The sequence below is a fragment of the Chelonia mydas genome, chromosome 4, assembly GCF_015237465.2.
Source record: "Chelonia mydas isolate rCheMyd1 chromosome 4, rCheMyd1.pri.v2, whole genome shotgun sequence".
In the NCBI taxonomy this organism is placed as follows: Eukaryota; Metazoa; Chordata; order Testudines; family Cheloniidae; genus Chelonia; species Chelonia mydas.
Window position 1 is genome coordinate 46298636 of NC_057852.1, and position 144179 is coordinate 46442814.

At 39.9% G+C, this 144179-nt stretch overlaps 1 long non-coding RNA gene across 1 annotated transcript; it reads left to right on the forward strand.

Annotated features, from left to right (window-relative positions):
* The first annotated feature begins 7286 nt into the window (after positions 1-7286).
* Positions 7287-111390, forward strand: LOC122465555. The gene is made up of 3 exons (XR_006290485.1): positions 7287-8614; positions 100107-100368; positions 111179-111390. It is a non-coding gene; the product is annotated as an uncharacterized LOC122465555 (long non-coding RNA).
* The last annotated feature ends 32789 nt before the right edge of the window (positions 111391-144179 follow it).

The window sequence follows — 144179 nt, forward strand, 5'->3', positions numbered from 1 at the left end:
GAATTTGTACCATCCAATCAAAACAAATAGCCACTATCTTCTTATTATCATAAAAGCAATAAAAAGGCTTGCACAGCATTCTTTCCCTAATTTGTCTTTCATTCTGCACCATAAAGATAACAAAGTGCAGCATTCTCATAGAATGTATTGTTTTATTCTGTATGTTTTTCATCACTAGAGTCTGGAGAGTATTGTTTTTTAATTTGCTGATGGAAACCATCACTTAGAATTAGCATGAGTGCTGTGGGAGGATAATGACAATGGATATGAAGGGAACAGAGGAATATCTAGCATAAATTAATGATGCATTTATTGTGCATCTCATTGACTTCGTTGCAAGGCTTATTCTGTGAGTAAATAACTTACGGTTGTGTCAAAAGCTGGAAGGGGAGGAGGATTTGGTTAGGGAGCCATCTAATTATAGTCACTCATGTTAGAGTGAAGGACTCAACTTCTTTGATAAAATCTGATGAAAAGAACCAATAGTTTTCCAAATGTCAACAATCTGTGTGGAGTCACAGACTGTGTGAAAATGTTCTGACACCAGTGTCATGCACCAAGTCTGTCTAAAGCTAGCAAGACTTTCTGTCGAAAAAGGTACAAAAATAAACATCAACAAGTGCCATGGTTCTCAAACAAAGAAAGGAACTGTCTTAACCTTTCTAGTAGATCTGTAGGTTCTTTAATTTTTAAAAACGCTTTCTTTGCTGGAGTTGCATAAACCTATATTTCTTAAATTTCAAAGAATTTCCAAACGGGGAGGGGAATTATATAATGTGCACTCAACAGCCCAACTTGGCAGCAGGGTTTACTGGGCAAGGTTCTCTGTCATGCTAAGGGTATATCTACACCGCAATTAAACACCCGCAGTAAAATTGCTGTGTAGATGTTCAGGCTCGGGCTGGAACAAAAGCTGTGGAACCCCACGGGGTGGGAGGGTCCCAGACCCCAGGCTCTTGCCCATGTCTGAATGTCCACACAGCAATTTTTAGCACCACAGGCCGAGTCCGGAGAGCTTGAGTCAGCTGACCCGGGACAGTCACGGCCATGCCGTGGGTCTTTTATTCCAGTGTAGGCATACCCTGAGTTTCCGCTTGCCACAGCAAGGGGTTCCATTATGGAACTAGTTAAGACTTCCCAATTCTCTGCCTTGTCATGTGGTCAGCTCTAACCTGCAGCAGCTGGCAATGAATGGTCTTCAAGGGTCATCTGGCACTGAGGATAGTTGGAAGAAAGCATTCTCCACCCATGCCCTCCTTGCCCTTTATATGCCCCCATGCTGTGGGCTACAGGGGAGTGTGGTGGTGTAAAAGCTGTCTGTCCCAGCTGAATACTCACTGAGGCTTATATACGTATGTCTATTACTTACAATATTTTAGGAATTTGGGATTTAACTCCAACCTTTTTTATTTGGACTTCTAGGAACCCATTTAAATAATTCTTTTTTCCTTAAGTATAGAAGCTCCCAAAAGGACATGAATGCTGAATTTCATTTTGGACTAAAATGGCCTTAAAATAGTTTGTCAGCCGTGGAAAAGGTGTTGACTAATTATGGTTTGTACTTTGTGGAATGCTAATATAATACCTTCCTAAATTCAGTGTAACTTATAACGATATTCTTCCCTTCATGAAAGAAGGGTGAATTTTAAAATATTTAAAATCTGACAACAAAAGAAAAATAATTACGTTTTAATAAATCTGGGGAAATTAAATTAGTCAGATTGAATTAAACCAGTCAGATTAACATGGTGCCCTTTCCCATCTGCTGTACAGTAAGTATATAATTTTTAATTAATGTTTAAAATGCAGTTCACTTGTACTTGATATTTAATTTATAGCTATAAACAAAGTATGTAAGTTGATGGTAATTTGAATGATTTCTCCATGAAAGAATCTGCCTGCCTAAAATTATGGAGGAAAGCAAATACAAAGAATGCTTTGTTCTATTTGTAATAAAAATAAATATTTCAATATCTTTTTGTTTCACCTTGAGCTAAATTAAAATTTTATACAAGACAAATTCAACTAAATAACTGAGGCAGCAATATTCTTTAAATTGAAACTTGCAATACGTAAAGTCTGAGTTATACAAGAGAATTTCTTGTAGGGTTGAAAATTTAAGCATTACTTTTGAAATCAAAGTGTATGACTATGATGCCAGAAACCCTGACTCAATGATGAAGAAAATGATCTCCACATGCTTGAAAGTAATTTAATCGGGATGTGTAAAATCTGGGTCTGATTTACTTGAAGAAAGCTAAAAAGATCATTAGCAAAAACCTCCAGTGGAACAAAAATTATTGATTTATTCAAATGTATAACTGCATTTATTTAAAATTCTAGGCCTCTTGGATAATACAAAGAACACAATTGGTTTAATAAAAACAAAACAAAGCCAATTTAGTGATAGAGAATACATATTGCTCTCCTCATGTGAAAAATGGCGTAAACCCTTCTTTAATTTCACATCTGTTCATTTGGAGAGAAGATAATTCAGACCTATAGCATTTAAAAAATATACAATCTGCACACATTTGTAGTCTTCTCTCCCATCATCATGTTGATTCAAGAACACTGACTTTGCGATTACAGTACATTACCTTTGTCATCCAAGGATCTCAAAGCCCTTTACAAATGTTAAATCTCATGAATCTTCATAATACTCTGAGTCCTTCCAGCACCTCATGTGCTATGTACCATAAGTCTGAATGGCTTTGCATGTTTGTACTGAATTGCAAGCTCTCTGGGCTAGGAAGAGCCGTGTCTCTTGATCTGTTTGTTCAGTGCTGAGCACACTTTGACTCTTGATAAACAATGAGAGTCAGGTTTTCAAAAGAGCTGAGCAGCAAACAGGTCCAATTGTTTCCCATTTCCAGCCTCATATTGGTATCTCTGAGTGCCTCTTCTACCTTGCTGCTCTGTAGTAGTTACTTGATTTAAGCACTTCTTGAAGGACCACGATAAAGGAACAAGAGGGAATATTAACTCTGGGCCCTATACTGTATTCCTCTCTGTAAAGAACTCCCAGTAAATTGTAGAATCAGGCCTTGGCATGGCACTTTAAAAACACAGTAGCTAACATTTTACTGAAGCAATATGATCCAGTATGGCAAAATATTTTATTTTATGTTTAAATGTATTTTTCTAGAAGTCTAATTAGGCAAAAAATGTCTGGAAAATATCTCTGGTTTTAAACATTTAAAAACTGTGAAATTTGAAAGAAAGTTGATTTTGATAGCAGGCTGTATAGTATAAAGAGAATAAATAATGAGAGCTGTGCTTAAGTGGCAGTTCTTGGGTTCACTGTCTTTCACATAATGACAGTTAGCACATATTTCTAGTTATCTACCACTAGAGAAGGCTGGTGACCAGTCCCTGCTGTCTTTTCACAATTAGCCACAACCTTGATTGAATAATTGATATACAGGGTGAATTTTCAAATGTGCAAAGTGATGGTTGCCAATTTGTACACAGAGGCTAGATAATCTGTGCACATGTTCCTGTGATAGAAAAATACATACACAAGGGAATAAAAACGTTTGAAAACTAAGTTTTATCCTCAATGGACGGGCACAAGAGTAACTGCACCCATTCAGATTTTTCAGAAGCCTCCCCATAGATCTCATAAGGCAGTGGAGAATGAGGAAACTAATTCATAACCATCAGCAGTAGAACACACAATAATAACAGCTATTTCTTATACAGTAGTTTTTATCAGTACAGCTCAAACTTCTTCTTAGTCTTTAATGTATGTACCCTCACAACACCCTTGTGACACCATTCTGGGTTGGTGGGGTGTCTTGGTATCTCCCGTTCAAGTTGTTCCATGCTGTATAAATTAAGTATTCATTGGAGTAGGGAGTGGGTCTTCTACCTCCCAGAAGAGAGCCTTAACCACTGGGCTTCAGAGTATTCAGGGTTGTTCTGGGCCAAGGTGTTCGAAGCACCGCAGGCCGGCAGAGGTACTCTGAAAAACGAGACCCACACGCAGCTAAGCAGTGAGTTACTGGCTTTATTGAAGGTTAGTGACACACCCGCAACGGGGACTCCAAGCATTGCTGTCACGGAGGCGGAGAACCCAGCACACCGGAGCTTTGCCTGGGAAGGAGTCCAACGAAGGGGTAAACAGCGAGCCCTAATAAACAGTACACATAATCAGTTCATGAATATATAATAAGGTACTTCCCAACAGGGCAGAGAGAACCGGCCGAAACCGGTTAGAATTGGTTCCCCATGTCCTACAGTGACCGGGCGGCCTCGAGAAAGTGGAAGTTCCCTAGCTAGGCCATAACAAAATCTTCCGCAGTCCCTTACAAGGGTGCATGTCTCTGTCCTGTGGAAGCTGTTCTGTTTTGTATAAAATACCTGAATATAGCCATTGGGCCTTAAAGGGAGAGTGAAAATTACTGTGTAGCCTGGTGGTTAGGACTCTTCTTTGGCAGGTGGGAGACTGAAGTTTAACTCCCTGATCCAATGACTATTTAAGTGTGGAACAACTTCAACAGTAGAGATTTATACACCTTTCTCCCGTAACCCAGAATAGCTTATAGCCTGATGGGTAGGGCAGTCAGATAGGCAGGGGAAGACCTGGGTTCAAATCCCTGATGGAGAGTTGTGATTAAAACCTGGGTTTCCCACATACAAGCTGAATGCCCTAACCGCTGGGCTAAAAGTTATAAATTGGGTGGAGGCCCTCCTTTCCCTGGCTGTTTTGTGACTGCACAGCTCCTGTCAGTAAATATATATATATTTATATATATTTAAAAGTATATAACATTTTGCAGTTAAATGAACCAAGATTTATTGTATGCATGCATCCATCACATGGGTATCACATGTTAGGGCTTGGAAACAATTGCTTAGTTCACACCATTGTAGTTTTAGAAGGCTAAATTTAAATAGCTCTTGTGTCTTTAAAGATTCTACCAGGTTGAGAGAGATCCTCTCTACTTAAAACCAAAGAAGCTCTTAAAGTTCAACTGCTACAGCAGCCTGGCCATAGGTCATACAAACAGAATACTTTTAAATTTATTTTTCAATAAACCAATCAAAGTCTAGTAGTAAGTACTTTCCAGAAAAATAGAAGATACTGTCCCTGTCCTTTCACAAATGCAACAAGAAAGACAACAAATTAAATAGTTTGTGAAGGAGAGACCGGGGATTATACAATAAGGAGCAATTTGAAGGACAATTTGCTAACTCAAAAAGCGTTGCATGCAACACAGGAATTCTACTTTACTCCTCATCTAGACAAATAAAGAGGAATTGATTACAGAACTAATATTTGTGGTTGCTCAGGAGGAAGTGATAATGACTTGGTTACATTTCTTATATACAAAGAGAATGAAGTCCAGATCAGTAATAAGTACTTGCTGCTTTAAAAGAGTCAAAGTTGAACACAACTCTGAGCCAGATCAGCTGGGAGAATTTAAACAGAAAAATATGAATGATGATTGGGAATTGTGTAAGAACACTTTACTTGATGGCTAAAAACCTGCAATTTAGAAAGAAGTCTACACTGCTTAAAAAGCAGTGTGTCTCAAAGGGAAAGAAGCCATAAAAATACCACTGCCCAAATATATAATATAACAAAACAAAAATCCTGAACAGTAGTATTGGTCCATTACTAGATGGAAATGTTAGAACTGGCAATAATGCTGAAAAGGCAGAAATGTTCAATAAATATTAATGTTCTGTATTTGGGGAAAAAGCCCGATGATGTATTTATGTCATGTGATGATGATGAAATAATTTTTATTCCAATAGTAACTAAGGAAGATGTTAAACAGCAGTGAACTGAAGTTAGCCATTTTTAAATTAGCAGATCTGGATACCTTGCATCCAAGGATTTTAAAAGAGCTGGTTGAGGAGCTCTCTGGACTGTTAATGTTGATTTTAAATAAATTTTGGAACAATGGGTAAGTTTCAGAGGACTAGAAGAAAGCTAATGTTTAAATATATCAATATTTAAAAGGGATAAATGGGATGATTCAGGTAGTTATAGGCCTGGGTAATCAGAGGATCGCTGGCAAAATAATGGAATGGCTGATACAGGACTTGATTAATAAAGAATTAAAGGAAGGTAATATAATTAATGATAATCAACATGGGTTTATGAAAAATAATCTAATCAAACTAATCTGATATCTTTTTTGATGAAATTACAAGTTTGGCTTATAAAGGTAGTAGTGTTGTAATATACTTTCACTTCAGGAAGACATTTTACTTGGTACCACACAGTATTTTGATTAAGAAACAGAATTATACCAAATCAATGTGGCACAGATTAAGTGAACTAAAAAACTGGTTATCTGATAGCTCTCAAGATGTAATTGTAAAAGCGGAATCATCATCAACTGGGTGTATTTCTAGTGGGGTCCCAAAAGGTTTGCTTCTTGGCCCAGTGGTAGTTAACATTTTTATCAATGTCCTGGAAGAAAACCATAAACCATTACTGATTAAGTGTGTAGATGACACAAAGATTGGGGTGATGGTAAATAATGAAAAGAAAAGGTCACTGATACAGTGAATTCTGGATCATTTGGTAAGTTGGTGCAAGCAAACATATATTACAATATGGCCAAAGTATGTAGGCCATACTTCTACGATAGAGGATATTATCATAGGAACCAATGACTCTGAAAAAGACTTGAGGGTCATGTTACATAATCAGCTGAACATAAGCTCTCTGTGTGATGCTGTGGCCAAGAGGGGTAATGCTATCCTTGGATGTGTAAACAGTGTATATTAAGTAGCAGTAGAAAAATAATATTACCTCTGTATTTGGCACTGGTGTAATTGCTGCTGGAATACTATGCCATGCTCTGGTATTCACAACTCAAGAAGGATGTTGAAAAATTGGAGAGGTTTTAGAGAAGAGCCACAAGAATGATTGCAATATTAAAATGGTTAAAATATATGCCTTATAGTGAAAGATTCAAAGAACTTAATCAATTTAGTTTATCAAAGAGATGGCTAAGGGATGACTTGATCACAGTCTATAAGCACCTCAATGGGTAACAGAAATTTGATAATGGAGGACTTTTCAGTCTAGCCAACAAAAGTATGAGATCCAATGGTTGGAGGTTGTAGCTAGACTAATTGGCTACAAATAAGGCACAACATTTTAATAAGAAGGATTATTTATTATTGGAATGATATTGTTCATATTATAATTCAGGAAATTATTAATTAATTCAGGGAAGTCCTATGGCCTGTGTTATACAGGATGTCAAACTCGATGATCACATGTGGCTTCTGGCCTTAAAATCTATGAATGTGAAATGCGTACATGTGTATCTTTCCTCCTCTTACTGCAGAGCAGCTCACCGGATCTCAATGATCAATACAAGTGTCTCAAAATTAGTTCAAGTATCTAGAGTATTGTGGCAGGGTGTGGAGGTTTGTAAAATGCTGCCCAGACTGATTTTTGCAGTGAATAGATTTTGCCATAACCTACGCAACTACGCTTTAGTCCCAAAACATGTGCTCTTATCGATAAGAGTTTGGTACCTTGTTCACATACACATCACATATAGTTCTATATTTGTACCGGACGTATGGCATAATGCTGCACCTTCCAAGCTGACAAGAAGTGCAAAACAAGCAAGATTACATGATTTTTTTCTGATTTGGCATTTGGAGGAGAAAACTAACTATATTTACAGTTTGATACTATATGTTGCTGATGTATTTCAACAGAAAAAAAAATCTAATTTTAAAGCTTTGAGAAGACCCAAGAAATCGCATGATCATTTTTTGAGTAGTGCTTTTAAATGTAGATGTGCAAAAGGTCCTAAAATACCTACATTTTTGCAATTCTATGTATCTTGCATGGATAATTGTACTGAATAACACAGTTTGTTCTTTTCTTTTTTTTTTTTTCCTTTTTGTTTAAATGGAGAGACATCCCCTTCTGGAGTGGTGGTTTTATAGCTCTAGGATTAACACCCTTGAATGTAGTTGAAGTAGTTCAGCACTATTGCAAGATGCACTATAAGAGTAATTGATGTGTGGGTATCAGCCTTTAGAGATCTTGCAGAGTGGTTATTTCTGGTGGTTGTAAAATTCCTTTTACTTGATCATTATGTTTAGAATTCTGATTTTTCATGGGAAATTTACATGAGAGCTCTTGGAAAAATAACTGCAGATGGATAATAATGCTAGTTTTGCTTGATTAAGAAGTGCAGGACTGGGATTTTGGGATTTTAAGTTTTTTGGTTTTCTTTATGAATTTTAGATTGTTTGGGCCAGTTCAGTCCTTTTGTAAGTATTTGCAGTTTCCTAAGAGAGCTGTGTTTGCTTTCAGCGTGGGCAAATTCTGTTCTTAATTTATAGGCTGAAACAAGTGGGTTTAGGACTAATAAAATTGGCAGAATCTTACTTAACATCATCATGGCAAATTCCAAAGGGATGTAGCCTTCTTGCAGGTTGAATGCCACTTGGATGACCTCTAGCTAGGTAGTAACATTCTAGGCATCAACTTTACATTTGCCGCCAACCTATAGGATACTGGAATGGCCCTTTCACAAGGTTTCATTGGTCATTTTTGTTTCCGCAGCAGAGAAACTCATGGCTGTTTCAGCTACAAGGACAATTGACCAGATTATCACAGGTAATCAGCTTTAGTATAAACACAATCGTGATGGAAACTTACCAACAACAGTGGGCATTTTACTGAGATCCGCCATGGTTTTTTTAATGTACTGTAGAGGTGTAATACTCCTTTTAAATATTCAGCTACCCTCCCAAAAATTTAGTGGAGATAATCAAAACAGTATAGATACCAATTTAAATAGCACAGTTTTTCTGAAATATTTTAGTGTTTGCTTCTCTACCAATATTTAATTTGATCATTAACATGAGAATCTAAGGTTTCAGAGTAGCAGCCGTGTTAGTCTGTATTCACAAAAAGAACAGGAGTACTTGTGGCACCTTAGAGACTAACAAATTTATTTGAGCATACGCTTTCGTGAGCTACAGCTCTGATGAAGTGAGCTGTAGCTCATAAATGCTTATGCTCAAATAAAATTGTTAGTCTCTAAGGTGCCACAAGTACTCCTTTTCTTTTTATGAGAATTTAAGTATTTCTGTGATGAAGAATAATTTATTTCCTGTTGTCTGGCAGGTCAATGTGTAGGCACTACACTGTAGATCGGCACATTTCTTTCCTTTCTCTTGTACTCATTAGCAGGGAGTCTTAATCTCTTATTTCATTGCTTTTCTGAATAATCACAATATCTCACTGTCCCAGTGGGACTCCATCGAAGACTGAGTAGAAAATTAGAATTACATCAGGCAGGTTTATAATAATTCTGAAGAACTAATGTAACATAAAAAATAAGACATTTCTGCTCTACATACGGTTTTAATTATTGTAGGTTCTGCAATGTAATCCCAAAATACAGAAATGTTTCGTTAGAACTGAAGTCTACAGATCTGCTTCATTCCTCTTTTTTAAAAAAACAAAACAAAAATAGTTCCTTCAGTCCAAATGTGCTATAAACACAACTACTATAACACAACACTTTAAAATGAAATAAGAACTTAAATGAGAGGTTCCCAGGAGTTTTATTAATACTGATTTGTGAAGTTCCTGTGTTGGTAGCAACATGTGCATTTTATGCACAAAATATAGAAATATTCTGAAGTTTAATCAATATTTGTAATTGTTTAAATGGAATTGGTAGTCTGAAAACAAACTTTTGTTATAATTGTTGAAGGAATTTATTTATTTTTAGCTTTTTGCTGATATTTTTTTAATTAGACCTGTGAATTTGAACCCAAATCTAAAATTGTATATTCCCACTTTGTCCAAAATAAGTTCAAATCCAGTGTGTTCATAACTTTGTATGAATGTTTAGGTTTTATCAGACTACCTCAAGTCACCACTCCATTTGATTTATGATTATAATTAACTCCACTTGCACCAAATGCCAATTAGATTGACGCTAATCATATGGTTGGAGTGTTTGCACTGATTTAATTGTCTCTTAATTACACAAGGCCAAAAATAGGAAGAAAATATTATTTAATCCAATTATAAAATGATTTAACAATACTGAATTGCTTTATTTTTCATTTAAATTTCATATTGCATTTTGGTTGATGATAGCATACATTTCCCATGGTACAGTTTCTGTATATTTTCTTGTGTAACAGTAATTGACAATGGAATTTAATTTGGGGAAAGCATAAAAATATTTCACAATTTTGTTTCAACAAACATTTAAGCAAATTCTGCTTCTTGCTAGTTGTACTTAAGCAATCCTTGTCTCAGTCCACAGTAACTGAAATCTGGTAGATTTTTTTGCTGGTTGAAGTTTTGGTTTCCTCTGAAGAGTAATCACAGAGCACATGATGCATTGTATCCTCTGCACTGAAGTCTGTAGACTCTATCAAGTTCAGTGGCCTTTGGATCAGAACCCAAATAAAAGCACTTGTATTGTACATGCACCTTGTATTTCCTTTTAGAGTTTAATACAGTTTCATATATATATGAAAGTTATAGGATGTTTGTAAGCAGAGACTAGATTGTTTGGCTTCATATAAAATGATATAAGGTGGTGATAGCTTTTCAAACAATATACATTTTTTGGGAAAACTGCTGGTCATACAGGGTATGGTAGTTGGAGAGATCATTAACATCAAGTAATCATTTCTTGAACAAGGGATGGACCACGGAATGTCTAAATGTTGTTGGCAACTTGCCTTCTCTAAAGAAGACATTATCATTAAATAGACAAGAAAGCCTAGTATAAATGGCAGTGGCATCTATACAGCCAACAGCACTTGCTTCAGCTAAGGTGGCAACGCACTAAGGCTTTGTCCACGTGCAACGTTGCAGCAGTTTAACTAAAATCATTTTTTAAAAGTCAATTTAGCTACACTCCTACAAGCACTTATATGGACGCTCACAAATTATTTTGCAAAAGGCATATATTGGCTTACCTTACATAGATCTTTTTAATGATTTAAACTAAATCAAAATAAGCCCATTGTAAACCAGTGTGAGAGTTTACATGGGTTTGCACTATTTAATTACATTGATCTGAAAACCAGTTTTCGCTAAATCAGTGCTACTTTTGTGTTTAGACCAGTCTGAAGCAAGATTTAACCAGTTTACTTATTAACAACCTTTCACACACAGAATTTTGTACACATTGCAATGAGCTACATCCCGCATATTTCTAGTCTCTTACACTCTTCCCCAACATCCCTGATGATACTTAACTTCATCACTTCTCGTCCTTTACCTTTTTTGTGTATAGAACATCGTCATATACTGAAATAGCCAATCATCAGAAACATTGAAAAACAAACACACCTCTCAGTAATATAATGCTCTAAATCACCACTGTGTGATAGTCTGATTATAATACACACCAGCAAAACTGGAAGAACACATGTCAATTTAGTGGAGTTGGTCACTTCATAAGATATTAGTGATAAGCTCAGCAGTACTGTACCTGGGAAAGAATCTGCATGTTTGCAGTGAGATAGTGCAGACAGCCTTCCTTTCCAGCATTCAGACCATGCACCCACAAAGGTCTTATGTGGGAGAAGTTTGGAAGAGGCCACTGAAATGATGTATTTCCCTTTTCATGTCTCTTTGCATGGGAATTGCAGGTCCCAGTTCTTCTCTGCTTATACTCTCAAAGCCTAGGATTCAACAATGATATACAAATAAGTGCCCACAAAATCAATCCCACAGTACTTACAGAGATATACTCGATATACTAAAAGGATACTTTTCTTAATGGATATCTTTAACAGTTCTCAAAAGAAATGTTCAAAAGAACTATAAATATGTCACAATAACCTAAAAGACGCGATAAAATTCCTGCATTCATGAAGAAAAACTGCAGCATTTTTTTTTCTTTTCACTTGGAAGCAAATAGCAACAATTTTCTGCAGTGTATGCAGCAGTACCAGGGGAAGTCCCATTTTTAGTAATAGACTAAATATAATGGGCTCTCTTCTAACAAGTGTTTTACATTTCAAAGACTCTTCACTTTGTAGAGCAAAGAGAACCAAACCTTTTTTTTTAAAATACAAAAGGCCAACGGTATTGTCTTTGTCTATGAAATTTTTTTTACCACAGAGGATGATTGGGCACAGAGGTTATAGACTGCTGATTTCAGTTCCACTCAGTTCACAGGTTGCAGAAAAGAAAACAGCCTTGAGACCACATGCATTCAGCTTACAGCTTTTGTACCGAAGGGGCACCTGGAAAATTAGAAATGACAAAAGCTGTTTCTTTCAGCTAGCAAAACAAAAGGAGACTAAAAAATGGACATTATTTCAAAAGTTTTTCAAAACACAGCCATGCTTTTTAGGCCATAGGTAATTTCCATGATTGCACAATTGAGTAAAATTGAATCTATATTCCATCTTAGGCAAATATATATCCTTGAATTGTGTTCGATCAAGAATGGAAGCCCAGGCTTTCATTATAAGTAAAGCAGCATCTAGTTAGTATATTCCTTAGTATTCTAACAGGTCACCATAGCTTATCAGGGTATGTCTACTCCACAATTTAATACTTGTGGCTGGCTTGGACTCATGGGGCTCAGGCTGCAGGGCTGTAAAAGCATGGTGTAGGTGTTCTGGCACGGGCTGGAGCCTGGGCTTTGGGACCTTCCCCCTCTCACATAATCCCAGAATCTGGGCTCTAGCCTGATCCCAAATATCTATACCGCAGTTTTACAGTCATGCAGCCCGAGCCCCGGTAGCTCAAGTCAGTTGACATGAGCTAGCCACGGATGTTTAATTGCAGTGTAGGCACTCCCTCAGTGACCTGAAAGAGATTAAGTAGGAGGGAAGGAGACTGGATCTTCAATGGGGAAAAGGTGAATGAACCTGGCTGGCTAAGAATCTGATTGTCATACAGAGTTTTTATGGTCTTGTGATGTGGCAATTGTGAGGAATAGCATGCATTTCTTTTTTCTCTGCTGTAGCTTTTCAAATTCTCAACCAGCACAACTGCTTTGCTTTCTTGGTATGTGATTAACCTAACTGTGTCGAGTTCCAGAGTGGAATACTTTTCATTGTCAAGGGGTTTCATCCTATTTTACAGATTAAAAAAATAATTATTATATTCAGTGGAGTTTCTCCAACTCCAACCAAGTTGTGGCAAAACACAAGGCACAAATACACTGCCTTCCCTGTTAGAATTTTATTAAGTCTCACAATTGGAGGTTTTCAGAAGGGAGACCCTTTCCATCATCTACAGAATGAACACTTGCCCTCATTGTTAGCCACTCTCCTCTCATCTTTACTGAGTGGGCCCACCATCGCTTAAGCATGTCCTTTTGGCTGTATTTATACCACTTCTATTTAACTGGGCTTATTCATCTGATAAATGTTGTATTTTTGCCTGTCTAGGCATTTGTGAAACACCCAAGCATTTGCTTTTGTTTCCCACCTTTTGAGACAACAATGGATAAATCTCAGAGCAGGGCTACTCAGATTTTATCTGCTCCAATACCATAAGGTGCATAATGGCAGTTCAAAGCTATTGTCAATCAAAGCAAATTTAATGCTAAAAGTCATGTAATTTTGTGTAATGGGCTAAATGCTTGATCTTGTTTGGTGTGAAAACTCTTCTGCCGATAAAACAAAGTGGAACTACTCACATGTTTGAAACTAAGCATATGTTTAAGTGTTTTGCTGGATAAGGACCATTGCAACTTGCAGATTGAAGCCTCAAATCCATAAGCATATAGTGGTTTTGTCATCACAAGACACTTATTATCCAAGTAGCTTAAAAGAAAACAAATATAATGAGAGAATAGGCATAAAAAATCTTACTTTGAAAGGCTAAAATATTTGTTTTTAATGAACTGACACATAGAGTCCATGACTCAGCACTATGAAATTTGGATATATTTTGTGTCAGGATTGTGGTACTCAGTGAAACTCCTCTTAAGTAATTCTGAATTTTAACATTGAACCAAAGGCGGAGTACGCCAAGGGTGATGGAGCCTGTATAATTTCCAACCATTTCTAATTTCTCATAGCGCAGAATTCAAACCAGTGAGCAAATCTGCAGAGGTTTATTAATGTTTTTCTATCTTTCTAGTGTAAAACCTGTTTTTGTAATCAAGAAAGAAGCATTAAAATTGAGATTATAAGTCACAGACACTGGAGAAATATAATGGAGAAGTGTTTTATTATTACACCATCTCTTATATGAATACAAAAAATCCCAAAATGGCTTGATTTAAAATATAAATGTATATATTGTGACAGGGTCGGGCCGGATGGCTACAGGAGAGTAATAGAAGGCAGATATATTAGCCCCAGGTTAAGTAGGTCCCTTTTCCCTGGGTAAGGTAACAGGGAAGGTTCCAGAACAATCCGGAACCTTCCGGGGACAATTAAGACAGACAGGCTGATTAGAACACCTGCAGCCAAGCAAGAAGCTGCTAGAATCAATTAAGGCAGGCTAATCAGGGCACCTGGGTTTAAAAAGGAGCTCACTTCAGTTTGTGGTGTGCGTGTAAGGAGCTGGGAGCAAGAAGCACTGGGAGCTGAGAGTGAGAACACATACTGTCGGAGGACTGAGGAGTACAAGCATTATCAGACACCAAGAGGAAGGTCCTATGGTGAGGATAAAGAAGGTGTTGGGAGGAGGCCACGGGGAAGTAGCCCAGGGAGTTGTAGCTGTCGCACAGCTGTTCCAGGAGGCACTCTAGACAGCTGCATTCCACAGGGCCCTGGGCTGGAACCTGGAGTAGAGGGCGGGCCTGGGTTCCCCCCAAATCTCCCAACTCCTAGTCAGACACAGGAAGAGTTGACCTGGACTATGGGTTCACGAAAACGGCCAAACTGAGGGCTGCCGTGAAGCTCCAAGGCGAGCAAATCCGCCAATAAGCGCAAGACCCACCAAGGCAGAGGAAGAACTTTGTCACTATGTATATATATACACACACACACACACAAATGTGACATACAGGTAGGATGAAAAATTAAAGAACTGAAAAGAAATGATTACTCAGGATATTAAAGTAACACCTGAAATAAAAGATTGCAAAGGAGCAGCAAAGATGAATATAGTTTGCAGCTGAAGTGAACAGAATAGCAAAGAGACAGCAGGGCAATTGAAAGAATAAAATTCTGACACAATTGAGGGCCAAAATGAATTCTTTATCCTAGTGATTATAAAAGATGGAGGTGGTAACATTTCAGGAGGTGAAAGCGATTTCACTCACATTCTTTCCCCTTCTTTCCCAGAGCATAAAACATTAAAAGGTTTTATCATTGCACGAGAGCAGATGATAAGGAAATTTAGAACTATCAAAAGCAGACAAAGAACCAGGCCCAGAAGAATCATATATCAGAATTCAGAAGTAAGTAGCAAAGGGGAAAATAAAATCTTTTGCACAAAGGGTTGCTAGATGGAGTCAATACTAGGGGACAGAAATAGGTGGCTTGTGTACAGTAGTTCAGTTATTTAAGGAAGGGTTAAGGGAGACACCAGTAAAATTAATTTTCTCAGATATGGGAAACGCTGATAAAGGAGAAGATTACAGGATATTTAGACACGTAGCATATAATTTAGTAAGAGGCTGTTGGCACTGATTCATATAGAAGACATCATACCTGTCATATATGCTGGGATCTGAACCTTACTAAATTAGTAGACAAGAGTGGAGCAGCAAATAGACACAATTGATTGTGGTTTCAGGAAATCATCTAATATTTGGATAGATTTACAAAGTCAGAAAATATCATACAAGATGTTGAAACAGATTAAAGACTGGGTATGCTTTTAACAAATATTCTGTAAAAGGGAGCAGTGTAGAGTAGAAAGTGGTAATAAGATTGGTATATGCTCTTTGACTATTGTGTTCATGGATACAATCAACCACACTTTAGAAAGGGTGCTCTGATGGGGTAATAGAGGGCAAACAAAATGATTCTCCAATTTTGGAGAAGCATTGCTCCTGGGGAATTAAAAATTGTACACCATGGATGGACTATATGAAATATTCAGTCCATCTATGCATTTCTGATGTTTACTCCTGCTTCCTGCCTGCGTCTACTGTATATCTGCATCATCTCAATGAATCCCCTGAAAGCTGTAGGTCATTTGGAGAGGTGAAACAGCACAGGTGATGCCCTCTGGGATTTAGAACAGCTAAGAATGACAATACAAACAAGTACAGTGTATAAATATACACTGAATTGCCTCTGATTTTTTTGCCTGCTCTTTTTTATATCCTAGTACCTCAAGATGAATTATTTCATACTACCTACACTCCTTGTGTGGTCTTATTGCTTCATTAAATTATTTCATGTTTGTCAAAACCTATAGGGAATGGCATCACATACTAAAAGTATTATCTCCTGGTAGGGGAAAAGTGAAGGGTAACATTACTGTGATTCGTTTTAGTGCTGGGTAATACTCTAAGATGCATCATTAATATATTTATTATAGCAGTAGAACAAACCCACACACACAGAGCAGAGACCTTCTTGAAGAATAGCATAAGATATACGGTACAGTACATTACAGTTGTGCTGCTATAGTTAAGACTCTGTTGACACTTCTCATTATCTTACCCCAGTTCTAGGTAGCACCTAGAAATCCCAGCTGAGATTGGGGCTGTATTGCACAATCATATAGTGAGAAATAGACTCTGCCCTAAAGAGCTTATAGACTAAAGTGATGAGAGACAAAAAAGGTGAGGAGGAGGTGTGGTGAAGTGACTTGATCAAGGTCACACAAGAGTTCAAGTGATAAGGGATAAGAATCCAGGTTTCCTGAATCCCAGTCTAGTCCCCTCTCTATTAGACAATGCTGCCTGTCCCATTTTGAGGGAGTTTATACGTGCCAAAAAACTTGGCTAGAGAGCAGATTTTTTTAAAAAATGCATTTTTAAATCACTTGGTTGCTTATTTCTGGGGGGAAAGTAGGTTAAAATATGAATAACTCTATTTATAATAAGAAGTGTTGCCTATTGGACGGGGTTTTTATGGGGTAAGGTACTCTATGGAACATTCCTCAATAAAATAATAGGTTTCTACACAAAATAATACAGAGATTTTCTTTTGGTTGTTTTCAAACAAAGCACCAGGTGTTTTAATCATGATATATTTGTTCAAACATATTAGGCCAAATTCCTCACAGATGTGAGTGGGCACAAATGCATTGAACTGAATGGAGTTATGTTCACTTACACTAGTGGTGATACTGTGGTACCCAGCCCTAATTGATCCCTTTGGCTTGTTGCTTCCAAAGACACAGGGGATAATCAGTCATAGAGCCCGTAACAAATGTAAGTATGGATTTGGTAATAAAAAGTAATTTGTGAGTGATCTAAATACAGTGCATATAATATGTGCAAAGTGATTCCAGTTAATCATTTTTGACAGGTCTCCTAAATCTTGGTAAGCCAAAGCCCTTGCTTTTACTACTCAGAATTTCCTGGCTTTCCAAGGGATGATTTTACATTAATCCTTTTGGTCCTGATCCAGCAAAGCACTCAACCACATGCTTAATGTTAAACATGAGTATTCATATTGACTTCAATGAAAATACTCATATGCTTAAAGATATGCATGTGCTGAAAGGCTTTGCTGGATCAGGCCCTAAGTGTACATCTTATTTCATTTTAATTTACATTAATTATTGGCCCAAAATACTGTTAGGCAATGTGGGGTTAATACTAAAACATCAAAACAAAATTGAATAAAATCCATTAGTCTATTATACAGTATAGATTTGCCACACTGTTAATGAAAGGTTGAACAAGATTAATTAATTTGAACTCATAGGTGGTTATTTAATAGTTTTGATGGGAATTACATGCCTCATTAATCTTAAAGTTGTCAATCTGAATGCCTGAGTTAAGTGTATGCGTTTTTGGGGAGCATTAACAGTTTAAGCATTCTTCAATTACAATCCGTATAAAATATATTTACTAGTCTTTTATTGGAGCTCAAATACCAAGGTGAGGGTCATATTTGAAATACCTAGATGAATAGAATAGTATAATTATAGAATAAGAAAGGAATTGGTTGCAGATCTGAAGGTGGAAGGCAACTTGGATGAAAGTGAACATGAGATGATAGGCTTCATGATTATAAAAAAAAGAAGGAGTGAGAGCAGCAGAATAAGGACAATGGACTTAAAAACCCCAGACTTTTACAAATTCAGAGAACAACCTGTATTAGGTAAGGTCCCATTGGAAGACAATTTAAGGGTAAAAGTTGTTCAGGAAAACTGACAGTTTCTCAAAAAGACAATATAACTATCCCATTATGAAGGAAAGATACGAAGAATATGGTTTTATCAGGAGCTCTTCAGTTACCTGAAAGGAATCCTACAAAAAGTGGAAACATGGGCAAATTGCTAACAAGGGGTAGAAATGAATAGCAGAAGTATGTAGGGACAAAATCATAAAGGCAAAGGCATAAAATGAGTTACACTAAGCAAGGGATTTAAAGGAAAGTAAAAAGAGGTTCTATAAATACATGAGGAGCAAGAGAAAGACAAAGAACAATGTAGGTCCATTACTTGGCAAGGAAGGAGAACTAATAATGGATGATCCCTAAAAGACTGATTTTTTTAATGCCTATTTTTCTTCAGTATCACTAAAGAAATTAATTGTGACCAGATGCTTAATACAGTTAATATTAATAAGGGGGAAGGAACACTAACCAGAATGGGGGAAAAACAGATTAAAGGATATTTAGATAAACTAATGTATTCAAGTCAGCAGGGCCTGTTGAAATTCACTGTAGTATATGTAAGGAGCTAACTGAAGCAATCTTGAAACCATTAGTGAGTATCTGTGAGAATTCATGGAGAATGGGTGAGGTCACAGAGGACTGGAAAACTGCACACACAGTACCTATTTTAAAAAAAGAGGGAACAAAGAGGTCTCAGTGGATAAGAAATTAGTCAGATTGATTTTGATACGTGGAAAGATATTGGAACAAATTATTAAACAATCAATTTGTAAGCACCTAGAGCACATTAGGGTGATAAGTAGTAGCCAACATGGATTCGTCAAGAACAAACCGTGCCACACCAACCTAATTTCCTTCTTGGACCGGGTTACTGGGGAGAAGCAGTAGACTTCATAGATCTTGATTTTAGTAAGGCTTTTGACACAGTCCAACATGACGTTCTCATAAACAAACCAGGGACATGTGGTCTAGATGAAATTACTATAAGGTAGGTACATAACTAGTTGAAAGAGCATAGTTATTAGTGTTGTCCTGTGAAACTGGGAGGATGTATCTTGTGGGGTCCCACAGGGTCAGTCCTGAGTCCGATACTGTTCAATATTTTCATTATTGATTTGGATAATGGAGTGGAGTGTAGGCTTATAAAATTTGTGGATGACACCAAGCTGAGAGGGGTTGCAAGCACTTTGGTGGGAAGGATTATAATTCAAAATAACCTTGAAAATTGGAGAATTGATCTGAAATCAACAAGACAAAATCCAATAAAGACAAGTGCAAAGTACTACACCTAAGAAGTTAAAAATCAAATGCAGCACAACTACAAAAGGGGAAATAACTAGTTATGTGGTAGTACTGCTGAAAAGGATCTGGGGGTTATAGTGGATCACAAATTGAATACAAATTAACAATGTGATGCAGTTGCAAAAAACCCTAATATTCTAGGGTGTATTAAGAGATGTGTAGTATGTAAGACATGGGAGATAACTATCTCACTCTATTCAGCGCTGGTGAGGCCTCAGCTGGAGTACTGTGCCCAGTTATGGGCATCTAACTGTAGGAAAAAATATGTGGACAAAACGGAGAGTCCAGAGGAGAGCAATACAAATGATAACAGATTTAGAAAATGTGACCTTCAGAAAAGAATGATTTGAGATCTGTTAACAGATCTGGGAGCTAGAGTGGATCACAAATTGAATATTAGCCAACAATGTGATGCAGGTTTGAAAAAAAGCCAATATCATTTGGAGGTGTACTAACAGGAGTATGTAAGACATGGGAGATCATTGTTTTGCTGTACTCAGCACTAGTGAGGCCTCAGCTGGAATAGTGTGTCCACGTTTCAGTATCACACTTTAAGAAGGATGGGGACAAGTTGAGAGAGTGTAAGCATTGCTTGACATGAGTAATTAAACATAGGGAAGGCCTCATTTCATGGAAGAAAGGATTAGGGAGGAAACATCAGCAGGCTGAAAATTGAATGTTTGTGCTAAGATAAGTAAATGGTTCAGTAAGCTAAAATACAGAATGTCTGAGATAGCTAAGATAAGAGGGAGAACATCAGGGAACCATTTACTAAGAACAAGATAACAATGGACAACGGAAGTCTGGAGCATAAAAATGAGGTAAAGAGTAAAGTCGAACATGGACAGTGTGTGGCCAGAGCATGCTGTACAGGGACTGGTTCCTACAAAATAACCACACCAATTCCAAAACATGTGATGTGATGTAATGTGATGGGTAAATGTATATAAAGGAAGGGGTTTTCTGTGTAACTTGAGATTTGTGTTATGTCCTGTACTCACCCCAACTGAAGTGTAGTTTAATTGTATGCCAATACAGAATTCTCAGTGATGAGTTTGGAGTTGAGCTAAGTTCTTGGGAAGTGAGTGGATAAGGTCACAGAAGCCACCCCAACATCCTTCCAAATGAATAAGATCTCAGAGGCTACCCCAATACAGAGGAAAGCAACAAAAATGATAAAAAAATTAGAAAAATCTGATCTATGGGGAAAGGTTAACAAAAATGTGCATGTTTTGTCTTGAGAAAGAAGGCTAAGGGGGAACCGAATAACAGTCTTCAAATATGTTAAGAGCTGTTATAAAGAGTATGGTGATCAGTTGTTCTCCGTGTCACTGAAGGTAGGACAAGAAGTAATGTGCTTAATCTGCAGCAAGGGAGATTTAGGTTAGATATTAGGAAAAAACTTTCTAACTATATGGATAGTTAAGCTCTGGAATAAGTTACCAAAAGAGGTTGTAGAATCCCTGTCAGAGGTTTTCAAGAACAGGTCAGACAAACACCTGTCAGGGATGGTCTAAGTATACTTTGTCCTGCCTCAGCAAAGGGAGATGGACTAGACAACCTCTCAAGGTACCTTCCAGCTCTGTGATTCTAAAAGAGCAAGATATATGCACCTTCCTATGCTCCCCCTGCCTTCCCAAACCAATAAGAGCAACAAGGTGAAGCAACAGAAGTTTAGCTACAATATGTTCTACATTAGAAAAGGGAGGTAAAAAAGGTGATAGTTGCAGAGTCCTAGCCAAATTATAATTATTTTCTGCCTAGCTGAAGTTTCCACTACTAGTTTAAATTGGATAAGAGATGCTCCATTGCCTGACCCAAACTGCTATTTTATGTAACCCTGGAGATAGTCTGTCCTTTTATCAACCACTCACTCCAATTGTTCTCCTGGTTTATTTCCCAAGTTCATGGAGGTCCTGAGCCTTCTATTTGCAACAGTTTAGGAGCTGTTTAGGAGATTGGCCAGAGTCGTTAAGACTGTTGGCTCCGGCATTGTCTCTTAACAAGCTGTAAATGTGAGCTGTTAGGTGACTATTGAAAAGGGCTTTCTCCCTCTTTTCTTAGGGGGTGTGCTCTACTACCCAGGCCTGTAAATTTTGATGGCTTAACTATTTCAGTTAGGAGTGTGAAAAATCACTCCCTCACTGACATACCTATGTCAGCAAAACTGCTAGTGAGATGCAATTATACCAACAAAAAAGTCCTTTTGCAAGTATTGCTAATTCCATATGGGGAATTGGTTTAAGATAGCTAAGTCACTTTTTTTTGCCAGTCTGTGTCTCCACTATGGAGTTTGCTGGTGCAATTCTACTGCTGTATCTATCCTGGCGAACCCTGTAAGTGCAGACAAGGCCTCAGACTGCTCAGGTGAAATGTCCACCCCCACATGTGATACCGAAACACCATGCTAGTGAGAGATCCAGATGCGATATTAATACTTACTAATGAGCATCCACATTTGTCACAGCAACCAAAAGTCCAGATACTTATTTTAACTGGCTGAATCTGCAGAATTGGGATGGATTTTCTCACAAGGTTTCCAGTACTTCCTAATTCCGGTCATGTCTTTTTCTAAGGTATTTTGGCACTTTTGCTCTCAGTCCTGGCTAGAAAGAACAGATGTGCATGAAAATAAAAATAATTGGGTGAAGCTGAGAAAGTACTTTCTTGCACTTTGGTTTGTAATTGGTGTGAATTTTGGTTAAAACTTCCTGGGTAGTAATGGGAGGATTCTTAATGAATCAGAAATAGTTCATCCATCTATACACTCTTCATTGTCCTTTTGTTTTAGTATAGTGGAGCCTAATAAATTGAATGAACTGACCCAATATAAAAAAGAAAAGGAGGACTTGTGGCACCTTAGAGACTAACAAATTTATCTGAGCATAAACTTTCATGAGCTACAGCTCACTTCATCAGATGCATGTGTGCTGTAGCTCACGGAAGTTTATGCTCAAATAAATTTGTTAGTCTCTAAGGTGCCACAAGTCCTCCTTTTCCTTTTGCGGATACAGACTAACACGGCTGCTACTCTGAAACCTGACACAATATAATGACTTTTCAATATCATGCTCTTTCCCATATTTTTAAAATAAAAAGGCTAAGCCTAAAGAAAGCAATTTTAGAGACAGTCTAGAGGATTTAAAGCTTCTGTCTGCAGCTCTGCTAAACATTTTCTCTACAGAAATATTTATAAATTGTGTCCATATAAGCAGTGATGATGGACACATGGATTAGGGCTAGTAATTTTAAAAAAGAGCTTTGGCAGTTTTCTTGCTACTTGGAGATCAAACATTGAGTTGCCCTTGGAATAAGGAGATTGGCACTATCAGGTGTTAACCTGGGGATAAACATATGGATACATAATAGTAATATGCAGAGCAGCCTAGATATAACAACAATTAGCTTTATGATAATGGAATGCAGACCATGTGCTAAATTCAGAAAAGCTGTGTAAGAAGTGTCGCTGCCCTGCACTAGCTAAAACCTGCATGCTGGAACAGAAATTCATCCTAGCGGAGGACAGCTGGTGGTACTATCACTGCCTTTTCTCAGGGAGCAATTTGAAATCCATTGGAGCTCTATAGTGGGCACTGAGAGCAGGGACTGAGTCATCATGCACTGCAGAAGATCTGGCCCACTTTTCAGCCAGCACTACTGAGGATCCGGGGCTGTACTAACCTCAGTAGCCCCTCCTGGTGTCACTGAAGTTTAGGATGACTTGCCCCACTGTGGGCTCCTCTCTGCTGACTCTTCCACCACTGGGAACATCTGGCATTAACGTTGGTCCCATATGATATGTGGTGGTTATACTGTAGGAAACACTCCTTCAGGAAGATTGGAGAAGGTAGTTTACAGTGCCAAAACACATCCTTCAGAAATGTCATTGATAGTCTCAAACCATAATAGAACATATTTTTCCAGTTGTCTTTCGCTCAGTAGAGCATTGAGGACATTTTCCTGCAATGGATGAAGGAAAGGTAATTTTGTCAATTTGTGGCTTTTCACTGCACATTCAGCTCTAAGTTTTCTATTGTCAAGTATAAAATGACAGGTATATGCACAGAGGTTTTTTATGTGTTGTAAGTGACAACAGATCTCTCATCATTTTTTAAAAATTTGTGATGGTTATTTGGAATAAAGGCAGAATGCAACACTTAGAACTCCTATGGAAAGCTTGTTTAGTGTATTCTGAAAATGCAGAGTGGACACCTTAACCCTTGTTAATAGCCATGAGCCAACAGAAAATATGTATGGCCTTCAAGGCCACATGCGAAACGAAGGCGACAGATTTGTTCTCCACAATTAGTTGATCTGTCTAGAGTAAATGCTGGTCCTCCACAAAAGGGACAACAGCAACATGCTCTAAGGCCACGTCTTCACTATAGAGCTAAATAGGCACTGCTGCAATCAATGCAGTGGCATCAATTTAGTGGGTCTGGTGAAGACATGCTAAATTGATGGGAGAGCGCAGTCCCATCAATTTCTATTCTCCACCTCTCTGAGAAGCGTATGGTAAATAGGCAGGAGAGCATCTCCCATTGACACAGCATGGCGTAGACACTGCAGTAAGTGGATCTAGCTATGTCGACTTCAGTTATGTTATTCACATTACTTAAGTAGTGTAGCTTAGATCGATTTACCATGGTAGTGTAGACCAGGCCTTACGGTTGAGGACAGGGAGAAGAGCCTGTGATCTCCCTGTCTCTCACACTTCTTATTCTCAATTCATCTGGTTCCTAGCAAATACTAGGGCATTACAGCCCAGAGAAGGTTCCACAGTCCTTAGCAGTAGAGTAACTCCCCACGGTATGCCTAAAAACAGAGATGGCTCACACCAGCCTAGCCATCCCTAACAAAAAAATAACCCTTACCTGTGGTAGTAGGAATGGTGCTTCTCAGCCCCTTCATTGCTGAGTAAACTTGGGTGGGGAGCTTCCATCCCATATCATCATTGTGATAGGGATTTTGAAACTTCTATCTTAGTTTGGGGGGCGGGGGGAGCTGGAGGGGAGAGATGGAATAATCTTCATACCTGGCTCTCCCCCGCCCCCTCCCCCCCGCCACCCCCGAGCCACAAATCTAGCCTTGTCTTTCTGTGCGGTTCAAGAATTGTGACTGAGGCAGCTCTATGGACCCCTGGGAATTTCTCAACCCTGATTGAGAACTATTGCTATATACTGTAAAGCAAGCAAACATAACTTGAAAAGCATATTCAGTATATGGCATTCCTATACTGTAGACAACTGATCACATTTTTTACTTTGTCTCACTTTCAAGGCCCTTCACAACTCCTCTCCAGCCTAATTCTCTGAGACCAATTTTGTTTGCCCTCTAAGGTTCCTAGTATATCTCATCTTCCCTATATTGTCTTTGAGACTGGAAATCCTCTAGGGCAGGGACTGTCTTCATTTTGGTACAGCTCCAAGCACATTGTCAGTGCTTAACAAAGATTAAATAATAATACAACCTTGGACCTTAATTCAGCAACACTGATGAGAGCATTCACAGCATGGCTACTGAGGGGTTACAGAAAATATACTTTGTGACAATATTCCTGAGGCATGAAGGGCATAGAATGTTCCTGATTTTCTTTGTTCTCTTAAAAGTGAGGAAGCATTAACTTACCACCCTGGCATTTCCCCATAACTTCATCTGCTCATCATACCCTCAAGTAGTGAGTCCAGTGTCACATGACAGAAAATAATTCTTTCATCCAGTTGAAAAATGTGAAATGTCTACAACAGAGTCAAAGGTAAAAATGGGAGGATTTTGAAGGGAATTATGTACTGGGGTGTTCAAGAAGAGATGGGAAGAGAAAGAGAGGCCAAAGTGCTGGCTAAAGACCAAAGTGTGCTTATTTTGTGAATTCTATACCACAGATTAGAGGGTGTTTGGGTGTGGTGTGGTGTTGAGGAAGGTGGCAAACTGGTTATCCTCCCACTGGGCAGGTAAAGATGCGAAAACTGAAATAGCTCACCTACCTGTCACTTCTAGCCTTATCTAAGTAGTTCAAAATTTTATTTCTGGTGTGCATCGAACCAGATGGCAGAAAAATAGTAGTTAACTTTATCCAAAAAAGAAAAAAAAAAAAAGTGAGAGTGAAAGACATAGGCATTATAGGTAAGACCTTCTGATTTACCAGATATTGAATCAACTTAAAAGAAATGTTAAATTTTCCATCTCTATAGTACCATCAAACCCATTGGGCCTGTGGGCCAAAAGAGGAAACCCATTTCCTAAAACTGTGATGTTTTATACTTAGCCATGCTTACTTACTGACATTATTTTAACAAAGCTGTTTGTTTTGTGACTAGAACTGAGTTGGAGGCTCCTTTGGAAAGTTCTTCTATGTCAGGATTTTTTTCAGTTCCTGAAAGATCTTATTTTCTTTCTAATCATCAAAGATATTAGAGCTGAACTAGTTTACTTGTGAAGCATTCAGAGGTATAGAGCTGCATTTTTATACTGCTAGTTAATATTTTTCTCAAAGACTGAAGGTATTCATCCCTTCTCTGCCCAAGATTTCAGTAGAATTCAATCACAAAATTAAATGTGGAAATTACACACAACACCTTGTTGAAAGTGAGGGATAATAATCTTTACTAACTCCACCTTCGTATCTTCTTCACCAAAATAGGTCATTCATTAGGTTTATTGCCCCCCTTCCACTCTAAAGTTGGTCTTTATGACCAAGCCACCAGGAAAACATTAAAGTTGAGGAATTTAACTGATATTACCTTCTAAAGGGGAAATCCAGCCCTTCCCCCTTTCTATAGCTGCGTGAGCCCCCCTATTGTGGAACCAATGCAATACCAATCCATAAGGGCTTGCTGGAAGTTTCTCAGCTGTGAGTGCATGGCAGTGTTCTGGCGGCTGGGGAGGGGAAGGCTAGAAGATGTATTGCTACACACATCCACCTGTCCTCCACCCACCTCACAGTGATGGGAAGGGGCAAAAAGAGATGTATAAAGGGGGTGGTTAATTCCATAACTTCTAGATGGCCCAGGGAGGAGGATTCCTGTCCTCCTTCCCTTTTGCCGAGTGGCTGGCCTGGCTACTTGTTCTGGGTGCTGAAAAGAGGATATGCCCCTTACTGACTCAGATGTGAAGAGAAACTTGACTATGGACTTTCCTGGAAATTATCTCCATCTTGACTGTTGTCAATGATGACTAATTGCACAGTGGGGCAACATTGTTGGTACTCAAGTGTGTCAGTAGCTGTGAGGCAGATAAAAGAAAAATAGTACAAAAGAAGTTTATCTTTCTGTCTGTTTTTTCCCTGTTTTTATTATTCAAAAAGCGGTATAATAGATTTTCTGGCTCTGCCTTTGTGAAAGTTTTGTCTAGCTATTGGTACCGTTCACACAAGGCCATACTCTGTCCTTGAACTTTGAACAAATCTCTTCTGGGCATAGTAGGAGTTCCATGTTTAAATGAAGGCAGCATATATCCTTCATCTCTAGGATTTTTCTAAAAAAAATCTTTATTATATGTTAAAGGAATTGGCTGTGCCTTGGTATTACTGATAATTGTTGTATGATATTACTGCTGCAAACTATTTAATGCTAGTTCAACTGTTGTGAACAGCTAAAACTTTTTTCCAGTCTTCCTTCGTTATGGGCTAAAAGTCTTGTCAGATGGGTTTTTTTTAGGTGCAGGATAACAACGTATGGTTAGAACAATTTTAGGTCCTTATAGTCTGAAGGATTTTCCCAGGGATGCACAGAATATTTACTACCCCTCATTATAGCCATCTAATATTTGATTGAATGTAAATTTTGGGACAGACTCAGTGTACATAATGAACAGACTTATTTTGCTTTTAAACTCAGAATATAAATTCTGCCTTTGTCTGAATGCAAAGGATTATTTCAAGTGATGACTATGACTGGAGCTGGTAGAAACATTTTGAATTTCACAATTTTCCAATGGGGAGAGGGGAGGTGTTTTTCACAAACATTTTGGTGAACAAATGTTTTCATTTTTTTGATCAGCTCACTTTCCGCATTTCTATGTTTAAAAAATACTGCCCCTTTGGCCTGCTTTTGCTCTTTTTACATCCAGTGGCAAAACTCCTCCTGACTTCATTTGGAGTAAAGGGCAGTGGTGAGCTGGAGCCGGTTCGCACTGGTTCGCGTGAACCGGTTGTGAAATTTAGAAACTGGTTTAGAAACAGTTGTTAAAGAGGTGGGCAGACTCTGGCCCGCGGGCCACATGCGGCCTGCGGGACCGTCCTGTCCATCCCACCTGGGCTCTTGGCTGGGGAGGCTTCCCTGTGAATTTTTACTCACCTGGCGGCACCCTGAGACTTTGGTGGCGGGTCCTTCAGTGCCGCCGAAGACCTGGAGTGACTGAAGGACATGCTGCCGAAGTGCAGCTGAAGGCTCGGAGCGACTGAAGGAACTGATTCTTCAGCTTCTGGCAGCTCATCACTGGTAAAGGCCCATAGAGTGGATGATTGTATAAAGTCATAAATATGAAATTTCCAATTTTAAGACAAGAGATGGAATTGAATTTCCAAAGAAAATGAGTTCTAGATGTATTCCCTTGGTAAATGAGAGACAAAACTGATATAAACATCTTGTGTATAAATACATGGAGAATTTTAAACACTACCTCAAGAAGTAGTGTACCATAAAACTAGAGAACAGAATGTTTTCCTTGCCATTTACTTTAATATCAGTAAAAAGTTTCTATACAGCTAAATATCAAGTTTTATAATTTATATGCAAAGTTTTTTTTCTTATTTTTGTAAAGGATAGAAAATAATTTCACTACCAGAAAACATAGCTGGTGTTTTTTGGGATCAATCATATTGTGCCAAAAGTAAAAGTTTTAAAAAATTTAATATTGAGCACATTGTTAGTGCTCAACAAATACTGTTGTTAAGAACTCAGTGGTATCATAATCTTTAGAATGATAGGTCACACATGGGGAAATTAAGGGAGGGATTGAGGGGATAATAGGTGGGTTATTGATTTTTGGATGGTTTCCTTTTATATGTATAAAGTGATACTAGGCATTCTGGACCAATTTTCAGACTTGACATAATCAGGTACAATTCCCGTTGATTTCAAGGATTTTAATGGGAGATCAACCTGCTTATTTTGGAGCTGTCCATGGTAGTTCCAAGAGTTGTGGGGTGCTGCCAAATAGCCTCTTCATATTTGGAAGTGACAAATAAATATAGACAAAAAAGTGACCTACACTATGCTTGAAGAGGTAATAGTTAAAAATCCAGACACAGTAGAAACCTTTGCTTTGCTGCTGTGCCTCAAGTGCAAGCCTTAGCTGGGTCTCCTTGTAGCTTTTACTCCCTTCTTCCCTAGTCCATCCTGCCCCACAGTCTCTCTCTCTCTCTCTCTCTCTCTCTCTCTCTCTCTCTCTCTCTCTCAAAGTATACTTCTAGCCACTTCATTTTTTTTCTCCTAAAAGAAATAACCCACTTATCGGGTCCAAATAGATAAATTTTTTGGTGCTGTGACAATATTAGATCAGCACCTGTCTCTAAAAAGACACATAATGGAGACATACAATTTTAGTAGTCTTGTACTGTACTAGAAATGTAGAGTACTGCCAGACTGTGGTGGGGCGGTGCCCCACCCCCCTGCCAGATTGGGCTACAACAGGCCAGAGCAGCTGCGCAAGGTGGCAGCCAATCAGGGAGGGCCTGTTAGAGAGCCAGTCAGGGCCAGTATTATAGCCAGCCAATCAGGGCTAGGCTAGGCCCTATATAAAGGCTGCCCAGGAAGGGAGCAGGTAATCTCTCCCAGGTCTTCAGAGGGTGAAAATTTCAGAGTAACAGCCGTGTTAGTCTGTATTCGCAAAAAGAAAAGGAGTACTTGTGGCACCTTAGAGACTAACCAATTTATCTGAGCATGAGCTTTCGTGAGCTACAGCTCACTTTCCACAGTATGCATCCGATGAAGTGAGCTGTAGCTCACGAAAGCTCATGCTCAGATAAATTGGTTAGTCTCTAAGGTGCCACAAGTACTCCTTTTCTTATTGTAAGGAGAGTGATCACTTTAGATAAGCTATTACCAGCAGGAGAGTGGGGTGGGAAGAGGTATTTTTTCATGCTTTGTGTGTATATAAAAAGATCTTCTACACTTTCCACAGTGTGCATCCGATGAAGTGAGCTGAAGCTCACGAAAGCTTATGCTCAAATAAATTGGTTAGTCTCTAAGGTGCCACAAGTACTCCTTTTCTTTTAGAGGGTGAAAATCTGTCTCCCGCGTGAGGAGACTAGCACCAGGGACAGTGCAGTGCTGGGCAGGTAGGGGGAGCAGAAGGGAACTCTCGCCTGGTACCTGCCGGGCTGCGGGCCCTGAGAAAAAGGGCCTAGCCGGTGCAAAGGGGCCAAAGGGGAAATGGCCCAGGGAGAGAGACGGACAAAGGGAGAGAAGGAGGGAAGGCTGCTGACAAAGGGTCCCTGGGTCGGGACCCATAGTAGAGGACGGGCCTGGGTCCCCCCCTTGCACTTCCACCTGACCATTGGAGTGGCCATCACAGACTGCACCAGACCCCTGCCAAAAGGGGTTAGACTTTGGGTTGTGGTTGGCCATTGTGGCTGGGGCGAAGAGAAGGACTGCTGATAACACCAAACCCCCGGAGGGGGATGAGACTGGAGCAGTGAGCACTGCTGGAGGGCAGTGTCCTGAAGAGGATGCCGCGAGCTGGGAGCAATGCGGTTTGAGACGCCAATCTAGGGCGAGAGACGGATGGGACACCACCAGCAGAGGGCGCTCAGCAAGAACTAAGCTAATTCCCCGAGTGAACAGAAGGAGGCGCTGCGGTGGTGAATCCCAACCCCATCACACAGGCCCACAGGCAGAGGGGATAACCTAGCTTTATGCTGCCTGGAAAAAGAAGAATTTTTTTTTCTATTAAGCAAGTGATCCTCAACTCTTTTGTAGATAGCAAGTCCTGTCTTTAAAAATATGACATGAAATTTCTGCTTTTAGAAAATACAATTAATCTATCTTGTTTGTTTTGGATTTATTTTGATGGTGATGTGGGTAAGGTAGGTGTTTCTATGAGCTCCTGCTCACAGCCTCATTCTTCTAAGACACCTTTAGACATGCACCGAATTGGAAAAAAATGCTTTTTTCCCCAGGATGCTTTCAGATGATATGTCACTTTGTGATTTTTTCCTGACAGCAGCTTGAATCGGTTTGTAATTTACCCTCATATTTTGGAGTTGTTCAGTAATGTTAAGGTTTCTGTTATCTGTACATCTTAAGAGCTTTTTACATATGTAATTTAGGAAAGGACCCACAGTAAATATGGAAATCATCCAATTGTCTGTCTGTTATAGTATCCAAAATTCTAGATAAATAGTGATGCAAGTTCACTAGAATTTGTAGATAAATACAGGTGACATGTATTCTTTTATCCTTCCTGGCAACTTTCTAAAGCATCTCTCTTCCCTCTTTCACTGATTAGGTAAGTTATTAATTTCTTTTCATCCAGAACATTAATTCTCCATATATTCTTCCTATTGATGAAAAATTTCATGAGCAGTGAGGATGAATACTTCTGCTAGGAGAGGAAGTAATTGTTTCAATCTGTTAATTAATTTGCAAACTCAGCTGTCAAAAAATACCCTCAGAGGAAACAGCATTAAAACTGTTTTCAGTTAGACTTGTGTCTCTGTGGCAGTGCTCTGGGCAGCTGTGAAAGAGATTCCTTCTTTTCTAGATCAGGCAAATCACAGAGGTAATACCTTTGGCCCCTGAGGGAAAGAAGGGGAGAAGTCAACTGTAACATACCTTTTTGGATAGGTCAGTCACAGAATATCATTAGTTGAGATGACTGCAAGGGTTGCTCTTTCTCAGCCAAAATTCAAAGGTGGAGAGCTGAGAGGAGGGAGAGGAGTGTGTGTGTGTGGTGGGGGGGAATCCAGCGGCTCCAGTATATATTATTCCACATTATTTTGCATGATATTATTTTTCTGACTCTTTATGAGGAATGGAGAGAGATTTTTTTTTTCCATTTTACAGCTATCAGAGTTAAAAATCAAAATAACTTTTGTATACATGAAGAATTAAGTGTTACCGTTGCTTTAATTTACGCTTATTTCAATAATTTAGTACTTTGTATGGGAGCAAATGGGATTTCATCAGGTTTAGAGGCAGCTCTTCGTGGCACAAGAAAACACATTGCCAGTAGGTGGCAGTATAGCTCTTTCTTTCCAGAACTTCACAAAATAGCATAAACCCAGCATTTACAAAACTACTGCCATTTCCAGATGCAGGCCTCAGGGCCATAGTCAGTCCTGCAATGTATTTCTCATTGCTGGGGATGTCTCATTAGGAGATTAACTGTTTAAAATGCAGTGCTAATGTGAAAGTTTTAATTGGGAAATCCTGTGCATGTTAAATTAATCTTAAGTACTTTTATCTAGAGTGCTCGCTTCCTTTCCACAATGCCTTGTATTTCTAACTGCCTCACATTCTTTTACATCTATATGAATGGAACTTTAAATGGACCAAGAATGCTTTTTATGTTACAGTTTGTTGAAATAGCACTTAAAATCTGGTGTGCGATGCCTCTTGAATTGTTAAATACATGGTTCCTGCATACGATAATATTTGAATGATAACAATGCTATAGTATATTTTTGACAAATCATTTGTATCTGTAGGAGAAACCTAAAGCAAAGATTTTAGCAAAACAGTTTACTTTACTTGGCTAAGTAAGGAAAATCCAGAGATCAATTAGGATTGGCAGCTTGATAGAAAACAACATAGTAATTTGACAGCTAAACATTGAGGCAGAGATTTTTATAGGCCTGGTCTACACTTGCGGGGGAGGGGATTGATCTAAGTTACGCAAATTCAGCTACGTGAATAACGTAGCTGAAGTCGACGTACTTAGATCTACTCACTGTGGTGTCTTCACTGCGGTGAGTCGACTGCTGACACTCCCCCATTGACTCTGCCTGCTCCCCTCGCTCTGGTGGAGTAGCAGAGTTGACGGGAGAGTGCTCGGCGGTCGATTATAGATGCGATAAATCGACCACTGCTGGATTGATCCCTGCCTGCCGATCCGGCGGGTAGTATAGACAAGCCCATAGAGAACTCCGGGATTTGGAGGCCCAGTTCTGGGCTGCTTTGAAAATTCTTAGCTCCCCTTTGCCCTGGGAATGATAACTCTCTGAATTTCACTCATTCTGTGCTGAAATTGTAAGCAGCTCAGTACTGTGCTTGTAACTTGCTCTAAAGGGCCTGCACACCATGTTAAATAGCCTAACTGTGGATTTAACTTCCTCACTTGGCTTTGTTTGTTTGTTTTTTTTAATGATTTCTATTACCAGTCTGATCTACTAATCTTTCACTACTTTCTATTACATGATATTTAGTTGCATCATGTGGCATACTGTACACTTGGCTTCATGACCTTGAATATGATTATTTATTTGTTAAGCACTATTTGCTTGGTACTCTACAGAATACGGAGGAAGACATGGCCAAAGGACCCTAAAGGTAAAGGGCAAAAGGAAATCCTACAGTATTACATGATTGAAAGATGGAACTATCACTTCAGCAGTGTTATGGTAGAAAGTACTATCATTTTTGCAGGTGTTGGACAAACACTGATAGGATTAAGAGAAGATGTCATTTTTTAGAAGAGATTTGAAAGAGTACATGCAAATTGCTTGCAATTTGGACAGTTACAGTTTCTCTTTAGTCCACATCTAGATTACTCAACATATGAAGGAAAATAATTAGTCTGGTCCTGGACTGAATTAGGCTAAACTCTAATGAGACACAATGGTTCTGGATAAAAATAATTAACTTGTGTTGACCTGAGACTCTAGGACAAAAGTTTTAGCTTCACCTTTGTTATAGAATACTTTATTGGGGAAAGGTTATGAAATCCACCCTTTAGTAGAAGAATCTGAGCAAACATGTCAGTGTAGAGGTCTTTGTAGTGCTTTAGCAGATTATATTTAAAATTCAGCTACTCTTGTTTGTTTGTTTGTTTGTTTTGCATAATTCTAGGAATGCATCATGGTGAAATGTGAAATCTGACATTGTCACAGAAGACACGAGAACACATCAGAAGGCATGATTCATGCCTCGTATTTGTGTTTTCACAGTGTAATGTCTTTCTAATGTGAAAACATAAAAATATTTACAAAATGAAAACAATTGGAAATTAATTCATTCTGCTTATTGGTTTTAGCATGTGGGTTGTAGGCCATGGTGGTGATCAGTGATATACAGGAGGGATGGTGGTCCCTTCTGGCCTTAGACTCTATGGCTCTATTAATGACTTTATCTTTATGCTATGTACATGTTTTTAATATGCTATGCAATGAAGATGAATGTGCTCTTCAAAATAAGTGGGACTAAAGAGGTCCCATTTTAGCTGGTGTCAAATGACACTGCCATGTTAGGTACCTAAGTCCAGAATCAGGTCCCAGTGCCTAAACTCATTTGGTGTCTAAATTTTGGCACTAAAAGCTGCCTAGGTTTGTATCTCTGGACATGCAGACTGCAACCTCACATTACCCAACTGAATGCCTAAGCCTCAGTGCAGTGCACAAAGTGGGGAAAGATAAGCATTCCTCCTCTAGCTCGCTTGCAGGGCCAGATCTGGTAGGCAGGATCAGAGTGCGTCTCCAGGATCAGGCCCTTATAGGTGAGCTGACACAAACTCGCTGAGAGGGGGAGGAGGCAGAAGATTACCTTCCTCATAACTTCTAACCTAGTAGTTAGGGTACATACCTGAGATGTGGGAGGTCCCTGGTTCAAGTCCCCCCTCTGCCTGAGGGGGAGAAGGGATTTGAACAGAGATCTGCCATCTCTTAGGTGCACTCCCAAACTACTGAGCTATGGGATATTCTAATGTCTGGTAGGAGAGGGAGTTTGTCCCTCAGTTTCTCCTGAAGTTTTCCACTTTGGGGTTAAAAAAAGGAGTCATTGGGTCAAAGAGAGAGAGAGCATGAGAGCAAATGAGCAAGAGGGCTGTAGCTTGTTGGCTAGAGCACTCACCTGAGAGACAGGAGACCCAGGAACCCTACTCCCATGACTTTTTAAAAAATATTTTTCCACAGTGGAACAGCTTCAGCAGGCAAGACTGAGCTGCTCTTCCCAGCCACCCCTGCTTTCCCCAGCACGCACGCTCGCTCATGCCCACACCAGAATAGCCCATAGCCTAGTGATTGGAGCCCTCTGCTGGCAGGTGGCAGATCTCTGTTCAAATCCCTTTTTCCACCTCAAAGGAGGGTCTCCCAGATCCCTAGTGATGAACCTGACCACTGAACTAAAAGTTATGAGGGAACTGTTGCGGCAGTGATGGCAGTGCCTAACCCCACTAGAGGCTATGCAGCTGAGAATCCCAAGCCAGGCAGGCACCTTTCTGCAGTTTGAATTTAGGCGCTGAATTTGAGAGGAGCAGAGCTTAGAACACACCCCTATTTCTTTGTTATCTCCCAGTGGCTTTTGTGAATCTGATTCTGAGGTGTCTGTCTCTCCCCACTTATTGCATTATAGAGACCTAACTGGGACTTTGTGAATTCCAGTGATTTTCTAAGCACCTAAAATTGTATGTAGCGATGCTGAGGATTGCCTTACCGAAATTCTTCTAGCCTTTCTGTCAGTGGCAAATAATCTGTTGGAATCATGTTACTTCATGGTAGAGTAACGAATTGGATGTGAGAAACAAGAGGATCTCAGATCACTATTGTGATGAGAGGGCAGTATAAGAACCTATATGGAACAGAATAGAATGGAAACAATCTTTCACAATGGGATCATATACTTACTTTAGAATTAACAAAATCTATTATTTAGCAGCATCAGCTCACTTCTGTAAATCATACTAAGGTAAATATTTAAATATATATTTATTCTGCCCAATTATCTGCTGGTGTAAACTGGCATACTTCCATTGATGTCAGTGAAGCTGCACCAGTTTACATCAGCAAAGGTTTTGTGCTGTGGGTGCGTATGAATATAATACTCCTAAAAGGTGCCAGATTGACAGCCGTGGAGATAAAAGTCCTGATGTTTATCTTCTGGAAAAGTATAGTGTGGGCAGTCACAGTGCACCCATTTACCTCAGTGTGCCTCAGTCCTGTGATGGGGAGGGTGCTTAAAGAGTGATTCAGTCACCATGGTTACTCAGTCCAGGGACTTTGCTGAGACTTCCAACACGGGTGCTATGTGGGGATGGTTTTAGTGGTGCGGGGACTTATCCATAGAAAACTGGACCGTGACTGCCAACCTCATTTGACCCAGCCTTTGTGACATCAGACCCCAAACAGCCATTCTAATGATAATTTACAGTCACTCTTAACTCAGGCTGAATTTGAATTGGTAACCTAAAAATGAAAGGCTTCTGTATTCTATTACTACTAATTCTCTGACCCATTCAGTCGCCTTGGTTGTTTAATCGATAGAACATTAATAACCGTCAAGTTAAAGTATCATCTGGCTCCGTTCTGAGACAGTTGAACAGCTGCAAGATATTGACACTTTTAGTCCATTTAATTAAGCCCCAAAGTACAAAACAAATACATTTATTGATGTGTGTAATTAATGATAAAACATTGAACATAAAATTTCTATTTCTACAACATATACTAATAAAATCAATTTTGTCAAGAGCTGTGAGGACATTGAAATACCATGTACTGTAGACCATGTAACTTGTGGATATTGGAATAAACATTAGTGATGAATTCTGTCCTCACATACAGAGTTTTCATTCAAGAGCCTCCTGGGTGTATGTGGGGGAAGAATTTTCTCATTGGGGCCAAGATTTTCAAAAGTGACTAGTGAATTAGGTTTCAGAGTAGCAGCCGTGTTAGTCTGTATTCGCAAAAAGAAAAGGAGTACTAGTGGCACCTTAGAGACTAACCAATTTATTTGAGCATAAGCTTTCATGAGCTACAGCTCACTTCATCGGAAGCATTCACTGTAGCTCACGAAAGCTTATGCTCAAATAAATTGGTTAGTCTCTAAGGTGCCACTAGTACTCCTTTTCTTTTAGTGAATTAGGGAATTTCAACTTTTGGGTGCCTAACTTGAGACACCTTAAAGAAGCCTGATTTTCAGAAGGTGGGACTCAATATTTTCTGAACATTAGGCCTGATAAGATGTCTGATTGTGCATCCAAAAATCAAAGTATCCAACATCTTAAGTGATTTTGAAAATGTTGACATAGACACTTTAAAAAAATGATTAATGAAAACTGCAGTTTTAAACAAGTTTTAAAATATATCACAGGCTAAGAATATGAAACTCTTCCATTCTAGGGACTCATGCTGAATTTACAGAGGACTTACAGTATGTGACATCATATTATTTTTTAATCTTCCAGTCTTGACACAGCAGCAAGTTCTGTATCCAGCTCTGTCAAGTCAGCTCTCCATTATAAATGGAGATTTTGAGTCCTTAATCTGAAAAGATTTTTAAACGAAAACAATTTGATAAATGGTGATGTAAATTTCACATTAGGTGAAAACTTAGAAGGCAGATGAACAGTAAGTAGGAAAGTAGTATCACTTTCATAACTTTGGCATTTAGTAGCTATAGAAAATTAATGTAACTCTACTAATTTGATATACTACAGAGGCCAAATCAGCTGCTGGCATCAGTGGGAGCAATTCAGAGGCAGTTTTGTCTATTTTAACATAGGCCAAACATGTGAAATTTGTGACACAAGTTAATATTTGTGGGAATGATCTTACACCCTTTATTAAATGATTTACTTGCTTTCTCAGCTTACGGAGCATGCTTATTTTGCCCATGTAGGCCCCAATCAACAAAGCATGTAAATACATGTTTAACTTTAAGCATATAAGAAATCTCATTCCTTTTCAGCAAAGCATGTGTTTAATCCTAAACACATCCTGAAATGTCTGGCTGAATCAGGGCTCTAAAGCCCCATCCTGTTCCCACTGAAGTTAATGGTACTTTCCTTTTATCTGGCTTACCTCAAGTCATTCTCACTGACTTTTTCTTGGAAACTGGACTACTTTTTCCGAAAACGTTACATAATATAATTTTTAAACAAAAAATGGGCAATTTTTATGGAAAAACATTCAGTTTTGAGTGGTTTTTATGTTTGGTTCCAAATATTTTGTATGTCTTTGTGATAGGATTAACAACTTTATACTCGCACAAAACCGAACACACTTACCCTGCCCTGCCACTCCTCCAAGGCCCCGCCCCAGCTCACTCCATCCCCCCTCCCTCTGTCACTCGGTTTCCCCACCCTCACTTGCTCATTTTCACTGGGCTGGCGGAGGGGGTGAGGACTCTGGCTGGGGGTGTACACTCCATGGTGGGGCCAGAAATGAGGAGTTCAGGATGCAGGAGGGGGCTCCAGGCTGAGGCAATGTGTTGGGAATCAGGAGGGGGTGAGGGCTCTGGCTTGGGGTTTGGGCTCTGGGGTGGTGCCAGCGATGTGGGCAGGGGGTTGAGGTGTGGGAGGGGGTCACAGGTACAGGCCCTGGGTGGCACTTCCTCAAGCAGATCCCAGAAGTAGCAGCATGTTCCCTCTCCGGCTCCTATGTGGAGATGTGGCCCTGAGGCTCTGTGCACTTCCCCATCCACAGGCACCGCCCCCACGGTTCCCATTGGCCATGGTTCCTGGCCAATGGAAGCTGCGGAGCCAATGCATGCAGAGCCCCATGGCTGTCCCTGTGTGTAGGAGATGGAGGAGGGACATGCCACTGCTTTCAGGAGCCGTGGCCAGCATGGAGCCTGCTTTAACCCTGCTGCGCCACCAACTGGACTTTTAACGGTCTGGTCAGTGGTGCTGACCGCAGGCGCCAGGGTTGCTTTTTGAATAGGCGTTCTGGTTGAAAAACAGACACTGGGTAACTCTACTTTATGATATAGCAAATTCTCACCTTACAGAACAACTAGCCTGAACATACTATCACAGTACCCAGTTTAGGCCCCAATCCTGCAGGCACCTAAGCAGGTGCATAACTTTTTGCTCATATGAGTACTCCTGTTGGCTCCAGTGTGACTATTCACACACACAACTTACTTTATCATTTGCAGGATTGGGGCCTAAATTGTGAAATGTGATTGATTTCTACACGGGCCTTATATTTATGAAGTCTCCCATATCCCCAATATGCTTGGTTTCTGACCCAGTATAATAAATAAAACAAACATGTTAAAATAAAAAGGTAACATATTCTTTTGCTAACTAAGAAAAGTGTGTAGGATAAAAGTCCACAAATAACTACCACACCAACATGACAGGTTTCAGAGTAACAGCCGTGTCAGTCTGTATTCGCAAAAAGAAAAGGAGTACTTGTGGCACCTTAGAGACTAACCAATTTATTTGAGCATGAGCTTTCGTGCGCTACAGCTCACTTCATCGGATGCATACTGTGGAAACCTGGATTTGTGCTGGAAATGGCCCACCTTGATTATCATGCACATTGTAGGGAGAGTGGTCACTTTGGATGGGCTATTACTAGCAGGAGAGTGAGTTTGAGCGTGGGGGGGGGCGGAGGGTGAGAAAACCTGGATTTGTGCTGGAAATGGCCCAACTTGATGATCACTTTAGATAAGCTATTACCAGCAGGACAGTGGGGTGGGAGGAGGTATTGTTTCATGGTCTCTATGTATATAATGTCTTCTGCAGTTTCCACAGTATGCATCCGATGAAGTGAGCTTTACCTCACGAAAGCTCATGCTCAAATAAATTGGTTAGTCTCTAAGGTGCCACAAGTACTCCTTTTCTTTTTACCACACCAAATATGCCGTCAAAACTGCACTATCTAATCACATTTTAACTTAAAGGGAAACAATCCTATAGGCATTAGCATGGCTACATTTATATGAAATGGAAGATGTAATTTAATATATTTTATTTTCAAATGTTAAATGTGCTGCTTGTATGGATGCTGCTTTGGGGATATCGGGCAATGAAGAAAGTTTTGGTTTTCAAACTACTGTGTCTTTAAAAAACCCAGGTTGTAAATGCTGCTACTACTAAATTTTAATTCCCCAGAGTACAACTTGGGTTTCCAATAGTCTTCATATCCTTTGTTTAACCTTATATAATTATTTTTAATGAACGGGCTCCTCCTGTACATTTAAATAAATTGGCCCTTCTTTCAATGTTAGTTTGTATTGAGTCAAATTAATCACACTCAAACAACTTTTAAAAACTATGCCTCAAGAGTTTTCAAACTATTAAATATTTTTCTATTATAAGGGCTCAGAATTGTTCACTGCAGAGAATAAAGTACCACTTTTGCATACATTACGCAAACACTTCATGCTTTGTGAAACCACAATAAATTTTCATGCTGATTACTCATGTAATCTAAGGATCTCCTGCTGTTTTATGGAGAGTCTTATTAATTTAATTCAAGCAATAAAATTAGCACCTGTAGAGAACCGTTTATTATTTCTTATCTTTTATTATATAAGTAATAACCTACTTCATATATCATGTAACAGCTGCTTTATTTTACCATCAAATGTATTAACTATTAATTCTTGTTTTTAATGAGAAAACAAGCAATATATTGAAAACATTAAGTTGATCATATTGACAACGTTATTCAGAAATGGCACATTCAATGTGACCACCAAATCTGAAAGTTGGATCTTGTGACTTGAACATCTGCGAGGTAAAATGATAGCTTTTGGACTGGAAGTGTGATGACTGTACTCTATGACCCCAATCCAACTTCTGTTGAAGTCAATGGAAATTGTATCTTATATAAAACACCTACTGGCTAGTTCACAGGGTAGCAACCAATTTCCTCATGGAAAGAGTCACCCACTTATTGCGGGATTAGATTGTACAGTGGCAATAGATAGTAGCAATGGTTTCTGGAGTACAAAAAACAAACAATGGATCTCAGAGAAAGGCAACAACAGGACCCTGTTAAAATCAGCTTCCAGCTGAGTCCATATATGCACAGTGAGGTAGAAACTGCACCTCAAACTCTACCTTGATAATAAGCAAGTTCTACCAAAAGGTCCACACAGGTTTTTGCCATCTGCTCTGCATTATATATTCTGTTTATTCTGAGATCTGTTGATTCCCAATAACAGTAATAAGAATCAAACCTATAATTAGTCTCAGACTAGACAGACAGCGCAGCAAGCATTCTAACAACGAGGGCAATACGTTTAATAGGCCTGAATGAACATAAGAGGACTTTGTATTACTTTCTACAAAAAAAAGACAGTTACAGGGAGGAGAAAAGTATTTTTTTAAATATTATCCCCTTTCCATGAGCTAACTAAAGAGTGTTGTAGCTCAGCGACATTTCATTTTTTACTTTGAAAATCTTGTGTCTAGGGTCAGTGGTGACTTCACAAATTAATCAGTAACTCAGAGAGAGAAGGTTTTAGGTGACAAAATACTGACTTCAGTATGGCCAAACAAGCACAAAAACTGCTTCCCCAAAAGTTAATCTTGAAATAGTTTGCCATGCCATTTCAATTTAAATTCAACTAGGCTTGCAAGGGGTTTAGGACTCCTTTCTGCATAGTCTCAAAAGAAGAATTGCTTGCTCAGAGAATAAGAGGAACTGAATGGAATGGTTTACTAATATGCACAGGCAAAGTGATGAAATGCCTGCTGTTGTTTACATGGTAGTTTGTTATTTCTAATGAAAACATTTGTAGAAAAGCTATTTTGTATAATTTCACTTGTAGTGTGGGTGCTGGAAAAGATTTATTGTTATCCCAATTACTCTATAACTGACAAGGAATGCACGATAAGTTCCTTTCAGTAGAAAGCATTTGTGATAAATGAAGCGGGGGGTGTGGGGAAGTTCCCTTTTATGGACATCTAGCCAGCCAGTTAGCTACAAAGTCCCTGTTAGTAGTTGTTCTCTACTTGCTTTACCTGTAAAGGGTTTTAAAAAAGCCCAGAGGTAAAAGGAAGGGAGTGGGCACGTGACCAAAAGAGCCAATGGGAAGGCTAGAACTTTTTAAAATTGGGAGAAAACTTTCCCTTTGTCTGTCTCTTGTTCTCCAGAGAGAGGAGATACAGAGTAGCAATGCTGTAAGAAGCTTTAAACCAGGTATGAAAAATCATACCTCGAAACTACTTATCTGAAACCCCAGATATGTAAGAAGATCAGGGAATGTCTAGGAAGACGCAATTAGGTTTATCTCTTTTATATTTTTATGGCTTGTGGACTCCTCTGTGCTAACCCCAGGTGCTTTTATTTGCTTATAACCTTTAAGCTGGACCTCAAGAAAACCATTCTTGATGCTTAATTCTTATAGTTGCTCTTTTTTAAACCTAGCAATAGCTTACGTTCCAGATGTATTTTCTTTCTTTTTTAATAACATTTACCTTTTTTTAAGAACAGAATTGGATTTTTGTGTCCTAAGATGTTCATGCATATGTGTTTAAGTAGCTGGTGCCAACAGCTGATTTTCCTTTGTTTTTTCTTTCTCCCTGGAGGGGGGTTGAAAGGGCTTGAGTTAGCCCACTGGGAGGAACTCCCAAGTGTGCCTTCCTGGGTTCAAAGGGGTTTTTTGCATTTGGGTGGTGGCAGCATCTACCCATCCAAAGTCAGAGAGAAGCTGTAACCTTGGGAGTTTAATTCCTGCCTGGAGTGGCCAGTATTAAGTATTTAGAATCCTTGTGGGCCCCCACCTTCTGCACTCAAAGTTCCAGACTGGGGAATCAGCCTTGACAGCATTAAAGGGGTATTACTCTGTAAAACAGATAGGTGTTTGATTTTCTTGCCTATCATTTTGGAAGGAGATCACAGAAGATGGAAATTTAAGATTTCGTATGTTGATCTATGCTACGCTAAGATGTCTACAAGAAAGGCTGGTCAGCCTGGAACTCCATTAAGATGAATGTGACTAGGCCCTAGTGCTGCTTCGGAGAAGCTAGATGGGAATCATCCTGACAGAAGTGAGACAGGACTTGGGTTACCAAAGAGGAGAAGTGAGGTTCTGAGAGGAACAGGATCAGGGATCTGATTTGACAGAGTTGAAGTCAGTGGGAACCTTGTCATTGACTTCAATGGCAGCAAAATCAGGCCCCAGATGAGGAAAAAGAAGCTGGGGCAGTCTGGAACTGCTCTCAGAGGCCCAGACCTGTATGTGTGTTGTTGATGTTGTTGCAGAGGATGGGAGGTTCCATCACTTGGCAACTTGGCCAGACAGTTTGGGGGTGATCAATGGGACAGTGGAAACTCCTGTCTCATAGAATATCAGGGTTGGAAGGGACCTCAGGAGGTCATCTAGTCCAACCCCCTGCTCAAAGCAGGACCAATCCCCAACTAAATCATCCCAGCCAGGGCATTGTCAAGCCTGACCTTAAAAACTTCTAAGGAAGGAGATTCCACCACCTCCCCAGGTAACGCATTCCAGTGCTTCACCACCCTCCTAGTGAAAAAGTTTTTCCTAATATCCAACCTAAACCTCCCCCACTGCAACTTGAGATCATGACTCCTCGTTCTGTCATCTGCTACCACTGAGAACAGTCTAGATCCATCCTCTTTGGAACCCCCTTTCAGGTAGTTGAAAGCAGCTATCAAATCCCCCCTCATTCTTCTCTTCTGCAGACTAAACAAACCCAGTTCCCTCAGCCTCTCTTCATAAGTCATGTGTTCCAGTCCCCTAATCATTTTTGTTGCCCTCCGCTGGACTCTTTCCAATTTTTCCACATCCTTCGTGTAGTGTGGGGACCAAAACTGGACACAGTACTCCAGATGAGGCCTCACCAATGTTGAATAGAGGGGAACGATCATGTCCCTCGATCTGCTGGCAATGCCCCTACTTATACATCCCAAAATGCCATTTGCCTTCTTGGCAACAAGGGCACACTGTTGCCACATATCCAGCTTCTCGTCCACTGTAACCCCTAGGTCCTTTTTTGCAGAACTGCTGCCTAGCCATTCAGTCCCTAGTCTGTAGCGGTGCATGGGATTCTTCCATCCTAAGTGCAGGACTCTGCACTTGTCCTTGTTGAACCTCATCAGATTTCTTTTGGCCCTATCCTCCAATTTGTCTAGGTCCCTCTGTATCCTATCCCTACCCTCCAGCGTATCTACCTCTCCTCCCAGTTCAGTATCATCTGCAAACTTGCTGAGGGTGCAATCCATGCCATCCTCCAGATCATTTATGAAGATATTGAACAAAACCAGCTCAAGGACCGACCCTTGGGGCACTCCACTTGATACCAGCTGCCAACTAGACATGGAGCCATTGATCACTACCTGTTGAGCCCAAAAATCTAGCCAGCTTTCTATCCACCTTATAGTCCATTCATCCAGCCCATACTTCTTTAACTTGCTGGCAAAAATACTGTGGGAGACTGTGTCAAAAGCTTTGCTAAAGTCAAGGAACAACACGTCCACTGCTGTCCCCTCATCCACAGAGCCAGTTATCTCATCACAGAAGGCAATTAGATTAGTCAGACATGACTTGCCCTTGGTGAATCCATGCTGACTGTTCCTGATCACTTTCCTCTCCTCTAAGTGCTCTCCTTGCTGTTTGTCCTGCTTTCTTAGTATGAGGCAGGAGCCCTCCCCTCTCACGCTCTCCTACTCGTGCTTCCTCCCGGTATCCCACTTCCCCACTTACCTCAGGGCTTTGCTCTCCTCTTCCCCCAGTGAACGTAGTTTAAAGCCCTCCTAACTAGGTTAGCCAGCCTCTTTGGTATTAAACTGAGAAATATTTTATTTTTAAGTCTTTATTTCTATATTGTTTGTTTAGGGGTATTTATTAGATTAAACAGTTTGATTTGTTACTTGCTCTACAGAATGGCTTGTAGGGTTCTAAGAACAGTTTCCAAAATCCTTTCTGGTATAAGATATAAGTAGAGTGCTGGCGTAAAATTGGCCCTTATAGATTGAAAAGAGTTAAAACATTAGAAGAGTGAATACAATGATTGTACATTGTTCTAAAATATTTTTTAAAATAAAAACTGCTTTTAGTTTTTCCTTAGATCCTTGAATAGCAAAATTGGAATGCAAAGTGTTTCCGTTTTAGCTATTACCTCAGATGAGTTACTCTCAGTCCTTAAGTTCTTGTTTAAACATAGACACGACAGCCTCCATTTCCCCACCGCACCTCTAGTGGGCCATTGGGAGAGTCACTGCACTACACGCATGATGTGAAAGATTTGTCATGATCCCCAGATTCCATGGTGTTGGAGGACATTCTTAATAGCTTTTCTTGATAATCAGTGGCCTGTGTACCCCTGTAATTATGACGGAAATGATCACTTATCTAAGTTTAGATTCTTGCATATAATTAATATTCTTTTTTGTTGTTGACTTAGTTGCTTTTGCAGTTTTACATCAGTCATTTTCAATTAGCCTAGTAAGCCGGAGGGTTTTGTAACTTTGCGGGGAAAGATAAAGTTAGAACACGTATGCTAAATTGAACTTTTTATCTCGTAAAATTATCATGGCCTAAATTAAGAATGAAAGAGTGATTAGCATGACTGAATTATTGCAAATGGAATCTCTGTGGGAAAAACCAGTCTTTGAAACCTGAAGAGGAGACACAACTATCAAACACAACTATCAAATTTCCCCCTTTCTTGTAAAACTACAATAATTTTAAAATTAATAGTTCTAGGGCATCCATCAGATATGCTGTCTTGTGTACAAGAAATAGTCTGATGATTTATGTTGCTATGATGATGGGATCAGTAAATATAGACTTAGAATTTCAAATGATTTTTATTTCATTAATTATTTCAGTAGAAAGAAGTCTAACTGATTTTTTCCCAGACTTTTGGAGACTACAGGATTTTAGTAATAGTCTCACCATGGATAGACTAAATGGCTGGGATTTGAATCTGAATAATACTGGAGGTTACCAAAAGCAATTTTGTGGCTCAGTCCGCACAGCTGTGGAAGGATATAAGGAGGTGTGAGAATGCTCTAATGCCCCTGCATGGCCTCCTTCGGTTTGAATGTTAGGGGAAAGCAGGTACTGTGCAGCTCCTACAGCCCTTTACCTACCCTAGTGAGTGGACCAAGAGGGGTTGGAAGCAGGCCGAGTCTTGACTCTGATCCCTGAAGTGTGTTGACAAACACAACCGAGGAGTAGTAATTTGCAACTGGTAAGGGCCCATAGCAGGTTACTCACCTCAACAGGAGGAGCAGAAAAGAAAATTGGACCTCTCTGAAGCATGTTGTCCTTCCTTTTACAAGGGCAGATTGTATAAACGCAATGGAGTCCAATGCAGAGTGGAGTACCTACACTTGGCTGAGGAAAAGACTTAATACCCTTTGAACTCCAGTTATGTAAATAGTACTGGTTCTTTAAATAAAATTATCCTGGTAATCATAATATAATTTCCTTTATCAGCTTCTCTAACCTGAGCTGCACGTTCTCTCTCTTCATATTAACTCACAAAAATATTTTAAAATCCTATATTTGGCCTGCAATGGCACCAGGGAATATAATAACCATGAATAATTATCAAACCTTTTACAGAAAGCATATCAAAGGAATCCAGTAGAAAATCTGAAATATTTCCTTTCTTTTGTGGAATATCATTATATCATACTTATTACATTACAAGTCTCTTGTGTCAAGCATTTGAAAAACACTAAAATGTACAAGGAGGCAGTGTTGATGAGTTCAACACTATTAACACATTACAAGTTTTGGGCCTATAGTGTAACTATATTAATTAAAATGGCATTTTAATTTTCACCCAAATGCCATTTCAAAATTCAACAGTCTTCATAAACTGAGGATCGGTGCGAGAGAACCTCACTCACTGGATAGCGGCAATTCTTCAGTTGTTAATTGGATGCCTAATTTTATTCAGTTTTGTACAACTCTGCTAATATGTATCAGTAGTAATATGAGATTTAAATTAATAATTTTATATTGTATTTATTCAAGCAATACTGCACCCTGGTCTGAGACAGATTTTGTTTTTGCTAGAGATATTGTTTTTATCAAGAAGGTCCTTCCCATTCAAAGGTTGTTGGAAAATCTTTGGGAAGTAATTTCCTTCAGTATTTTTTTTAAATTAATTTACTACTTAATTTACTATTTAATGTATTTCCTGCTTACATTTACTGCAAAAGTCTGACTCCTTGCTCTGAAGCGCCAACAAGATGGGAGAAATGTTTCCATATTCAGTTTTTGAGGGACACGTTTTAAAAGCCACCGAATCCAAAAAGCACAAAGCATCCAGGATGCTAACAGGCTGAATGGTTTTTATTTGCAATAAATCTGTTAGATGTAAGGATGTGGCATAGTAAAGCTCTTCCTGCAAATCACCATCAGAAAGATGATAACTTCCATGACTTCCTAGATAATAAGGACACTAAGTCTCAATTGTGTCATTTAGACATAACCTAGAATCGGGGTGGTCAAACAAAGATCCACTCTGGAAATTGATGCATATTGTGGTACTCCGTGCAGATGGCACTCTTCACTCTGAGCTGGTACTGAATTAATTCCCAAAAAAGGTCCTTAGTGTCACTGAATCCACAGTGTTAGTGAAGATAATGGGCCAGATTCTGTTCTGATATGCCAGTGTAAATCCAGAGTACTAAAATCAGTGGAGTTATTCTGGATTTACATCATTGTAACAGAATATGGTCTGTTGTCATTCAGGTAACAGACATACAACGGTTCTAACCAGTGCGTTTATTAAAGATCAGCTACAGAGAAAACACAATTAATCCACAGAATATGTGCTGACTGACCCCACTAGCCAAATTGCTCCTTGGGTTCAGCTCAGAAGTAAGTTTCAACTAAACTTAAAAAAAAAAAAATCTCTGAAATTGTCTTGTCAATTTCTGCTGAAGATCACTCAAACATCATTGTAGGACATCACTGAAAACATCAATCTTATTGCAATTAATGAAACCCACTGGGCATACAATGTCAACAAATACATTGTGGGATATATTTGAGTAAAATGAAAGAAGAAGTCACAATGTAATTTCTCTTTCATCATGCACCTACGTGCAAGACTATTGTTTGCTGACAAAACTCCTTTTGGTTTACAGTGAAAAGTCACAAAATAACAAGCACTGGGGAAAAAAAATCCCACCAGGTCACAAAAGCTGCATCTGCAAATGTTGACCATTTTGCTTTCTTTATTAAATGTGTTTGGGTCTATACTATATATCCACAATCTCTGTTGTAAATAGACTGTTCCTATGGCACTGAAATGAACTGGACTGTGTGATGATTTCTCACTGAAATAAATATTTTACAATAATTGGTTTTAAAAATGTATAAAAGGATCAGTGAAGGAATTTAAATGCCAGTAGTTATATAATTCTTCTGATATGAATAATTTTTTGCCCCAAAATTAACTTACTAATTACAGCAGTTAAGTGTAATTACTCTACCTCTTCAGGTTCTTTATTATTACTTTCTAACCCTAAGACAAATTCTGCCAAGGATAATTACCATAACAGTAATTTAGTGCACATTTTGATCTTGTTAGGAATACAATATAATCTTCACAAAATGATCTTTTCCATGTTAATCAGTCATTCATGAAGCTGTCTTTCCTGTTGCTGACTCCTCTTAGAAGCAGTTTGAAGCCCAATAATTGGTCATGCGGGAAGGGCAGCAGAGAATATATTGCTCTGTTTCAGGGCCTGGTTTTGGCAAAAGCTCCCATTTAACTTTGTACTCAGAGAATCTGAATTAAGCTTCAGTACAATAATAAAAATATAAGAAGACTCAGTACTTTGAGTTAAAAAAAACCCTCAAATATTTGAGCTCTCTAAAGAACCAGTATATCAATCCATCACCAGACCAAGTTTACACCTGTTTTTAGGCCTTGAGGCAGCAAAGCACTTAAACACTTTGTTAGGGTTCCTTCCCCACTCTGAACTCTGGGGTACAGATGTGGGGACCCACATGAAAGACCCCTTAAGCTTATTTTTACCAGCTTAGGTTAAAAACCTTCCCAAGGCACAAATTCTGCCTTGTCCTTGAACAGTATGCTGCCACCACCACGTGATTTAGACAAAGAATGAGGGAAAGGACCACTTGGAGTCCTATTCTCCCAAAATATTCCCCCAAGCCCTATACCCCCTTTCCTTGGGAAGTCTTGAGAATAATATTCTCACCAATTGGTACAGGTGAACACAGACCCAAACCCTTGGATCTTAAGAACAATGAAAAATCAATCAGGTTCTTAAAAGAATAATTTTATTTAAAGAAAAGGTAAAAGAATCACCTCTGTAAAATCAGGATGGTAAATACTTTACAGGGTAATCCGATTCAAAACACAGAGGATTCCCCTCTAGGCAAAACTTTAAAGTTACAAAAAACCTGAATAAACCTAGGAAAGGGAAAATTCACAAGTTGAAAACAAAAGGTAATCTAACGTGCCTTGCCTTATTTACTTACTCTTTTTGTAATATCAGAGACTTGTACAGAATGGTTTATCGGCGAAGGAGTTTTTTGACCTGATGCTTCTCTGCTTTCCCCAGAGAACACACCAACAAAGCCTCCCCCCCCCCGCCCCGATTTGAAAGTATTTTCTTTCCCCATTGGTCCTTTTGGTCAGGTGCCAACGAGGTTATTTGAGCTTCTTAACCCCTTACAGGTAAGGAGGAATTCTAGGCTACCGTTAGCTGTATGGTTATGACACACTTACTTAAATCCCATTAAAGTTAAGCATATGCTTAACTATTTTGCTGAATTGGAACAAACTTGCTACATGTTTAAGTGCTTTGCTTAATCTGAGCCTTAGTGTATAAATTAGTTGGCAGCCAATATTTCATGAAATACTAATCCAGAGGTTGAAGTGCATAATGTTTTATTGCATTGATCGCAAAATCAGTAGAGGCTTATCTTGATGGATTTGAAAAAAAAAAAAAGTGGTTTTGACCTGGTTTTTTTGTTTTATGGCAAAAGGCAATTTGTTAGTGAAAACTGTGATTCTCCCACACCCTCAGCTCTGAACACCTCCCTCCCCGACATACACACCCAAGTGAAGGGAAAAAAAATATACAAGGCTCACATGTGAAGAGTCTGAAAGGGACTTTTAAAATCACATGGTAGGATCTGATGGGTAGTCCAAGGCCCCTTAGAGCAAGTTTATTAACATTTCTTTAGTCTGGGCCTCACAGGCATAAGGGGGAATTGAGAAGAAAAAGCAAATGCAAACTTTTTTTACCTAAGGTGTGCCACAAAGCTTCTGGTAGGAGATAATACCATATTTTATAATTCTGGCCTTCAGCCCTCTAGTGTTCTTGCCAGTGACACTTTCACCCCAATGAAAGTCTCAGTGTGACTTTTTTTTATTCTTTGCAATAATGTACTAGGTGGTGTCTCAGACTGGACCCAAAAATCTCCAGTTGCTTTTGAAAAACTTTGCAATGTCTTTGTTGATAAGGGCCAAAGTGGTCTAAATTTGAGCAGCAAATTTGTGCACATAAATTGGCTGTCTAGCTGCCTGATCAAGGTGTGTAAAAGCCATATATGAGCTAGACTGTCAGTGAGTGCAGTTGGAGCACTTGGATTTGGAAGCTGGCTTGGCGTTGCTGAAATTTTTGCCATAAAGATCACATGGGAGTTCTGAGAATAGGAGTTTGCTCAATTGTCCTTGGTGAAAGTTGCTACTTTCCTCCACTATGGAGCTGTGTGCTGGCTAATGTTCTCCCTAGATGTGGCCATGTTTCAGTGGCATCTGTAGTGATTCCTGCTTAAAACACTTTAGGACTGTTTTTATTTGCCCTGAAAGACACATTCAAGGAGCAGGTGTTAGATGGGTTCATCTCAGATCATTAGTCAACGAGACATCAAATAGCCAATAGCCAAATAGTTCAACTGGTTTATTAAGTTAGATTGCTGTAACTAAAGACAGATCAATACAATACAGAAAAGTGATACTCACCAGTCCAGGGTTCAGAATCTGCAGCTCCTACTGGTGCAAATTGGTTTACAATTCTAGAGGTTTTACAGACCACTTGTTTATTTTTTTTTCTATTATTTGTGGTTAGCTATGCACCTCATATCACCACACGCCATCATATGTCACCTTTATCAATGATCTAGACCAGTGATGCTCAGACCTCAGTGTTTTAGGAGCCAAATTAGCAATCAACATTACCCCAAAGAGCCATAGTAGTGTGAATTCATTGTTTCATTTACTATAACTATATGTTATTCTCAAAGCAAAATTATTGATCAAGTATTCTACAATTGGTTAATAACATAGTAAAAGCATCCTGGTTAATAACTTAGATTGGTTAATAATTACATCACACAGTGTTTTAATATCATGTGCTGCAAAGAGCTGAATTAAAGAGCCACTTGTGGGCTCTCAAGCCTCAGTCTGATCTAGACTGCATAGGTTCCTAGTTTCAAACCTGACATACTTAACATTTTGGCCCGATTAACAACAAATACAATATTCGGTTGCGTGGTAAGCTGCTTAACGCTTTTTAACCAATCATTTAATTTTTCCCTTTGGAATTGGAACTCCATATGCATCTGCAAGACTTCTTTCTTTCTTGTGGTTTCGGTTATAAGTTCATAACTTATTATTCAAGCAGTCAGAGCCGTCGTAAGCATAAAAACAACCTTAAACAGCTGTGAAAATAAGTCATGCCTTAGACACAAAATACTGCAGGAGGTGCCTTGTCTTTTAGGGCACCTCCTACATAAGTTTAATAAGCCCAAAGCCAAATATACCTTCTGGTTCCTTTGATGTAATTGTTTTGGACGATGGGCCCATATGGCAACACACATAGCAGGTCACTCACTTCCCAGTCATGATAAATATCTGTTTATAAATTACAAATGTGTGAATAGCTGCACGACAGGAGACAAAGGTACATAGGCAAAAATTTCTGGGACATTGTAGAGTATTCCCACCCCCTGTCTGACAGCCTCTGTGCTGTTAAGGAGGATGAAAGTCTCACGGAAGCTGGAGCGGAAGGAAACGATCCCATAGTTGGGTCCCTCCTTCCAAATGATGTCATGGTATCCTCTCGAACTGAGGATACCTCTCTGGGAGAGGGACCCCTGGTATTAGGAAGAGACAGGTAATAGTAAAGGGGAATTCAATTATTAGAAATATAGATTGTTGGGTCTGTGGTGACCAGGAGAAATGCACGGTGAAAATTGCCTGCTGGGTGCGAAAGGTGCAGACTTCTCGAGACATCTAGATAAACTTATGTGCAGTGCTGAGGAGGTGTCGGTGGTCGTGGTTCATGTGGGGACCAGTTATATAGGGAAAGGTAGGAGAGAGGTCCTGAAAGCCAAATTTAGGCTGTTTGGTAAGAGATCAAAGTCTAGGACCTCCATTATGGCATTCTCTGAAATGCTTCCAGTTCCACGTGCCAGGACAGTTAGACAAGCAGAAATGCAGAGTCTCAATGCATGGATGAGACAATGGTGTTCAGAGGAAGGATTTAGGTTTTTAGGAACAGGGGAACCTTTTGGGAAAAGAGGAGCCTCTGCAGGATATATTGGTTCCATTTAAAGCAAAACAGAACCAGCTTGCTGGCATGTACAATTAAAAAGGTTGTAGATGAGTTTTTAAACTAAGCACTTGGGGAAATACAACAGGTACAGAAGAGCACACAGTTCAGATGGACACATCTTTTGGGGGAGAATTTATTAAAGGGGTTGCTCAATATCGTAGTAAAGAGGAGAGGATAGAAGTTGATAAAGTACAGGTAGGAACTGAAGACAAACAGTCAAAGGAAAGAGAGTCCCATTCAGTTACATCACATGAAGGCAGCCAACTAAATATTGACACATTTTATAAGTGTTTGTATATAAGTGCAAAAAGTCTAAATATTCAGATGGGTGAATTTGGCTGTCTGGTATGAAATGAGAGTATTGATATAGTAGGCATCCCAGAAACTAGGTGAAATGAGAATAATCAATGGGACATGGTAGTAGCAGGGTACAATATATATAGTAATGACTGAGTAGGGAGTGGCACTATATGTGAAAGTAAGCAGAGTCAAATGTAGTAAAAATCTTAAATGAATCAAACTGTACCATAAAATCTCTATGGATTAAAATTCCATGCTTGAATAGTAAGAGTATACTACTAACCACCTTACCAGGATGGTGGTGATGGTTTTGAAATGCTCAGGGAGATCAGAGAGGCTACAAAAACAAAAATCCAATAATAAGGGTGGATTTCAACTATCCCCACATTGACTGGGAATATGTCACTTCAGGACGGGATGCAGAGACAAAATTTCTAGACACCACTAATGACTGGTGTGACGTTGCACTCAATATGAGTTTATAAAAATACACTAATTAGTGTGAATATAATGTAACTGGAATATGCTTCATGCAAAAGGTCTCTTGTAAGGTATCATTACAAAGCTAATAATCTACTGAGTGTGGTTATCCTATTTGTATAAATGTATCACTCTTGTATCTGAAACTAGAAATATGAAATATAACTCTGAGGTCCTATTGTAGTTATGCAAAGTGTGCGCCATTAATGGTGGTTTGGAATCTTAATGTCTCCCATTAACCAAGGCAATTACCTGTAGATGGCTCTCTTTTACTTGTAAGTCTTCCTGTATACCTGTGGGCTGGCATGTGCGTGATGAAGTCTTACAGTGAAATGTGATCATGTCACCTGAACTGGAATCCATCTTCAGCCTGGTGCTTTTCCATTGAGAAGGAGGGGTGGGAACCCAGAGGGACAAATGATTCCTGCCTTATGGAAAATATAGATAAGTGGGTGGAACAGAACAAACGGGGTGGTCATCATGAGAAATCCCCTAGCTGCCACCTGAGCAGTAACAAGAGCTGTACCAGGGGAAAGGATTGTGCCCAGACTGGAAAGGCATCCAGTCTGTGAAAGAAACTTATTGAAACATCTCTGAGGGTGAGATTTTATCTGTATTCAGTTTTATTACTGTACTAGACTTAGACTTGCGTGTTTTATTTTATTTTGCTCCATAATTCACTTTGTTCTGTCTGTTACTACTTGGAACCACTTAAATCCTACTTTCTGTATTTAATAAAATCACTTTTTACTTATTAATTAACTCAGAACATGTATTAATACCTGGGGGGGGAGGGTCAAACAGCTGTGCATATCTCTCTATCAGTGTTATAAAGAGCAAACAATTTATGAGTTTACTCTGTATAAGCTTTATACAGGGTAAAATTGATTTATTTGGGGTTTTGGACCCCACTGGGAGTTGGGCATCTGAGTGTTAAAGACAGGAACACTTCTTAAGCTGCTTTCAGTTAAGTCTGCAGCTTTGGGGCACGTGGTTCAGACCCAGGGTCTGTATTGGAGCAGACTGGCATGTCTGGCTCAACAAGACAGGGTGTTGGAGTCTCAAGCTGGCAGGGAAAGCAGGTCAGAAGTAGTCTTGGCACATCAGTTGGCAGCCCCAAGGGGATTTCTGTGATCCAACCCAGCACAACTGGTTCTTGGAGCAGCTAGTACTGGAACCCACAAAGGGAGAGGCAAGTCTTGATTTAGTCCTAACTGTCACACAGATCTGGTCCAAGAGTTGAATATAGCTGAACCACTCTGTAACAGTGACCATAATGTAATTAAATTTAACATCCTTTTAGGGGAAAAAATACCACACAAAACCACCATAGTAGTAGCATTTAATTTCAATAAGGGGAACTACACAAAATGAGGAAGTTAGTTAAACTGAAATTAAAAGGAATAGTCACATTAGTGAAATTTCCACAAGCTGCATGGAAACTTAACCCCCCCCCCCATAGAGGTTCAAACTATATGTATACTTCAAAAGAAAAAAAAAAGGCAAGAGGACCAAAAAATGCCACCATGGCTAAACAATAGAGTAAAAGAGGCAGTTAGAGGGAGAAAAAAATCTTTTAAAAATTGGAAGTCAAATCCAATTGTAGAAAACAGAAAGAAACATAAACTTTGGCAAGTCAAATATAAAAGTACAATTAGACAGTTCAAAAAACAATGCTGAAGGACAACTAGCAAAAGACACAAAAACTTAACAATTTTTAAGTATATCAGAAGCAGGAAGCCCTACCAAACAATCAGTGGGGACCACTGGATGATCAAGATGCTACAGGATCACTCCAGGAAGAAAGCCATTGTGGGGAAGCTAAATGAATTTTTTGTGTCTGTCTTCACTGGAGAGGATGTGAAGGAACCATTCTTTTTAGGTGACAAATCTGATAAACTGTCCAAGGTTGAGATGTCACTAGAGGAGATTTTGGAAGAAATTGATAAAGTAAAATGTAATAAGTGACCAGGAGCCGATGGTATTCACCCAAGCATTCTAAAGGAACTGAAATATGAAATTGCAGAACTACTAACTGTGGTATATATCCTGTCATCTGGTACAGAAGCTGATTTAAATGATAGGTTACATGCTACAGTTAGTAGTTCTGCAATTTCATATTTTAGTTCCTTCAGAACTCTTGGTTGAATACCATCTGGTCCTGGTGACTAGTAGATAGATAATGTAACACCTATTTTTTTAAAAGAAGAATCCAGAGGTGATCCTGGTAACTAGAGGCTGGTAAGGGTAGGCCTAACTTCAATACCAGGCAAATTGGTTGAAACTATAGGAGAGAACAGAATTATTAAACACATAGATGAACATGGTATACTTTGGAAGAGTTAACGTGGATTTCGCAAAGGTAAATCATGCTTCAACAATCTGTTAGAAATCTTTGAGGGGGGACCACATCTGGGTATGGAAATTGTATGGTGGGCCATAAATGCTCACAAAAATGGAGGCTGGGTTGCCTGAGGGGGTGAGGGCCCAGCTGGGGGTGTGGGCTCTGGGGGCCAGAAATGAGGAGTTCAGGGTGCGGGAGGTGGTTGGGGCAGGGGGTTGGAATGCGGAAGGGAGAGAGGGCTCTGGCTGGAGGTGTGGGCTCTGGGGTGGGGCCAAGAATGAGGGGCTTGGGGTGCAGGAGGATGCTGTGGGCTGGGGGTGAAGCATAGGGGTTCAGAGTACAGGAGGGGGCTCCAGGCTGGGGCAGGGGTTGGGGTGCAGCAGGGGATGAGGGCTCTGGCTGGGAGTGCAGGCTCCAGGCTGGGGATGAGGGGTTCGGAGGGCGGGAGGGGATCAGGGTTGGGGGAGGGGGGTGGGGCTCAGGAGGAGGCCAGGTGTGCAGGCTCCAGGCAGTGCTTACCTCAAGCAGCTCCTGAAAGCAGCGGCGTGCCCCCCCTCCAGCTCCTGTGCCCGCAGATGCCATCCCTGCAGCTCCCATTGGCCATGGTTCCTGGCCAATGGGAGCTGCAGGGCTGTCACTTGGGGCGGGGGCAGCATGCAGCGCCCCCTGCAGCATGCAGAGCCCCCTGCCCCTATGCATAGGAGCTGCAGGGGGGACATGCTGCTGCTTCCAGTAGCCGAGTGGAGCCACGGCACACACGGAGTGGGGCAACCCCCCCACCTGCTCCCCAGCAGCAGGTCGAAGGCTGGATTAAAAGGTCTGATGAGCCGGTTGTGGCCCCTCGGCCGTAGTTTACTTACCCCTGGGATAAAGTGTACTTAGACTTTCAGAAAGCCTTTGACAAGGTCCCTCACCAAATGCTCTTAAGTAGTCATTGGATAAGAGGGACAGTTAGGGGTATGGAATAGCTTCCATATAAGGAGAGATTAAAGAGTGGGACTGTTCAGTTTGGAAAAGAGATGACTATGGGGGGATATGATACCAGTCTATAAAATAATTAATGGTGTGGAAAGTGTCAATAGGTAAATGTTATTAGCCCCTTTACATAACACAAGAACCAGGGGTTACTTAATGAATTTAATAGATGGTAGGTTTAAAACAAACAAAAGAAAATACTTCACACGATGCACAATCAACCTGTAGAACTGATTGTTAGGGGGTACTATGAAAGCCAAACATATAACTGGTGTCTAAAAAAGAGTTCGATAAATTCATGGAGGATAACTCCATCAATGGCTATTAGCCAAGATGGTCAGGAACACAACGCCATGCTCTGGGCATCCAAAACCTCTGACTGCCAAAAGCTGGGACTGGATGATAGGGGATGGATCACTTGATAAATTGCCCTGTTCTGTTTATTCCTTCTGAAGCATCTGGCACTGGCCACTGAGGGAAGACAGGACATTGGCTAGAGGGACATTCGGTCTGTTCCAGTATGGCCATTTGTATGTTATGTTCTTATCATTTTAGACAAGTTTACAGATACATTATGGAAAGTTGTGGGCAATGTGATATAGAATGACTACATTTAATATATAGCACAATATTTTGCCTGTCTAATATAGCAGGAATATTGCTGTTGCATTAACAAAATAACAAAAACTCTGCTGTCTGGCTGTGGCATGGTGAATGAAAAAGTTAATATATGACTAAAATGCTGATAGCCTGTATAGTGTCATTATTTTATTGCTATAGGTCTACCAGTTTATTAAGCTTATAAATACATTGCTCAAAAATCACATTTATGTAAGGCTTACTTCTGGTCATTGCAGCACTTATGTTGCGCATCTAATTCAAGATTTTTGGCTTGTTCTGTTCTAGTCATTCACCGACCTCTTTTGTAAGGTTTCTAATGTATTTTCTGTAGGGGAGATTTTGGTCAGCCAGCAAAATGCCTGGACCACAACCGATAATTGAAATATTGATTATCATACTTATGGTCAAAAGCAGCTAAATCAGTAGCTCTTAGCAAGCCTCTGCTCTGGCCTAAGCATATCTAAGCAAGAAGGCAGGAGGTTGTGGGGGGAGCCCACCCTGTGTCCTTCCTGATAAGATCTTTTGTTGAAATTGCTGATGTATGTGTTTTAGAAAAACAGGACGTTTATCTATATCTGCCCTTTGGGATGTGTTTGTCAGGGTCCTCAAAACTTGCGGGCTCTGCAGAAATATACCTGTCTAATTAATAGTTTGAGGAAACCTCTTGCTTAAACTTTAAAATTGTTTGATTAACAAGTTTGTTTATTGACATGTTATTGTTCACTAACCCAAATAAATAAAGAGAGAAAGTATGGGGTAGGTGGACTCTGCAGGGATACTTTAGGGACAGGTAAGGCAGCTGAAAAGACTGGCCAATTGGATGCCTGTCGTAACAATCGAAGACTACTCCAGACTTTAGTAATTAGTGATTTTTGGGGTGTTTTACTAACCTGTTGTGGACATGTGTAAGTGCTTGAGACTAAAATAAAGTGCAGTTTTAAGTGAAGGCACCCTTGTGTTATACTGTTTGTGACAGCCACCTCATGTCTCCTTTAATTTATTTCTTGCAATCGCCTCATCAAGAGTAATAGTTACCAAGAGCTTTGGGTTTTTAGAAGCATGATAACATTTCCACTACAGAGATTTTCATAGGAATACAGTATGGAATAATACCTTACTCTACTGGAATGTGTATACACACAATACATTTTTATTTGGGGATTTGTACAGAGCAGCTTTCTTAGTTTCACAAATTCTGTATGTGTCTAGACATTTTTCTTTGTGATTTAGAAGCAAAATATATAATTTAAAACTGAAGATTGGTTGTGGGTTTTTTTTCCAAAAGTTCTATAGTCTGAAAGCATTCTTTTTTCTTCCATGATTGTCCACCCAAGGATATATGCTAATCAGAATTGGCTAATAACTTTACCTGAGAATATGGAGCCATTTAAAAAAAAGTTTAATTTTAGCTAGGCTTTTACCACAAGAAATTTGACTGAAGAACATAGCTTGAGCAATCCATCACAGATGTCCACAATGGTATTAATCATCTTGTGGGGAACACTGTTTGTCTTATTTTTCTCTTTCAGGTTAGGTATTTAAACATTCTCTGCCAGCAGCACCTCATATAAATGAATGCCATATGTTAGAAGTTTTTAATGATGCCAAGATGTTTATGAAAATGTTTTTTATCTGACTAGGATTTTTTGCTCATTACAATATATTTATAATTAGATCTGTGGGAGAATGGAATATAATAATTCTATGGTATCCTGAAAGCAAGTTCTGAAAGTTGTTTTTTCCCTCAGAATTCTATAACATAGTTCTCAAATGACTGGAAATATGAGCCTCAGTTAAACAGCTTACCTCTAGTCTAGTTTCATTTCTGGACCACTGGTCCAGAATACAGGCACTCCTATGATATGTTTGTGGTTGGTAGTGTAGTCTTTCCCGTGGTACCTTAATTATAAGTCTCTGTAGTGCTCCCCTGTGCTCCACAGCTGCATACAACTTTGCCTGTTTAATGCACAATGGCATTTTGGCTATGAGACAGAGCATTGAAACAGCTTAAATGTATTTCAGATCAGGCCATACACAACCCTGTAAGCTCTATTAGGCATTGACAAGTACAGCTGTGATGTTAAGGACAAATTCTGATTTCATGTAAATGGGTGTAAATCCCAATTGAATGGACTTGCAGATTTGCCTAAATTTTAGTAGGTCTACCTGGTTTAGGGAAACTCAAGGACTAAACAAGTGGCACAAATGGTGAAATGAAAACTGGTTAGCAGGAAAAAAAAAAGAAAAATGTGTATAATCTAGGATAGGTGTTCTCAAACTTCATTGCACCACGACCCCCTTCTGACAACAAAAGATACCACACAACCCCAGGAGGGGGGGACCAAAGCCCGAGCCCACGCAAGCCCACCAAAACCCTAGCCCCACTATCTCGGGCAGGGGGCCCAAAGCCCAAGGGCTTCAGCCCCAGGTGGGAGGGCCTGTAATATGAGCCCCACCACCCAGGGCTGAAGCCCTTGGGCTTCAGCTTTGGCCCCGGGCTGTGCGGGTCAGGCTTTGGCTTCTGCCCCAGCAAGTCTGATTCCATCCCTCGCGACCCCATTAAAACAGGGTCACGTTACACGTTGGGGTCCCGACACACAGTTTGAGAACCGCTGATCTAGGATGTTCGCAAAACCTTGCCTGTTTCCAAATATATGACTTTTCCTTTCATTCCATTTTATATTGTTTAATATCTCCAGCAGCACACAGTCAGCTCAAGTATTCCCCACTCTACTACCTTAAAAAAGACTTTTGTCACCTTCTTTTAATTCCCCCTTTCTACCAAGGAAATACCATATTTGTAAAGTTATAGAAAAATGAGTAAATACATTTGAGAAAAAAAATCTGCCCTTAAAACTGTACATCTCTTCTACCTACGCTCATTTGTGCCCCTTTTCTCCCATCCTGTATCTTTAGAATGTAAGTTCTTCAGGCCAAGGATTGTCTTCTTACGTATGATATAGCACTGAGCACACTCTGGGAATGAATAATACAAATAATTCATATTTACCTCATTATAAATATAGTTATGTGTATATGGCATTTATAATAAAAATGTACACCTAAACCGCTTAGAAATGTCATTTAACTGAGATGCCTCATGGCAACTAAGGTTACTACATTAAGGCCCAAATCATTCTCATCTTACTCAAATGAGTGGACCATGTTGTGCCACTCATTTTTTTTTTTCAGCATATCTTTTTATTTAAATTGACAAGATGGCAAGGACAAATAGCAGAAAAGTAATCTTGAAGTATAAAATCCGGAGCCCATTGACTTTTTAGTGGGGATGGGATTTCACCCAAAGTCTCTTTGGTAGATGTTATATGGCAGCCAAATCAGGATATTGCAGATAAAGTTTTCTCGCACATTCCCTGAGTAGAAAGAAATATCATGACAGTGCATGGGTGATGGATCCTTGTGCCCTCCTATACTCTTTCTTGGAAGATATAAAGAGTCTAAATTGCTGTCATGACTGAAGAGAAAGTGATTGGTTGCCCGTCGGTTTAACCTATTCCTGGGACAATAAAATAATGTTAGTGGGTCTCCTTTAGCAAGATAAATCATGTCCTGAACACTACTAGTACTAAGACTATATTCAGGGTATGAGGATGTCAGCAGATTTGGTCGGGGGAGGGAGTTCAAAAGAGGTATATGAAAATTTGGACATGAATAGCATTCCACAGCTGAAGACTTCAGTGTCTCCTAGTAAGACACTGGTAAGACTCTGCATTGTGCCCAAGTAAGCGTTAACATAGCTCTGTTGTTCTTTATAGTAACTAGTGTGGCTGGAATTGAGTTTGATACACCATTAGATTTTAAATAAAAAGAAAGCCAATGATATTTCAAAATAAATATATCAGAAATGACAGAGAGATGAATGGAGGAAAATTCCTTGTTATAACTTGAGTATCAGACACGTCTAGAAATAATGAGATGTGATAATACTGGGATGATTATCTTTTACTTTGAGAGATGATTCCAATGAGAAAATGTCATAGCTGCACTAAAGTAGAAGATATTATGAAATATGATGTTATATATGTGCTGAACAAGATACAGAATTAAATACGTGTTCACATTTAAATCTCTTGTTTTTAAGAGTTAGAGTTTTTTCTTCAGTATAAATGAGCATGTGAAGGGCAGATATTTTGCTTGAAAGACACAAAGCCACATTGTGTACTCTGTATTCTACATCGGTCAGTTTTACTTCACTGGGGTTGAGGGTTACAGCATAAATTAATAACCAGACCTTGGGATGTGGAGACTGCAAAATGTTTGCATGGCCTAGTGGCATTGGACTGGGATTTAGGACTGGATTCTGTTCCCTTGCTGTGTGACCTTGGACAAGTCACTTCCTTCCCCATGCCTCAGTTTCACCATCGGTATAATGAGGATAATGTTTCTGATCTCCTTTGTAAAGTGCTTTGAGATCTTCTGATGAAAAGGTATCATTATTATTTGCTTTTCAAAAATAGCAATAGGGCATTTGTCATTTTTAAAAGAATTACTAGAAATAGCTCATTGCATATATTAGTCAAGCAAGTTAGTAACACATCAATCATTTACCTTCATTAAACATTCGAAACATACATATACGCTCGCACACATGTGGACATGCATGTGTGTGCATGTCCACACACACAACTAATACAAACACTTGGAGAATCACCATGGCTTTGTGAGAATTTTACCATTGACTACAATGAGAGCAAAATCAGACCCACAGTGAGTGTCTGGTTATCATAAACAAACATATAAAGCTATAGCATATGTTAACAGCAGCAATGAGCCTTTAAGATACATTCTGTACCCCTCAGCTTCTTTACAGCTCTATTGTAGTTACTATGAACCAAATCCTGCTGTCAATTGATTAATTAACAAAGCTCCTATTGTCTTCAGGGTGAACAGGATTTGGAACTGTACCTAAATTGTGGGATTTTCAAAAGTGCTCAGTGTTGACTGAACTGTTCCCATTGAAATCAATATTAAAACTCCCATTGGCTTCAATGGAAGCAGAGTTAGGCCAACACTGTGGGCTTTTGATTGTCACACCCACTACTCTCTACTTTGCTTGTATTCACTGGAATGGCATCTGCTGTTACTATAGACAGAAGACAGAAAATTAACATCTAAACTGTCATCTTCAATGAGTAATCCAAACTCAGTAACTGGAAATACTAAATGCATGTAGAATAATTACAAATGAAAAGACATAAAAGAAATCTAAGTTCCTCCTCATCTGATTCCAACAGAAAGCACCCAAAAGAAACAACAATTTTACATAAGAGGGAGGAATGTGGGAGGAAATAGCCTATGTGTTTTTTCCTTTTGGTTCAAGGCCAAATATATGTTGTTCATTACTTCCAGTAATCTATCTTGGAACCTGTGAATGAGTTGAGTCCTTACTTTGCTCTCGCTACACACACACATGCATGCGCACACACACACACACTTGCATGTTTGTAAGGAAGAAATTTTGTTCACTCACTCATGCTGAGACCACTGCCCACAGCTGGAATACCAATTGTTATGCTTATTGCTGAAAGCAGCTAAAAGGAGGCCTTTCTGAAAGCTTAGCACAGCTAACAGACCAGGAGGGGAAGGAATAGTGAGTGAGCACGAGGAGTAAACACAACCCTCTTCCCTCCTGACTTGTGCTTTTTTCTGAAGCATATGGTTTTGCAAGATGGAAAGTCTGGTAATAGTTAACTGTTGCTATGTGAAATACAGCTGGTTAACTGATGGAAAACTACAGGCTGGAAAACTCCACAATTTAACTTATTTGGGGTGCTCTACTAGCCTCTTGTACATGTGTGTAAGTGCTGGAGACCAAATAAAGTAGAAGCTTTGAGTGAAAACGCTTTTGTTTGCTTGCTTGCATTAACTATATATTGGCCGGTATGCCACGTCCCCATTATTTCCTGCCACCGCCGTGCAAAGAGTAAAGTTACTGTTAGGATATAGATATTCAGCCCTGTCTGTAAAGGCCTATACTCTAAGAATTTAGGTGTATTCTTATCACTTAGCTAGTTCTAGAGGTATAAAAGAAAGAATCAAAATCACTGTCTGCCAGTGTAAGGTCCTTCTCTTACTATGACAGTCTGAGGCCCTGTGCTTAGGGTAAGATCTTTGGCTAAGCAGCAGAGGCAGCCATAAGCTGGGAAGCGACCGCTCACATCCTCACATTCCAAACTAGTCACATTGAAAGAAGGTGCTATTGGGCTGTTAGGAATACAATCCTGTCCTGATAATGCCTGTTGCTTCCAGAGAAAGGGAGGTGCCTAGAAGATGTAAAAGGAAACTTAGTTTGATAGCATCCTGTCTGGCAAGAACTCACTTATCAATAGCTGGGATGTGAAATCCTCATTTCTGTGTTTGTTCTATCATTGTAGTCCCCATTTCCCTATTGTTTGTCTGTATAATCTCTGTCTGGTTCTGTGATTGTTTCTGTCTGCTGTATAATTAATTTTGCTGGGTGTAAACTAATTAAGGTGGTGGGATAATTGGTTAAATAATCATGTTACAATATGTTAGGATTGGTTAGTTAAATTTCAGTAAAATGATTGGTTAAGGTATAGCTAAGCAGAACGCAAGTTTTACTATATAGTCTGCAGTCAATCAGGAAGTGTGTGTAGGGGGGGAATGCGGGGGATCTTGGAATCATGTTTTGCTAAAGGGGGAATGGGAACAGGGAATGGGGGTGGGGAAATTGGATTCATGTTTTGCTAAGGGCAGGAATGGGAACAGGGACCCAGGTGTAAGGCTCTGTGGTTTCAGAGCTGGGAAGGGGAACACTAAGGAAGGAAACTGGAATCATGCTTGCTGGAAGTTCACCCCAATAAACATTGAATTGTTTGCATCTTTGGACTTCGGGTATTGTTGCTCTCTGTTCATGCGAGAAGGACCAGGGAAGTAAGTGGGTGAAGGAATAAGCCCCCTAACAGTTACCAAGAGCTTTAGGTTCAGCAAAACCCTGGGTACAACCTTACCTGGGGTTTGACTTTACTGTCAGCTGCAAAAATAACAGATACAAGTCTCAGCTTCAACTTTCGCCTGGGCTTCGCTTGTTCCCAATGTCCGCGTCTGCCCTTAGTTCTTTCTCTCTCTTTGACACCAAACTCCTTTGTATGCCTGTAGCCATAGGCGCCAACTCTGTGGCTGTTCTGGGGCTGGAGCACCCATGGGGAAAAATTAGTGGGTGCTCTGCACCCACCAGCAGCCAAGCTCCCCTCCCCTCAACCCCACCTCCGCCTCCTCCCCTGAGCACGCCGCATCCCCGCTCCTCCGCCTACCTCCCAGCGCTTCCCACCACCAAACTGCTGTTTGGCGGTGTAGCAAGTTCTGGAGGAGTGGGAATGTGGCACGCTAAGGGGAGGAGGCAGGGAAGAGGCAAGGCCAGGGTGGGGAAGGAGTCGGAATGGGGGCAGGGAGGGGGCGGAGTTGGGGTGGGGACTTTGGGGGAGGGGTTGGAATGGGGGCAGGACAGAGGTGGGAGGGGCAGGGTAGGGGTGGAATTTGGGGCCAGAGCAGAGGGGGTCGAGCACCTACCGGCGCGAGCAGAAGTCGTCGCCTATGCCTGTAGCTTGCTGTTAATAGCACTTAGCTCGTCAAATGAGTCAGCAGCAGTAATTAAAAATCTCTATGCATGGCTGAGCGCTGGAACCCCTGTCATAGACCTAGATGTACTCAAAAAATTACTGCTTTCCTTTCCTTACAGCCAAACCCTTTTACATATTTTTAATATAAAATTTTTGGCCATTAATATTTGACAAACCTTCTCCCCTCTCCACAATACTCTAGAAAAGTTCAATAAACCACAACATCCCCATAATAGGGATTTAACCTTTTCTGCAAATCTCTCATTTGCACATGGCCAGTCTAGCTGAGATCTAAATTAAATTAATATTAAACCTCTTGAAACACTTATATTGAGAAATCCACAAACAAGTGTATTTAACAGTCATCTGAAGCACTTGGAAAGGTCTAGCCAACTTACAGGTGTCTGGGAAAGTGACTGCTATGAGGAAGCACTGTGTGTTTTGGTATCCATTGTGAAATCATATATTTATATGTTTTGCTCACCATGCCAGCTAAATTTTCCAACTTGTTTATAATTGGATTTTGCCCAAGGGTAGCTTAAAGATATGATATAAAACATATGACAGGACAACACAGTTAAATTTTGAGAGGCAAGTACCATATGCAGCATACACGTCAAGTATTGTGCTTCATGTAGTACAGAACTGATTTAAGTGAACAACTTTAATAATATGTACAATATGTATTCAGATCTCGGGCTTAAATCAGAGAGTGGATGCAAGTTATATATATTCTAAACAATACTAATTAGAGTATTTGTGGTTTAGTCAAGCTTTGCTTTAGCTATTATGAGTTGAACGGATTTATATCCATTATCCTTATTTCCTCCTCACTAGTGTTATCTGTTTATAGCCACCTCTTTGCCAACCCCTCCTGCAGCTGCACTGAATAGATCAGAGGATTTGGGTCCTATATTTTATCATTTACATCTGCAGTCATTTGCACGTACAGTATTGCACCCCAAATGACTGTGGACAGGAAACAAATGGCAGGCACAAAATTACAGTTGGTTTTTGAAAATTTAGTGCAATAGGCCTCTTTGTCATGTCACATGTCAGTGTGAGTTACTAACTAGCATGTATCAAGAGGGAGAAGGGAACCCTTTTCTTACACTGTAAGCTCCTTGGGGCAGAGGCTTTTGTGAAGTGTTGTACAGTGCTTAGCTCAGTGGGGCTCTTATCAATGATAGGAGTCCAGAGACCCTACCACAATACAAATAATTAATAATAATGGCCACCCTTGTGTATCTATCCCTTCCCTGATTAGTATGGAACAAAATTTAGAACTCAGATTATTACACTTTTAAAGGAAAGACTTAAACCCCTGAATCACAGCGTTAACCATTTGTAAATCTTATAATTTACTGGAGAAGATTATTTGATCGTATGGAGGGATGGACCTAAACTCTAAATCTGAATACCTCAAAACTTTGGGGAAGTTTGGTCTAGGATATGAAATGTGTGTTTGAATCCCTATGTTGTGGAGATCACAACAAATTTTATTGAGTTCCAAAATTGTACTGTGTCCCTTATCTCTATTACTATGCTTTCAGTCTTTATATTCAAATAATGCAGGTTCTAGTGAGCCAAACATCAGTCCTGATGTAATATGAGGCAGTTTAATATGAGATAAAGAAAGAATGTCCATCTTCTACCAGGCAAGCCTAGTGCCTTCGAATTCCAGCTGTGCCGCAGCAAAAGACTGTCTCTTGTTTCAGGAAATCAATCGTATTCAGTGGAAATCACCCAGGGCAAAAAAAAAAAAAAAAAAAAAAGCCACCTGTGTTACTGTTGGAATTGTAAGGCTCCAGGATTTCAGCAGATTATTTACTACAACTCCTGTTCTCCAGAAATTTCTGGCAATAGTGATGCTTGGATTGGGGACAGACTCAGGAGGATAAATTCATCCCTAGTTTAACTCTGCTGCCCTCTGCGGAGTTTACATCAAGAACAAATTTGTCCCACTCTGCCCAAGAATTATTGGATTCATCAGGCTTTTTTTGAAATTGCACCCTTTGAACTGTTCTAGCAGGGAAGGTTTGGATGAATTAAAAAAGCTAAACAAAAAAGTTCTGAAGAGTCAGTAGTTTACGGAAAGTTGAAAGAAATTACTGCTTTGAATTGCCTTTACCAAAATATTTAAAGTATCAAGAAAATGTTTTGGATTTTTTAATGATTTTCTCAAATTTATTTATTTGAAGTTACTCACTATATTTCCACTACTAATTCTTGATCTGTAGAATTTGGTATACAATACATTGCAAATATCTGATATTTTAAATCCGAGCTGTGTTGATTGGACTCACAGGTTACACAGTATGTTTCAGTTCCTTGATTGGATGAATGTATCTCTTAGAATCAGATTTCTGATGTAAATACTTGTGTTTCCAAATGACCTCAAAAGAGCAAACACTCATCTGAAGCAGATTCAAATTTTTATTTAAGAGAATGCATGCAGAAAATAAGATTTTAACCAAATCTATTTTACATTAGCAGCTTTCAGGCTGCTCTTTAACTCAAGCATAATCTTTAGATTAAAAATATAGGTGCAATCCAAAATATGAGCTGCAATAGTATATCACTTTTTATTTTTCCCATGTACTTTCATCAAATAGAAGCAGAACAACTTGCATGGGCCCCAATTTGGCCCAGTTGCATTCACTGTGAGATAACTAATGGAAACAATCAATTTGAAGTCCTATCAATTTCAAACCTTAAATAGTTTCAAGTAATGCACCTGCCTCTGAATTCCCCCACCCTCTTTATCATTTTCAACCGCATTTTTCTATGATTTAAAACCAAGTTTTATTCCTCCATTTTGTGTGAAAAACAAAAATAGGAAAGATGGCTCTGGTGAAACAAGGAAATTGTATATAAACTGTTCTCATATACATTGAGTAATCAAACTGAAATATATTTTCCCTCTAATATCTTTCAATAATAGTAATTTTAGGTCTTAGCTGTAACAATAGTAGGTAAAAAAAGGCAAATATAATCTCTAAATTGATTGTCCTTTTAACACTTTAGTCAGTGATTAAGTGGTACAGAGCACATATCTAACATAAGTGCTACTGCTACAAAGACACTGAAGAGCGGAGCTAGGTAGGTGTTGGCTTTCTAGTGCCTAGGAACATGGTGCAAGATGAGAATTAAGGCACTTCACATGAAGTAATAGGAGTGAAAGAAGAAGGGGGAAATGAAGAACAAAAGTTTAATACACAGTAGAATAGTTCCTAGTTATAACTTGTGTTTCCCTGATGTTGCTCCTTTAGGGCAGCTGAAAAAGTTCAGTTTCATTGTTCCCTGAGTATCTCATGAATATTTCAGTTCCAAATGGTTGAATGTTGTTCTTCGTAGTCCATTTAAATTGCATCACAAATAAGTTTTCCTACATGTGGCTGAGATGTGGAGTGAGGGAATATTTGTGGCATTAGATAATAAACAAAAAAGGAAATGCATCATGTACAGTTCAATACAGTTGTAGCAGCTGAGTGCTTTTTAAAGTTCACAGCAATAGTGCATCACAGATCTCAGACTGGACCTAATGTGCCATTTATTTTATATTTTAATAGTAATTTATTTCCAATTGCCTGCTTTCTTCACCACTGCAAAATCAGACTGTGAGCTAAAGACAATTCTGGTATTGCCAGTTCTTTTCCCCACACCAATACATTTCTGAGTTTTCCCCTCTTGTGCTGTCCTAGCCATATAGGTGTGCAGCCTTTAAGAAGGCAGCTCCATTGACCTGGAGTGGGAGGGCATTCCCAAAACACATCTCTCACGAGACGAACCGTGAATGTGGTTACTTATTTATTATTCATATAGCACCCAAAAGTATTCTAGGTGCTTTACAGAAAGTCATAAGAGAGGTCCCTGCCTCAAACAGCTTACAATCTGAATGGCCAACAAACTGATAAAAAATACCCCTGGGGTGCCAGAGTACAGCTATCATATATAGCAACAGAAAAGTTTTTATTCATATTTTTCCATTTTTACTCTTTTCATTTTTACTCCCTTAACTACTTGCTTATTTTGTTTTGTAATACCAGGACAGAGAGGAGTCATCGGGTCTTTCCTCTGCCCAGCTTTCCTGCAAGGCAGTACAATGAATGGGCAAGTGCTACAGAGCTATTTCAAAGGAGACCTTTATTTTTATTTTTAACTGAAGGTAGGGTGTTAGATTGAAAAAACTCCCCTATATGATACAACCAGCTAAAATTTAGCCCAGAGCAGTTCAGGTTAGATACTGACATTCAGTCTGAATAATTCTAGTTAACCAAAATGAGGTGAAGATTCCCATGGAGTGGTTTTAGCAGTGGGGATGTCAGATAATGACAAGATTCAGAGGCCAGAGATTGATAGATGCTGTTCCAGCGTCCAGAGGTAGCAGTGCTGCTTCTAAAATTCCCTCTGGGTCAATAGAACGTAATTAGGTTGTTGATGGATTGCCTAGTTTGCTACATTGACCTTGATCTCTTTTGGCGCTTACATTTTGATTCAGAGGTATTAGAAAACCTTTGTCTTGGATTGGAATAAAATGTTGTGTGAACCTCCATGAGATTTATGCACAAGATCCTTCTTTGGTAAGCAATCTTCACCCTCTCCTCTTCACCTTTCCTATGCACAGTAGACTGGCATTAGGGACACGTAATGCTCATCCACCAAGCATCATCAGTCTGAAAATTGGAAATAAAAATCACAGCACCTCTGTTACAGAAAAAAATCATCCAGATTTTAATATGTACATGCATAAGTTAATTCTTTAGGAAAAGAGCCTGAAGCCATAGATTTACGTAAAAATGAGCATCAGTGGAATATTGTTACTGGGAATCAAATCAGATGTTTCTGAAGTGTGTCCAGCCATGTGCATTGGAAAGAATACTGTTCTTTCCTCATTTCCTTTGCTGGCACAAGCAACAGTCTGCTGATTTGCAGATAATTAAGGATTGCATGATGAAGGCAACAGGCATATTATTTGATAGAAAGGCCGAGATGAAGGTGCCAACTAAGTCTGGAAGATTCTGTAATTTGATGAGACTGCTGTCAGGAACACAAACTTGCTGAAATTAGATCTAGTGGCTACCATCAGAGTAGTTGGTGAAGTGAAAAATGTACATGCAGGGCTTTGATGGGTTTCCTGAAGTCTCTTATTATATATTTTCATACATTGCTCCAGGGCTAAGCTGTAGAACATTAACCTTCTGTGTACCAAAGCTTACAATTTACATTTGATGAAAGCCTAAAGCTGCAACAGCTCTATCTCTTTTGGAACATGAGTGCCAAAAATCACTCTCAAAAATTGCTTATATCTTGTATTGATCTAACAGCATCACTGATAGCCAGCTAGTGATCACAAGCATAAGTGTGTTCAGAAGGTTTACAATTTTCTACAATGTTGTGTATCTCTGATTCTCTGTGTGTGCATGGAGAGAGAATATCCAGTGTTGTGTGATGTTGAATATTCCTTTATTTTTTTGAACAAAAAGGATTGAAGGTACTGGCTTGCTATCCCTGTAATCTAAAGTGATACACCTGACCAAAGTCCACTACTTATGGATTGTCCAGGTAGGGCAAGGACAGAAGGAAGGCATTATTCTTCTGCCACATTACTAGTCCTGAGCTGGAAGGATCACCTCTAGGAGTGGCAAAGTAGAGTTTCCAGGTCCACTCAGTCCATGGCTTATTTGTTGAGACTGCCAACAAGGGTGGAAATTTGTCTGTTTTTGAGGGGCTGGTTTCGTGCTGTGAACACCCATCCACTGGGAAATAGACTGTGACCACCACTTTGGGCACTGAGCAGACTCATCCTGCCGCAAAGTTAAGTCATTGCTGACCTTGGCTGCATTTAATCTAATGACCTGGAAACAAAAGACTCCTCATGTTACAAGTCCTCAGTCCTTAGGCAGCCACCAGTTTCTGGATCTAGGTATTTATTGCTATAGGGTCAGGTCCATAAAGGGAGTTAGGTGCCTAAGTCTCAGATTTAGGTGCCACTGCCATCCATAAAACCCCCTTTCAGCTGCCAAATAACCCTGTAGGCACCTAAACTCACTCAGCTCCTACATTTTCATTGTAAATGTTCCCTAGCTGGCTAAGTTTCTGCCGCTGGGCATATGTGCTGCTGCCTCAAACAAGTGTCCAAACATGCCTAAGCCTCAGCATGATCCTCAAACCAAGTTTTTCCCCACCTATCTTGGCTGAAGGGCCCAGCCTTGTGGGTGTGCACCGAGTATGCCTACCTGCACACAGAATGGTGGGAAGGAAGAGGCATTAGCTTCTCTTACAATATTTAGCCCAGTGGTTAGGATACTCAGCCAATTCAGTTCCACCCCTCTGCTTCACTAAGAGAACCTATTTGAACGTGGATTCCCCCCCTTATAGGATACTTTGATGTGGGACTCATTCAATCTTTCTTGTTGAAGCTGTTCCACTTTCATTAAATAGTTAAATATTAATTGGGCCAGAGAGAGTGGGAATGACTCTGTATAGAAGGGATTGACAATTTGGTCTCTCGTCTGCTCCTGGGGCAGTACAAATATATATTTATTACCCCTTACTCAGGGCCAGTGGTAAATCCATGACCTATCCATAAGCTTGCAGAACCTCTGATATGCATTTTTACCCTGAAGGTTCGCTAAAATGTGGAGTCCTTTTATTGTTACTGCAGAAAATGAAAACACTCTTGCTTCTTTCATTGTTAGTGTTCGTATATTGTAAGCAAAACTGGCGTAAGGGAAATTATCTTGCAAAGTTTTCTTTATAGTACACAACTTTATGAGACAAATATTTGTTTTGAAATTAAATATTTATTTGTCAGTGAACTGCCAGTAGTCTTAAATAAAGTGAGGACAACTTTACAAAATTGAATGATGTTTTATATCACCAAATCTTTGGGAGGAAAACAATTCTAGAGCTATTCTGATACCTGAAACATCACTGACTTCTCCATTCTGGAGGAAGAGACTGTATCAATGCACACAAAACAAAAGCTTCTTCTTTGGCATGGAGTATGGTGGGGATGACTTTAAAAAAAATTAAAAGGCAGATCGCAAAAGTGCAAAAAACTGTCCATTAACTCCCCTAATTAGTAATCTCAGAGACACATATGGCTGTGAAGTTAATGAAGGCAGTGAAATATGTGCAATTTGTATGTAAGTTAATTACAGAGAGACACTGCAATTTCCCAAATATATTAATCTTAAGTAAGCTGATACAGAGAATATTTGTAAAATAAACAAAAAAAAACAAACAAAAGGGATAAAACAGGTTAATACACCATTTAAATTCTTGCAAATGTTTGTTTTGTGAAGCTCCATTTCACCCTAAATATTTGTATGACTGATTTGTTTAGGCTACTCTGGGGGTGATGGGGGAGGGGAAGAGGGGTTAATGTTTACAGTATGAAGGCAAGATCTGATTTTCAGGTTCTGAGGCACATAATCAGTATGTAGTTCAAGGATGCTGTCATATTTACAACTGCATAGATCAACAGCTTGCCAATAAAGCGTGCAGGTTACAGAAACAAACTGTTCTGTAATATAGTGTATCTGGGACATGATGTAGTTTTACAAAAGTTGTTCATGACAACTGCATCTCTTGCTATTGCTTTTTTCCGTTGCTGTATTTTTTTCTTGTGTATTTGCTGGTTAAAAATAATATTTCTTTGCTCTAAATCAATGCTAATATGCACACAGAATGGATAAAGGTCCCTTTCTTCTCTTGAAAATTAATAGGAGAAATACACCTATACAAGGATGGAATTTTCCCTATACTTGTAGATTTCAGAGTCTGTTTTTATTAGAATGTGCAGTTGTAACAGAGAGTGGGGTATCTGAGGGGCAAGTGTAAGCACTAGAGCTGATCTCAAAATGGTTAAAAATGACAATTAAAAAAGTTTTACCTCAAATAATAATAATAGCATTATAGTCATTGTTAACTGTAATAACAGTATTAATAAATGCTTCTGTAGCTGTCCCTAGAGCACCCAGAGATGGGGAACTGTACTGGGGCTATGCTATCTGTGCAGGCTGGGGAATGGGATGCTCCATTCAGTCTGCCGCCTCTCCCTCTGCATATACTCAGGACCTGGGGAGTGCCTTCCATGAGGTTCAGAGGAGGGGAGGATGGTGCCACAGGTGAACCCTACTTCCATAAGGAAGCTCTGCACTCTTGAGAATGTCTTGCATTTGTGCTTCTTGGGATGGGAGAATTCAGGCCTCGCCTAAGTCTAACATTTTTGTAGTTTACTGGAAAAAAAAACATTACAGATGATTACAGAGGAATAACTAACGCAAAAACAATTCCAAACAAAAGGTTAATAACCTTAAGGAGACTGAAAACATGTTCCAGACATTCTGATTTATATATACATTATACTAAACATGGAAATGTAACTGGGTAGTTCATTAAACTGTATATTTTTAAAATTTTTCTTGTTAGGTATGCCATTGAGGCAGATGAATTCAAACATCCTCCAGGCTTGGGGAAATTTGGAACTAGTAACTATTAAAATGACAAGCAACTTGCCAGATGGAGTCAATGAAAGCAACCGTTTTCCTAAACTGAAAATGTAGCACACAGATTAAAATAATGAGTCTCAGCTACTGCACTGACTATAAGAGATCAGAGTTCACACTGGAAGGAGGGCCCCATGCATATTGCAAAAATGCCTTTTCATCACATTGTGAGAATACATACGTTGCAAAGAAAGGAAAATAGAGGGGGCTGGCCTGGATTACACAGCTAAAATTCCCAGGTATGTTGACCATTTGAGATCAATAGTGAAACATCTGAGAGAAACACATTGTTTTAATTATCTTTTATACTTGATTTTACTTTTTTAATATTTCATATTTTAAAACATATTTTTATAATTAATTGAAATATTGATCTTGGTGAAGTGATACTTTATAAAGTGACCAAAATGAATGGACAGAAATGTCACATTCAAATCACAGGCAACGTTAATTCTTTGCTTAAGGATTGTCTTTGTTGTATCTTTAAAATTAAACCTATAATATTGACATCGTGATTATTATTTCTTTTTTTTTTTTTTGCTTGTCAACACTTGTGCTTTTTTATCTGTTTCTTTACCAGTGATAGCCTCAGCAGTAGAGCTGGATGAAATTTTTCATATGGAAAGTTTTCTCATGAAAAATGTGCTATTGCTGGAACTGAAAATTTTCATGGGGAAAATGTTAATTCATAACTTAAAAAATTAAGTTGTTCCCTTGGAAATTTTTAAACAAACATTTTCATTTGGTTTTGAAATTTCCACTTAAAATGGAAATTTTCATTTCCAATAAGTTTGAAGCTTCCAGTGGAAAAATTGATATATTTTTGACTGAAACATTTTGTCTGCAAACTTCTTAATTTAAAAATTCTAATGGGAAAAACTCCAGTTTTCCAACTAGCTGTACTTGGAAGCTTATTGCTTAAGAACTTATTGCTTAAACTAGATAGATTACAGTTACTGTCAGTGTGGTAACAAAATAAATATTTAAAGAATGATGGTACAAGTGCAGTATGATACTTATACCTATAATCACCTGTCACCCCAATTTAACTTTCACATATATTACTTTTATTACATTAATGAGATCTGCTCATTTCCTGGGCATAAGGAAATTCAATTTTGTGTGATTTAATAGAAGGTGCACTAATATATTATTACTGTTCGTTAATGTGTGGGCCACATTCTACCTTGATGAAGTAAATGAGTTTGTATGGGTATAAGTGGTCAGAATCTGGCATTGTGGGTAAAATTATGCCATGAACACAAGGCCCTTAGAATGTTTATGCTGATTTAAGTCCCATTTAGCCCTCAAAACAGAATTTATTTATGTATTTATTTATTTTTGTTTAAAACATTTAAAATAGCCATGGATCAGCTGTGGATTAAAAAGGCTACAAAATACATATGTTCTGTGTAGTACATTTTAATTAATTTTATAATAAAAAAAAATCAACCAAATTTTTCAGTGCCTTGAGTGCCTAAAGTTGAGCACTTCGATCCGTATCAGAGACCAGTACATACTTAAATACTTTAAGAGACCATTCAAAGTGAAGCGGCCAGCTAACAGTGGCTGGTTTCTTAATATGTGTTAGTTATTATTCGTGTCATACAACTCGCTTTATAAACAGGAAGAGTCTTTTTTAATGTGTTCAAATTATCCATGAGTATTTGCAGTAGTTTGAGTCTGTTGTGTGAATAATAGAGATTGTCTAAATGTCTGAGGGAGCAATTTCATTGCAAATGTTCTCTCAAATGTTTCTTATGCCTGTATTTGTGGCGCTTTTGTTTACATGAAATTTCTGGCTAATAAAACTTCCTCACCTGCATGAGCAAATAAAGGGGTCCTGGATAACAGTGAAACAAATTAGCAGGGATATTCACAAAAATATCTGTGAAGTTTTTCCTGTATTGTCATTTTTATCTGGTTCATTAGCTAATCAGATCTTGAAGTTTGTTTTCTGGTGTTTTATTGATGTTCTATTCTATTTTCAGTGCCAAACATTTATTGGTCAACATGAGTTCAAAGAACTGTTGTATAACTTTTCTATACTATTTAGTAGTAACAGCAAGTAAGACCAACATTGTCAAGTGTAGATGCCTAAAATTATGCTCCTAAATTTATTTAGGAGCTAGATTTAGGCTAAATAAAAGGTAGATTTTCAGAGTTGCTGAAGTCTGTGAGAATTGCAGGTAACCCGTACCTCAGAAAATCAGAGTTTAAACACTGATCTTATAGGACTCCAACTTTAGGCACCCAAACTAGTACATTATGGTCAATGTACATAAATATCTGGTGTTTATTATGGAAAGGAAACATTAAAGAACAAGTTTGGTTTATTAAAGAGAAGGCCTCAGTGGCAAAATTTTCAAACATGTTAAATGGGTTTCAGAGTAACAGCCGTGTTAGTCTGTATTCGCAAAAAGAAAAGGAGTACTTGTGGCACCTTAGAGACTAACCAATTTATTTGAGCATAAGCTTTCGTGAAGTGAGCTGTAGCAAACATGTTAAAATGACTTGAGAGCCTAAGTTCCATTGAAAGTCAATGTGACTTGGGACCCTAAGTAGCTAACTTATTTTTGAAAATGGGACTTATGCGCCTATTTTTCTTAGTCTTGGGTTTGCTTTTGTCCAAAACTAAGTGGTTGCATTTTAGTTTACTAAAACAAAATCAAAATCATCCCTGGTATGTATTTATTTTATATTTTCCAAATTGTAAATCAGATAAAAGTAGTGCTTTCTGTATAACTGTAAGGCATTGTGGCAAGTCTTGAATTGTTTCAACATAATTATATGGTGTCCTTAGCAATTTTTTACTCAATATGATTTCAGTAGACCTGATAAGTCAATGGAAATGTGTGAGCACCTCCTACTGATATCATATGTTGGCCCATGCAACCGCAAAGTGTATACAGTATGGATCACTAGACATGCACTCCAAATCCCTTATTTACTACAGTGTGAAAAATGTAGGGGAGGAAATCTAATGAACAATATCAGAAAAGTGAAAAATGTGCAGACAGCCTCTGAGAGTCAGATGATAAATGTTCTTGACAAGTTAAGTAAGACTTGTGAAGGTTAATATAAAGCATTATGCCTGACTTGAACAGACAAGCAAGAAACCTTGCACTCTGTCTTGTAAAACGAATAACATAATAAATTACAGAATAGCAAATGAATGGTTAATGACTGAGAAAATTTGATTGACAAACACTCAGAGTGTGAATAAAAGAGAAATGAATAAAAAAGGCACTGTATTACCCTAGGTAAAATAACAAGGAAAGAGCCACTATGTCCTTTTCTCTATGGTCCCATCTCTCCTGGCCTTATGAAGCTGATCTGTGACAGACAAGAATTTGTGTTAGTATTTTCTTTTCATTTCAGCTGAACTTCCAAGGGAGATAGTGACAGATTTACACATGCGCCTCTAAAAATATACCCACAACATATGGAGGTGAACCTATTAGAGCAGAAAAAGCTTATGGTTGACATCCTGGCTCATTGGAAGTCAATGGCAAAACTCTCATGGACTTCAATGGATCCAGGATTTTACTCCTTGATTGCACATTTAATAGGCATTGTCCATTCATAATAGGAAATTGTATGCACAAAAGACCCTAGGCATATGTATATACTCACAAGGAGGCACTTGGGTTTTCCATACACAAACAAATACACCCACACATGTCTGGGAGCAGTTTTAAAGGCCCATTAAAAAATTAGCCTACAAAATTTAGGGATAGTTAATATTCTTTCCATTAACTATAAAGAACATAAAGTTTAATCAATCTCTCTCTGATCTGTTATTAACAGATATGAACACTTAACAAGGTTCACAAAATTCTACAGAAAACCAAAGCAAAGAAGTTTCAACACTTACAATTTTTAGGCGTATAGACATAAAAGAATTAAAAGCTAGAGAAGAGTATTGAAAATAAGTAACAAGTTTCAGCAAAGCACTTCATGATCCAATTCTCCCTGTTATAGTCAGAGACTGTCAGGCCCAAAAGCTTCTCATCTGATCTCCTCCTTTAAGTGAACACGTCTATTTAGTTCATGAAATCAGAACTAGGGTGACCAGATGTCCCAATTTGATAGGGACAGTCCTGATTTTTGGGTCTTTTTCTTATATAGGCTCCTATTACACCCCCCCCCCCACACCCCCATTCTGATTTTTCACATTTGCTGTCTGGGTTTATTTTAAATATAATAATAATCTCATGAATCTGACTGCAGAACTGTGGACAACAAAATGTAACCACAAACCCCTACATTCTGTTGAGTTAATTTTAAATTAAAGCATTGTTGTATAGAAAATTATCAGAAACCAAGGTTGACATTCTGGCCCCATTGAAGTCAATGGGAGTTTTGCCAATGATTTCATTGGGAATAGGATTTTACACCAAATGTTTGACAGTCGGGACATTCATATCTAAGGAGTCCAGTAGTGCTCCCATTAGAGTCAGCAGGGGAGTTACTGCATTAACTGTAAGTAGGCTCAAAGCAGGCATCTCCCCTGCTGTATTATTTATTAGTTGTATTGTGGTAATGTCTTGAGGCATCAACATGTCAGGGTCTTATTGTACAAACATCAAGAAAATGACAGCCGCTGCCCCAAAGAAATGATGAGACAACAGGCGGGTGAGACAAATAAGCAGGAAGAGGGGACAGAGGATTAAGTAGCAGTTCTAGTGGGATATTTGAGTACAGATGAATTGTGTGTACAACTTATACATGTAATAAGACAATCAGTAGCAGGAATTACATCTCTCTATTTGTTATCATACAACTTATACATGTAATAAGACAATCAGTAGCAGGAATTACATCTCTCTATTTGTTATCATGAGGCAGGGTTCTGTCTGAGTTGCAACAAAGGTGGCTTTTAAGGATGGACTTGGAGGAGAGCTCCAATGGTAGTGCTGTGGATTTTAATGCACGTTACGCATAAGGGGCAGCCTGGGAGAAGCAGGCAATTGAGGATAGTTGACAGAACAAATGTGGAAGACAATCTTGTAATAAGAAAGTATGATGTTTAGGTGGGTGGGTGGGGGGTTAGATTGTGAGGGACACTGAAGGTGAGGACAGAAAGTTTGATACAGTGGAAGACAGGGAGCCCATGGAGGGACCTGAATGGGGTGTGGGATGGGATGACATCGTCAGTGTGATGAGTGAGAAAATTATCTTAGCAGCAGCAGCATATTGAATGGACTTGAAGGGCCAAGGTGGGCAGTAGTTGAAGTGAGAAAGGTGGAGACTGCAGTAGTCGATGCAAGTTATGGCAGTGTAGACAGAGAGAAAAAGCTGTATCTTGGCGATGTTGCTCAGGAAGAAGTGGCAAGCTTTGGATGTGACCTTTGTGCAAAGTAAATAGAGGGGGCCAACTCAAAGATGAAGCTCAGATTGTGTGTCTGAGTGACAGGGAGGGTGGAGATAGAGAAAGAAGTGGAAAGCTACAGTTTGGGAAGAGAAAGATCAGGAGCTTAGTTCGGGCCATGTTAAATTTCACTTGAGATTGGTATGTGGCAGTTCTATTGGTTCTGTCATAGCAATTTCCACTTCTCTTCCATCTTTTGGACTCCAAAGGATGAGGCAGGCTCCAAGTAAGTGGTTCAGTTGAGGATGCAAATGACTTTAAATCAGCTGGAACAAGGAAAGCAAGTTGGAAGCTAAGGACATCATGGCTATTCTTTATTTATTAGTGCTATAGTTTTGACAGCAGGGAAGCCAGCCTGTTTCTCACTCAGCCTTCCATACGTCACTGATTTTTGTGATCTGTACAATATTAGAAGTAAACTGAGCAAACATGCAAACCCCAGCATTTAGAAAAAAGTAAAAGTTACTACAAGCTAACCTCAATAGAGCAAACGGTACAGTGATCTAAGGATGGGAACTAAATAACGGTGAGGAGGCTGTGAAAAATCATATTTTGGAAAGTTCAATCAAATAACTGAACTTAGGGGTGACCCACTGAGTCACATGTCCCTCTGTCCCTCAACAATTCCCCTCCAATGCAACCTTATGATTTCTGTTTGCCGTTAAGGACAGGTTGCCTCTAATGCTTCTGCCACCTTTAATTAATAGACCATTCTCCTTTCCAGTCATGGGCAATCAGGCAGCAAACAGTAATTTGTCACTCCTATATGTGTTCATCTGGAACCGTACTATAAATTCTCATTGTTGCTGAGAATTCATCGTAGGTCTCCTGATGAACTGCTGCCATTTCCTAAAAGTACCCCCCGCTTCCCTGCAGTGCACAGGGTAGTCCCCACTTAAAATCTACAATCTGACCCAAACTATGTAACTTCAGTGTGTCATTTCAGTTATGATTCTGACAAGTCTGACCATGGCATACAGAGTTGCATTACACTAACACATCTATTTGCAGAACAGTTAGAGAACTGAGTTCAGAACTGTGAAAACCTGCATGCATAACTTGAATATGTTACCTCCGCTGTGATCTTAGATAGGACCAACTATTTTGTGATATTGGTAAATTGCAGTCGTGTGCCATAGAAGGAAAAAAAAACCTTACTGATTGGCTTCCACCTAAAAGAGAATTGGCATAGCTTACAGCCTACAGTTTAGGCCATATCCTAAACTCCTGTGTGTTGGCATAACTCTGTGGGAGTTAGTGGAACTACACCAATTTACACCACCTGAGTAGCTGGCTCATTGTAAACAGGCTTCTTGCAGAACTGTGAAAAAACTACAATTACAATTTCAGTAGGTCAGTTTCAGTCATGCTTTTGAGATGGCTGACTGGTGAGGGAATGTATTTCAATTACTCTGCACAAGAACATCTTTTTGTAGAACACTTAGAGAAACAATGGCTTCAATTATAGTGGTTTGAAAAAGCAGGCTGAACTCCATGTGTCCTTTTGGGAGGTCTTTTTCAGAATTCTGTAATCTTGTTCATGAAACTATTAACAAATCTTTTCACCACAGTTCAGCTCAAATTGTACACTGAATCGTTTTATTGCCAATACATTATGTCCACACCTCTGTATATGTCTGTGTTTCACAGGTGCAAAAGAATCATCAGATTTTAATTGTGAATTCCAATAACTTGAAGAGAGAACCCCTGAATATTTGCTTCCTACAGCATTTTTATTGAGATGTTGTTTTTTTGTTGATAATGAAACTGACCGATGTTATGTCAGGCTCTGAAATATTGCCATAGAAGATGATTCCCTGTTCTACTATAAATATTGATTTGTATAATTCATTTAGGAGTGTTTGATCAAGGAAAGGGGAATATTATTTTATGCGAAACAACATCCTTGAGTGATACCATATCACTACCAAATGTTCAGGTTAACATTTGCAATTGATTTTTGAGCAGCTATAAACAGTCTGTTCAACTGGTGATTTGTTGACTCTCTACACAGCATCTAAGGGTCTGATACATATATATATTTCCAAAGTAAGGTTGTGACTTGAGGGCAAAAAATATTAACAGGAAGATACATTTCTCTTACTTACATCAAGATATTAAATCTTTAAAGTTTGATGTTAATAAGTTGTTTTTAAGGAAGATTAGAAAATCTTCAGCTAGTAATCATATATCAAGAAACCCGCATTGATAGTGTCTCAGTGTGACTATCTAATTGCTATCTTAATCTCAAGATATATAGTTTATGATTTAATTACAGCCTATGCAGAGAAAACAAAATATTACTGAAAAAAATTAATACTGAAATCAAGCATTTGAAATATTTCATTTTGAAGGATTTTTTTTATTAGATCTTCAAAATATTAAGTGAGATCTTCTAGATTTCTCATCAACATGCTATGCCTCTGCTTCAATTCAGGCAGGAATGTAATTAGCATGTGCCTTCTATTGAAAGAGCGTTTGAGAGATCCATTAATTATTGTTAAATATTTAATAATACTTAAAGTCACTGGTGTGGAAAGATTACACAGAGGGAATAATGAATCCACAGATGAAGCCCATGACTATTTCATAATCCACAGATGGATTCAGTAGAGGAATAAAACACATAGCAGAAATACTGCAGCTGAATTTTGCCAAGATTTAAAGGGACATACGTCGTGGTTGTTAGGCCCCAAATTACACCAACCTCAGTTTAACGATTACACTTGTCTCTGAATTTTTTAAAATCTGCTTTAGTTCTAAAGAGCACCAAAGAGTCTAAAAGAGATTAAAGGGAAAAAATCTTTTCTGTTTACTATATATATTTGACAGTAGTTTGTGTATAATCAGTTTGGGTAAAATATTCAAAAGTGTCTAAATCACGTAAGAGGCTAAATCCTAGTTACTTCTTTCTTCTAGGAAAACAGCATTCTCCTGCTGCTCCCTAATGCATTTAATTAGGGAGTTCAATTGATAGCAGTTGGTGTCGTAGTGCTAAAGGTTCTGGGGTCAAACTATGATAATGGTTTATAATGGTGGGCATAGTTACAGCTGCACATAATAGAGTTTTTAATCTTTGAAAAAAATATCCAAATCCTAGGAAATTACATACAAAAAAATTAAAAGAACATTTTTGACATTGTTGGATGTTTAATTCTTACAGTTAGGAAATATGAGATTTAATGTTGCCCAGTGGAACCTTAATTCAGCCTCTTGTGTATACATTATGATACAGTCTTTTATTACATGATCACATACTGTTTTTTCCCCAGGCTCTTTGCTTCATTCATGGCATGGCATGAATGGACCAGTGGGTGGAATTAAGGTTGTATGGTCAACTCTAAATCTGGCACACTAAGTTCTTTCTTGCTCTTATGGTTTAGTTTACTAGAATATTATTGATAACTTCACATGTAGATAATATTTTACTCATAGATCCACATTTTTAATTGATCACAAACTAGAATATGATTTATAGTTTTCAGAAGTGACTCGGGGATGATAGAATGGCACATCAGTCCCAGAGAAATGGAGGTAATGAAATAAACCATCTATAAACTTAAACTATCCATGAATAATTTAACGGACCTATTAATTATCTACACCACATTCTGTAGCTAGCAGTTATCAGATCCTAAACTAATTCATTGTTCGGCTGTGCTGGAAGAAGGACAGGAGATGCTAGATATGGTTTAATTAGGCTGCAACTTTATTTGTAAATGTCTGGGAGCACCCGGCAAATAAAAGTGTACAGTGCTGATAATTAAGGCTACGTTTTAGTTATGGGTATTTTTAGTAAAAGTCATTGACAGGTTACGGGCAGTAAACAAAAATTCACAGCCTGTGATCTGTGCATGACTTGCACAGACTAACTAAACCTTGGCCGGGGGCACAGCAGGTGCTGGGGAGGGGGCAGCCTGTGGACACCGTGGGTGCTTGGGGGGAGGCAGCCCAGGACCCCTGCTGGTGCTGGCAGGGGCAGGAAGCAGTGCGTGACTTGGAACCTCGCTGGTGCTGGGGTGTAGGGAAGGATTGCCGGGGATGGCAGGCTCCCTTCCCAGCTCCATGCGGTTCCCCAGAAGCAGATGGCATGTTCCTGCAGCTCCTAGCGGGAGGGAAGGCCAGGGGGGCTCCACGTACTGCCTCTCCCATAAGTGCTGGCTCTGCAGCTCCCATTGGCCAGGAACTGCATCAAAATGGGAGCTGGGGGCAGTGCCTGGAGGCAGGGGCAGTGCACAGAGCCCCCTGGCCCCTCTGCCTAGGAGCTGCAGGGACATGCTGGCCACTTCTGGGGCGCCCTGCCGAGGTAAGCACGGCCCGGCACCCCAACTCCCTGCCCCAGCCCTGAGCCCCCTCCCACACCCAAACTACAGCTGTCGCTGAGGGGAGAGGGGACATGGTGGCCCGAGACTGTCCCAGCACCAGCCAGTGAGGCTGGCCCAGGTGTTGCCCGAGCAGGTCGAGCAGCCCCGGAGCCAGCCACACCAGCTGATGCAGAAGTCACAGAAAGTCATGGAATCTGTGACCACCGTGACAAACTCGCAGCCTTACTGATATTTCCATAATCATTTCAATATATATCCAGGGCTTCTTTCAGTCCTCTCCCTTACCCATCCTGGTACCCAGTCAACCCTCTGCTGGGATCTCATTTTAATGAAGATTAAGGGAGGGCTTATAAAGAAGAGGGGGTTGGCTCCCTGCTGTACCACTCTTAGGAGCTCTGAACTCCCTCTGTTCCCGCTCCTTTAAAGCCTTTACCAAACCACTTTATCTGATCACAGTATCCCTTCCTTATGGAGTACCTGCACTGGACATCCACCACAAAAAGACACCAGCAATTAGCTTGGCTGTCTACCTTCCCATACCCATCTGTGTTCCCAGACATCTCCTAATAGTCCCCTTAATATCAGACAAAAATGTTTCCATTCCCAACTCTAACTGTTGGATCCTGAATAATCCATCCACCCTGAATAATCCTGGGTGCTCCATATGCTATGTCCAAATGTGAAATTACCAACCTCCCAATTACACCTATAAATTTGGCCACCTCCCTCTTCACATACTTCCCAGCCTTGTCAACCTGCGGGGACATCACAGCTCCCTGACACACCTTATTTTGCAGCATATCTCACCACACAATTTTTCCTCCTAGGAAAAAGTTCCAGGGTCTGCTCCAATTCCCTCTTAACACTGAGCATTCCCAAACTTTACACATTCCCAAATCATTTTCTCCAATGTGAACTACTATTGTATCCGGTGCCACTCACAGGTACCGACAGTGTGCAGAAGGGGCATTAGCTCACCCCATAACATGCCTCTGCCCCCATGCCAGCTCAGGACCGTGTGACTAGTGATGCCCGGCTGCGAACCTACAGACAACCTGGAAGCTTGCCTATGCACCCAGTAAACAATACTGTGCCCTTAGATCTACACCACTGTCTGGAATGAAAATTAACACCAATTCCCCTCCTGTTTTCCTCCATCTACATCTGGGGCAGAAATTCTATCCCATGAATTTACATTCCGTGTCAATGGTGAATTGTAAGGTGTCCAGAATTCATTCTCCATTAAGGGTTCCTACCTCCTGGCAAAGGGTCTGCGCCACCTGACTATCGCCTGTCTTCCCAAACTCGAGCTCACGCTGGATTTCCATTGTAAAAGAGGGCTTTTCCTGCACCATCATGGATCTATATATTTCCCCCTCTCTTCCGTCCCATGCTGACCTGGTCTGCAGCTGCAGCAGTAAGTCACTCCCTGTCTCTTTTGCCCTTAAAGGGGCACATTCCATTTCTAACAAGCCAGACTACTGCCCCTACTGCTTAATGTGAGGTGAACTCATTTCCCTTTGATTTAGGTAGCATATGTGCATTGCATGACGAACTTATTTCCCTTTGATTTAGGTAGCATATGTGCATTGCATGACTTATTTACAAGAATGCTGATTTACATATTATAAACTATAAGCAATGCTGAGAGATTATTGAAGAACTCTGGCTAATGAACAGAGGATTAATTTTCCAAAAATGCTCTGCACATACGAATGTAAAAATGAATTGTCTACAAAAATAATCCATGTCTGTTTTATTTTTCTTGCTTACTACAGCAATGATAAATATAAAGTGGAGATGGTGCAGATAATCAAGGTCTCCAGGGGAAACAGGCGTATGACCCACTGACAGCTTGTTATTGACCCTCTGGACTTTCCCTTTGCAAAATATCTTGGGTTTTGGTTTTCTGATTTAATGTAAAAATTAACAGTTTATAGCAAACAGCCATCTTTGGCTGAATCCATTTCTGTAGAGGTCTGTGCTTCTTTTCCACTCAACTTTAACCCTATCCCTCAAGTGTATAATTAAAAGATACCTGCTGCTGGCATGCAAGAGTAAAGAGACACAATGAACTGTCAGAAAAAAATCATAGTTTACATTTTTCCACATACAACATGCAATATTATCTTTGAACTGTGACAGTCCCTTTAAAAACAAAACAAAACACCTTACTATGCTATACCCTCATGGTTTGCATTCCAACTAAAAACTAACCCAGTTGCTGATTGAATTATACAATATGTAATACTTTCATATTTCATATTTATAACATTCTTTTATTTGCTACTCTTCCTATACTATGTCCTATAAGGATCATGGCACTTCCATAATTGGAGGTTTTTAAGAACAGGTTGGACAACCACTTGTCAGGGATGGTCACGGTTTACTTGTCCTGCCTCAGCACAGGGAGCTGGACTTAATGACTTTTCAGAGTCTTTCCAGACTTACATTTCTGTGATTTTATGTCAACTTCATAGACCTCTGAGTAATCCTCCACATATGGCTTAAATGGAGTTTCTGCTTTAGTCTTTACTAAAATTGATATATATTCTACAGTATAATAAAACAATATGTAGATTTATTTTAAATCAGTGGTGCCTTAGGCTAATTTAATCGACCCAGTAATAACATTTCAATTGACCTGGATAATGTGATCCTCATGCAGCGATGCTGTACTCTTCTCTGCAATAGAATTATCATTACATTTTACACAGCAGCAGCAAAGATGATGACATTAGGAAACTGACCATTAAATAGAGCCCATCTGCAATGGACTGAAATAGGTTTTATTGGTCATAATAAAAATTACATGTACAATGTTTAATAGCTGCATAAGGTGAAGTGATCATTAAACTTTTCCAGTGCCGTGCACGGGGTTCATTGGCAGAAAGAGCTTCTTTTTATCAATGTCATGGTCATGCATGGCATGGTCTATAAACCTCTTAATTCCTGGAGAGAAACTGTTTCTGTCAGACACATTTTGTGTAGTTCTGCATGTCCTATATCACTGAAGTAAAAAGAATTAGGGGCTAAGCTGGTTAGTTAGTAACATTTTTGAAGTCTGGAGTCTCTGAAATGGAATCCTAAGCATCATTTGCTATTAGCAGATGTCCTTTATGGATCGTAAAAGAACTCGTTGATGCAGTGTGGAAAAATATGAAGGGTCATAATTAACAAACAAACAAACAAAAACAAGCCTTTACTTGAAAGTAAAACAAAAAATGTGCTTCAGGCAGCTATAAACTTCTGCAGTTGAAAGAACTGTAGAGGTGTATGGTTTTGGAGTGATACAAAGAGTGGTTTAAGGAAAAATGGAAATAATACTTTATTTTTATTAGTATTTACCTCAATTCAGAAATAGCTCCAGACACTTTTTAAATGGTACTTTACCTTTTAATATTGGGGATGTCATAAAGATTTCACAACAGCAAATTATCAAAAACAAATAAACAAGTGAAATGTCTGTAACTAAAATTTATAAAATTGTTCCACTTAAACTGACAATGGTGTTTTTTGTTGCTATCAGTTTTTATTCAGTATTTATTGGTGGTTGAGAGACATGGTTCCTTTTGGGGACTAGTCCTGTGTTCTGTAAAATATATAGCAACAAATTCTACCCCATGAATCCAGTTGCACTGGGGTAACTGAGATCATAATTTAGCCTAGTGACTGGAGGTAAAGTTAATCATGAAAAATGCAGCTTTGAAAACTAAAAAGTGACAAGATTGGTATACCATGCCCAGAGCTGCAGATTGATGCTGTAATTGCCTATTGACAATCATATTTTCTACTCAAGGGACAATATTCTAGCATATACTGTAAATTAAGCCCCCATTCGTGCAATTTGCTGCATGCAGGGGCATCATTGTCCTGTGAGTAGCCTAGCTGAAGAAAATAGGGCTCTATTAGGGTGCACCCACACATAGAAAATTGCAGAAATGGGGATTTAAGCTTCATCATGTATGTTTATTAGAAAATATGCTAAAGATTCAGCTCTAAGATATTTTAATTACAGGTACAGTGAGGCAAATTCTGGCTACACCTAACTGCATAAAGCCGAATTTAATGCAATATATCCAAGCAACACTTACAAAAGTCAGTAAACAGAAAAAACATTGTGTTGTATTTTTTTTCAGAAACAGATCTACCTGACTACTATTCTCTGATTACATTATTGCAGGAATATTTTTCACATAATAATTTTTGAAGTACTCAATCACCTCTACACTGATTTGACTTTTTTTTTCTTTAGTATTCTACTAATTCCAGTGAAAGGAGAAGGTATTATGGTATATTTCCTTACCTAGGACTTCTCTGGATAGACTGAATATTATTACTGTACATAATGTAGACAAAAAATCTAGATAAAGCTCTATGAGTCTGCTTTTGTACCTTACTAGAATCAAAGTTTTCCTTGCACACTGTAACTAGACACCATCCCTGTCTAATCCGGTGAGAATGACAACCTCTGTCACTCAAAGTCTAGTTGACTTGCTGAACTCAGTCACAGCATTTAAATTCAATTTACCTTTGATATCTGCTGCTGATTCTTGTACATGATATATGACTGTATTTCCTACCTTTGCAGTTAGTTCTAGGCTATTTTGTGAGACTTGTCTGAATTTACATGTGCAGAACCTCATCTTGCTCCTCCCCATCTATAACCAAAATTCATCATCTTTGTGTACGCACAAAATCATTCATTTTTGCTGCCTGCCTGTGGATCCCACATCTGTTTGTGAGGCTCTGTTGACCAGCCACCACCCCAAACACACACATGAACCAGTAAGTCATGAGGAGACACTGTAGTGTGTCTTTCTCTGTGGGCGTGATGGGGTGTATATCCCATATACGTGATGAAGGAGCCAACGGTAGTTGGAGAGTCTAAACAACCCACCTGGTCACACCTGGAAGGTGGGCTAAGCCCAATTAAAGAAACCCAGATGGGGAAGGAGCTGGCTGAATACTATAAAAGAAGGAAGTATGTAGCAGAATGGGGCTGTAGGGAAGAACTGCAGTCACTCTCTGGGACTGGAGACTGGAGAGACTAGGCAGGTCAAGGGGGAACCCCAGGAGAAATTTGGCTCTTGGATCCTCTCCTAAGTACAGAAGTCTAGTAAGCGGACAGTAGTAACATGGAACAGCCACTGGGGGTGGAGCATGCTCCAGTGGTGAGTCATTATAATAGGGCAGGGTCTGGACTTCAAAGGGGATAGCCTTGGGGAATGTCCAGTGGAGGACCAGAGGTGAGGAAAGTTAAGAGTCATGAAAGTTTGTCTAAGGTGGGCAGATGTTGGTACAGGTTTATACTTTTGGTTTGGGATTTACTGCGGGATTTCAGGGAAGAGTCCTGCAAATTCCAGATCTCAAAAAAAGGGTGAATTTAGGCTGTGGGAAAGACCTGCTGAAAGACTTGGTAGGAAAAAGTCTAGGAAGGTGGTAGCAAGGAGTCTGGCACAGAGAACCTTGATTGCCTGTCCTTTATAGAAGGGGCGGGGGGCGGGGCAGTGGTAGATGAGTTCCCTACCAGCCAACTGGTAAGGCAGTGTGAAGCCCCTGAGAAGGTGTTAAAGATGATTGAGCCATGAGAGAGGGATACTACTAGTATGGAGCCTAGAGTTGGGACTAAAGAAGTTTTGTAAGGATATTGGTTTGTTTTCTGTTGGACTTGCTATTTCTTCTGATGGGGTGGACTAAAGTGTGTCCTGACTGGAAGGCCCACCACGGGCCTGGCACAACCATCAGAAGGGAGCTCTAAAGAAGAGAAGAAGTGAAGAAAGAGATTGACAGAGCCAGAAGAGTACCCAGAAGTCACCTACTACAGGACAGGCCTCACAAAGAAAATAACAGAACGCCACTAGCTGTCACCTTCAGCCCCCAACTAAGACCTCTCCAATGCATCATCAAGGATCTACAACCTATCCTGAAGGACGACCCATCACTCTCACAAATCTTGGGAGACAGGCCAGTCTTTGCCTACAATCAGCCCCCTAACCTGAAGCAAATACTCACCAGCAACTGCATACCACACAACAGAACCACTAACCCAGGAACCTATCCTTGCAACAAAGCCCGTTGCCAACTGTGCCCACATATCTATTCAGGGGACACCATCACAGGACCCAAAACATCAGCCACACTATCAGAGGCTCTTTCACCTGCACATTTACCAATGTGATATATGCCATCATGTGCCAGCAATGCCCCTCTGCCATGTACATTGGTCAAACTGGACAGTCTCTACGTAAAAGAATAAATGGACACAAATCAGATGTCAAGAACTATAACATTCATAAACCAGTCGGAGAACACTTCAATTCTTCTGGTCACGCGATTACAGACATGAAAGTTGCAATATTACAACAGAAAAACTTCAAAAAAACCAGAGTCCAGCGAGAGACTGCTAAATTGGAATTCATTTGCAAATTGGATACAATTAACTTAGGCTTGAATAGAGAATGGGAGTGGCTAAGTCATTATGCAAGGTAACCTATTTCCCCTTGTTTTTTCCTACCCCCCCTTCCCCCCGTTCCTCAGAAGTTCTTGTTAAACCCTGGATTTGTGCTGGAAATGGCCCATCTTGATTATCATACACATTGTAAGGAGAGTGATCACTTTAGATAAGCTATTACCAGCAGGAGAGTGGGGTGGGGGGAGAAAACCTTTTGAAGTGATAAACACCCATTTTTTCATGGTCTGTGTGTATAAAAACATCCTCACTGCATTTTCCACTTTTATGCATCCGATGAAGTGAGCAGTAGCTCACGAAAGCTTATGCTCAAATAAATTGGTTAGTCTCTAAAGTGCCACAAGTACTCCTTTTCTTCTAGAGAAGAGAGTGTCTGCTACATCACACCCCATCAGGTGGAGTATTCTGCACTAACCTAATAGCTGGTGCAAATTCGTACTCTGCCTTGTCCAGGAAGCAGAACCAGTGAGACTATTTCTCAGGCAGGCACATTCTCCCTAGTACAGCTCTATACTGCCCTTATTTAGGATTTTTGGCTAAGTGTCACATTGCATCCTAGTGAGAGGGAAATGATAATAGCTTTTTAGCTGCTGGGTCAGGTTTATACTTTTGATGTGTTGCCCCTGGAAGAGGAGGTGGTCCCATCAGGCTGTGCATAAGGCCTAAGGCTGCCACTGTACATCTGAGCAGATATCCTTTAGAATCGGGGTGGGGAACTTTTTTTCGACCAGGGGCCATTGACCCACAGAAAAAAATCTGTCATGGGCCACACACAGCCCCTTGGAGGGTCACTGAGGCTCGGGGCTTCCCCCTGCAGCAGGGTGAGCCGGCGCTCATGGCTTCAGCCCTGCCGGGGAGGGGGTACTGAGGCTCAGAGCTTCCCCTAGGCTCTGGGGTGTCGCCAGAAATGGGGGTTCAGGGCCGAGGATTGGGGTGCAGGAGGGGGTGAGGGCTCCAGCAGGGAGTGCGGGCTCTAGGGATGGGCTGGGGATGATTTGGCATTCAGGAGTGGGAACTGGGCTGGGCCAGCGGATTTAGACTGTGGGAGTGGGCTCAGGTCTGGGACACGGGGGTGGGGTACAGGATGAGGTTTGGGGTGTGGGCTCTGGGAGAGAGTTTCGGTGCAGGAGGGGGCTCAGGTCTGAGAGAGGGGGTTAGGGTGGAGGTGCAGGGTCTGGGAGGGAGTTAGGGTGTGTGAAGGGTTTCTGATCTGGGGCAGGGGATTTGGGGTGCGGGCTCCAGCTGGGTGGTACTTACCTCAGGTGGTTCCCAGTCCGCGGTGTAGTGGGCTAAGGCAGGCTCCCTGCCTACCCTGGCTCTGCGCTGCTCCCGGAAGTTGCCAGCATGTCCGGCTCCTAGGCAGAGGGACCAGAGGTTTCTGCATTGTGCACACTGCCCGTGCCTGCAGGTGCTGCCCTCTTCAGCTCCCATTGGCTGTGGTTCCTGGCCAATGGGAGCTGCGGAGCTAGCACTGGGGGCGGGGGCAGTGCACAGAGCTTCCCTATTCGCCCCTGCTTCTAGGGGCAGCAGGGACATGCCGGTCACTTCCGGGAGCTGCATGGAGCTGACCGGACTTTTAACAGTCTAGCAACCCTACCTTCCCCCTGCAATGTGGTGGGCTGGCGCACGCAGCGTGCTGTAGCTTGGGGCTTCCAGCCTGCGGTGCAGAGACATGCCACAGGCCAGATGAAATGAAGCAGCGGGCCAGATCCAGGCCGTGGGCCATTGGTTCCCCATCCCTGCTTTAGACAAATTATTTTTTTTAAATAGTTGTTGCTACAAGTTATTACTTTTGGATCACGAATACTATTCAGCATGAATATTGGCTATCACATTTCTAAACCTCTTTGAAATACACTTTTTAAATATGTTTGACTTCCAGACATTTTCTTTAGTTGATCAAAGTTTCCTGCCTCCTTTGAAGCTTTTAGATGTGCTACTGTTAATTAAGGGCATCTGTCTCACACCTATTCTTTGTCTGTGACCCACAATGAACTAATATAATTGAATCTACCATAAATGGTATAGTCTGCTAGATTGAGCATAGTACAGCACTGTGAGCTGTAAAGTCTTCTTCTAATCCAAACGTTGCCTATCACTTCAAGCAGGTGACTCAACCTCCCTGTCACACAATTTCCTCTTCTATAAAATGGGGGTAATATATCTGACTACCTGATAAGGGAGTTCGGAAGATTAGACAATGTTTGTGCAGTGCCTTGAAATTGTGACTCATTTAAAACCATACTTTCACAAGTGGGTGTTTAAATTATTCCCACAAGCATGAGGAAACACAGGATGAACTGGAAAATAGTTCAAGAAGCATCATAATGTATATACTGGGCATTACAGAGGGGTTGGAAGGCAACACTTTCATAATTTCCCATCAAAAATGCATGCAGAGCTCTTCACATTATACCCATAGTTTCTTCCACTTGATATAGAGAAAGCAGATTGAGTTTGTTTTTAAAGGTGGGGAGATAAACCCAGGCATTTAATATTTTATCTTTTGAAATTTTATGACAATCTTCTAATAATTAATGCAGCTCGGAGACTGGGAGCACTGAGAAACAACAGTGTCAACATGTCCATTTTTTCAGTCTTTCAGAGAGCAATGTTCAAGGTGGGATCCTGTTTCTACTGAAGTCATTGGCTTTGCTGGGAGCAGGAGCAGGTCCAATATGGGCCAAAGCGGGTACTCAAGGGAAATCATGCTATATTTATCATGGATTTGGTTGCTTTGACCAAATTCTTCAAGACTTCATCTGAAGGATGGCTGGTAATCAAGAAACCCATACTTGAACTGGCTGAAAACAAAAGAATTACAGTCTGAATTAAAATCTGTAAAGTAGGATTAACTCATTGGTACATATGTGCCAAGTAAATATGAAACCTTTGTTTTTGTTTTTTTTTCTTAGCATAAAATGTGTAAGAGAACAGGTATAAGAAGACCCCATTACTGCTAACACTTATGAATGTGCTAAGCTTTTCTCATGTGAGTAGCTTGAATGAGGCTATGTCTCTAAAGTTATGGAGAAACCTGGACCAGAGGGTGAAACTGAAGTTTAATTTTAAATGAATGACAAAACTGCCATTGACTTCAATAAGACTATGATTTCACCCAGAATATTTTCCCAGAGAGAGGAAAATACAACACATTTAGTAGTTAATATATTCATTATATGGGAGTCTTTGCATTGATTTCAGTGTTCTTTGGATCAAGCATCTGAGCCCTGGTCTACACTGGTGGGGTTGGGGGGGAATCAATCTAAGTTACGCAACTTCAGCTACATGAATAACGTAGCTGAAGTTGACGTACTTAGATCGACTTACCCTGGTGTCTTCACCACAGTGAGTCGACTGCTGAAGGTCCCCTGTCGACTGTGCCTGCACCTCTGATGGCGCGGGAGTACAGAAGTCAATGAGAGAGCACTTGGGGGTCGATTTATCGCGTGTACATACCCTAAGTAATCCCCTTAAGCTCACAGGGACTCGACACAGGAGAAAGCATTTGCAAGAACAGGGCCTAAATCTGCAATGTTACCTCCTTTGCTTGTCTGGTATTTAATTTTTTTTTAAAAAAATTACTTTAATCTTGTACTTAAAACAGCACATGTAGTACCTTCATTGGCCTTAACTGGGAACTTTTTTTTCTGCTTTACAAATAAAAGAAAGAGAATGAAAAGAAAATTGAATAACCAGATTCAAGTTCCAGATGCAGATTTGTTAGTTATGCCTGTTTTACAAACATGAAAATTCCGCCCTTTGTAAATACTGTGCTACCTGTTCAGTAGTATTTTTCAAAACATACACATTTTTTTTTCAACTTGCCATACAAAAGAAGTTCAATGTCAATGTCCAGATTTATCATGCACTCTTTGGCTTCTGGTGATATGGAATGAATCAAAGCTGCTCCTCCAGAGGAGGATCATACAGGGCAACAGTTCACTAGATGTTTCATGGTTTGGCTATCTTCTCCACATTCATATATCAGGCTGGCCATCATTTTCATTTAACGAAATAGGTAATTGCAATGCCCCCACGAGCTTGTGGTTTTGTTCACTGTTACTCATATCCTATGTAATTGGGTCTTAATTCTTGACCCCATTGTTTTCTCATGCTCTCCTCCATTTTGGTGACAGTCCTGAGGTTTTGGGAGTTTTGGCTGCTAAGCAGTGGGGGGGTTCCTGGTCTTACGGTGGCATCTTTGGGGGGCTATGGAGATCTTCATAGATGGATAAGTCTGGATTCATATTCTCATATTATTGCTGCTTCTCTTTGGAGGGATGGGTATGATATGCATTAGGATGCGAAGCCAGACTATAAGTATTGGCTTCAGCACTCCTGTGACATTTCTTACAGCAGTGTTCAGTTGCAGGTCAATAAGTTTCATATGTACACTACCTGTACATACTGTTGCACAATATTCAACTGCTCAGAAGACAAGAGCCAAGGTGGCTGTCCATAGGTGTGAATGCATTCTACCTAATTGGTCCCAGCTAGTTTGTGGATGATATTGTTCCTAGCCTTTATCTTGGCAGTGGTCTTTATCAGATGGTGGTATGTGAGGCTATAATCCAGAACCACTCCAAGATATTTCAGGAAATACTCATGCCTGAATTTTGTGTCACAGAAGGTGATGTTCAGGTACTTCTTTGCATGTTGGTTGCTCAGGTGGACTATAACCAGCAGTACTCTTCCAGTTTTTTTCAACTTTTCTATGAGGATGCATTCAGCTTGGATGAAAATTATGACTTGGATGGTGAGCGTGAGATCATCTGTATATCCACATTTCTGTTACTGGGTTGAAGGCCTGTTGATAAATATTAAAGAATGATGATGCCAAGATGGATCCCTGAGGCGCCAATTTTGCAGTAGATGAAGTCTTTCTGTCTGTTTCATTAGAGGTATATGAAACTTGCGGGTTGGTGAGCATAACAGTCATAGGTCCAGTGCTGTTCTGCAACATGGGGTACATCGACACTGCAAAACAAAACAAACCCACGGCAGTGAGTCTCAGAGCTCCGGTCAATTGACTCAGGCTCGCACTAGAAGGCTAAAAACAGAACATTCTTGCTCAGGCTGGAACCCGCTCTCTGAAACCCGGCAAGTGGGAAGGGTGTAAGATGCCAGTGTGAGGGCAGCCTACCTTATGGGTAGAGCATGATCTTGTCAGATGGCCGTTTGGAGAAGTGGTGAGCATAGATCAAGGAGTCAGGTACCGGACAGAGGGTAAGCCAAAGTCAAGGTCAACAACCCAAGCCAGAGGTCGGAACTGGAGTCCAGATTGGGAGTGGGACAGGGCAGGGAGAAAAAGACGAGATTGGGGAAGATAGGAGTGAATGGGACTGGAACAAGGCTGGAGGAAGGCTGGAACTAGGACTGGAATCAGGCTGAAGCAGGGTTGAAACAAGGACTGGAAGCAGGAGCAGGGTGAGTGTAGCTGTGGCTGTAGTATGCATTGAGCAGCCACTGTGCTGCTGCAACTGCAAGGCTCAAATAGCAGGATGCAGGTTCTCCAGCCCAATCAGGGATCACAAACATTTGGATAAGACTCCTTGGGCCCTGCTGAGCTTACTGGGGTTGCCTAGCAACCGGCCTGGGACCCACCTGTTCTCCTGACAGAGAGTCTCAGAACCCATGCTCCAGACTGAGTGGGAACATCTATACTGCTGTTTTTAGCTGTGTATTGTGACCCTGAGTCAGTTGGTCTGGGTTCTGACACTCACTTCCAGGTTTTGGGTTTTTTTTTTCTTTTTGTGTGCAGTGTAGCTGTACCCACACTATTTACAATACTTTTAGAAGTAACCCATTCCATCAAACCATGTTGTATTACAGAAAGGCTACTGCTGTTTTGAGCTTGTGTTGATAGCTGTCTTCAATATAGATCAGCAGTGCAATTACCTGATCACATGTGCTTTGTGCTGGTTTAAACCCAGATTGCTCTTTAGGGGTGTATTCCTCAAAGATCGTAGTAAATCTCTGGAGTAGCATCCTTCCCAAGAGCTTGTCTGTTACTCATTTTAATTATTGGATCCTTATCTGCTTTCCCCAGTTTTAAGATGGCAGTGACCTTTGCCTGTTTCCACACCTTGGGCATTCGGCCGAGGGCATGCACACAAATAAAGAAGTGCACCAGCCAGTCACAGCCATGCTGACCTAAGTTCTTTAAAATTTCTGGGAAGATGACATCTGGGCTTCTTCTCCAGTGAATGGCTTTGATGGAGTTCATGTTGCTGGGCAGTCAGATAGAAAGTGATAAAGCTCTTTCTTCACTTTCCACTTGTGGTGATGATGATGGAATTCAGGAGCATTTTGATGATGATATCATTGGGTGTAAATGTGGTACTCTACTGGGTGGAGGATTAGCACCACCAAGATTGTAGAGAAGACTCCAGGCTTTCCTGCTTGAGTGGGTGAAATCTAGGCTCTGTGCAGCCTTTAAAAACATACACTGGGCATTATTTGTCCACCATACACATTAGTTTAAATAACTCTATTACCTGGCTCAGATAAAAGACACCTCTGTATTATATTTCACTCCCTGCTTAATCAACTTTCTAGTTGTCAGAACACTGGGGCAAAAAGGGGATAAACTCCCTTGAGGTATGTTTTATTTGCAAAAATAAAAAACTACTAGAAAAAAGTAAGTAAAGCATGAATATAAGGCAAAAAATGACCAGCCATCAAAGGAAATCACAGATAATCCAGCAGGAACAGTTATTTTTAATGAAAAAAAAGTGTGTAATATTTTTGTATGTGTATATAGCTACAGAGATTTATAGAGTTCATTAATTAATTTACATGTCATATTGAGTGATAAGCTGATGTATTTTAAATACTGAATGTGCCCTATAAAGAATACAATATTGAGAATTTACTGTATGTTTTATAATTACCCCATCTTCCAAAATTATAGTAAGTTGCATTTTGATTTATAGTTCAAAATTTAGCAGTGATCACACAATAATGGATATAGGCACTGATCTTGTAGTGTGCTCCACACAGACAGATGTAGGCACTCATATAGAGCCCCATTGACTTACATGGTAGTCTGCCCACATAGAACAGCTTATAGAATTGGAGACTTAGAGAAAGTCCACTCAAAAGCTACCTTTTCTTTTTCACTGTAATGTTTATGAAAGAGGATAAACTAGGCTTAAGTTTAATCAGAAAATTCCTGACCAGCTATAATAAATATATAGTCAGTTCCCATAATATTATTTCCCCAAAAGACAGTGGTTATATTCATTTTTACAACTCATATAGTTTAGGCCTCTGGAGGACTGCACCGATGTGAATTCTCCTTGAAGTCACAATCTCATTTTCATGATGATAAAGAGCTCTGTGGCTATGGTAGTAAAATGAAACCCCTAAAGTATCAGGGTGTTGTTGTCCTTGGCACTGCAGGAAGACAGACAAGTCACCAGGAATTTGGTTTAACTAGGCCATAACTTTATTAAACAAACATCTGGGAACTATCTGTATGGTGCAGGTGCTGGTCATCCTTCCTTTTTAATCCATACCAGAGGGGATGGGGAGAACTGCCCTGAGACCCTTCATCCCATTGACCTTGTCCCAGCACCATTGCTGGGACTCCACTGCCCTCCCCGCATGTCTTATCACTGTTATCAGATATGAAGACCTAATCCCATGCCCCTCTCTCTTTAGGAGATGTTTCTCCAAATACACTTCCACTTCTGCTTTATTAGGGAACTTGACCTTTATTGAACAATTGCGTGCACTGAGTACCTGCCCAGCTGTGACAACATGAATTTTAGAACCTCGTTTACTGACGGGGTCCCAGGACCGCTGAAACAAAGGTGAAAAAACCCACCCACCCAAACTTTGTCAGGATAATTGTTTTGCAGCCCCCGAAAGGCAACTAGCATGATGCCCACTGCAACATCCTCAACCCCCAAAATGGTCTAATTCTAATCCCAAGCGGGGAAGGGGAAGCCCTCTCCTTGGATGTGCAGGAGCCAATAGGATTATGTTGTACCCTTCTGTCCCACCAAGCTGCCGTAGAGTCCCCTCACTCCTTCCCTCTTCAAGTCCACAAGGAGGGGAGGTGCAATCCTAAAGGGGCCAATGGGCTTTCTTTCCCCATCTGTCACAGACAAAACCTTCACAGTTTTGAAGCTGCCAGGGGAAGGGGGAGGCATTGCTGTTATTGCAACTAGAGATGAGCAAATACTGCATGAATAACTTGCAAACATTCATCTGATTTAAAAAAAAGAAGCTAATTCACTGTGGTGGTTTTCACAACCTCTGGTGTTGACTTACTGTAAATGTTCTTATGAGCAAACTTTTGTTCCTTAGAAGCAGAAACTGTTGCAAATAGTAATGCAAATATTTGCCTGAATATTCAGGCAGTAAGTATTTGCACAGCCATCTTGAAAGTTCTCTGTTGGTTTAGAAGACATCCAGTCAAGGAGCAGAATCAATATAAAGTGACTTAAAAGAATAATCAGTCTGTGCAAATGGAAAATTATGAATAGTGACGATTTATTAGGAAAAGCCATGGAGAGGCCATCCAGAGGCTGATATATGTTGACATAAACAATTTCATAAAAATTGAGGTCTGTTCATGGATTATTTGCAAACAGGAAAAAAAAGAATAATTAATTCAATGAATTGTTCATTTTTAATAATTCATTCTGCTCTAATCACAACCCTGCCTGGTTAGTCCCTCCTCCTTTTAAATATGAAGTTTCCATACCCTTGTTTTCTAACCATCCTCCAGCAAGTCTGATTAAGTTCTCCTTTCCTTCACTATTCTGCTTGGTGGGACTAGCCAAGGTAAGTGTGGTAGAACAATAGGAGAAAGGAGTTAGAGGAAATGAACTCATGCTAAATATTGGACCTTGTATTCAATCAGATAGCTTTGCAGGGGAACCTAAATGTGCGTGGCCAGCCTTGACCTGTGAACTTCATATGTTGTTGAACTATGGTTCATTTTATGTGAAAATATTTTATAGTAGTAATCTTTATTATTTCAGTAACATTATTTTAAAATATAAACCTGCATGAGCATGAAAGTAATGCTTGGTTTTTGGAGCCTTTGTTTGTTTGGTAGATATAGATGTTAAAAGACATTGCAGATCTTTCTAAGGAATACTGTTACATTAAAGGGTTATTTTTTTCCCAATATACCTTGAACTCTTTTTAGCAAAGTTACAGTTTTAATGTGATAAATGCTTGTGAAGAGACACCCCCTTGCTCTGGAGGAGAAGAGACTAACAAGGTCTTCTGGGTGGGTTCAACACCAGTAAGGCACACCTGCAAGGCTTGTCCTGCTTGGAATGGTGTTTGAGGGGGTGGGAACTTAAAAGGGAAAACCTGCCATAGAAAGGGGTGGTGAATAGGGAGGTTGGCAAAAGCTGCCCTTCCACAGACAGTTGAGCCAGGCCGGCTGAGAGGGAGAGTGGCAGGCCCCGACTGCTACCAAAGCTGCAAGATCCAGCCTCAAAGTAGTATGCTCCAAGAGAAGGGGTGGAGGTAGACCCCGTTTTAGATTAAACCCAAAGGGCTGACCCAGGAAAACTGTTTCTCTTTGTTTTCCTACAATGTCCCATTTCTCATAAGGAAGAGGGGAGAGGGCTTTTCTTTTGTTTGCTTGGGCATCTGTGGGACATGGGGAGAGAACGACATTATAAAGTACAAGAAAGAGGTCTGAATTGACTTGAGGGAGCCCCTTTCCCCCACAGTGCTACTCAGCTCTTAAAAGGTTACACAGCACAATTACCATTTTAAAACTCTTTGTTTTTCATTCCGGCAATACATATTTTTTTTTGCAATACTACTGATACTAATCTGCTTCTATTACAGGCTTTTTAGTAAAGCCAGTTTGGTCACTTAGGAACAGACTTACTGTCTCCTTTCCTTGTTATCCTGAGATGCTAAATTTATTCATATAGGCTGTTCCAAAGGGAAGAGTACTTTAGAAATAATTTCCAGTGACTTTACTCAGATTCATCAGACTTCATCCTTGTATGACTTGACTGAGAAAACAAAGGCCTCAGCAGTGCTAGAACACCAAGGAATTGAAGCAAATCTGTCATTTTCTCATAGATATTTTTCATTTAGATTAGACATAGACTCAAATTACTTTTAATGAGTTCTTCTGATAAAACCATACATTTTTCATTAAAGATATGCCACATTTATGTCTAGAAAGTGTCACTAAAGAAAGGACAGACTACGATTGAAATAATTTCAGTGATTAGAAATAAAGTGATTTTGCTTTCTTTGGCAAGTCCTTTTTTCTTTAAAATTTTAAATCAACTGGATTTTTTGTTTTATTTTAAAGATTTTAATAGAACATTTATTAACTAACTTTGTTTAGGAAATCCTAAAATTCTTATTTTAAAAATATTGTGTGGAATTCTAAATACAAGCATTTGCTTGTTTGACTTATCTTGTATAATACCCCACCCCCTTTAATTTAATAGTATATATTTTAAAGTCCAATAATTTATTTCCTATCCCTTGCTTTTCATAGAATTCTCACCAGTCTGCTAGCTAATTAGAAGCTTTGCTGCGATATTTTTGCTGCTGTTCCTGAAGTTACTCATCTCATCATCTTTTTTCATTCTGATTGCTAGCTCATGTTTTCTTATCATCATGGGTGGGGGCTTGTTGCTTGCCTAACACATAAGTGAACTTGCAAATCACATCTCCTCTCTAATTTGTTCTTTTGGAATACTAACCTCTTGACATGGAAGGGAATTAGAATGCTTCCTAATTGAAACAAATTACTCCAGAGACATTATTCATTTATGCAGATTGCTACAGAGAAGACACCAAAGGGGAAGCCATATATATGCATTGGTCAAAGTTAGGGCTATGTGAATGCTAAAACTGAAATTTGTCTGGTTACGTATTCCAGTGAGGACTTGAGTTGCTTTCAAGGCACACAAGGGCACTGCTAGCACCATAGGCTGCTTGAGCATCTCTGTTCCTTCACACAGACCCTATAACAGAACAAGCAGTGGGACAATCTTATCTTAAATTGTTATAGTGGAAAAGGCAGTGGCCTATAATCCCATTCTTTCCTAATATCTTCAGTGGGCCATCTGATCAACTCCCCCTACAGAGGATCTCTGTCGTGAGTCTGGACTCTAAATTGACTGCTCCGCAGCATACTCTTTGCATGTTTAATTTTTCTCTGTTACTGCAGGGTGAATTCTGGGATACAGAAAGTCCTAGAGTGAGGTGAACAGGCTGTAAAAAAAAGAACATTTCCCAGTTCTGCTGCTGTGGAACTGGACATTAGGAGAAACACAAGTTAATATCTTGCTCCTTGGATAAATGATAGATTGGGAGACAGCTTGTCTACTACCCACCCCTCAAAGACTCTACATGGGACAGAGGATTAGCCAGATGCTTCCTGAAGATGGTGAGAGAGGGGCTGATTGTCACTTGGTCCCCAAGATGAAAAGGTAAAAAGGGGTAGTGGGACTGCTGGGCATGAGATTTTTTTTTTCAGAGGGTGGAAAAGGCAAGAGGGGTCAGGGGTTCAGAAAAATCCAAGAGAAATTTGGTTCATGAAACTCAGGGGAAACAAACCTGCTAGTTTGTGTGTGTTAAAGTAATGTAAGTCCAGTGCAGAGTTGCACAGCTTAAATGTCAGTCTCCTCTCTTACAGAATAATGGTCAGTTAATTGCTCCCCCCTCACTCTTAAACACATGTACACGTGCACGTGCAGTGCCTCCCCCATAAATTTCAGCTTCCTCTGTTAAAGGCTTTATGAGGTACTTGTATTCTTTCATGGCCAAACTGGTGAACCATCTGTTTTATATTTACTGCTGGCATCATAAACTGATAAGAATCCTACCTATTCAATAGATACAGTTCTTCTCTGCCCCTATCCCGAAAAAAGTATGCAGCGGGTTAACTTATTAAGAAATGCAGCAATTATACTGAATCTGTTTGGTTTTCCAAGTTCAGCAGCATTTGGTTTTGGTTATATTTTGCCATAAGATACAACTGTTCCTTTAAATTGATGACTTAATATAGACTAAATATTATAGCACTGACAGAAAGAAATAAACCTTTATGGAATACATAGAACTATTTGTAAACCTTTGGAAAGGAGGTAGTTTAGCACAGGATAATAAGCAACAAAATTTTGAGAGTAAATTATTTTTTTAAAAAAGCAAGAGAGGCTTCAATGAAAGCAAACTTAATGACTACTTGCAATACATTCTCTGAAAGACCAAAACAAAACGTGCCAGACATTTTGAAATGTCTGTTTTCTAAGCTGTGCGATTTCAAATAGTCAATGAAGCAAGTGGCAGTAAGAGATTAACTTCATTTAAATATCTGACTGCACATTAATATGTGGCCTCCTTTTAAGAGGTGCCGAGCATTGACGACACAAATGTGTATCTCTGAAAATGAGGTCTATAGTTAGTGTGTGCATGTGTGTGTGTGTACGCACACGTGAGTGAGAGTTAAACAGATAAAACATACTTCTATCTTTGCCACAGTAGAAGCTGTAAGAAAAGCTTAAACAAAACAGAACAAAAAAAACCTAACCATCCATATGGCCTGAAGCTGTTATTATACAAAACTAAACAGAATGCAAAGATCAATCCCATCAAAGAATAAAGGAAAGAATAGGGAATTTTTTCATTATTTTATTGGTCACTTTTAGTCTCAGCGGTTGCAATTTCTCTCTTCCTACACCTGTATCCAAATTTCCTCTGAAGCCATCTAAAGCACAGCCAGAGTATTAAATGCAAACCATTACAGTTCAAACTTGTTAAAGCTGACATTGCAGAACTAAAAAATGAAAATAGAACCATCTCTGCACAGTTAGGATATGCCTACACTCGAGTTAATTAAAGTTAGTTAATATGTCCGTACACTCCACTCATGTTGGTTTTATGGCATCAACATATGGATGTACTCCAGGCTGAGCCTGAAGTAAACCATGGATGTATTTGGCATGGGGTTAAGCACAAATGTGTGTGTCCTGAACCAAAGGTTAGTGAAGTGTCCAGACTAGTATGAACCAGTACTCGTACTGGAGTTAATTGGCAATAATTTCACCCGGATTAAAAATGTCTAGTGAGTTAAAAAAACACAAATGCTGTTACCTTGTTTCATTTTCTCTTATATTCTACATTATTGTTCTACACAACCTGGATTCTGAATATGCAGGGTACTTTTAACCACCTCTCTGTGTTAAATGTGTTCACTATCTTTTTATTTTTTTTTCCTTTTAGAGAGGATGGGGTTTTTTTGAATGAGCCAAAAAGGAATAATTTAGCAGTATCTGAGATAAAATGTATTAAAAGTGACAGACCAAAATCCTTAGGCTCTTTTTATCAGTGAGAGGATTATTACTCGTGTATATTTATGTGGGAAAGCATTATAGGGATAGTTATATAAACATCCTCTAAAGCATTCTCTGAGTCTGAGGAAAACACAGGCTTTTATGGGTTGAAGTTTGTTTCTACTTGTTACCAGACAAAGACTGAGCCCATCACTTTCATGGATATTTCAATTCTTAAATCCCTTTCTGTTTGGTTCTGTGGATTTTGCTTTTGGTTATCTAAAGAAAAATTGCAAATAGAGTGCCAAATTTTCAAAAATGAGTAGCGATTTTGGGTGCCTCCCATTTTTGGATGCCCAACTTTTCAGGTACTTTAAACAGGACTGATTTTTAGAAGGCAGATGCTCAGCAATTTCTGAAAATCAGGTCCCTTTAAGGTGTCTTAGATAAGCATGAAAAAACCAGAGGCTCCCAAAACTCATGATTCTCTTTTGATAATTGGGCCAGGAGAAAGATGGAGCCAAATTCTGCACTGACGTGCACACACAGATGTCAAAAGTATGCCACAGGATGTAACTGAAGACATAATTGCCCATTCTTTTTATGTGATGGACAAACCAAAATAGTTTCTGCCTTACCTACTGCAGAATTTACCTTATGGACAGTGAGTGACCTGCTGTTAGGAACCTGCTATCTGGAGGTTTATTCATAAGTGCACATTTAATTACAGCTAAAGATATCAATAGAAAAAGGCTGTTTAATACTGGAGATGGAAATATACTATCTCCCTCTCATCTCTCACACCATACACACACACACACACACACACATACAGATTTTTGAAAACTTAAATAAGTGAGGTATGTTTTATTATTTAAAAAAAACAGTCATCTGTGTTCAAGGTTCCTTAATTGGCCTATGAGTCCTGGACGAAGTGACTGTAAAATACTGTAGTAATACATGACATGTTTACAATTGACAGTGCAGGACAACATCATCAACAGTTTACTTTTCTTCTATGTGTGTGCCAGAAGGTCAATCAGGTGTTTCCAAAGTTTGGAGGGGAAAAATAGATTTGTTTCTACTTCCAATTATTATTTTTTCTCTGCACAGCAAGTTGAAGCCTGTCAGAAGTAAGGCCAGCTTGTCCAGTTTTAATTCTGTTTGCTCTTTTTTATCTGAATAACTTCTATTCTATTTCACTTTGTCAGAATAAATTATCCTGTTATGGATGCATGAAATTATGTATTACTGTTTACGGCTAGTCTGGGAAACTGAACTTGGAGGAAATGCCCAGTTAACATGTTCATCAAAAGTATCATCTGAAAATTAAAGATACTAGAAAATGACATTGAGGAGAAGAAATTAACCTCACAATAGGAGAGGAAGACCCTGTGGACTTGTCTGCAGTAGCAGTTTTCTTCAGATTTCCCACCATTGCACTGTCATTAATGCAGTTCCACTAGCCATAGCAATGGAAGTGCTAGAATAGAGAAGCTGACAGTGGCCACTAGTATTTTAACTACTATACCATGTCTTCTAGATCTACACTGAGCAAGGGTTAGAGACCACACCGGGTCAAAATACTAGCAGCCAGTCTATGCTAGCATAGCACCAGTGGAACAATGGCACATTTGAAGAAAAAAGCTAGTGCAGACACAGTCTATAGTTTGGAGGATCCATTTCGAATGGGCACTTTTAGGAACTATTGACTAATATCCATATAGGGAGAGGAAAGGGACAGACCCTTACATATAGGCAGAATATGTGATGGCAGGATACAGGGGCAACAGAAACTAGGAATGAAAAATAGGCAAAACCTTTTCCTGCTACGGCTGTTTCCATCTCCTTCTTGGGGTCCTAGTGTCCTCTAACACTTTTCTCTCTGTACTCCTGCCCCCTGAGTAGGCCAATACTACTGCCTTCACTAGTCCCCTCTCCCCTACATGACATCACCTACAGAGCTACTGCTAAATTGCTAATTGAAACCCAAATGTGTCTCTTATCCCAAACTAAACCAATTAATGTATGCTGCTGAGTTCTGATCAGTGCACTGAGCCTGAAAAGCCAAGTGAATGTTTTTTACTCCACCCAGACGGAAAATAAAGAACCTGGTTGTGACGGGTTCCCCCTGGGGTGCCACCTGGAACTGGGGTACCACTGAGCCCTCTGACCCACTGTCCTGGGCTTCCCCACAGACTGTGCTGCTGTGACAAGCTGCAAAGCCCTCCAAGCTTGCACTTTCACCAGCATTCCCACAGGAAGGGACACACCCAGCTGCAGTTACATGCAGGCTCTCTAACCACCAGAGCAGTACCGTCCTGCCCTGGTCAAATCTGGCCAGTAATTGGGTTTAATACCCGGTCCGCCATGCCGTCAGGGTGAAGAGGACCATGCACACTTTTGGTAACCAAGCTGAGATTTTCACTGGTTTGGATTAAAACATAAAATAAGTTTATTAAGTACAAAAAGATAGATTTTAAGTGATTATAAATGATAGCAAACTGATCAAAGCAGATTACCTAGTAAATAAACATAAACTCAAACTGATCTTAACCTACTAGATAGATAGGATATGAGTGAGCAAATTCTTGCCCTGAGTGATAATCAGGCTGGCAGATTCTTAAGGCACAAGCTGCCTATGCTTTGCAGCTTGGGTTTCCCAGGTTTTCATACACAGGCTAAAAATCCCTTTAGCCTGGGACCATCACTTCCCCCAGTTCAGTCTTTGTTCCTCATGTGTTTCCACGTGTGTTGTTGTAGGGAGAGTCCCATCATGATGTCATTTCTCCCTTTTATATCTTCTTTTCACTTGCTGGAAAGCTCTTTTCCTGTGTCCTGGGTCAAACAGTTCCTATTGTATAGTGCTATCGCTGAGAGGTTTCTATTGTACACAGCTCATAGAGTAATCCTTGTGTTTGTGTGCATTTCCTCAATAAGCCATTAAAGTTGTTTGGCCTTTTACTGTTGTACCTGAAAGGCTGCTTATGGGTGTTTTCAACCTCACAACATGTTTCAGTGACACATACATAGCCAAACTTCAAAACTTCACCTACGATGATAGCACCTACAATCCAACGGAATATTAATGTCTAGCAGATCAAGACTTTTAGAATGATACCTCAGAAGGCATACTTCATGCAAAACATATCCTAATTCTATGACTGTGGTGAATAAGGGGGTGCAAGGGTGTCACATCTGTATTCTCCCCCTCACACATACATACTTTGTCCCATAGTTCTCTCCATTTGGGAGATGCAAAATAAGGAACATGAATGCACAGCAAGTCTGAGTGGATTCCTGTATGTTTGGATGGGGGCAATAAATGTGAACTAGCGTGTGTGTGTGTGGGGGGGGGTTAGGATGGTGATATTGTTTTTCTCTGCCTGGAAGGGGGTCAATGAGCGTGTGCGTGCATGCATATGTGTGTGTGTGTGTGTGTGTGTGAGAGAGAGAGAGAGAGAAGGACAGAAGAGTGAGTGATTAATTGATATGTGTGTGTGCAGGGTTGTGTATTTAAGTGATGGGGGTGTCTGACAGGGAAAGGGAAAAATAGAGGAGGAAGAGTGATTGATGGGAGAGAAGAGATTGAAAGCAACAACACAGGAACTGAGGAACAGAAAGGAGTTGGTTGGTGAAGAGAGAAGGAAAGGTGAAATAATAAATGCTATAGTAATATAAATTTGAAGGGAAAACAGGGACTTGAAGATACACCAAGACATAACTGCTAACTAAGAAAGAGGAATGACAGGAAAGCGAAGAAAGGACAACTACAAAGGAGATGTGAGAGTTTAAAAAATGCCTTCTTAATCAAAGCTTTAGGCCAATATGTTAAAATAAATCTATTTTAAAATGTTGGCATGGAATGGGATAGAACAGAAGAATGGGGAAGAGGAGATTCCAATACTGTAATCTGCCTAGGGGCAGCAAAGTGCCCAAGGCAGACTTTAATCTGGAAGAAATATTAGTTAACAGAAACTGGTGTTTTGCAAAGGAATATGTTTTGTCTTATTATTAATTTCACTCCTCAACAGTAAAGAAATAAACATCTTGGTCTGGGCTGGAAGTTGTTGCAAATTCCAATTGACATTTCTATTGCCAGAACGCGTAGACTATTTATAGATTCCGACGTTGTACTGAGACACATCTTTCTGGGACATGTGTCTGTAATGCAGAGGGCTGGGAGACGCTTCTATGGTGATGAGTGAGGTTTAAAGACCCAAACAGAAAGGAGATGATTTTGTTGACCGTGCTACTGAAAATATTTTGTTATCCTGGTTCAAATGTGCCCCTAAAGCTCTGTACTATTCCAGCTCTAGGTCTGAAAGGAATGAGCTGAACCATTTTAAGGTGGTTCTGTCCAGTCCTACTGGGGCATGCATTTGTTATCTTGTGACTGGCCACACTAAAGGGCTCTGAAAATTAAATAGTACCAGCTGTCCAGTGGACACCATCATAGAATCATAGAATATCAGGGTTGGAAGGGACCTCAGGAGGTCATCTAGTCCAACCCCCTGCTCAAAGCAGGACCGATCCCCAATTAAATCATCCCAACCAGGGCTTTGTCAAGCCTGACCTTAAAAACTTCTCAGGAAGGAGATTCCACCACCTCCCTAGGTAACGCATTCCATTGTTTCACCATCCTCCTAGTGAAAAAGTTTTTCCTAATATCCAACCTAAATCTCCCCCACTGCAACTTGAGACCATTACTCCTTGTTCTGTCATCTGCTACCACTGAGAACAGTCTAGAGCCATCCTCTTTGGAACCCCCTTTCAGGTAGTTGAAAGCAGCTATCAAATCCCCCCTCATTCTTCTCTTCCGTAGACTAAACATCCCCAGTTCCCTCAGCCTCTCCTCATAACTCATGTGTTCCAGTCCCCTAATCATTTTTGTTGCCCTCCGCTGGACTCTTTCCAGTTTTTCCACATCCTTCTTGTAGTGTAGGGCCCAAAACTGGACACAGTACTCCAGATGAGGCCTCACCAGTGTTGAATAGAGGGGAACGATCACGTCCCTCGATCTGCTGGCAATGCCCCTACTTATACATCCCAAAATGCCATTGGCCTTCTTGGCAACAAGGGCACACTGTTGACTCATATCCAGCTTCTCGTCCACTGTAACTCCTAGGTCCTTTTCTGCAGAACTGCTGTCGAGCCATTCGGTCCCTAGTCTGTAGCGGTGCATTGGATTCTTCCGTCCTAAGTGCAGGACTCTGCACTTGTCCTTGTTGAACTTCATCAGATTTCTTTTGGCCCAATCCTCCAATTTGTCTAGGGCCCTCTGTATCCTATCCCTACCCTCCAGCGTATCTTCCTCTCCTCCCAGTTTAGTGTCATCTGCAAGCTTGCTGAGGGTGCAATCCACACCATCCTCCAGATCATTTATGAAGATATTGAACAAAACCGGCCCCAGGACCGACCCTTGGGGCACTCCACTTGATACCAACTGCCAACTAGACATGGAGCCATTGATCACTACCCTTTGAGCCCGACAATCTAGCCAGCTTTCTATCCACCTTATAGTCCATTCATCCAGCCCATACTTCTTTAACTTGCTGGCAAGAATACTGTGGGAGACCATGTCAAAAGCTTTGCTAAAGTCAAGGAACAACACGTCCCCTGCTTTCCCTTCATCCACAGAGCCAGTTATCTCGTCATAGAAGGCAATCAGATTAGTCAGGCATGACTTGCCCTTGGTGAATCTATGCTGACTGTTCCTGATCACTTTCCTCTCCTCTAAGTGCTTCAGAATTGATTCCTTGAGGAACTGCTCCATGATTTTTCCAGGGACTGAGGTGAGACTGACTGGCCTGTAGTTCCCAGGATCCTCCTCCTTCCCTTTTTTAAAGATGGGCACTACATTAGCCTTTTTCCAGTCGTCCGGGGCTTCCCCCAATTGCCATGAGTTTTCAAAGATAATGGCCAATGGCTCTGTAATCACATCTGCCAACTCCTTTAGCACTCTCGGATGCAACGCATCCGGCCCCATGGACTTGTGCACATCCAGCTTTTCTAAATAGTCCTGAACCACTTCTTTCTCCACAGAGGGCTGGTCACCTCCTCCCCATGCTGTGCTGCCCAGTGCAGTAGTCTGGGAGCTGACCTTGTTCGTGAAGACAGAGGCAAAAAAAGCATTGAGTACATTAGCTTTTTCCACATCCTCTGTCACTAGGTTGCCTCCCTCATTCAGTAAGGGGCCCACACTTTCCTTGACTTTCTTCTTGTTGCTAACATACGTGAAGAAACCCTTCTTGTTACTCTTAACATCTCTTGCTAGCTGCAACTCCAGGTGTGATTTGGCCTTCCTGATTTCACTCCTGCGTGCCCAAGCAATATTTTTATACTCATCCCTGGTCATTTGTCCAATCTTCCACTTCTTGTAAGCTTCTTTTTTGTGTTTAAGATCAGCAAGGATTTCACTGTTAAGCCAAGCTGGTCGCCTGCCATATTTACTATTCTTTCTACACATCGGATGGTTTGTCCTTGTAACCTCAATAAGGATTCTTTAAAATACAGCCAGCTCTCCTGGACTCCTTTCCCCCTCATGTTATTCTCCCAGGGGATCCTGCCCATCAGTCCCTGAGGGAGTCAAAGTCTGCTTTTCTGAAGTCCAGGGTCCGTATTCTGCTGCTCTCCTTTCTTCCCTGTGTCAGGATCCTGAACTCGACCATCTCATGGTCACTGCCTCCCAGGTTCCCATCCACTTTAGCTTCCTCTACTAATTCTTCCCGGTTTGTGAGCAGCAGGTCAAGAAGAGCTCTGCCCCTAGTTGGTTCCTTGAACACTTGCACCAGGAAATTGTCCCCTACATTTTCCAAAAACTTTCTGGAACTACAACTACTACAGTTACTCCAGTTTCTATGCATGACTCAGTCTGAAGGCTGACTAGATGATTGCAAGGGCTAGGGATGGTAGGAGTTGGTCCTGTTTCAAAATATCTGTCCCAATGTTTTCCTTTACATCCCTGCCTATTACTGTTATAGGCCTGTGCATGATTTGAGGACCAGCAGGTCCTGTGCTCATGATTCAGAGTTGTTCGCTCCATGCACATTTAAGTATCCCAGACTTATTAATCAAGAGTAGTGGTTGTCAAATGTTAGCAACCTGAGGACCCCCATTTTGATTTAAAAATTTTCGCAGCTCCCCTCAACCCCCTGCTCAACCCCAGGCTTCACCCCCACTCCACCCCTTGCCCCAAGGCCCCACCCCCACCTGTCTCTTTCCACTCCCACTTCACCCCTGCCCCTCCCCTTCCCCCTCTTTCTGCCCTCTCCCTGAGCACACCCCATCCCCGCTTCTCCCCCTCCCTCCCAGCACCTCCTGCACACTGCTGAACAGCTGATCCCCAGTGTGCAGGAGGCACTGGGAGGGAGGGAAAGGGAGGAGTTGATCAGCAGGGCTGGCGGCCCCAGACATGATTCCACCCCCTCCCCCAAGCGTGCCCTGTCCCCACTCCTCCCCGCCTTCCAGGTGCCTCCTGCATGTGGGGGAACAGCTGTTCCCCAGTGTGAAGGAGGCACTGGGAGGAAGGGGGAGCAGTTGAGGGAGGGAGCAGGAGTGGGAGGAATTGATCAGTGGGGCCCACAGACCCCCTGGAGTACTCTTACGGAGCCCCAGGGGTCCGCAGACCGCAGTTTGACAAACGCTGTTCTAGAGGACTCCATTCCCAATGCGAATCTTCCGGTGAGCAAGGGAAGGAATATTTGATGGCCTTTCTCTGTTACAAAATGCAGCTTTCTTTCACACCCTCAGAGTTGCACAAATGCATATGTTTGCAAAAGGACCAGGAGCTAAATTCAAAGCTGTGGGCACATCTTTGTCGTATTTAGCAGAATTGTTCCTACTCACAACCAGTCTGAATTTTGTCCTATAGTTAGAGGCAGAGTTCAAAATGATTTATTACACTAATTTACTTACTTAAATATGTTTACAAGGGAAGTTGCTTATTCTCTCTCTTCTCTCACTCCGTGTTTGTTAATTTATTTCCAGTAGAAACAGATATACTAAAATCACAGTTTTGGGTAACATGCTAATTACAATGAAGTCCCCAGTATATTGCACAATACCCTCATTGATACAAAAATTGTTAATCATTACTGTTTCCCTATTGAACACCTAAGTAATTATTATACTAGTGCATATTACTGCCTTGGAACACAGTGGACATATTTTTTTCTGCTCAACAGCATAGTCAGCCAGATAGCAGTAAACTGCTGCCATGCCTCAATTCTGTATTCAGCAGCATAATGCCTTAACCCAGATAGAAGGGAAATATATGTCACATCCTGACAAATGGCAATGAATATGCTGAACAGAGAGAGAATAAATTACCACTTCTCCCTTTCTCTGCCTCTGTGTTATAAAAAAGCATATGTAGATGATAGTATTACCTAGTATTGCTTTGTTGCAACTGCTACCGTATGTTTTGTGTCAGCATCGCCAGTCCCACGTTATGCTCTATTTTCATTTCTCATTTATACTGCTCCTAAAACCAACACTTTTCTCTTTATTAAAATGCCCCCCTCCCAATAGCTAGACTTTCCCCTCCCCCAAAAAATTACAGTAATTCAAAATCTATAATTCATCTTTAAATACATAGTACTGTGGCAATATAAAATTGCCTTTACTTATTAAGCTATTCAGGTGTCAGTACAGTTATCATCACCCAGGCTGCATTCATCACAAGTCATGGCTGGTGTGTAAAAATAAGTTATGCATCTCATTATAGTTATAGGATTTTTCAGGCTCACAGTAAAGGCACATTTAATAATCTTGGCATTAAAATTGTTTTGCTCTGTGTAAGATTGTGTTAGCAACAACCATCTCTCAGCGCTTTATGAAGGAAGTTAAGTTTGATTAGGTCAATGGGCACCCATAAGTTAAGCTGCTTGCCCCAACTGTATTTGGATCTGCAAAATTCTGCTAAGAGAGCTGAGGAGCAGATTTTTTGGCATTTCCTGTTTCACAGGCAAGAACAAACAAAAGGATGACTTTTCCTGCAGAAACACTGCACTTCAGATTCCAGTCCTGGCCAGAACCAGGACGTGAAGAGGTAAAGACATGAAAACGTTTTTTTTCAAAACTGAGAGAGCATTAACTTTGGATTTGGTTTGAATGTTGATGGAAGGTTGAGGTCATTTCTTGATTGATCCAAATCTTCTCAGTCAGAGATAAGTCCTATAAAATACTCAGAATTAATTATTTAATTAGTATGATTTTATATATCTGCTTCTTTGTGGTAGCATACACAATGTGCTAAGCACTTTGCAGACATAAAAAAAGGAGCTCACGGTCTAAGGGTGAACAAACAGGAAGACAGAGCTCAGAGACAGAGAGTAACAAGAATCTGGCATCACTTTTGACCATACGCTTTCAATATAAAAAAAAGAGAATATGGTATGGAATTGTTTTCTTCAGTTGCACAATAAGACCAAGCTATGTTGTTGTTTATGCCATGATGCTTTGATTCAGAAACATAGGCCTTGTGATGATGAACTTTGATTACTATAATTTCCATCATAGCAGGGCTTCTGCATCAATTGCCACTTGTTCAGAATGTAGCAGAAAGTTTATTCACAAGCTTCAGCTATATCATACTGATTATATTATGCTGGTAGATTCAGTGTCAGCTGGCACCATTGCTCTTGAAAGCCTGTACTGATATAGGACTAGGCAAAACTTTAGACTCATACTTAGAGCCTTGATCTGATTGTGTCTGCAGTCAGACACTACTTATGGCTTAAGGGTCTCACCGTAGCATCATAGATCAGTAAGCAACTGGTTGTTTGTTGTGCTGGGATATGGAATTAAATCCTCATCTTTGAAATTCATCTGCCGACATATTACCACTTTTTAAAAATTCGTGAAATATTTTTATTCCAAGGGTGTTTTGTGACTGGTCTTATATTTGTTATCTTTCCCTCTCCACTGTGCTTGCTTTTACTCATCCTGGTTCCTTTGGTTTTATTTCTTGAACCGTTAGATGGTTATCTTCTATTATGTGGTTATTCTAATATGTTTAAAATTGATAGTATGTGGTGTACCAGCATCCCAAACTCCTCTAAAAAGATCCATAAGAACCTGGAAGAGAGACTTACCATATATATTTTAAATCAGATAAAGTTGATATGGGAAGACTTTGTCATACATTGGTGTCCAATTTTTAAATATATTTTGGCCAGCTATTCATAAGCCACTAATAATTGTATTGGTTGCTTACAAAGCATCTTTGGAAAAAATACAAAACATGGAAATCCAGAATAATTTCATTCTATAAATGGCCTTCCTAAAATGCATAAGTGTTCCATTAAACTTTGCAAACCCATTGTAAGAGTGACCCAATGAACATTACGCTTCAGGGCTATCCAGCTTTCTTTTTTTCCTGACTCGAAAACCCGTAGCACATGAACAATTGAAAACTCATCAATAACTTTTGTTTCACTGATTAAATGGAAGATAGTAAATATGCAGCCACTTTCTGGAAAATTGCAGTATCTCGAGTGTTGAATCACATTCCAGTTTCCTCATGAGTAAAATTATGGAATATAAATCCAGGCAATTAGATAGAGTTCCTTCATTATATGGTTATGGATCCAGGGAAAATAAACAAGATTTTAGAGATAAGTTGTACAATAACAAATGACCAAATGTGTGCACCATCCTCCAACATCTTCCTCCTTCTCCCCACCTTTCAAAAAAATGTATTTATGCTCTTTGAATTTAATATAATTCACAAACATAGTATTTAAACACTACAGTGTTATGGGGAGAAACAACAATAAAATATATAGGCATTGCAATGCGTTAGTAATGGATTCCAGACAAATGGTTTAGGCTAAAGAGCAATTCTAGCTATATGGTATTGTAATGATCTTGGAGTTCATTAAATAACAAACCAGTGAATGAGAAAGGAATAAAACTTTAATAAAACAACCTGGAGAGCTTCTGCAGTGAGCTGCTGCACACAGCCATGTGGTATTTCCAATCCCTGCCTTCAGGGCACATCTCCAAATTCCCACACTCCCAATACTGTTCCTTATGAGGGAGCATCTCCAAATCAAAATCTTTCATAATCATATCTCTATGTCTTCCCTCTTAAAGAAGAACAAATTAAATCTTATATACATATACGTAAAGGTTAACAACTATCTAATAACACATTCATTAAATTCTCAACCCATCTGGTACATTTCCATAAACCCAATATGTCAACTACTTAGAGAGGAGAGATTACCAGCAGATCACTCTCGAGTGAGTCTTTACCACTCACTTTCCTCCTACACCTCTTCTCCAGGCAGGTTAGCAAGTCTCTATGAGTCTTTCAGGACATTCAATCTCCTGCTCTAATTTTCTAAGTATCAGCCTTTCATAAGGGCCTTGTTTTCTTGTTCCTTTTCAGTTTCTCCTTTATGCATTGATGATGAAGGATCAGTCAGATGGGAAATGCCAGAGTCCACATCTACTGTCAATGTGTTGGAACTTTCTAGGATTACTCGTAGATCCCTTTGATTACATCGCCAAATCACAATATTTCATAAACATATCTCTACGGGTATACTCCTGGCTATACTCCGAATAGCATTGCGGACCTGGATTTAATTTGGATAATGGGGTGTTCACGTAATCCAAAAGGCAGGAGTGGTAGGGCAGGGAGCCTCTGGCCTCTCCCATGGATGATGGGGGAGAGCAGTGGTCCTCTGCTTTATTATCAACCCCTCTGCATTATTTGAATCCCTTCTGTGGGGACAAGGAAGGGATTTGGATAATGCAGAGATTCGGATAAAAGGGTTTCGGAAAATCAGGAGTACCAAAATTTACTTGATTTTGGTCTGCCCTCTTTATTGAGAAAGAGGCATGGTATTAGCAGGTCACCTGAGATAAAATTTATATATCTAATAAGCTAAGCAGTTCTGCAAAATGCTATAGTTTTCTCCTCTGACTTTTACATACTTTTTTTTTAAAAGGGCCTTATGTGAGCAGAGTGTAGGTAGTGAAATCTAGCAACTAATGGATGTAGGGGTCAATGAGAGAAGGGAATGCTGCCTCAACAATATTCATTCCCCCTCTCTGATCCTACAGAAACCACTCCCCATGTGCTCCATTGAAATTGTGACCCAGGGTTAGGAGAGGGGACAAGTAAGGGGGCTGTGGTTGTCGAACAACCATTTTCAACAGTATTGTCCCCCTTTGAACCCTGAAGGGAGTTTGAGTGTGAGTTAATTAATGCTAACTAAGGTGCTCACTGTATTAAGGAACAATCTCCACCAGAGGGCTGGGGGACAGCGATCGGGGAAGCCCGGAAATCATGAGTAACCTTAAAAAAGAAACAAAAATACCCCCAAACCTAAAAAACAGGACACTAAATATTACACAACTAGCATCCCAGTGCAGAAGAACATGGGGATCACTTGTATCTGGCAATGAGTTTCAGTTGGCTTGACCAATTCAGCGTACCTCAAATCATTAATGTCATAAACTGAATCTGATATGTCACGTAAGCATCATTGGAAAACTAATAACACACTGATCATTAATATTCTGGTATGGTGTATATCTGATAAATTCCTAAGGGACCATACAAATATGAAGGAAATATGGAACTAAAATATATTTACCAGAGAAATCTGGGGAGTGGATGAGGTTTCTCATAGACAAAGAGCAGGCCAACACCTCCACCAGGTGCCATCAGAGCTGAGTAGCAGTAACCACTCATTTCAATTTAGCAAACTCCAGCAGGGGGTCAAAAAACAGCATGGAATTTCATCATCAGCAAACTCCACGTCTCCTTCCTTACAGCTTGAAATAACTTTACTTTGTTGAGTAACTTTCTAAAGAATCCATTTCAAAGGTCCACCGGACTATAAAAGAGAGGGGCAAAGAACCCCAAATTATCTTTCACTTAAGAAGCCTAAGGAAACAAGCTCTTTGAACTTTGTGGGTCCACCCAGGGGATGTGCAGCCATCTTTCTGGAAAAAAGAGTGGTAAGAATCTTACCTTGAATCAGGATTGTAGTTTTGTTAAGTTTTTAGTCTGTAGAAAGCATTTCTCACTTTCACTTGCTTGTGACCATTCCAACTCTGTCCTTTACAGTTGAACTCATTTAAAATCCTATCTCCTTTTGTTAATAAATATGTTATTTTTAATCTGAACCAGCCCTGTGCTGAGTTAAACCAACCCTGTGTTGAATTAAAATTGAAAGTTAGCTACGGTTAAAGCAATAAGCTGTGCAATTTTTCTCTTAAGAGGAGCAAACTTACCTTATTATTTCTGTGAATGGTCTAGGGAAGGGCTGGACATTGCAGAGCACACAGTTTGGGAACACTGTGGGGGAGGGACAGCTCAGTGGTTTGAGCATTGGCCTGCTAAACCCAGGGTTGTGAGTTCAATCCTTGAGGGGGCCATTTAGGGATGTGGGGCAAAAATTGGGGATTGGTCCTGCTTTGAGCAGCGGGGTGGACTAGATGAACTCCTGAGGTCCCTTCCAACCCTGATATTCTATGATTCTATGAACATTTAGGACTGGGGGGTGTTGGGGTCCTCTTGCTATCTTGCCAAGGCTGGTGGAGGCCAGAGTGTGGTTGCGGTGCAACAAGCAGGCTGCTGGAGTCACAGCTGCTGGTCCAGAGCTGCTTATCACAGGCATGCAGTGCATCCATGTATGCTAGGCTGGGAGCATCCAGACAAGGGATCTACGGCAGGAAAGCATTTTAAGGACTCATGGTTACAAGGCAAGGGATAACACAACTCCTCACTGGTTTGGCTTGCACCCCAGAATGTGACATCAACCTCAAACCTTTAAAAAAAAAAAGAGGACATGAAATATTATGCAACTTGCAATAAAATCATGAGTTGGCAACTCTGCAAAATCACACTCTTGTGCTTTTGAAACTACTCAGAGTCTTCTTTATGTGGCTCATAAAGAGCTTGGCCTTGGCAGGACTGGTTAAGTGCAAATCTGTTCCATGCTTCTGTTATACTGAGGGAATTGACTCAGTTCTCAGACATTTTAGGTGATGGTATTTCAGTGAAAGTTTAGACTTCTACTGCAGTGGCCTTTATCCCCTCTTTATCATTCACATGCCCTAAGAACTGTATTTTAGTTTCTTGTAGCATATAATACACTCTGAACATGACAGAGGACTGGTAGGGATATACAGCCACAGACGCTGAACAGAGCTTTAGTGCTATAAGACTTAAACAGCCTCCTCAATTTCCCTGGAAGGCCTGTGCTCTTTGTACAGAGTCCCTTTAAACACTGATTTACTATTTATTTTGTGAGCAGAGATGAATGGGATCATAGTTCTAGGTGAATGTGGTAGGAAAAGGGAGAGAGAGAGACCTTCTACTGAAAGTCCTTCACTGTGAGTCAATTCTACATGTAAGGTTTCTTGTGTTCCATAATGTTGGCTATACCAATGAGAATATGAGATCATTATATGATGACAGCATTCCATCATGGATTGTTTCCACCAGTCTTGGTGAGTTACCGCTGTTGCACAATGTCCTATTTTTGTGGCATCTTCTACATTCTGCCCCCTTTGCTGGACTTTACTTCCAAACGTCGCTCACTGCCTTGCCACATCTACAGCTTTTCTGTTCTTCACTATTACAAAGCTGCTTTGGTCTCCTATGTTGCAGTGGTACAGTACTATTACATTGAGAGCACACTTCCATTTCTCCTTTCACACTTGTCTTCCTCATTTCAATGTGTTTCAATGTGATCTGATGTGGTTTCTCCACTGGAGCTAGCATATAAATTACACAGCAGATTTTTTGCACTATTAATTGAGTTATAGTTTTTACAAGCATAATATTTGGGTCTAACTGAAGAGACTCTGACAACTTGCTATCCCTTATTCCTATGACTGTTCTGTCACTTATTAATTCATCTTTATAGGCCCCATTTTCAATGTTCAGCAAGACCATGACCTGATATGATAAAAGCCCCAGCTGTTTCCTCCTTTGTCACATCTGCTGAAGTTATTGCTCTTAAGAGACATTTTCTATGATGCTTTCTTTCCCTCTTGCAATTTTTTTATTTACTGCTTCTTGCTGTATACTTCTGTTTTGTTGCTGTATGAGTTGCATTTTCACTAGTTCTTTCCGCTATGCCAAATTGCACCATTTGTTTATGATTTAGCTGAGATATAAACTGTAATTTTTCATAATTTTTCTTTTTAAATTCCAACTACTAGATAATTTATTTATCCTTTCTTATTGATACCAAAGTCACAACACTGTGTTTACATTGGGCCCTTCTACACTTTCTCTGGAACTCTGCACTTTTGGTAAAAGCATGTACATATATTACATTCTTTTTCTGAAAGAAATGCTCATTAAACTTTTAAAGAACACTGTTGTAATTATTCTTATCTGCTTTCTTATCCAAAACCAACTGATTTATAAATATTTTGGGAAGTTTGGCCATTGGCTTCAATAGGAAAAGAATATGCCTTCACCTTCACCCTTCAGCTTTATTCCCCAGTGAATATTATAACAAGCTGACTTCTATCTCACCAGTCTTTGCATTAAGTTTCCTTGTGGTTCAGAACCATGTGACATGTTCACTCGTCAGACCATTCTTTGGGCTTATCAAAATGAAAGTCTTGTAGAACTTTAGCATTTTCTTGTTCTCTTATGTTGGCTCAAAATTAATCAATTTTTGACACCATGTCATGTGACAATGGTAAAAAATTATTTTAATTCTAAACAAGAGCCTTTGTGAAATCAGTATTATCCCTTATGATGTTGTGTGTGTGTATGTCTCTGAATCACCATAGAATTAGACCCTCCCCAGTTCCCTCCCTCCTGGCTTCTTGCTGAAGTTTTAAAGAAACAGTACATATAGCCTCACACCTCCCAAACCTAGATTCAGATCTCGATCCAACCTTTATGATTCATTTATATGTCTACAGAGTTTCAAATTGGAATACCAAATTCAAACACCTTTTGTCAGGTTCCCTCCCCACTCTGAACTCTAGGGTACAGATGTGGGGACCTGCATGAAAGACCCCCTAAGCTTATTTCTATCAGCTTAGGTTAAAACTTCCCCAAGGCACAAATTCTTTGCCTTTGGATGGTACGCTGCCACCACCAAGTGATTTTAACAAAGAATCAGGGAAAGGACCTCTTGGAGTTCCTATTCCCCCAAAATATCCCCCCAAGCCATTACACCCCCTTTCCTGGGGAGGCTTGAGATCCTAACCAATTGGTTACAAAGTGATCACAGACCCAAACCCCTGGGTCTTAGTACAATAGAGAAATCAGTCAGGTTCTTAAAAGAAGGATTTTATTTAAAAAAAAAGTTAAAAATCACCTCTGTAAAATCAGGGTGGAAACAGGGTAACAAAAGATTCAAAAACACAGCAGAACTTCCTCTAGGCTTAGTTTCAAAGTTACAAAAAACAGGAATAAACCTCCCTCCAGCAAAGGAAAAATTCACAAGCAAAACAAAAGATAATCTAACATGCCTTGCCTGGCTTTTACTTACAATTTTTGTAATATGAGAGACTTTTAGGATGGTTTATAGGAGAAGGAGTTTTCTGACCTGATGCTTCTCTGCTTCCCAAGAGAACACACCAAACAAAGCCTCCTCCTCCCCCGGATTTGAAAGAATCTTCTTTGCCCATTGGTCCTTTTGGTCAGGTTCCAACCAGGTTATTTGAGCTTCTTAACCCCTTACAGGTAAGGAGGAATTCTAGGCTACTCTTAGCTGTATGGTTATGACACCTTTGTTTTCAGGAATTTCAGTGTTAAGTCCAGTTTTTAGATGTGTAATTTCATCACATGGAGTTTTTATGGCCTTTATTTTTATTTTCCTCTTAACAGTTAGCAAATGCTTTCTAAATTTCATTAAAATGAGCTAGGGTATTCTTTAAAAAAAGCTCTCTCTATATACAATTCTACATTTTCTTTAGCCATATTTTTGAAGGATTATTCATTCTTTTTCAGTGATCCATGAATTGCTTTTAATATTAGAAGTGTGGAAAGGGTGACACAGGTAAATGCTGTTCTTTTTGTCTGAAAAGCTAAGTAAAGAAGGACCCATTTCCACAGACCTAGTCTTCTGAAATATGAGAAGAAACAGATTTTTTTTAAAAAGAAAACTTCAGAAGGCTAATTTTTGACTGTCTGGATCTTAAAGCAAAAAGCACTCTTAAGAAAAACATCTTAGATGAACAGTGCACCTGAAATTGCAAATTGAGAACTCACGTTACAAAGCCCCTTTCCTTTTCAGAACTTTATGCAGAAATTACTGTGAACTTTGACGCATTTTTCCTTTCTCAGGTTCTTTTTGAAGTTTTTCTTTAACTGGCTGCTCTGCATCCTGACTGAGGTTCTGCACATTTATATCCCAAAGAAATCACGTCACGGCTAAAAGCAAATGACATAGCTTCAGAAGACTACTGCTTCTTACAGAAAAAATCATTTTTAAAATCTGCTTTTGATCTTCTAAAAAATTGAAGAATTAATAGTATTCTTTAAACCAAAAAACCCTTTTAGTTTCTGGCTTTGACAACTGTATGAAAAATAATATTTCAGCTACAGCTCTCTCCAACGTTTGAATGAGACAGAAGACTTAGTTACACTTTTAGTTCACAAGTTCATTTTTTGTTATATGGGCATAAACAAAATGTTACCTATAAGTTGAAACATAATAAAAAATATACATTTGTTTTTCCTCTACATTTTTTAAATCAAAGATAGTACTTGTGACCCTGGAGTAGAATTGTGTGAACTTTTTGACCTGAATCTCAAAAGCAGTGCCTGCATATGAACTGTGTAACCAGAATTTGGTTTGCTCAAAAGTTATTTTGCTTCTGCAAACTCTATAGAAGTTTTAAAAAAAAATATTTCTTTGTTTTTCTATGTCTGCAAACTTTGTCAGCCTGATTTTCAGGGTGAATTTACAGCTCAAACCTGGTTAAGCAAGATAGGTCACATGGGAAAATGGCGGCGATCCCATATTATTTCTCCTTGTGATCTGCTTATTGGCTGAGCCTGTCCCATATGACCTGAAGGCCCTCTATGGGATTGAGTCAGCTATCTGAAAGACCACCTACCTCTCCATGATTTCCACAAAATTATATTCTACTGGAATAATGACTTTGTTGATGAATTGTGGGAGACTTCTGACTGACTTCATAGGATTTTCAAAGGAGATAAATCAAGACTATGGAACCTATTGTCAGATGAAATAAAAAATGATGACTATCCGCACCACAGCTAAATGCACGATCCATCTTCTAGCGAAAACTTTCACTTAATAATGCCTTTAAATACCAACACTAGCACACTTTTATATAAAAATAGTAGATACTAAGCTTTCTTCTTGCCAGCAGGGAAGGAAGAGAGAAATACCTTTGTTGTAGTTCTTACTCTTGGGATGTACTCAGATACTTTGGAGATGAGCACTAATGTAAAAACCTCGATAGATAGTCAGCCCAGATTTGTAGAAGTTATTTTAAGTGGTTTATCATTTGAGAGGCTCCATTTCAGTTGAGCGGTATGATTCAGCTGAACAAATCTGGAGAAACAAAACAAACATTTTCTCCTCAGAATAGTCCCCTGTGTCTGTTTATCTCTAGCAGCCAGTGGCCCGACTATATTTATTACCTTCTGTAATATCTTTGGGAACTGTCTTTTATATAGAGATATAGATATTTGCCCTGAGATTAGTATCTCACAATTTTACAGAGGGAAGTTTTTAGTTATATTGAGATGAATTCTCTTGTGGTCAGATTGAGGTCTATATTGTATTGTTCCTGGACAGAAGCCTATCTCTTCACTCTTTCGGTAATTCTACCAGTAAATGGGAACTGACTTTGCTTTATTTTATTTTTTTAATATTTTACCCCACACATTTGTTTCCTAGTTTTTCAAAGTGAATCTTCAACATCCGAGTCCTCTTGTATCATAAGGAATGCTATGTTGCTGAGTCAGATAAAAAGACAATTGCAGAGGCTTTGAAGTACAGCATCTTTTGCCAGCAACACTGCCAGCTACTGTGACATATCAAGTTTGTCTGGCTCTGTCCTTCATATTTGTTTTTCTGTAGGTTTAATAACAAGATGAATACAAAGCTGTGTTTTATATTCAAAAATTACTTTTGCAAATGGGTTTGTGATGGGTATACAAACCCCACTTTGGGGAATAAGGAGTTAAGGAGCTGCCCTGGGCTCAGCCCGCCCTTCTCTGCCACACCAGCAAGAGGTGCATAGACTGGAGGGGATGTAAAAAGGGAGCAGAACTAACTTGGAGGGAGGCCAGGGAAGATAAAGTATCATCACCTTGAAACTCCTGAGAGAAAGGACTGATGGAAGGGAGGATCTCTCCTATCCACAGCTGCCTGAACACCCTCCCTAGGGAAGGGAGGACCAGCTTCTGATAGATCCTGAGAGGGAGGCATTTTCTGCTGTCACATACTGATCCAGTTTATTTGTCTTGATTCCCTGTGCTTGGTTTGTGGACTACCCTGAGAGACTTGGAACTAACCTGGCCGGAAGGCCAAGGCATGATAGGAGGCAGCCGTTGCTCCAAGAGAGAGTTACCATGCCACGCCCGGGCACATAGAGGTGCCAAGCACTGAGCTGGCACCCTTCATGTTTCCTGTACAGACTGCGAATTCTGGACAATAGAGAAGTGGTAGGAAGTAGCCCAGGGAGGGCAGCCTTAAGGCACTCCAGGGTGTCAGACCCTTTTGTCACCCTCACAGTACCCTGGGCCAGAGCCTGGTGGATTGGGAGGACCCAGGTTCCCCTACCAAAACTCCCTCTGTAGGTGAAAGGGACTAAACCCTGACCACTAGGCAAGGCTCTCCATGAGCAAAGACCATCACACCATTGCATTGTTTTTTCTTTACAGTTTCCACAGGTGAAATCCTGACCTCACTGAAATCAATGGCAAAATACCCATTATCTTCAATGGAGCCAGAATTTCACTCTATGAGTTTACTTTCACATGTTGCATGTGTTCTGTTAATGAAACCCACAAAACTCTCTGAAACATCATTTGAATGTTTTGGTTTTCCCTCTTTAATATTATCATATATATTCTCAAATGTTGTCATCAGCATATTTTAATACTCTACTATGAAGAAAATATTCTTTATAAAGCGTATCAATTTTTACTGTAAATCTTTGGGTAAGTGGAAAAAAAATTACCTTTTCTCCTTCTAAGGAAGACTAGCTGATGAAAATCCCAGGATGGTTACACAAGATAGAAATATGCTAATCTAAAGTCACAGTGCCTCCTGAAGTTTATACAACCTTAAAAACTTCCTAGCCATGTGTGCATTTCCTCTGGCTTTTCCAAACACCATTGAACTTGGAAGTACAGTAATGAATGTTAAATAATTAATAAAGCAAATACATTAAAATTAAAGCATAAAAATATCAGCCTACTTTAGGTGACACTGTGGTTAACTGCAGTCTAGGGTTGGAGAATCAGTCTATTCTACCATAAAAAGAAGTGAATTCTTGCATATCCTTATTAAGCAAGAATCACAGTGGTAGGCTTCTCTAATTGATTATGCTTCCCTGTAGTGTCACAATCAGTGAAAAGGGGCAAGGAAGAAGTTAAGACTCAGTGCTGAACAGTAGACATCACTGGGCCCCACACATCAATAGAAACCAGAAGTCCACCAATTCATGCCATAAAGCACCCAAAGACAGAGACCACCTGGGCTGGATGAAAAGCGTACCAATGAAACCTGCACCACTCTCACTTCGAAATTGGACCCTAGGCCTTTCAAAATTTGGGCAGGCTCAAATGCAAACTGCTATAAGATAATGCATTACAGTCTCTGGTCCTCACAACAGCTAATGCCAAACAGTCTGGGGGAGGGAGTGGGTTGTATTGTGTCTATTTCCTTGTAAAGTACATTAGATTAAGTCTCTGATTTGTCATATGGTATGTGATTGCAGCTTAAGGGAGCTGTCAGGGTCCCAGTTAGTGATGTAGGCAACCCTTTGGAGAGAACCCTCTGGAGAGCACTTAGTTGAACAGACTCTTTTGCTTTTCTCAAAAGTGATCTCTCATTGATTTTAAGGTGTAGTACAGATGGCTTTGAAAGGAGTCACGCTGAGTCTTGGTTAGCATTGTGGTGAGGAAAATGGAGAGGTGTAGTTTAACCTCAGGGCTGCAAGAAGAATGCAGGGCGGGACCGGACAAGGAAATATAGTCTATTCCTGTGCTTCAGGAAAATCTGGCAGTTGAAGTTGTGACTTCCACTTATTTTGGATGATGAAATCACTAAACAGACAAGAAGACAATATTTTTTTAGGCTTCTTCCATTCCAGCTGGCTTCTGGGATTCCAAATGTATCCACAATCTTCCTGTATTAATATGAACAATAATATATAGTTGATTTTGTTATGGAAATAGATGAATGTAAATTAAGGAACACTTAACATTGTTTTTCTCTTATGGACTGAAATGGAAAAGAAAATAGATAATAAATTTTAAACCAAGCATTGCATTACTGTTGTAGAATTTCCTATTGTAAAGACCATTTATTTATTTTAAATTTTGTTTGTCCATCTCCTCCAAATTTTAATAATTTCTATTCTAGCTGTGCATTTATTAATAGAAACCTTAGGGCAATAGTAATTTCATGAAGCATGTTTATTTTTAATAAATCATTAGCCCTGTGGATAGTCTTTTTTATGGAGAATTACAGATGTAGTCTGTGGTTGTATTTATATGCTAATGATTCTAAGAGAAGAAAGCAGAATTAACATATAATGCTTAATTAAAAGAAAAAAACTGGCTTTAATCCTATAACTTGGAAGTAAAGCACAAGCTATTTCTGGTATGTAGTAGAGGATTTAATTATGCACTTTCATCTTAACTATTCTTAAATAATGGTTCTGGCACTGGCAACAACATAATGGAAGAAAATCCCAGTGAAATCTATTGCCTATCAAAAGAAATTAATTATATTCTATTACAGTTTTTGAACGCTCACCTCTAATGGTTTTGATTGTGTTGTGTGTATGCTTCCTGGACAATGTTCCCTCTAATTTTTGACAGGCCATGTGCGCAAAAAATTTCTTCTGTGCAAATTGTTGTGTTTCTGTGCAAATTTTTGTGCGCACGGTGTTTCACCGTGTGTGCGGGGTTTAGGATCTGTGTGCACGTGCGCACACGCGCACAGCTTAGAGGGAACAGTGTTTCTGGAGCTGAATATTTCCTCATTAAGAATTTAATCAGTAAAGATTTAATTCCTCAGGATACTGAGTGCCTTCAGTCCTCATTCTACCAGAAAACCACTATATCACTCTAGCTTGGGATTCCCAGACATGAGGAAGTCCCTAGCCAGCACAGAGCTGCCACAGTCAGCTCCTCCATATCACCTCTCACAGCCTTTTAGGTTGGAAGCATGTCAGTGGTGACAGAGGGTACTGCTGGAACACTGCTGCACTCTGACTATTCAGACGGACATAGTGAGTTGGGTCCCGCAGGGATCATTTCTGGGTCTGATTCTGTTCAATATCTTCATCAATGATTTAGATAATGGCATAGAGAGTACATTTATAAAGTTGCAGATGATACCAAGCTGGGAGGGGTTGCAAGTGCTTTGGAGGATAGGATTAAAATTCAAACTGATTTGGACAAACTGGAGAAACGGTCTGAAGTAAATAGGATGAAATTCCATAAGGACAAATGCAAAGTACTCCATTTAGGAAGGAACAATCAGTTGCACGCATACAAAATGGGAAATGACTGCCTAGGAAGGAGTATTGGGGAAAGGTATCTGGGTGTCATAGTGGACCATAAGCTAAATATGAGTCAACAGTGTAAGGCTGTTGCAAAAAAACCAAACATCATTCTGGGATGTATTAGCAGGAATGTTGTAAGCAAGACACGAGAAGTAATTCTTCCCCTCTACTCTGCACTGATTAGGCTTCAGCTGGAGTATTGTGTCCAGTTCTGGGTGCCACATTTAAGGAAGGATGTGGACAAATTGGAGAAAGTCCAGAGAAGAGTGACAACAATTATTAAAGGTCTAGAAAACATGACTTATGAGGGAAGATTGAAAAAATTGGGTTTGTTTAATCTGGAAAAGAGAAGACTGAGAGGGAACATGGTAACATGATAGTACGTAAAGGGTTGTTACAAGGAGGAGGGAGAATTTTTTTTTCTTAACCTCTGACAATAGGACGAAAAGCAATGGGCTTAAATTGCAGCAAGGAAGGTTTAGGCTGGACATTAGGAAAAACATCCTAATTGTAATGGCAGTTAAGAACTGGAATAAATTGCAAAGGGAGGTTGTAGAAGCTCCATCATTGGAGATTTTTAAGAGCAGGTTAGACAAACACCTGTCAGGGATGGTCTAGATAATACTTAGTCCTGCCATAAGTGCAGGGGACTGGACTAGATGACCTCTCAAGGTCCCGTCCAGTCCTATGACTATATGATTCTCTTGAAGCAGATAGCCCAGCAAGGGCCCTTTGCAAGCACCATACTTTGGAGACGTCCCCAGGCACAGCAGAAGACAGAACTCTATTTGTATAATTACATTAGCCAGTTGCAGGAACTGGTCTATGGAGCTGAAAGATAACCATGAGTCGATTTACTTTAACTCAGATGGTAGAACTCAACAAAAGTGAAAAAGAAATCTGTCAGGTCCTCTCACAAAGTTTATGTGTCAGTTTTTTGCCCCTTTGTTGCAGACTGAAAAAGACTGAGGAGAGCAGAGAGGAAGTAAAGGGCCATATCCTGTGACATGAGTACTTCTTGTGTATTTTGTTGATTTATGTCCTAATTTTCTTACTAATAGACTAGTACTGGGATAGCACCAGCAGTTACTTAAAAGGATTGTTTTTATTGGTATGAAATACCAAACAGTATTTTCACCATCTTCGTCACTTTTGCTACAAAAGTAATTATTTGCACAGGGCAGGCAAACATACATACTCTGTTTTTACCTCTCTCCCTCCTTGAACCAAACTTTTCAGAAAGAAAGTGTTTTTTTTTCCTGAGCAGCACTGAGCAGTTCGCAAAAAACATTGATGTTACAATTAAATAAGAAAAGCCTTTAAAAATTAAACTGTCAGATCTTGCAGATTCAAGGCCAATATCTGCTAATAGGGAAAAAAATGATGAAAAGCAAAGCAATCTCTAACTCAGTGTGTGTTCAGATTTTACTTTCTAGATCAGTGGTTTTAACACTTTTTTTCTGGGGACCCAGTTGAAGAAAATTGTTGATGCCCATGACCCAACGGAGCTGGAGATGAGGGGTTTGGGGAGTGAGGGGGGCACAGGGCTGGGGCAGAGGATTTGAGTGCAGGGGTTAGGGCTGTGATGTGGGGCCGGGAATGAGGGGTTCAAGGTGTGGGAGGGGGTTTGGGTGGAGGAGAGGGTCAGGGCTCTGGGGTGGGGCTGGGTATGAGGGGGTTGGGGTACAAGAGAGGCTCCGGATTTGGAGGGGGCTCAGGGCTGGGGCAAGGGGTTGGGGTGCGGGAGGGGATCAGGGCTCTGGGCTAGGGGTGAGGAATTTGGCATGGAGGAAGGGGTTCTGAGTTTGGGGGCAGGCTCAGGGCAGGGGATTGGGGCATGGACTTACCTGCGGCGGCTCCCGGACAGTGGCACAGCCAGGATGCAGAGGCAGGCTTACCGCCTGTCTTGGCACCGCAGACCATGCTGTGCCTGAAGCAGCCAGCAGCAGGTCCAGCTCCTAGGCGGAGGTGCGCAAGCAGCTGTATGCAGCTCTCATCCGCAGGCATCGCCCCCCCCGAACTGGCCAATGGGAGTGCGGAGCCGGTGCTCGGGGCAGAGGCAACGCACTGGTCCCCGTGGCCCCTCTGCGTAGAGGCAGGACCTGCTGCTGGCCACTTCCGGGGCACAGCGCAGTGTCGGAGCAGGTAGGCACTAGCCTGCCTTGGCTGGGCAGCACCGCCAACCAGACTTTTAACATCCCAGTCGGTGGTGCTGACCAGAGCGATCCAGTGCCTGGCTCGTGACCCGAACTTTGAAAAACACTGTTCTAGATTGTGTGACTGAGCTTGAAGATAACTTCATATAGAGAGAGATTTTGAAGAAGTCCCATCTCTCAGCTATTTCTCAGCACACAGTCCTATGAAACATTTTTCACATCTATGTAGTATGCTGCTGTGATACTTCGCTCCAGGCATTTTAATACTCTTCAGTGGAATTGTGCCCATTTACTCCAGCTGAAGATCTGGATCTTTGCTTTTATGGGATGCTGTGCTTTAATCACTTTCTATATTCACTGAAGTAAAATTTACCCTATGTAGAAGGCCAGCACAAGGCCTATGCACCATTTAAGTCCTGCATAAACCCTGCACCAGTTGAGAACAGAAATAAATTTCACCTCAAAATACAGTATTAAACAATTAACAGCTTTATATATAAAGGGTTTGCACCTTCTTTGCATCCATAAGTTGGAAAGAGTATGCTGGATTGGAGGAAACATTTGTCCCTTTAAAAAAAAGAAAAGAAAAGAAAAGAAATGGCTGTGTTCCTAGAACTAAAGAAGCAGCCAGCACTTTCCAGAAAGATTGTAAGTGGTAAGTGAAACAACTTCATTTGTTGTCAAAGCTATTAAAAATTAGAATAAAAATTTTATACCTAACTGCAATGAAAGGCCCTGATCTTCAAAATGCTCAACATCTTCTGCAAAGTGCGGATCATCCTCAACTCCCATTAACTACCCTTGGAGTTACTGATGTTCAGCAGTGTAAAGGAGGTGTTCGTAGATATATAGATGTTAAGGCCAGTAGGATTCACTATAGTCATCTAGTCTGACCTCTTGTATAGCACAAGCCGTAACTCCTAGCTGAGCTAGATCATAACTTTTAGAGAAAAATGCAATTTTGATTTAAAGATCCGTTGCTAAATTTTTCCAATAAGCCAACTTTTCCAAGCAATCGAGATTGTACTATATAACTGACTTGTCCTTATCATTATTTAACATTCCACCAGTCTTTCTGTCATCTTCAAGCTCTGACAACAGTGATTTTATTTTTTCCTCCAGATGAATAAGCAGCATTGATAGAAGAACTGAATCTTGTTCAGGACCTTATTGGACTGAGCCCATAAAGTGACACATAATTTTATTGGTCATATTATTGTGTACAAACCCTCACTGTCTATGCTATAGTTAGGGATGATTTGAGTTTTCATTCTACAGCCTTTTTTTTCATTTGCTCATAATTTTCTGACACTTTCCTTTTGGACTGAAATTTCCCATGCTTCATTTCAGTCCAGAGGGGATTAAAATGGTTGAATAAAGTTGGTTGTCACTTTTAAATTATATAGGCATGAAAATGTACACAATTACCATATATATTCTGATCAGAAAATTTCCCCTCAGATAACTCAGAAATAGGTGCCTGCAAAAGTCAAACTTGGTGCCTGGTAGATTTTACTGAGGTTTCAAACTTAAACCAAGTATGAAGAAAACAGGTTCCATAGTTTTAAAGATAAGTGTTTAAATTTGACAATCTTCTAACATATGAATAAGGATTTTAATTTCTATTTATACATTTTTCTTTTCTTTTCAAGCATATTTTAAAGAAAAAATTAAGAACCTCCCAAAAAAGACCCCATTTGTTCAGATTCATAGATATTTAGGTCAGAAGGGACCATTATGATCATCTAGTCTGACCTCCTGCACAACGCAGGTCACAGAATTTCACCCACCACTCCTGCGAAAAACCTCTCACCTATGTCTGAGCTATTGAAATCCTCAAATCGTGGTTTAAAGACTTCAAGGAGCAGAGAATCCTCCAGCAAGTGACCTGTGCCCCATGCTACAGAGGAAGGTGAAAAACCTCTAAGGCCTCTTCCAATCTGCCCTGGAGGAAAATTCCTTCCCGACCCCAAATATGGCAATCAGCTAAACCCTGAGCATATGGGCAAGATTCACAAGCCAGGTACTACAGAAAATTCTTTCCTGGAAGACACATTTAAAATGCCTTATCTGAGGCAGGCTCCTTTTAGGTAAAGGATGAATTAACCTTCAATTTCAGTTAAGATACCAGTTAGGTAGCTTAAGAATGACTGAATCAACAACAACTGTTTTAAGGTCATCAGGGTTAGGAGGGTCTCTCTTTTGGATGGCTTGCTCCAAAAGGCATGAAGCCAAAAAAGCTCCAGTTCAAATAAATTATGAACTCCCATCCATTATAGTTTAGATTCAAGGAATTAACATGCTAACAGAAATGGTGTGGTCTACCAGATGAATAGCTCAAAGTTTTTTTTCCCTTTAAAACCAAGGCAATTAAATTAATGTTAAATACACCAAAATACTGACAACGTGAAATACAGATTGCCAATATCACATTCCAAAAGTCAGGATTTCCAAAAGGTAATGTTGCTCCAACATTGAAGGGTCACAATCAATTTAAAAATCATGCTACTGACTTAGTACGTTTCACCTATTCTTGTTACACATTACACACCTAAAACTACATCCATTATATACATTACTTAGATTGCAAAGTTAAACACTCCAAAGCTGGACATGCCAGAATTAAGGTTGCCTGTGCATACACATGATACAGTTCTAACTGCATGATCACATACCATTTTTCCGTTGGACTCCTACCTCATTCGGTGCACAGAATGGAATCAGGCAACTTCCTCCTCCATATTGCCTAGGTGTCAAAAAGTGGAACAACGAGAGCACAGGACAGACAATCTTCAGGATTTCAGTTCTGGTCTTTGGGCCTGGGCTGTGGCAGCCCAGAGCTGCAACTGAAGGGAAGGTCCTCGTCAGGCCCCCTATAACCTGAGTTGACACACACTCAGTGTGGATGAATCTTAGGGGAATTTCCCTGGGAAACTCTAGAAAGTCTCTACTGAGCATGTGCAAATCGTGATCTTTTTCAAAGGTTTATAAATTGCCAGATTTGGGGCAGATTTTCATGGAGACAGCAAAAGCACATCCCTGACAGAGAAGCCATTTCCCAGTACCAGATTTCAAATCCCTGCTCTAAATCATAGGTGCACTCCAGCTTTTCAAAGAAAAAGAGTCACCAGAATTTCTTCACATGAGTAAAACAATGTATTTTTTCATTCTCAGAAATGGCTAAATTATTTTGACCAAAATTTTCCAAAAATATTAATAGGGAGTGTTACCAGCCCTGCCGGTAATAACTAGGGATGATCTAATATTAGAATTTCCATCCCATTAGAAATTCTGATATTTTGACTTTTTTCTCATGGATTAAGGACAAAAAGTCAAAATATTAAAATTTATCATAGAACAGGACGAGAGAGAAGGGTTGCATTTATATTCACTGGAAGGATGTTGTTTTTGTACTGAAAAGAGATTGAGGGAAACTTTAATTTTGTTAAAACTTAGTCTTTGCTTATTTCTTTCTCAGCTACCACAATGTTCTAGGTACTTTAAAGATGTGTAAAAAGATGAACGTTTTTCTCTTGAGACATCATTCGGGCCCGGATTTCACCTTGTTATCTCTGTTGCTGTGAATTTACAATCTAGGCAAGTCACGTGCAGATGCAAAGGAGAAGGAGGGAGGCAACATGAATGCGAATGAACAATGGGGTGTGACATTTGTCTGTAGTTCCTTAGATATCTTTGTTCTTCAGGTAGTATTAACATTCATCCCCATAGGAGTTCCATGCATAGGGTCAGATCCAACACCCACTGAAGTCAATAGGAGGCTGCATTGACTTCAGTGGGCATTGGATCAGGTCCATGGAGAAGTTGTTAAAGTAGGTATGGGTGGAGATTTAAAAGGGAGGTGGGGTGAAGAAGGGTGAAAAAATAAGCTTTGTATTTGCTAATAAAACCTCTAGTATAAAATATATAGCTGGGGATCTTAATTGAGGAAGTGGGAACCTATTTTCATTTAAATAGGTACAATACTTGGGAGAATAATGTGGCAGTGTATTGGAGAAGACCGATTCTCTGCTTCTCTGATGATATGGGAATGTAATGCGGAGGGGGCAGGTTCCCTCCTGCAGAACACTCATTTTATAAAGAACAGCAAACTTTTTTACAGGGAACAGGCTCTATTCCTTTTACAGTTTTTCTTTCTAAAGTAAGTACTGTATTTGCACTGATCACAGCTCTGCCATGCCTCTGAGATTATGAGAGAGAAAAGTGCAAAACCCAGCAAGATCAACAAAATGTCTTTTAGTGTGTTTGTAATGCTTTTTAGGTGAGCAAATCAACTATGAATACAGTATATGCCATTAAAAAGTCAGTATTCAGTGGCAGTGATATTTCAGGTACTGCAATGTTTCCATGTACTTAGAGTTGGCATTTACTGCAGTTGCTCAGATACCAGTGACGGTTAAAGTTGCCTTTTAAACGACGCACTGAAAATGGAGCTGAACTGTGGGATGCTTCTGGACTGCAGAAGCATAGGACCAATGATCCATATAATCAAGTACTCTGTATCTGACAGTGGCCAATACCAGAAGCTTCAGATGAAGGTACAAAAACCACATAGTTGACCATTATGGAATAACCAGCAAATAAGGGAAAGTTTCTTCCTAGTTCTGCAGCTGGCTTATGCCCAGCAGCTTGACATTTTATAGCTCTTAAAATAATGTTTCCTATAAAATGTAAATGTGGTCTCATTACCCATGTAGATGTCTAATCCTTTTAAAAATCCTGCTAAACGCGTATCTTCTCAGATATCTGTGACAGAGATTTCAGAGGTTAATTAGATGTTATTAAAGACATATTTCTTTTTAGCAGTTAGCAGTTTTTAATTTGCTTCCTTTTTAAATTTCATTGAATGTTCCTTGTTATTGTATTAGAGAAACAGTAAGCATAAGCATACAATTTACTTTCTCTACACCATTCATTATTTCCTCTGTATTATATTATATCATATTCCTTATTTATCTTTCCTCTAAACCAAACAACTTCAATTTCTTCTTCTTTGGAAGTCTTACTATGCTCTAATCATTTTAGTCACTCTTCTTTGAACCTTTCTATTTGTGCATTATCTTTCCTTATCTGACTCTGCATCTGCTTACCCACTAGTTTTTATGCAGCAATTCTCTTACTGGACTACAAGAACAGTCACATTTTGAAATATGAATGGAAATCTGTTTGGATTGCATAATATATGTATAAGTATCTCTTCCTGGCTCTTTTAAGACACCAACACTGCATTTTAATTATTTGTTCCTATATGTTATTGTTTTAAATAATTATCATGTGATTTCTGCCTTTTCAGAATGTATAGGTAGTCATATGTACTATAGAAGGGGCTGTTAGCACCATCTCTTATTAAGGTTGCTTGACACTTCTCAGTATAAGATGACCTTGTTTTCAGTTATGGATAACTATACTAAACTTTAACCACTGAAGCTAAATTTTTCCATGGCAGGTGTCTTCCTCAGACTGAATTTTTTGGGAAATATTTCAGCCAAAACTCTCCAGTCATTTCCAAAAACAAGGGTAGGGACAAATATGTTTTTCCATGTTAAAAAATCCTGATGACTTTATACTTCAAAAGCTCTAGGACCCTCATGCTTGAAATTTGGCAGGGAGCACTGGCCTTTGTGTCAAGGATATCCCTTTTGCAAAGTCAGGCACTCAAGAGTTAGGAAATCTTAGAATTAAGGTTTCTGTAAATTCTAAATTTCACCCGCTGGTGTGTATGCATTATTATAGCCTTTAATTATATGATCATATGCTATCTTTAATATTGTAGCCATACCACTGATGCCAGTAACTGTTAGTAGATAGTGACTCTTGATAGCCATGGTTAATGGTTACCACACTGTGGCATCAGCAATACTGCAGTCACCATTGTGTGATAAGTGTTGGCATGTACTGAACTTTTTTAAAGCCACTCTTAACCTTATATTTATTAGAATTCCTGTTGTGGCTGGACCACAGGGATTATCAAGGATATTTTTGGTAAAGGTACAGAGGTCACCCCTAGTGACTTCTTAGTGGCTTCTGTCTAAGTGTCCCCAACATTAACTATCAGAAATATCTGAATTACAGAAGCAACCATATCTATGTATCTAAGACAACATTTTCAAGTTTTAAAACAATGGGTGTAATGGTTTTTTGGTAAAAGAAATTTTCTAGTTTGTATCTGAGGCTTTGGGGAAGTAGGGACACAATTGTTGTTGCAAGAGTAAATATGTATAACTGTATTCATGATTCAACTGAAAAACAGATGGAGCAGGTCCTCAAGGAATCCATTTTGAAGCACTTGGAGGAGAGGAAGGTGATCAGGAACAGTCAACATGGATTCATCACGGACAAGTCATGCCTGACCAAACTGATTGCCTTCTATGATGACATAACTAGCTCTGTGGATATGGGGAAAGCGGTGGATGTGATATATCTTGACTTTAGCAAAGCTTTTGATATGGTTTCCCACAGTATTCTTGCCAGCAAGTTAAAGAAGTATGGACTGGATGAATGGACTATAAGGTGGATAGAAAGCTGGCTAGATTGTCGGGCTCAATGCGTAGTGATCAACGACTCAATGTCTAGTTGGCAGCCGGTGTGGCAAGCGGCGTGCCCCAGGGTGGTTTTATTCAACATCTTTATCAATGATCTGGATGATGGGATTAATTGCACCCTTAGCAAGTTTGCAGATGACACTAAGCTGCGGGGAGAGGTAGATAAGATGGAGGGTAGAGATAGAGTCCAGAGTGACCTAGACAAATTGGAAGATTGGGCCAAAAGAAATCTGATGAGGTTCAACAAGGACAAGTGCAGAGTCTTGCACTTAGAAAGGAAGAATCCCCTGCACTGCTACAGGCTGGGGACCAACTGGTTAAGCAGCAATTCTGCAGAAAAGGACCTGGGCATTACAGTGGACAAGAAGCTGGTTATGAGTCAGCAGTGTGCCCTCATTGCCAAGAAGGCCAATGGCATATTGGGCTGTATTAGTAGGAGCATTGCCAGCAGATTGAGGGAAGTGATTATTCCCCTCTATTCGGCACTGGTGAGGCCACACCTGGAGTATTGCGTCCAGTTTTGGTGCCCCCGCTACGGAAGGGATGTGGACAAATTGGAAAGAGTCCAGCAGAGGGCAACAAAAATGGTTAGGGGACTGGGGCACATGATTTATGAGGAGAGGCCGAGGGAACTGGGGTTATTTAGTCTACAGAAGAGAAGAGTGAGGGGGGATTTGATAGCAGCCTTCAACTAACTGAAGGGGGGTTCCAAAAAGGATGGAGCTAGGCTGTTCTCAGTGGTGGCAGTTGACAGAACAAGAAGCAATGGTCTCAAGTTGCAGTGTGGGAGGTCTATGTTGGATATTAGGAAACACTATTTCACTAGGAAGGTGGTGAAGCACTGGAATGGTTACCTAGGGAGATGGTGGAATCTCCATCCTTAGAAGTTTTTAAGGCCCGGCTTGAGAAAGCCCTGACTGGGATGATTTAGTTGGTGTTGGTCCTGCTCTGAGCAGGGGATTGGACTAGATGATCTCCTGAGGTCTCTTCCAACCCCAATCTTCTATGATTCTGTGACAGGATATTTTAAAATATCATTCCCCCCACAGAATCACAATGATCTGGTCAACTAGTTTAAAACACTCCTGATCTTTCCATAGAGAATCTATAAGAGGTTGAGGCCTTGAAGAAGGTGATTTGTATTTATTAGTGATGACAATTTGCAAGGCTGGGAGCTGGAATTGGATGCCAATCTAAAATCTTGGGCGTATTCAGATTCAGTGTGCTAATCAAACCACTTATAGAAAGGGATCCCAGACAAGATCCCGGTCTGAATATGCCCAAAGTTCAGTAGTGCAAAGGGGTCAATCCTGTGCTTTTGTTTGGGTGCCATGTCTAGTATTTAGAGGGCCCCTACTCCACCTCTACCTTTTCACCAAAACCAACATTTACAGGACCCTGAAACAAAAGGTAGATTGTTTCATCCGCTATTTAAAGTCTCTCTTTTGCTATTTTCCCCATCACAATTCTCCTTCTCCACTGCTGTCTTTTTTCAGTCCTTCCTCACAGCAATCACGATTCTCATCATCTCACCAAATGGCTGAATCAGGCAGGTATTGAAACTGGAATCAGGATCCTGTATCATTGCTGAAGAAAATGGTGTAGTTATCTCACCAACAGCTAACTGTGAGCTTTTGCCATTCTCCTCTGCTAGTGATCACATTCCTGCTTATATGCATATGCCAGTCTCTGCCAAGGCCTAGCTAAAACTGGGACTGGATTAGTGCCTATACTTTTCCCAGTCTGACGACATTGCTAAGAACTCTAGCCTGTCTGAGTTTGTTCCTCTCCCCTAGGTGGAAATCATGCTACAGCTCAGCAATCACAGACACTGCTCTCCCTGCCTGCTTGATTTGTTTTCCATTTAGAAATATATTTAGCCTTCCAAAAAGGTTCATTTAGGAATGAGATTAGTACTAACCAATAGCAGGAGCAAAACAGATTGGGGAAACAAAGCTTAGGAAAAAGACTTAAATAAACCAAATGAGCTGTGTACCCTTCATTGGTTCTTCCTTATTTCAAACTAATATAGCATTTTGGTTATTTCAAAAAAAAAAATACAGTTGAATCCCAATTATCCAACCCTCTAGTATCTGAACCACTCTTTCTAATGAACTGTCAGCATTATTACTCCCTATTGTATTGGCTCTCTGACTACTGACTCACTATTACCCAAACTTCCAATTATCCCAAAATATTTGGTATCACCCAAGCAGTTCAGGTAATTGGCATTTTAAGGAAAGAAGAATGTTTAAACAAGAGGCTTACTTCAATCACACCCCACTAAATAGCAGATCTTTTAGGACTTGAACTCAGGAGGACATCATCCACAGTCTTATCAATTGCTAGTCAGAAGTGCCCGCATCTAATTTCTACTTCTCATCTGCCATTTCTCTCTAATAGTTCTAGTCTGTCCCTTCAGAGACGGAGATAATGCATCTAAGTGCCTAGAGACTCTCATACATATCTGACCTTTATGTCTGATGGAAAATGTTTAGAATTTAAATTGTTTGGCTCGAGAAATCAGCTATAGCCTGCTCCATCAGAGCTGATTTCCAGTGCTAGCCAGGTCTTTTATAAGTGATGCATGAGACAATTTGTAGAAGAAAAGAGAGTTTTGTTTTAGTGAAACAAACCATCTTTAAAAGTGCCTAGAAAAGTATCCAATAGGACATAGTATAGTACAACTAACTGAAATTTTCTATTTATTACATAAGATCAATTAGTGGTATAGTCTGAATCAGTATGACATAAAATAAGTGCAGCCAAATAATAGATCAGGTTTTATATATGTATAATGATTCTCTGCAAAAAGACAGGTAAAGTATCTTAACCCTGATTCAACAGAAAGAGCAGCGTGATACAGCAGTAAGAGCAGCTGTATCAAATTCTAGTGTAAATTCTCAGTTAGAATACCAACTTTGAATTACAGAATTGAAGAAAAAGCAGAGAGCAAAATATCGGTCCAAACCTACTACATAATCCTATTTTCCTTCACAGCAATGTTTAGTAATGATATATGCTATGGGACAGTGTACTTGTCTATATCTGTGACATTTGTAATGACTTGCCTCCTTTACTTTGTCACCTCACCTCTCCCTTTGTCTCCTTTCATTCTCTTCCTGCCTTCTCCCATGCTGCTCCTATGCCTGGAATTCCTCCACTATCTCAATACACTATGCTATTAGCCTTTTAAAACCCCTTCACTGAAAATGCTCTGGCCCACTCATTATATGAAAACAAATGGAAAACCACTCAAAGAGAACTTTTCTCAGATGCTCCCAAAGCTTTTTGTGTTGTCATTCTGTTTAGGCTGAAGGATTCTCTGAGCAGGGACCACATAGTCCTTATGTCTCATACAAGGTTGAGTATAGTATTTGCTCTTAGTAAACAATAACTAACTGACTCTGGGCAATACTTGATGGTTTCGAGGAATGTGAAAAGCCCAATAATATATACATGGCTAAATGTGCAAAACTGTTCAAGAAAATTCTATCTTGATCTCTGCAATGATCTGTTTGAACCCTAAAGCATGAAATTTTATCTGCTCTCATGGCAGATAAAAGGTTAGTCATAACTCTGTTTCATTTTACTTTATTTTATTTCATGAATTTGGCACCAACAACCTAATTCAACTATCACTGAAGTCAATGGGATTTTTTCTGGGGACTTCAGTGGAAGTTGTATTAGGCCCTAGTTGCCATAGCTCCTAAATTCATCCATGACATAAATTAAAACAAAACAACACATTAAATTAAATTGCCCACAATAGGCAGCATAAAGGACTCCGTCTTGGTATGGGTCATTATAAGAAAAATCCTCTCAAGGATAACTCATGCTCAAGCAAATGATTTACCAAAAAGATATGCCTTATCTATTATTCTGAAGGTTAGTAAATTTGGGCTCTGGTGGATGACCAAAGAGTATTAGATGGGGACTGTTAGGGGCTTATTCCTTCACCCACTTACTTCCCTGGTCCTTCTCGCATGAACAGAGAGCAACAATACCCAAAGTCCAAAGGTGCAAATAATTCGATGTTTATTGGGGTGAACTTCCAGCAAGCATGATTCCAGTTTCCTTCCTTAGCGTCCCCCTTCCCAGCTCTGACACCACAGAGCCTTACCTGTGTCTGTGTTCCCATTCCCCCCCTTAGCAAAACATGATTCCAATTTCCCCACCCCCATTCCCTGTTCCCATTTCCCCCTTAGCAAAACATGATTCCAATTTCCCCACTCCCATTCCCTGTTCCCATTTCCCCCTTACTTCCTGATTGACTGCAGACTATATAGTAAAACTTGCGTTCTGCTTAGCTATACCTTAACCAATCATTTTACTGAAATTTAACTAACCAGTCCTAACATATTGTAACATGATTATTTAACCAATTATATCCCACCAACTTGATTAGTTTAGCACCCAGAAAAATTAATTATACAGCAGACAGAAACAATCACAGAACCAGACAGAGATTATACAGACAAACAATAGGGAAATGGGGACTACAATGATAGAACAACACAGAAATGAGGATTTCACAACTACATCTATAAAGACATAAGGGTTTCCCAGCTGTGTCTATTGATAAGTGAGTTCTTGCCACACAGGATGCTATCAAACTAAGTTTCCTTTTACATTTTCTAGGCACTTCCCTTTCTCTGGAGGTGATAGGCATTATCAGGACAGGATTGTATTCCTAACAGCCCAATAGCACCTTCTTTCAATGTGACTAGTTTGGAATGTGAGGATGTGACCGTTGGCTTCCCAGCTTATGGCTGCCTCTGCTGCTTAGCCAAAGGCCTTAGCCTAGGAACAGGGCCTCAGACTGTCACAGTGAGAAAAGGCCTTACACCGGCAGACAGTGATTTTGATTCTCTCTTTTATACCTCTAGAACTAGCTAAGTGATAAGAATACACCTAAATTCTTAGAGTATAGGCCTTTACAGACGGCCTGAATATCTATATCCTAACAGGGACACTCCATAATATATGTCATGTTTCCAGATATGCATTTCAGCATCCACTTCTAGGGACTGTCAGAAAGAGTGTTTTAATGCCTCCTCTTAACCTTCCGAAGGGTGCTCGGTGAGAGACGTGATCTGTAAACTTGCTAAACCTTGTAAGGCTCTGCAGATTAAAACCAGGTCAGTGAATTGCCCCTGGAATTAGAAATTAGATGGGAAGTCAGTTCAGTTCATGGAGCACACATAACACATTCTCTGGTGGACCTACTCAACTAAACAGTCATGCTGTTGCTGCTACTTTAGTGGAAGCCGGGACAAAAGAGACAATCACTGTGAATGCTGAATTTCCCAAGTTAGCCTGACTCCATCCAGACCTCTGAAAAGCTTATTTTGGCTCAGATGCTGCAAAGGGGTCTATTTGAGTTGAATCTTGTGGACTTCAGTGGTACCCCATTGGGCCTAAGGGTCCATATGATCATATTATTTCTAGGGTGGTGCCTTAGCTAGGTCAGGAATACTGTGGAATAGCAGAGCAACCTCTTCTTAAAATCCATGTATAGTAGTTAACTCTAATTTTATGATGAGTGAATTCCATTGGCTATCAGTCTATGAGTGCGCAAGAAATAAGTGTGTGTGTCTTCCCTTTCACCTTTTTGTCCTGAAATAAGTGTTGTGGATACATTCAGTAATGTAATGCAAGTATAAATATTGTATACAAAATTTTCAAAAGGGCCTCAAACTAATCTATAAGACTTGGCCAATTTTCAACACATACCAGAAATCCATGTTTTGTCATGTCTCAAGTTTTTACATGAAAAATATCTAGACGTGTGTGTGAAAATTGCATTTGGCACAAATATCAAATAGCATAAACCATGGTACTAATTTGCATACACAAATATGGTCTCTATGCTCACACAAGTTTTTGTGTATGCAAAAACTTAGATGTGAAAAGAAATGCAAATGGTCAAAAATGCTAGCACAATAACAGTGTCTGCTCTGGAAAATTTGTGTGATTGATTTGTTTTTTTCTTTTATGTGGGTGTTTGTTAATTTCCCCCTTTTTTATTATTATAATGTACTTTTCAGCTCCTCAATGGAGTACAAATGAAAACAAACAAACAAGCAAACATAAAAACAGTTAGTGCTTGAAGACCCTCCTACTACCGCCCCCAAAATTGCAAATTATGCTCTCTCTCTTTTATGAAAAGTTATTCACAGATGTTAAAAACTAAAACAGAGGCTATTAAAGTTTAAATTACAATCAAATGCAAAAACTAGAGAAAAATACTTAAATGTGTTGATTTTGTTCTAGGCTGTTACAGTCTTTCTTTCCCTATGGCTGGTCTTGTACTCATGTAAAACAGCAGAGTCAAATATATGAACATTGGCAGCTTTCAGCCTTAATTTTTATCTTCAGCCTATGGCGATAAGTAGTAAGTTCACCAGCTTTCCAAAGCAAGCTTGGTTAGAGCCTGAATCTTTGCCAAACAGCTCACTGCAAGGTTTTTTTAATAACAGCATAAGATATTAATGTGAACCAGCAGAGCATTCCAAATATTGTTGCAAAATATAACAGCTTGTCTCATAATTTTAGTATATTTGTCTTTTTGTTTAAAAAGTTCACAATCTGAAACTTTGGCAGACTTTAGTTGAGATCTCAACTTTATGTAATAAGTATTTTGAATCTATTTGAAATTCATTGTCATATTTCTAACAACAAAAATAAAAATAGAAAAGTTCAAAATACAGTTAAATAAAATAATTAATGAATTCTTTGTAAGATCAAAAGTCCTGATGCAGCAACTCTTAATCATTTAAATGTTTATTGACCTCAGGAGGGAATACTTATGGAATCAGTCCTGCAAGTTGCTGAGTCCTTTTGTTCCCGATCCAGCAAAGCACTTAAGCATGTTCTTAACTTTAAACATATCTGTAGTGCCATTGAAGTCAGGGAGACTTCTCACATATTTAAAGTTAAGCCTGTGATGTGGATCAAAGCTGGAGTGCTGAGCAGTTTGCAGGATCAAACTCCATATGAATAAGCGTTCTGAGATCAGGCCTAAGTTTAGTAGGCCCAAAGCATTAATTTGATCAAATATGATTAACAAGGCAGAAAATTAAAAATAACAATCTGTATGTCATCTCTGGATAATATCTAGAAAAGGCATTTAAAATATTGCAATTACTACCCCTCTTCATCTGCAGCGGGAGGGTGCAGGTTTCACGTACTCATATAAAGCTTCCCCTTCCGAATTAATGATATGGGATGCCTCAAATTGGGGGTAGCGGGAGGAGGGGACAGCTTGTGACTCCTTACAAAGTGGCACCCTTTGGGAAGCACCCCCAAAACACTAATTACTTGTGAAAATCTTGGCCTTTATATCTAATGGGATATGTAAAAGTGGAGAGGAAAAAAGTCCTTCCAAAACAGCAGGCCTCATACCCCTGTCTGAATGAGAAACTTTCTGTATCACTCCAAGACTTCTGTCACAGAGACCACAGTATTAGAGTTGCCAACATTGTATTTCAAAAATAAGCACCCCGCCCCTCCTGTTATGAATTATGAATTATTATTTATTAATTAATAATAACAATAAATAAGCAGTATTCACCTACATTCACCAGAGGTATTACTTGCTGCTTTATGCAGCACTCAGTAACTCCCAGTCTTGTACAAAGATGAAAAAATTAAGGGACGTCCCTTGTATTAAGGGACTGTTGGCAACCCTATCTGGTAGACCAAGACTTAATAAAACACAGAACATATGAAGATAGTGGATTGCTGATATGTTGGAATATTAGGTGTCTTTTGGGATTTTTTATTTTAACATCTTTATTTTAAGGAAGCTATCCTTAATACTGTGTTTTCAAATCTATTTATGAAGTTTTCCTTTTAACTTGGCCTTCTGGAATTTATGTTATATAGTGATCCATTATTTGTAATTATTTGTCTGATTTATAATATACAGCCACATTATATATTAAAAAAAATCATGGAAATAGAATATATAACTCCTGCAGTCTTTAATAAAGTGCGAATAAATACCTGTTTAATTTACTCATCCATGACTATTGCAAGTCTGCCTCATGAATAAATTTATAAATCAGTGCCCCTATTTCTTAGACTGATTAATAGCAAATGTTTGTTTAAACTCTGGGTTATTTACTCGCACATGCATCAAAAGTCAGGTATTGCAAGATTAGGGAATGATTTCCATCATCATGTAAAATAATCATAATAAAAAAACCTGCTGAACTTGCAGACTGTGGTAGAATTATAAAGGCCAGATCTTCAGATGGTCTAAATCAGAATATTTTTATTGACTTTAGGGGAGCCACGCTGATTTACACCAGCTGGGAATCTGGCCAATATATTCCATTAGTGGGAGAGGATGCAAAGCCCCCGTGCCTTCCAAAATATTTAGGATTATACTTTATCTGATGACTTTTCCCAGTCCTTTCCCAGGATAAATTGTGCACTATTTCATAGCAATGAAGTGAAATTAAAATTAGGGGAGTACGTTCATTGGAATGTTGAATATTTTGAGATAAATTTGCGGCAGGATTTATCCACCTGATTCCTATTAACATTAATGGTTGACATGTGGCTAGGTCCCTGCACATCACTTTAATAGAGTATACCAGTGAGATTGCTTTTGAAAATCTCTTCCCCCATTAATTCAGTTTAAAAACATAAATTTTAAAATATGCTTCTAAAGAGCTTAATAAAGTTTAAGATTGATCGTGTCCTGCCTCAGGGCAGGGGACTGCACTAGATGAACTGTCAAGGTCCCTTCCAGTCATACATTTCTATGACTCTACCATAGACTGACGCATTCTATTCATTCCCTCTGAAGCACCTGGCATTGGCCACTGTCACAAGACAGGATACTGGGCTAGATGGACCATTGGTCTGACCCAGTATAGCCGTTCTTATGTTTATTCTGTTTATCCACAGGACAAGTACAACACAACTATTGGAAATGTAGGTTTCCTCACAGTAGTGGATCACATTGAAATGCATCAGTCTTGAGCCGGTTCCTACTTTTACCTGTCTGCAAAGTCTGCCATGGATAGTATGGAATACGGTACCAATGAATGGTTTCAGAGTAGCAGCCGTGTTAGTCTGTATCCGCAGAAAGAAAAGGAGTACTTGTGGCACCTTAGAGACTAACAAATTTATTTGAGCATAAGCATTTGTGAGCTACAGCCCACTTCAATGGATGCATGCAGTGGAAAATACAGTGGGGAGATTTTATATACAGAGAGAACATGAAACAATGGGTGTTACCCTACACACTGTAATGAGAGTGGTCAGGTAAGGTGAGCTATTACCAGAAGGAGAGAAAAAAACCCTTTTGTAGTGATAATCAAGGTGGGCCATTTCCAGCAGTTGATAAGAACATGTGAGGAACAGTAGGGGGGAAAAATAAACATAGGGAAATAGTTTTACTTTGTGTAATGACACATCCACTTCCAGTCTTTATTCAAGCCTAATGTAATGGTGTCCAGTTTGCAAATTAATTCCAATTCAGCAGTTTCTCGTTGGAGTCTGTTTTTGAAGTTTTTTTGTTGAAGAATTGCGACTTTTATGTCTGTAATCGAGTGACCAGAGAGATTGAAGTGTTCTCCGACTGGTTTTTGAATGATATAATTCTTGACATCTGATTTGTGTCCATTTATTCTTTTACATAGAGACTGTCCAGTTTGGCCCATGTACATGGCAGAGGGGCATTGCTGGCACATGATGGCATATATCACATTAGTAGATGTGCAGATGAATGAGCCTCGGATAGCCTATGATGGTGTCCCTTGAATAGATATGTGGACACAGTTGGCAACAGGCTTTGGTGCAAGGATAGGTTCCTGGGTTAGTGTTTTTGATGTGTGATTGCTGGTGAGTATTTGCTTCAGGTTGGAGGACTGTCTGTAAGCAAGGACTGGCCTGTCTCCCAAGATCTGTGAGAGTGATGGGTCGTCCTTCAGGATAGGTTGTAGATTCTTGATGATGCGCTGGAGAAGTTTTAGTTGGGGGCTGAAGGTGATGGCTAGGTTATTTTCTTTGTTGGGCCTGTCCTGTAGTACGTAACTTCTGGGTACTCTTCTGGCTCTGTCAATCTGTTTCTTCACTTCAGCAGCTTGGTACTGTAGTTGTAAGAATGCTTGATAGAGATCTTGTAGGTGTTTGTCTCTGTCTGAGGGGTTGGAGCAAATGCGGTTGTATTGTAGAGCTTGTCTGTAGACAGTGGATCGTGTGGTGTTGTCTGGATGAAAGCTGGAGGCATGTAGGTAGGAATAGCGGTCAGCTGGTTTCCGGTATAGGGTGGTGTTTATGTGACCATCGCTTATTAGCACTGTAGTGTCCAGGAAGTGGATCTCTTGTATGGACTGGTCCAGGCTGAGGTTGATGTTGGGATGGAAATTGTTGAAATCATGGTAGAATTCCTCAAGGGCTTCTTTTCCATGGGTCCAGATAATGAAGATGTCATCAATGTAGCGCGAGTAGGGGCATTAGGGGACGAGAGCTGAGGAAGCATTGTTCTAAGTCAGCCATAAAAATGTTGGCA